At 43.1% G+C, this 125,887-nt stretch overlaps 1 protein-coding gene across 2 annotated transcripts; it reads right to left on the bottom strand.

Annotated features, from left to right (window-relative positions):
- Positions 1-10,699: 10,699 nt before the first annotated feature.
- RBBP8NL (RBBP8 N-terminal like) lies at positions 10,700-83,616 on the bottom strand. 2 transcript variants are annotated; one of them, XM_030212254.1, is made up of 17 exons: positions 83,529-83,616; positions 65,126-65,228; positions 64,987-65,041; positions 64,443-64,545; positions 61,236-61,375; positions 58,733-58,775; positions 55,608-55,730; positions 51,376-51,488; positions 47,390-47,462; positions 41,396-41,553; positions 37,742-37,833; positions 35,293-35,429; positions 33,252-34,086; positions 29,870-29,975; positions 20,481-20,542; positions 19,788-19,899; positions 10,700-11,755 (listed from the first exon to the last, which is right to left on the bottom strand). In XM_030212254.1, the coding sequence occupies exons 5-17, from the start codon at positions 61,357-61,359 to the stop codon at positions 11,640-11,642; spliced, it is 2,094 nt and encodes a 697-aa protein (XP_030068114.1). In that variant the 5' UTR covers positions 61,360-61,375; positions 64,443-64,545; positions 64,987-65,041; positions 65,126-65,228; positions 83,529-83,616; the 3' UTR covers positions 10,700-11,639. The 2 variants fall into 2 exon arrangements, with proteins under 2 accessions (XP_030068114.1, XP_030068115.1); XM_030212255.1 differs by having other exon boundaries at positions 55,635-55,730.
- Positions 83,617-125,887: the final 42,271 nt, after the last annotated feature.

Here is a 125,887-nt window from a genome sequence, read left to right as displayed (position 1 = left end):
CACTGCCCACCCAGAGCTCTCCTTTACAGTTATTTCTTAGCAAGTTTTTTTTTTTCCGCCAATGGATTCACTTCTTTTACATGGGATCCCCCTTCACCTTCTTCGGGTTACTTGACAGGTCCAGCAACAAACAGAAAACCAAAAATCCCAAAAGAAAAAAAAAACCCTACAGGGCAAACACTTGATCTCCTCCTAGTTTCCCTCCCTCCCCCCCCCCCCCCCCCCATCACTCATCAGTGTACTTTCTTTCTGCATTTTATTCCAAAACTACTTCCCTTGAGCTGGGCTTCCTCCCACCCAGGGACCTCCCAGTTACTCCCCCTAGTGTCTTTGCACAGGGACTTACTCTTTTTAGTAATCTCAAACTAACAGGGGATTACACTCTCCCCCCAGCCACCAATCCCTTATTACTTTGGGTTCTGTTCTCCCTTTCTCCTGGAGCGACAGCAACCCTAAACAACACTTTTTCAACTTTATTCAACACATAATATCATGTATTTTCTCCTCTCCCCATGGTTATTTTCCACTTTACATAACTCCTGTTATACAAACATTTTCTTCACACCAACTTGTCTTCCATTACTTCACATTTTGTAAGGAAATACTCTTTCCGTTTTTTTTTCTTTTTCCAGGAGAGACTACAATTTCCTCTCTCCTTCCCCACCTATTGGACACGTTATCAATGTGGGTTTTACTTTTATTTTTTCCCCACACTAGTCTCATAAAGGGAAACTTCTTTTAAATAGGGGTCAGGTAGACTCCAACCCTTTCATGATATAGCAATATACGACAACATTTTTTTCCATATCCCAACAGTTTCCCAAACTGTGGAGAACACTTTATTGCAAAACCAAAACAACTTTTTATGTCAACACATCATTTTCTTTTTCTCAACTGACATCCCCAACAGTTCCCATAAACAGTGAGGACCCCTTAATTGCAATAATAAACCAAACGTTTTTCTTTATTACATATATCTTTTAACACTTAGTTTGCCATAAACATATTATTTTCATATGTTCAATTTCCCTCCCAACCATTTTTTCCCAAACATTTATTTTCAAATTCATTTTTTGACACAGCCTGATCCTTCTGCTCTGTTGAATGCCATGACTCTTCACTGGCAAATTACTGAGGATTTTGCACCTGTTTCATATTCCCTCTCTCAGCTTTAGTCCATTCACCCCAGACACAATTCTGGACTAGGCCACAAACAAGCCAAAACTACAGGAAGTAAAACGTCGAAGGACCGACTGACGATCCTCCTTTGCTGCAATATGAATGTGAGTGAGAAATTGGAACCACTCGTCATTGGAAAGAGCAAACAGCCCCGTTGCTTCAAGAATGTTAAGCGACTTCCTGTGTCATTCGAGGCTAAGGCAAATTCACGGATGACTGGGGAAATTTGGAAGCAGTGGCTAAAGAAGTTAGACACTAGAATGCGGGCGCAAAAGCATCAGATTTTGTTGCTTTGTGATAATTGTGCTGCACACAGTGATGATGTCAGGCTGTCTAACGTCAAGGTGGTCTTCCTGCCACCAAACACTACCTCTCTGATCCAACCTATGGATCAGGGCATAATAGCCAATTTCAAAAAACATTATCGGGCTATTGTTCTACGTCGTCTGATGAGCGTTATGGATGACCAGACTGGCAAGGATAAATGTGTTGTTGAAGTGGCTCGTAATCTATCACTGTTGGATTCCCTACATATGCAGAAAGAAGCCTGGAATCATGTTACACAGGCAACCATTGTGAACTGCTACAAGCGGGCAAGCTTTGTTAGGGATGTGGAGCGGGATGAAACAGATGCAGCTGTTGCAAACGCGTCAGATGAACAGGCTACTGACATCCCAGCCGGTGTTACTGAAGAGGAGTTTCATCACTACGTAGCTGTTGATTACGATCTACAAACAGCTGATGACAGCACTGATGTCGAGATATGTGCCTACACGCAGGCAACGGCTGATGATGAAACATGATGAAATGAGCAGCAAGGCACATGCTGACAAAATTCAAGAACCTCCTGTCACTTTTGCAAGAGCGCTGGAGAGTCTCAACACCGTGCGGGCCTATCTGGAGGCCACTGGATGTCAGTGCTATGACAGTTTTTACTGTCTGACAGACATAGTCTATGGAACTCACAGACAAGAGTGTACAGAGGACTATGACTGATTACTTCAAGTAAGCCTAACATCAGTTAACGGAGACTGTATACTATACATATAATAAACAGTACTGTACATATGTTTATTAGATGTCAAGCTTCTTTGGGTCACAACAGTTAAGTGCACGCTCCGGTTAACTGCATGTATTTTTTTGGTCCCAGACCCTTGCACTTAAGCGGATTGCACTGTATTACATATTAAGGGCATTTGCTTTAAACTTTGCTTTAATTCGTTTATCCAGTCCTTACATGCACATGGTTTTGCTTTTTAAACCCAAAGGTGAATCCTAAGGGCGGTTGAACAATTTAATATAAACTGTGTTGTTTCTGACTTTACTTGTTTTGGACTGCTTTGGGTCCTGCTAATCTGAACCTCTGCAGTCTTAGCAGAGGTACAGAAGAAAATGATTTATGTTACTTTTACTAGAATTATTTATTGCTTGTAGAATCTGGCTTTCTTAGGGTGGGGGGGGGGGGGGCAAGGTGACTGCCGCACAGCAAAGACTAGGCGGGCCGGGAGCTGGGATGGAGGAAATTACTTGCGGTGGGGACGGGTTATATTCTCACAGGGATGGGCGTGGACGGGTTTGATTTCTGTCCCCGTGCAACTCTCTAGTAAGGTTATCTTATAATTTTTCACAATCCTCTTGCGATTTAACAACTTTGAATAGGCTTTGTGTCATCAGCAAATTTAATTACCTCACTAGTTACTCCCATCTCTAGATCATTTATAAATATGTTAAAAAGCAACGGTCCCAGTACAGACTCCTGGGGAACCCCACTATCTACTCTTCTCCATTGAGAATACTGCCCATTTAACCCTACTCTCTGTTTTCTATCTTTTAACCAGTTTTTAATCCACAATAGTACACTACCTCCTATCCCATGACTCTCCAGTTTTCTCTGGAGGCTTTCATGAGGTACTTTGTCAAATGCCTTTTGAAAATCCAGATACACAATATTGACCAGCTCACCTTTATCCAAATGTTTGTTCACCCCTTCAAAGAAATACAATAGATTGATGAGGCAAGATTTCCCTTCGCTAAATCCATGTTGGATTTGTCTCAGTAATCCATGCTTTTGAATATGCTCTGTAATTTTGTTTTTTATAATAGTCTCTACCATTTTGCCTGGCACCGACATCAGGCTCACCGGTCTATAATTTCCCGAATCTCCTCTGGAACTTTTTTTAGAACAGGTCTAGACCAAAACATCTTAGTTTTAGTCCTTGATGTTTTTGTTTTGTTCTATTATGACTGAAATGTCTTAGGAACGCCCAAGTCCAGCCCTTAACATGCCCCCAACATGCCTCCTTAAGATTTGCATGCACTTCAGACAAATGGCATAGAAAATCGTCTGGAAAATGGACTTTCCATTCGGCATCTGTTCCTCCTTCCCAGTCCATTCTCCATCCATCATCTGTCCTTCCCCATCACCCATCATCTGTCCTTCCCCATCACCCAGTCACCCTGTACCTGGGGTCCTCTTTATTCCTGCTCAATTTATATGTCCCTACTATCACCCCACCTAATCCCCATATCCCCACTCTTCCACCCTACCCTCAATCACACCCTCCCCCTTCCATCCAGTTTTACAATCTTTTTTTCAGCCCTACCCAACATCCAAACCTTCTCTCCACCCCCCCCCCCCACCAGACACCCCCACTACCACTAGTACACCAGGACCAGGCACAGACCTATTGCTCTGCAACACAGAGGTAAATCAGAACAGGTTTGCAGGTGTCACCGTTCCTAGTCTAAATGGTGTTACTCCAAGCCCAAGAACAGGTTTCAGCCTTGTAAAAGTCTATCCTTTTCAGTCTGTTTGCAAAATAAAGGCTGCAGAGCTACCAGCTTCCTGAAACCACTTTAACCTTGGCATAGGTAGAAGGATGAACTCTGAAATATGTTAATCACCTGGTTGGACTTTTAGAAATAGAAACCAACCACCAAACAGTCAGACAAAAGACTCCTTTCTTTGGCATTGCTTTTCTTCAATGGATGATTTCTTCCTGGTGCTAAAACCAAATTAGAGTCTTTGTCAGCAGCAAGGAGCCTCAGGTTTAGTGTACAATGAGGGGAAAATGAGTTAGACCTATTGTTTCTTCACTGTTTCACTCTGATAAATGTTGATATTTTGTTATTCAAAACATTTTATTTTTAATGAGTTGAGAGGGTTCTTCTGATGTGCATTTGCAACTGCGGTCTTCAGTACATTTGGTTTCATCAAATCTACCATATTTTGACAGTAGAGGATCATTGTGTAGCCCCTGAAGCAGCCCTGCTGGGCGAAACATGGCCTGTGTTGGGCTGTACTGTATATAATCTATATAAATAAAAATGTAAATGTTCGTTTGTTCAAAATCTTAAATCTCCGAAAGTTCTTCACCGATTGCTTTCAAATTTGGACACAACGTTGCATTCGAATACACGCATGTTTTTATGTATCTACTATTATATAGATGTCACAGCTGTCGTACCCGCGGAGCGAAAGCAGTGCGACGAGTAATTGCAAATCAAACTGAGGAACAACGGCCATCACCGAATGAGCGAAACAGACAAAGAATGGCTCAAATATGTGCCGAGGAAGCAGCAGAGCGATGTGCAGCCAGACCTGATGATGCACGGTTGCGAGCACGGCGATTGCGTTCTGCAGCTTCAGATCTGCTTCATTCTCAACAGAATCAACGCGACAGGCTGAGAGTGGCTTAAATCTCCGAAAGTTCTTCACCGATTGCTTTGAAATTACGCACATGTTTTTATATACTTACTATTATATAGATGTCACAGCTGTCGTACTCGCGGAGCAGAAGCAGTGCGAGTAGTAATTGCAAATCAAAATGAGGAAGAATGGCCATCAGCGAACGAGCGAAACACACAAAGAATGGCTCAAATACGTGCCGAGGAAGCAGCAGAACGATGTGCAGCCAGACTTGACGGTGCATGGTTGCGAGCATGGCGATTGCGTTCTGCAGCTTCAGATCTGCTTCATTCTCAACAGAATCAACGCGACAGGCTGAGAGTGGCTTAAATCTCCGAAAGTTCTTCACCGATTGCTTTGAAATTTCGACACAATGTTGCATTCCAATACGCACGTGTTTTTATATACATACAATTGCAAATCAAACTGAGGAAGAACGGGCATCAGCGAATGAGCGAAACAGACAAAGAATGGTTCAAATACGTGCCGAGGAAACAGCACAGCGAAAAACATCACTCGAGGCTCTTGATCTATCATTGCAAGATTTGCGTGGAAACATCAGACCATTTGGGAACACATTAATATTGCTTGCAGGAGATTTCAGGTAAACATTACCCGTAGTTCCTCGATCGACACCAGCGGACGAAATAAATGCTTGCCTAAAATACTCTACTTTGTGGCAACACGTAAAGACGTTAAACTTAACTACAAATATGCGTGTGCAGCTGCAAAACGATCAATCAGCTCAGATATTCTCACATCAATTGCTGAAAATTGAGAACGGAAAGGTGCCGGTTGATCTGACCTGAGGACGAATTTCATTGCCTCATAACTTCTGCAATTTAGTGACCTCAAAAGAACAATTGGTTGAAAAAGTATTTCCCAATATTCAAACCAATTATAAGAATCATGATTCGCTGAGTGAACGAGCTATTCTTGCGGCTAAGAACAAAGACGTCTACAAACTGAACAATATTATTCAGTCTAACATTCAAAGCGAGCCACTCACAAACAAGTCCGTCAACACTGTTCTGGAAGCAGATGAAGCGCTTAATTATCCAACAGACTTTTTCAATTCACTCGATCTGCCAGGCATGCCACCGCACGTACTGCAATTGAAAATCGATGTGCCAATTATCAGGTTGCGAAATATCAACCAGCCAAAGCTTTGCAACGGCACGCGGCTTGCAGTAAAAAAATTAATGAGCAATGTTGTACAAGCAGCAATCTTGACAGGACCTTTCAAAGGTGAACATGTCCTCATTCCTCGCATTCCTATGATTCAAACAGATATGCCATTTCAATTTAACAGATTGCAATTCCCAATTCGATTGGCGTTTGCAATCACCATCAACAAAGCTCAGGGCCAATCTTTAGAATTCACCCGTTTACATCTACACACGGATTGCTTCTCACATGGACAATTATATGTTGCATGTTCTACAGTCGGCAAACCAGACAATCTCTATCTCTGCACACACAATGGAACAACAAAAAAATATTGTATACCCACAAGCATTGTGAAATTAAACATATTAGAAATGTGCGCTTCCTCTTTTCTTTCTTTTCCATTTAACCAGACTGAGCCACAGCATCGCGTGGCCGGGTAGAGCTAGTTTTTAATATATCTATTAATAAATTAAATTTTTTCATCACGATCTGCTTTGTTAATTTTCCGTCTTGGAGTTTGCAGACCGTCTGCCCCTTTGCTTTCTTGGACCCTTACTAGAGCAGTGCAGCCAATCAGGAATCTCCATTTGAGAACAGATTTCCATACTGACATTCTATTTTGCATTTTTAGTTAAAAACAGTATATAAAACTTTCGTTTTTGGATTTTAATTACATAGCACAGGTCAGAGCAATACCCTAACGTTTATTCTATAAAACATTCCATTAAAATTGACCCCCAAATAGCCAAACTGGAACATCATAGAATCGGACTAATTTGCATAAAATCTAAACATAACTAACCCCATAGCAAGCAAGTATAGGCTCCCAGAACCTGAATTCCACCATTAAAACTCATGCAAACACTTTAAAAATGTATTTTAATTCTTTTAAAATTTCCAGGTGTCAGTGCAGGTCTCCTTTTACTGTACTGCGCCGAAATTCGTGCCATTTTGGATCACCATGGCAACCAAGGACACTTCCAAACACCCCCTGCACTTCCTAGCAGTCTCCAGGGCAAAATTAATTAAAAATGCACCACAAGCACGTGCCTCATGCATGCGCAATTGCATGTAACCCTCAATTTCAGCGATATTAATATTTTTATAATTAGACCCTTCTATGGGTCACAACAAACCCCCCTTATTTTCAATATTTAATTGGTGGCACAGTGGTCCCCAATGGTCCGTTTTAACACCGGAGCCATCGGACAGAAACGGGGCATTGCGCATGCGCTGCTGACATCACTGATGACAGTGCACACCACAACGCGATGGACCCATTTTCAGTATTCCCCAGCATCCAGCATGCCTCAGGGAGCCTGGGGCTCTTCCATTCTCCATCCCCGGCTTCCCTCTTCATCAGGGGCGGTCTGGAAATGTGCGTTTCGCGCCAGATACATGATCCCACGACAGACCCGCCCAGACATGCCCACAACCTCCTGGAGCCCCCCCCCCCCCCAAGGGCCAGGTAATAAAAAAATAATTTTTTTCTTATACTGGTTACAATAGGCAGAGGTAAATAAGGTTGATTAGGGTATGACTACAGAGGGTAAAAACGGGGAACTGGAAGGTGGCTGAAAAATGGGAATGAGAGACACTGGGAAATGGGAGAACCAGAGAAGTAAGCATATGATGTAGAGACACAGGGCTGGAAAGGAGAAAGGAGGAATAAAATCTAGCTAAAACATAAAAAGGCAGATCAGAGAAATAGAGAAAAAAGCTTAAACAGAAGGATCAGTGTCAGAGATGAAGTGAAAAAGATGGGAGGAGCGAAGAAACAGAAAATGGTTGTGAGATCCTAGAACAGGACTTAAACAAAAAGAAGAGGAAGTGCTAAAGATAGACCAGGACCAACCCAACTGGAAAAACAAAATGATCAGACAAAGGAACAAATTATTCCCCCCCCCCCCCACACTATTTATAAAGCTGCGCTAGTGGCTGCTGGTATGGTAATTATTCACTTTGAATGGACCTTGTTGGCATTGCTATGTGGCTTTGTATTTTGTTCTTCACAGGAGGAAAATGCTTTTCTGTTTTTCTTTTTTCAGTATTTCACTGGGGTTTCCATTTAATTTTATGTCTACATATTTGTTTCTAATTTGCAGTGTGTTGTTTTTACTATGTGATGGTCTGGGTTTCTTTGTGTAACTGAGGTGAGGGATTCTGTTAACATGTAGGTTGTGTGTAGGAATCTGCAGCAGCCTGGCGTATCCTTTTTCCCCAAACTTGAGGTGCACTGCTGATTTATCATAGGTGGGACTGGTGCATTTGGAGATCTTGGATTTAGTTCTGGTATAGTATGATCTTTAGTGTCCATTTGGAGGCTTTTGTGTTACTTATGCAGGTGGGGAGAGAAGAAAAGTGTGCTGGGAGAAAGGAAGGGGTGGAGAGCATTGGCAGCAGAATGGGGTGGGCCACAGAGATCATGGCCCTACCAATCTTTTTGTCCCATACAGCATCCGCACCGGGGGGGGGGGGGGGGGGAGCAAGGGGGCAGAGACAGTTTGGTTTGTTTGGCCCTTCCAAGTAAAAAGATGTTATGCTGCCCGAGAGAGAGAGAGAGAGAGAGAGAGAGAGAGAGAGAGAGAGGAGGGTGTACTGGAGAGGAGGAAGGTGAGAGAGTTTGCCAGAAGGAGGAAGAGAAAGAAGAGAGATAGGAGTGTATACTAGGGAGGGGAAAGGTGAGATACAGGAGAGATATGAGGGGAGAGCATGAGGAATGTGAAGGAAAGAGAAAAAGAAGGGATAGGAAGTGGAGGGAAGAGATGGAAAAAAGCAAGAGGAAAGGCAGGGCGAAGAAGGGGGAAGGAAGGAGATGAGGGAGGACAGAATTGTTGAGAAGGGTGGGGTGGAACAATATGGGAAGGGCCAGAAGAAGAAACAAAGAAAGGAAGAGGATAGAAACAGAGACATAGAAACATGACGGCAGATAAAGGCCATATGACCCATCCAGTCTGCCCATCCTCTGTAACCCCTAATTCTTCCTGTTCCTAAGTGATCCCACATGCTTATCTCATGCCTTTTTTAATTCTGGAACAGTCCTCGACTCCACAACCTCCACCGGGAGGCCATTCCATGCCTCCACCACCCTTTCTGTGAAATAGTACTACCTTAGATTACTCCTAAGCCTATTCCCTCTTAACTTTGTCATATGCCCCCTCATTCCAGAGCTCTCCTTCATTTGAAAAAGGCTCTCTTCCTGTACATAAATGCCCTTGAGATATTTAAACGTCTCTATCATGTCTCCTCTCTCCCTCCTCTCTTCCATCGTATACATGTTGAGGTTCATAAGCCTGTCCCTATAATTTTTACGTTCAAGACCGCTTACTAATTTTGTAGCCGCCCTCTGGACTGACTCCATTCTGTTTATATCTTTCCGTAGGTGCGGTCTCCAGAACTTCACGCAGTACTCCAAATGGGGCCTCACCAGAGACTTATACAACTGCACTATCACCTCCTTTTTCCTGCTGGTCATGCCTCTTTTTATGCACCTGAGGAGAGAAGCAAGGAGGGAGGCTGGAGGAAGAGATGAGGGGAAGAGGTGAATGGAATTATGGAGAGGAGGGGAGGAAGATTATATGTGGAAAAATGAGAAAGGGAGAGACTAATGGAAGAGTATAGGGGAATAAAGAGAAACACACGAAAAAGATGAAAATAAAAGAAATGGAAGGGAGAGAATAGGCTAATCAATGCCTATTTGAGGGGGAGGGGGAGAAAATTCTCTTCCTACCACCAATCTTAACTATCTGTCCCTTACCCCTCCCCCCCCCAAAAAATGAAATAGTCAAACTACGCCTATGCATTTAGCAAGTACAATTCAATACAAATAAATGAATAAATGGAGGGAGTGACTTGACCAGAGACTGGCTTCCTCCTATCATGATGCCTTTGGTGTTTCAACAATGCATATGTGAAAAATCTGTTACCATTAATCTAGCTATTAGATATTACCACTGGTGCTGTACTGAATAGCAGAGTAAGAATAATGAAAAATATTATTCAGCTGAATACAAATACTGAATATAAATAATGGGCAATGAGCTTTAACATAAAAAAAAGGTACACCGCCTTGAGTGAATTCCTTCAAAAAGGCGGTAAATAAATCCTAATAAATAAATAAATAATAAAAGAAGCAACATGAAATCAGAGATCCAGTGTTTATTTCAGTAGGATTTAGCACAGTAGAGCTCTGGATTATTTGTATTTTATTTTAAATCACTATTCAGTTGAATACAAATAATGTATTTGGGGCCAAATTGAACTGAATAGGAATATTTGGTACAGCCTTAATTACCGCTCACCTTTTCCCCTAATACATACCTTTCTGAATGACATTTTTTTCCCATTTCTTTTATTTTACTAAGAAACTATACATTATTCTTCTAGATTTATTTATTTTATACAAACACATATACATTTTATCATATTTAACCACTTCTTATAAGATTAAAACCATATTATGATCATCTCCTCTACAAAGACAAATATGGACACATATGAACCTCACTCATTTGGGGTTATTATCGCCAAGGCTTCCCTAACTTGTCCTGGGAATCCCAGAGCCAGTTGGGCTTTCAGGTCTTTTACAAAGAATATGCATGACATAAATGTATGCAATGCATACAGAATTATTTCACATGCATTTGTTGAGGATATCCTGATATCTCCACAGGCTTGGGGTGGGGGTGGGGGGTGCTCAAGACAGGTCTGGAAGCCTTGCATGAATTTATTTTGTACATCTGCTTTTCTCCACAAGGTGGCAGAAAGAGCCTAGAGTTGAAAACATCTAAGACAATCAATTCAAGCGTTTTATCACAATCTGGTTATGAATTTGCAAGTGTAATTTTCTTTGAAAAGGTAACTGATTTTAAGACAAAATAAAAACTGGCAGTGCTAGAGTATTGTTTTAAATATAGTCCTCAGCATTCTCAGTCTCTAGCACAGAGTACATCTTGAGTACGTTCCATGCAGCCTTCCACAGACTGAAATGCAATGACAGAAATGATTCTTTTATTATGATTATTATAAAATTAATCTCTTTCCTAAAATTAGCTACTCAGTTTTGTATGGAAATGTAACTTCAGGTGCCGGTGCTGCATTCGGATCTGACCATTTTGGTCCAGAATTTTCAGAATCTCCATTCTGCATTTTGCCAGGACTCTTAAGATTTTTAGCAATTAAGAGTCATTAAATCTTCTGAATTCAGAAGCTAAGGCCTGTAAACATAAACACAGGTAGACACTGCATGTGCTGATTTACACATATTGGAACATTTTTCTTTTGGAGACTGATGGACTCAGTTTATAGAAGTGAAGGAGTACCCTGGCATTTTATGTGGTTGTCTGAGAACTAGAGAAGCCAGGGCTCAGGTTCTCTCCTTGTGACCTTGCGAGTCACTTCACCCTCCATTGCCTCAGGTGAAAACTTAGACTGTAAGCTGTCCAGGGACAGGGAAGTACCTACTATACCAGAATATAATTCACATTAGCACAGGCTTAGAAGGTGACTCATCAAATGTATATCCATCATTTCCTTGTCACAGGTCTTCCCCTGTTTAAGATATGACTAGGCCATAGGGGTGGAGCATAGTCCTCACTTTCTCTTATGTCTCGCCAAGGGTATCTTCACTGCAGGGTTCACTGTTATTTGCTTCTTTCTCATTTCCCACAGTGCCTTCTATTGGAGTCTGTATGGCTTTCACTTTCTTATTTCCTCTTCCTATAAAAAGGAAAGAGTTTGTAACAACCAAACTCATACTGGGTGAGTCAAACAAACTTCAAGTTAAGCTCTGACTTGATGATCTTAGGAGATCTGGGTTACATTATTTATTTATGGAATGGTGGAGCCACCTGTGTGTAATAAGAAAGTGTGAAGCTGCTCTGGCTCTCAAGCAACATACGCTTCAATCTTCATTAAAAACTTGGGCACCATTAGACTCCTATTGTGCTAATATCAGCACCTGGACTCAGGCTACTATAACTTTACAATGATCACCTTTATTGATACCTTTATTATTGTCTTTTAGATCTTCTGGACTTTAAATAAGCAGAAAGTGTATTTTCACACCAGCTATAATGGATGCTTTTTCTTTTTGTTCTGTTATATGGTTAAATTAGTAACATAGTAACATAGTAAATGACAGCAGAAAAAGACCTGCATGGTCCATCCAGTCTGCCCTACAAGATAAACTCATAAGTGCTACTTTTTGTGTATACCTTACCTTGATTTGTACCTGTCCTTTTCAGGGCACAGACCGTGTAAGTCTGCCCAGCACTATCCCCGCTTCCCAACCACCAGCCCCGCCTCCCACCACCGGCTCTGGCACAGACCGTATAAGTCTGCCCAGCACTATCCCCGCCTCCCGCCACCAGCTCTGCCACCCAATCTCGGCTAAGCTCCTTAGGATCCATTATAAACTTTTATGAAAAAATATTTTCAATAAAAAGATTTTAAAAAATTTATATTCCACACTATCCTACAACTCTGGGTGTATCACAGTATCACACACATAATTAAAACAAAAACAACGGACAGATCGACTCCAAACAGATCGCAATGCAATGATAAAACAGCTAACATCGGCAGCATGTAGCTAGACACATCTCTAAGCAGTACTGACTCTTGATTCATGACCTATGGCAGTGGTAGCACTCATGGCACCCTGACAAAAGACTAAGGTGAATGCTTGCTCTTGCATTGACACCTAGTAGTTAGTTATGGAGCAGTGTTGGGAAGACCTCTGTGTGGAAGCTGCATTCTGCTATATACAGAAGGTTTGTTGTGATGCTTTTTGGGGAGGAAATGGAAGAAAAAAAAGAGAAAATTGTATGTAAACTTAATCTCTGATGAGAACTGGCTGAGACAGTGTGCTAGAGGGTAAAGCCTCTTCATACTCATTAAAAATGCATTTATGATTGGTTGATATAGGTCATAGAATTCACCCAGTACAGCAGAGTATTTCTGTCTGAATCGGATCCATAAAAGCTTTGACTGAACTGAGTCTTATATGATCAAAAACCTTCAGTATGAAACTTCCCCTTCAGCTATAACTAGGATAAAACTGGGAACAATGGATGCATTTCAGTTTTATTTTTCAGGAAAAGACTAATTTATTACATCAGGCATCAAAGTTTGGCAAACAGTTGATAATACAAGTGGGAGAAACTTCTACTTGTGAAATAATTCACTTCCTTAAAGCCTGAAATGACCGTTTCAACCAGCTATAATTAGTCACCTGAGTTCTTCAGTGAAATGTTTTTTATTATGTGCAAAATTAGGACAAAAGAGGGGGACAGAGCTCACCTCATTGCTTTGTCTATCTGGCCTTATCAACCAGGAGTCTCAACTTTTTCACCTGTAGGAAATACCTGTGCAACCCAGCCCATTGCTACTCCGTGATCAAACACAATTTACATGAGAACAGTCTTCTAATCTCAAGCAGCCTTTGAGTATTGAGCACCTCCTGCCAATCTGTACCTGTGAGCATTGCCTAAACAAACATTCAAATACTCACTTATCAGCTTAGCTGTTAAAAATCTCTGTTTAAGCCCTATGCTTTCCAAGTTCATCCAGCAAACCATTAGCCAAAACCACCAGGCAGTGGAGTGTGACTTATCACAGGCAACCAAAACTCAAGTGTATCAGCTTCAACAAATATTTATTGAACATGAAATTCCTATGCTAGTTGTAAACACCCTGATTCTGGGTACATGGCGGTTCCTATCTCTTTTCAATATTATTGTCTTTTCAACCTGAACATAACCAATGATGCCCACATTACAGCAACGAGAAAGGTAGAGAGATTTTAGATACATAAGGAAAGGCCTGTGTACCACAAGAATATTTGCATGGCTTTGATTTTTTTAAAAAATTCCATCACAAAAGCATTCTGTAATTTCTAGTTCTGTTTTTAATCAACTGAAAAATGGCCGCAAACCAGGGGCGGACTTACCATTCGGGCAACTGGGCAGTGCCCGAGGACCAGAGGCTCTTGGGGGCCAGGCAGAATACCAGTAGTGGGCAGGAAAGAGTGGGGTTCTTTCCTGTCCCTGAAGACGCCACTAGACTACCAGGGCCCTTCAAGGTAGGACTGGGAAGGGCCCACTGAGGCTCTGGGGACTGTGGTGTGTGGGAGGGGGTGATGGCAGCGTGGCGGTAGGGGGGGCTGTAGTGTGTGGGAGGGGGCGAGTGCAGTGCAGCAGTGGGGAGGCCGGTGAGCAACAGCCGGGGGGGGGGGGGCATCGACATTTACTGCCCCGGGGGCCCAAATCACTGTCAGTCCGTCCCTGCCCCAGACTGCTTTGTGCTAAGAGAGAAATAAATCTATAGATCCAGGAGGAATTGCACTTGTCTACATTTTCCTGTTAGAATTTCATATGGACATCGAGAGGGTGGATGCAGATCAGAGAAGAGTTACTAAAATGGCACAAGGCCTGCAACACCAGCCCTACGAAGAAAGGCTTTAGACATTGACAATGTCCTTGTTAGAGGAAGCAAGGGAAAGGGAATATGAAAGAAAGTAGAAACTTTCAAATATTTGACAGGCTTCTTCACTGAGAAGGCGGTAGATACCTTTGAAGAACTGCCAGCAGAGATAATTTAATTAAATTCAATTCAAATTTTTATATACCTAAGGGGCAATATCTCCAAATGAGTTAGTTGGTTTTGTACATACCTTGACTGTAAAGAACCTTACTCCTCAGTCAGTGTATGTGGATATGATCTCAGTCTTTCAAATTTACTGCTAACACTCATCGTGGAACTTGCATCATGCCAAAGAGAACTTCCCTTTGGAGTTTGTAGGCTGTAATGTGCATAATGCTTGGAAATGCCTTGCAGTCAAGCCTGTGGTACCCAAAATGATGGGAAATATTTCTATTCCCTTCTAAAGGTAGCAGTACATTCTATGCTCTTTATCTGCAGAAATCCACTTAACTGTAGTTGATCCTTTTAAACTCTTTTATTCACTTATGTGGTTTATCAGTTGGTCTATGAAGAAGTCCAAAAGAACCTTTATCTGCAGTGTCTGTACTATGCTACCACCATCTCTAGCCCTAGTGTATAAACTACAGATGGGCACCTTTTTATCCTGGGCGATGTGCGGCCAGTGTTTATTCTTCCATTTCTTCCCAAGCATACTTCAATTGTAGTGTTGCCTTGCTGAGATTCAGTATAGATATTACACAATGGGGTCACTACGGGAAGGTACTTGAAAGACTTGAGAAGAAAAGTTTATTCTCTTCTCCTCGGGGATGCCCAACAATCTACTTGCTGCAACTGCTGAATTTTATGCAGTATCTCCATTTTGACCACTGCTGCAATCCTTGTTGACCCCAGCAGTACAGCATCCAAAACCATGATCAGGTTTAAACATGCTTAAGGCAGACATGGAGTGATGGTGGAGTAACAGATTACTTTTTGAGAAGTGATTTACCTTTTTTTTTTTGGGAGGAAGGGAGTTAGCAATTTTGTCCATAGTACCTGAAGATTGGAGGGTGGCCAATGTGACGCCGATTTTTAAAAAGGGATCTAGGGGTGATCCAGGAAATTACAGACCGGTAAGCCTGACATCAGTGCCGGGCAAAATAGTGGAAACTATTATAAAGAATAAAATTCCAGAACACGTGGAGGGGCATAATTGAACACGAACGCCCATCTCCATGGGCGTCTATATCAGAAAACGGGTATATGTAGAGGCGGGACAGACCGTATTATCGGAAAAGATGGGCGTCCATCTTTCGTTTTGAAAATACGGTTTGGACGGGCCAAATGCCATGGATTTGGTCCCTTCTGAGATGGACATTTTTTTTTTTTTTTTTGCGATAATGGAAACTAAAAACGCCCAGCTCAGAAACGTCTCAATCCAAGCCATTTGGTCGTGGGAGGGACAAATGTACAACACTACCATAGCTCTTAGGGGTGAAGGGGGCAACTACATGTGGGTACAGTGGGTTTTAGAGGCCTCCCATTTACCACCACAAGTGTTACGGGTGGGGGGGGATGGGCCTGGGTCTGCCTGCCTGAAGTGCACTGCAGTACCCACTAAAAGTGCTCCAGGGACAGGACTTGTTGCTGGTGTATAACCTTGGCACAGCAGTTCACACCTGAAGACTAATCTCGCCGAAAACGTCCTTTATTGGAATAAGCACCTTTACTGACAGTTAACTGCAGATCAGAGGTTGTGCCCCACTGGCAACGAGTGTCGCTGGTACTGAGATTAGCAGTAGGTCCGAGCTGGCAGAATGGTGTACAATGCCTTCTTTCAGCAACATTCAAGGTAAGAACTAAGTGCTGTAACGTGGCTAACACATGAAAGGGATCTAAAAGTGTCTTACACAAATGGCCACTACCTCATGGACTACCGGAAACAAAACAGGGTACACTCTGACCCAGTAAGCAGAGGGAAAAGCACCATGGGAGTTGAGCCTACCAACTACCAACATCGTGAGCATTTAACACAAGCTAGTGGAATCACGGAGCCCAATACCCTACACCCACCATAATGCATTGCTGATGTGACTCTGCAGTGCCCTTAACAGAAAAGGTGTCACACTCACCCGAGAACCACATCAGAACCAGGGAAAGGCTGTCAGAGGATAGAACACATTCTGCTGTCATGGAGGTGGGTACGGCATTTGAAGCTGGCATAGAGGCTGGAAAAAAAGTTTTTAAAGTGGGGTTTTTTTGGTGGGAGGGGGTTAGTGACCACTGGGGGAGTCAGGGGAGGTCATCTCCAATTCCCTCCGGTGGTCATCTGGTCAGTTGGGGCACTTTTTCAGGACTTGGACCTGAAAAAAAAAGGGTCCAAATAAAGCGGACCAAATTCTCATCAAAAACGCCCTTCTTGTTTCGATTATCAGCTAAAGACGCCCATCTATCCTCAGCCGATAACCACGCCCCAGTCCCGCCTTCGCCACGCCTCTGACACGCCCCCATGATCTTTGTTCATCTCCGTGACGGACTGCAGTTGAGTATGCCCAAAATTGGGTTTCGATTATACCGATTTGGGCGCCCACGGGAAATGGATGCCCATCTTCCGATTTGGGTCGAAATATGGGCGTCTTTCTCTTTTGAAAATATGCTGGATAGACAAACATAGTTTAATGGGACGTGGTCAGCATGGATCCAGCCAAGGGAAGTCTTGCCTTACCAATTTGCTTCATTTCTTTGAAGGCATGAATAAACACATGGATAAAGGTGAGCCAGTTGATGTATTGTATCTAGATTTTCAGAAAGCTTTTGATAAAGTTCCTTATGAGAGACTCGTGAGAAAATTAAAAAGTCATGGGATATGAGGCAAGGTTCTGGTGTGGATTAGGAATTGGCTATTGGACAGAAAACAGAGGGTAGGGTTAAATGGCCATTTCTCTTAATGGAGGAGGGTGAACAGTGGAGTGCCACAGTCATCAGTACTGGGACTAGTGCTATTTAACATATTTATAAATGATAAGGAAATCGGATCGACGAGTGAGGTGATTAAATTTGCAGATGACACAAAACTATTCAAAGTTGTTAAAACACATGCAGACAGTGAAATATTGCAGGAAGACCTTAAGAAATTGGAAGGCTGGGCATCCAAATGGCAGATGAAATTTAATGTGGACAAATGTAAGGTGATGCACTGTGATGGGGTGTACGTCCCATCACTTGGAAATACATGGTAAACCACAATATACTACTAAGACTCCATCGGAATTGGTGGAAATATACTCAGCTGGATCAAGGGTTTTTTAACCACCAGAACATACCAAGTGAAATCAAATTCAAACATATCACCACCGTGGAAAGCAGACTGCGGAGTACCTCAAGGATCACCACTATCACCAATACTTTTCAACATAATGATGATCCCGCTGGCTAAGTCCTTATCCAATCAAGGTCTCAACCCATTCATCTACGCAGACGATGTCACAATATACATTCCCTTCAGATATGATCTGACAGAAATCACCAATGAAATCAAGCTCGGTCTGAACACTATGGATTCATGGGCAAACTCATTTCAACTGAAACTGAACACTAAGAAAACACACTGTCTCATCCTCTCATCTCAACACAATACGTACAAACCCATGACCTTAAACACCCCAGACCACACCCTCCCTATCTCAGATAGCCTGAAAATACTCGGCGTTACAATTGACTGCAACCTTACACTTGAGAGCCAAGTGAACTCCACAACAAAGAAAATGTTCCACTCAATGTGGAAACTTAAACGCATAAAACCTTTCTTCCCGAGGGAAATATTCCGTAACCTAATACAATCAATGGTACTAAGCCATGCAGACTATTGCAACGGAATCTATGCGGGATGTAAATAACAATTCACAAAGAAACTCCAGACCGCTCAAAACACAGCAGCCAGGCTGATATTTGGTAAAACACGATTCAAAAGTGCCAAACCCCTCTGAGAAAAACTGCATTGGCTCCCAATCAAAGAACGTATTACCTTCAAAATTTGCACCCTGGTCCACAAAATTATCTACGGCGAAGTCCCAGGCTACATGACAGACCTCATAGATCTACCAACCAGAAACACAACCAGATCATCACGAACATACCTAAATCTCCGCTACCCAAACTGCAAAGGACTCAAATACAAAGCAACCTACGCATCCAGCTTCTCCTATAGAAGCACACGACTATGGAACTCACTGCCAAAAGCTGTGAAAACAACCTACGACCATCTAAACTTCAGGAAATCACTAAAAACCAACCTGTTCAAAAAGGCATACCCTACCGACCCAACATAAATGCCTACACTCTGCAACACAGCAAAACTAAAGCTCGTAACGGACACTATGTAACCTCTCCTCTCTTCGATCCCCATTGTGCCTAAACCTTAATTGACCACAACATCACCATGTATTTGTTTCTCTACCGGACTTGGCGAACGCCTTTACGGTACTATGTAAGTCACATTGAGCCTGCAAATAGGTGGGAAAATGTGGGATACAAATGTAACAAATAAATAAATAAAAATACACATTGTTATTTATTTATTTATTTATTACATTTGTACCCCGCGCTTTCCCGCTCATGGCAGGTTCAATGTGGCTTACATAGTAGTTAGGATTTCAGTGTGTTACAGAGAGAAGTACAATCTGTAGCAACGTTGTATTAACGTAGCAAGATAGAAGTAGTTATTTGAAATGTTAAGTAGTAGTAGTAGTTATCACAAGAGAAGGGGTAGTGTAGGTGGGAGAGTTAGGGAAGGGGTGAGTGAGTTGTGTTAGGAGATTTGGTGTAAGAGAATAGGGGGGGAGGAGATGTAGGAGGATTTGGTGGGAGGGTGTGGGAGGGGGAGGGGTCTAGTTCATTGTCATTATCGCTTGGCTGGTTGTTGTGTGTTATAGAATTCAAGGGATCCACATTGATTTACACTTGGGTTTTGTTTGTGTGAATGGCTGCGCCTAAAAGTAGTCATGGTTCCTGGTGCTAAGCACTATTCTATAAACAGCGCCTAACTTTGAGCACCGTTTATAGAACAGCGCTTAACGCTTTTTTCAGTGCCAATTTTTTAGGCATCATTTGTAGAATTTAGTCAATTAGGACTTAAAATCCTTTAGTAAAAGGGCCACTAAGTTAGTCCAGTAAAAAGGTATCACCCACAACTTGGTCGTTGACTCTTAGTTTCACACCTCTTATGAATAGAAACATGGCTGTCTAGCAAATTTCAGTTGAATGTATAGGTTTCTGTGAGAATTTCAACTGAGTCACACTGGTGTGTTATCTCAGCCTTGGTTTATACCTTTTATCCAGTGGTTATGTCCCCCTTTCCTTTTACTATGCTGAGCTTTGGCTGTAATGCACAAATATTCCCGATCCTTCCCCTGCTGGTTCTGCTCTGTTTCAGGACCAGTCTGTGGAGAAAAAAAGAAGAGGTTAGTGGTGTGAATTTGCCCCTCACCTTTCCCTTCCCACTGCTCTGTACTCTGGCCTCAGAGAGACCCTAACATTGCATGTTGGAAGTCCCTGAATCTCTCATCTTTATATACATACATCACGCTAGAAGATGAGAGATTCAGGGACTTCCAACTGGTTAGAACATGCCCACGGCAAAACTAGGGCAGGAAGCTTTAGCATGTCCTGCGTTAGGACATTTTTGCTGCATTAGATATTCATTAGCGCCTAATGCAGCTTAGTAAAAGGGCCCCTATGTTTCTGTATATCCTGAGAATAAAAGTAATTTCAATGTTAATTTCAATGCTGTATTGTTTTATTTCTACATTGCTTGGTGTGAATAAAGATGCAGACTGAAGCAAGATAACCTTATTTTGCCAAGACAGCTCCTAACAAGCTCTCTCTGTTGCTTTAATTTGCATATTTCAGCTGCAGTAGTAGGACTGCAAAGATAGGTCAGCTATTTCCATTTTATCTGTCCTGACAAAATTCTTTTAAGGCCAAACACTATCATGAGAATAAAGAGCCAAGAAAAGCAAACCTCACTGTCGGATGTGTCTGGCTCATCTGCTTCCCCTTTCCTGGAATCCGCCCCATCATTATCTAGTGAAAAATCCAGAAATAGATTTAGTGATTCTCTTGTACTCCTGCAAAGTAACTGATGTCAGCCAAGATATCAGGTGAGTTCCCATCCAGACAGTTCCCACTCACCAATTCCCCCGAGAAAATTCCCACCTAGGACAATTCCCCCCGGGACAATTCCCACTAAGCACTTTCCCTCTCCTTGGACATTTCCCACCATCCCTAGCCTGTAGCTTCTTTCTTGTACTGGGTCCCATAAGTCCTGGCGGTGTTTTTTTTACAAAAGGAGGAGGAAAACCCTCACGTATAACAAAAGCAATGGACAAAAAAGTGAGGACAGCTCAAAGAGGATATCAGGAAGTCTTTAATATCAACAGCTTACAAACGACCCGACACGGCCGTGTTTCGGCACCAAGGCCTGCATCAGAGGTCAATTGGATCTGTTGTAAAAGTTAAGCTTTCTTAAATCGAGGACAAGAAAAGCTCTCAGGAATCAGCTTGGTTTAGTTTATTTGTTTTCTACATGTGGATTTACAAGTGCTGCCTTACAATGACCTCTATTTGCCTCTAAAAATGGACTTGGAAGGCCAGGAGTAAAGGTGTGTGGAATCAGATCTAGTGCCACTGTTGTAGATGGATGTGGCTTCTTCTGCCACACCCCAAAATCTGCTTCTTTGTAGGATGGTTGCTGCACCGGGAGGGCGGATGCACAACCTAAGAAACAGGAATTGACACTAGATAGTTGGCTAGGGCCAGTGGCAACCTTAAAAAAATTAATCTTTGTTGAGTGCTTCTGTCAATCAAAACCCAAAAGCCACTGTCATAATTGATTTGAATAGCTCTTGTATATGCATGGAGAATAGAGGCATGATATGGGAGAGGCTCTTTACTCAGGGAAAAAGGCATTATCATGCCAATCTTTGCTGGATTTAACCCTTCGGCTGCCTCTAGCTATTGGGAGAGCTGGTTGCCACCTCCAGCCAGGAAGGTGAGTGTCCCCTTAAAATTTGCAAGTTGCAGTATATTCAGGGTAATCCCTCTTGTTTTTTTTTTTTTTTGCTTCATATTTTTATTAGAAGTTTTGTGTCAAACATAAAACAGACAATAAAACAAACAATAACAACAATCCATGGCATATACAATAAAAGATCAGAGTATTATCAGCGTTCCAACTCTAGATACCAGCAGAAATATACAAGATTAGGTAGTGACAGGAGAATCTTGACATAATAAATCCAAGCGGGCCCAGGTCTTTAATACTGACTTAACTCTATGATGTTTGCGAGCCAAAATCATTTCACACTTTCTGATCACACATACATAGCTCCACCATTCATTGTAATTTAAATGTACATTATTTTTCCAATTGGAGACAATTAAATGCAAGGCAACAGCTAATAGGATGTTGAACAATTTCTTATCCGATTCCAAAATAGTGAAAGAAGGAGAAGAGGCTCTTAAAATCACTATTTCATAAGAGATTGCTGTGGTCATTGGCAGATGAAAAACAAGACACATTTTTGCCCAAATAAGTCGCCAGTATGCTCTAACATTCTTACAGAAGAAAACCATATGTGCTAGTGACCCATCAGGGCCTTGACACGACCAACATTTATAAGTAACACTTTTAGTGATCCTAGTCACTCTAGCAGGGGTCCAGTAGGCTCTGTGGAATATAAAATAAGAGGATTGGGATATCGCCGCTGATTTAGTAGGCCGCAGGGAATTAACCCAAAAGGTATACCAATCAAAGTCAGTTGTGTCAAAACTCAAATCTGCTTCCCAAGACAGCCGCAAGGGAGCAACAGCATCCACATAAGAATCTTGAAGTTTCTTATACAAAAGAGATGCCTTCCTTTTACCTGTAGCAATGCTACGTCTGAAGGAGACAAAATCAGAAGGAGTAGTCAAAAGAGAGTTAGAGACCTGAAAAGACAAAATACATTGAGCTATGTCCCTCCACCCATGTGGATCTATTAAGGAGAGATCATATAATGTTGATACAGCATCCGGAGATAACAGAGTACCAGTAAGAAATAGGTGAGATAACAACCATATACCCTTTCCCATCCACTCCTCACGTAGAGACCGCAGGAGAACCGTGGGGAAGGCAGAGTTATACCAGAGAGAGACATCCTCCAGTGAACTAACGCTATATCCAAGACCAGTTCTAAAAGTATGGATAGTAGAAGCAGAGGCTTTTAACATTTTTAGAAGACTTTTATTGAGAATTCAGGCACAATATAACCGTTAAGCAAAAAACTCAAATACAAATAACAGTGTCCAAAAGGCTCCAACAAGCTGAAATACAATGATAAGTCTTCAATCTTTTTATGAATATGTATAAATGATAAAAAGAAAGAAACCACAGTAGCAACACTGAACACAATCCCCACCCCTTCCCCCCAAATCCCCGTGGATGAGAATGAGAATTCAGTCAGCCAGTACCAACCAGATAACACATGAACTCCCACAAAATAGAAATGTAAAGACAAATAAGGGTCATCTCTCCCCAACTAAAGGAAATCACCAACAAAATCAACCAAAGCTTCCAAATCATGCATTCCTGGGCGGATGCATTCCAGCTAAAACTCAATGCAGAAAAAACACAATGTCTTATACTCACATCACAACACAATACAAATAAATTCACCACCATAACCACCCCTAACTTCTCCCTCCCTATCTCAAACAATCTGAAAATCCTGGGAGTCACCATTGACCGGAACCTCACACTCGAAAACCACGTGAAGAATACAACGAAGAAGATGTTCCACTCCATGTGGAAACTTAAAAGAGTAAAACCTTTTTTCCCAAGGGCCATCTTTCGAAACCTGATACAATCCCTAGTAATAAGCCACCTAGACTACTGCAACTCACTCTACGCTGGTTGTGAAGAACAGATCATCAAGAAACTCCAAACAGCCCAGAACACTGCAGCCAGACTCATATTCGGAAAAACAAAATATGAAAGTGCAAAACCCCTAATAAAGAACCTACACTGGCTCCCACTGAAAGAACGCATCAGGTTCAAGATATGCACGATTGTTCATAAAATCATTCATGGAGATGCCCCGACCTACATGCTAGATCTCATGGACCTTCCACCCGGAAATGCTAAACGATCCTCTCGTACCTTTCGTAACCTACACTTCCCCAGCTGTAAAGGAGTCAAATACAAACTAACATGTGTCCAGCTTCTCCTACATGAGTACGAAAATGTGGAATGCATTACCAACTCACTTGAAAACGATCAACGATTTAACGAACTTCCGCAAAGCTTTGAAAACCCATCTCTTTAATAAAGCTTACCACGAGAACCAATGACTAAAACACAACCCCTAAACGTCTTTATCCAGAATGTCTCACTGTATAGCTGCATAACCTGATCCTCTTATCTTCTTTTATCCTTTATAACACCAATTGTATTTCTTCTCTGTTACGGCGATGCTATAACAGATATCTGTAAGCCACATTGAGCCCGCAAATAGGTGGGGAAAATGTGGGATACAAGTGCAATAAATAATAATAATAATAACTTTTGATGCAGAACAAGCTCGTACAAATGGTGCCCAAATATCCTCCCACTCCGATTGTGTATGCTGCTTAATCGTGGTCAAGTGCTCCATATCACATACGTACCACAATTTCTTAATCCACTGCAATAGTGGAGGGAACCCACATGTCTCCAGTTCTTGGCCAATTTTAAGCGAGCAGCCTGACAAGCATATCTCACCAGTAAAGACTGGCTTTGAAGAAGGCCTGAGGATTTTTTTTTTGCCAAATAAGAATACTGCAACCAAGCCAACCCTGCAGTTGGGCCTGAACTGCTCTCCAATATGCCTGAGCCTTAGGACAGGACCACCAAAGGTGTGCCCCTCTCAAGACAGATCCACCAACAAGAAGGTGAAGCACCTGGAAACATGTGGTGCAGTCTGACTAGAGTAAGATACCAGCAATAAAAAAACTTTATAGCATTTTCTTTAATTGACACTACAGTGGAGGACATCAATAAGGCCTTTTCCATAACAAACCAATCATCTTCAGATATATCAACCCCCAATTCTCGCTCCCAATTAAGCCTATGGAGAGTATATGAAGAGACCTGTTTACACAGATAAGAATAAAGACATGTAATAAGACCTTTAGTACTCTTAGAATTTTCACACAAGTCCTCCAAATAGGAAATCTCTCTCACTATACAGCACCGAAGAGAAGGTGCAGTCAAAAAGTGTTTCAACTGCAAATAAGCATATTGGTCAGAGGGCGAGAGCTGATAGGTGACCAACAAATCTGCAAAGATAAGACATTTGTCATAGTCAAATAGCTGAACCCAGCGTGCCCATTGAGAAAAAACACCCCCACCCACACCCAGTGGTGGGGGGAGGAAACAGAGTGTTACCTACTATAGGTGTATGATGGGATAACAAGTCCCGTGGGGAAGCAAAAAGAGAATCCCAGTAATAAAAAGTGGTAAAAATGGAGGGACACAAGTCATCCGGCAAAAAGAGGTATTGACAAGGCTGCCAAATAAGATATTTTAATAAACACGGCCCAATCATTTGCTGTTCAAGGTAAATCCACCGTTTAGAAAGAGACGCATGAAGCCATTCAATCGCAGCTCTAACGTGCTACACGGTAGTACCAAATCAAATTAGCAACTGCCAGACCACCCAAACATTTGCCTTTATAGATAAAAACCCGAAGAAGCTGTGGACATTTATTGTACCAGACAAAGCGAATCAGACGATCTTGAAGACCAGACAAAAACGATCTCAAAAGATGCAAGGGCAAGACTTGAAAGAGATACAACAAACAATGGAGAATGTTCATCTTAATAGTCACAATCCGACCAAACCAAGAGAGCTACAATGACGACCACTGATCCACCTCGTGGATGAGTGCAGTATAGTTGGCCTGAAAGAAACCCTCACATCCCGGGATAGCTGAACACTAAGATAATGTATAGCCTTCGTTGTCCATTTAAATGGAAAGGAAGTCCACATAGTCTCTAGGAGAGTGGAAGAAAGACCAATGGCCAGTACCATTTAGTTTATAACCCAAAACTGCTGAAAAAGCTCCAATTTCTTTAACTAAATTAGGCAGCGATATCAAAGGGTGATGGAGATATAAAAGAACGTCATCAGCAAAGAGCAGAATTTTAAATTCTGAATCACCCTGCACCAATCCAACTATATCCAGATTCTCTCGAATAGCCGCCGCAAACGGTTCCATGACAAAAGCAAAGAGTAGCAGGGAGAGGGGACACTCCTGAGGAGTGCCACGAGTAAGGGAGAACAAGGCCAAATTATCCCAATTAATACGAACACAGGCCTGTGGAGACTGATAAAATGAGATCAAAATTGCAAAACCTCAACACTTTAACAAAATAAACGGTGGCAACTTCCTTAATACTAGTAAACGTTTGAATCTGATAAACAGATTACTATCCTCAAAAGAAATAACCACAACCACTGAGTCCCCACCAACAGCAGAGCAATTGGCTACTTTTTTTTTTTTTAACAAAAAGTAGTTAAAAATCAGAGAAGGAGTACTCAAAACTCAATCATCAAGATATTTTCAATAATACAGGTTTCCCCGCCTCTCCACCGGGATGTTTTGCGATGACGTCCTCAGCAAAACTTGGGCATCCTTTTCGATTATGCCCCTCCATGTAACAGACTCGAAACAGGATTCAAAACATTCATATATGCTGACGATGTTACCATATATGTAACCTTCATAGCTATCTTACATAAGGCAAAACTTGGCTTAAATTTGATGGAAACCTGCGCCTCAGAATCCAAACTAAAACTAATAAAGAAAAAAACTAAATTCATGGTCATCACCAATCTATTTGACCAAAATGACTACAAAAGTTTCACAATAGACAACACTCCATTTCCCATTGCCAATAATCGGAAAATTCTAGGAGTAATTATAGAGAAACATTTAACATTTGATTCTCAAATTTCCTCAGTAATCACAAAATCTTTCTGGTCTCTTTGGAAACTGAAAAGGATCAGACCATATTTCTCATCAGAAACATTCAGATTATTGGTACAATCATTAACATTATCCCAATTCAACTATTGTAATGCCATATATGCCGGCTGTAAGGAGTACCTATTGAAAAAACTCCAAACGGCTCAAAACACTGCAACCAGGTTCACACACAAAATCTCTTGTTTTGAAAGTGCCTTCCCTTTATTAATCAAGCTACACTGGCTTCTCATCAAAGCGAGAATTATCTTCAAATTATGTGCCTTTATCTTTCAAATCTTAAATGGCACAGCTCGAGACTATATGGTACCATTAATAAGCTTACCTGAAAGAAATGCTAACTATGAGTAGAGAGACCACCTCAGACTACATCTCCCAAATTGCAGAAAAGTGATCTACAAAACAGTCCGCTCTGCAGACTTCACATGCCTAGGAACTAAATAGTAAGAAGTATACAGGAATATGCCAAATTTCCCCAAATCCTTAAATCATTCCTCATCAAGCAAACGCTTACAAAGAACAACCATATCTCAAACAATTAATTCTTACCTGAATTGGTTATAACTTTATTTACCCATTAACCTTCTCACTGTTTCATGTACTATTTATCATTCATAATAATAGATGTTCCGAATGTTGAATATCCATAGCTATCCCAGTAAGTCTATGATATTGTATTATATATTTAGGTTCTTACAAAAAACTACTTTCTTATGCATTAGTCTCTGTTATGTATCCTATACTACTTATTGTAAGTCACATTGAACTCAAGCTTGTTTGGGATAATGTGGGATATAAATGTCAGAAATAAATAAATAAATAAATAAAAGGCCTGCATCCAATTTAGACAAGAAAAGGCCCAATGTACCCTATCAAAGGCCTTCTCAAGAAGGCACAAAAGTATCCCCTCCCTCCAAGACAAATAAAGAAGATCAGCTGTGTGCCTCATGTTGTCCATGGCTTGGAGAGTAGCCACGAAACCAACCTGGTCTGAATGCACCATTTCAGGTAGGACCACAGTCAAGTGGTTAGCCAATATCTTAGCCAGAATCTTAACATCGAAATTTAAAATGGAAATGGGGCAATAAGAGGCACAATCAGTCTTGTCCTTGTCAGGTTTCAGAATGACAGCCACTCACGTCTCCATCATGGATGGAGGTAAACAGGTCCCTTCAAGATCAAAGCCAAATAAGGAGCAAGATCTCCCACAAAAGCCATATAAAACTCATTGGTAAAACCATCCAGCCCGGGGGACTTGCCAGTGGGGAGATTCTTAATCACAGACAAAACCTCCGAGGCCGTAATAGGAGCCTCCAAGGCTTCCACCTATGCAGGGGATAAAGAAGGAAGCTGCTTTGTGTGTAAATAGTCATCTATTGCAGGAAAACTAATATGAGGATCCACGGTGTATAAGGCTCATAGAAATGCTGAAATCGCTCCCAGATCTGGGACAATTTAGTCAAAAATTGTCCATAAGCATCTTTCACATGCAATATCTGCCTATGAGCCCTCGCCCGCCTCAACTTCATAGCCAATAATCTGCCAGTTTTATTACTAAATTCATAATGAATTTGTTTCATTCTAGCATTTAAGAATTGCAATTGTTCATCATAAATAGCAGCCATCTCTAGTCTAACTGACTGGAGCTCACGGAGGTCTGCAGCAGTGAAGACTTATGACGCTACTGCAACAGCCCCAGCTGGGACAGACATTGGGCCAAACGGGCTTTCTGCTGCCTAGTGCAAGCACTAGCTCTTTGAAGGAAAAAACTCCTAGCCACAACCTTAAAGGTGTCCCAGACCATGCCCAATCAGGGCCCAGAGTCCAGATTAAGATCAAAGTAGTCCTGAAGGACCTTACGAAAACACTCACAGCAACCCCATCCTGTAATAGCAAATTGTTCAATGTCCAACGTCTATCAGAAACTTCTTCAGATAATGAAGGGATAGTCACTCACACAAGGGCATGAACAGAGATAGTAATATGCCCTATAGCTGGAGAACAATCCATGTCCAGCAACATCTTGTCTACAAAGATGTAATGAAGATGAAAATAGGTAGCATGTGGGGAGGAAAAAAAAGTATAGTCCTGGGTATTCGGATGGGCCAATCGCCAAACGTCATACAGCCCAAGAGACTCCACAAATGCACCATTGCTGGGGACAGCTTCATATCTCCCACAGAAGGGGGCCCCATATGGTCCAAGTAGATTGCATAGTTGCATTAAAGTCACCTGCAAGAAGAAAATTACCCTGGGCAAAACCCTGAAGGGCAGAAAAAAGCTGGGAAAAAAAAGAGACCCTGATGCTCATTTGGAACATAAATAGAGGCTTCAGTAACTTCTTCCTGATCTATAAGCAAATACAAGAAAAGGAAATGACCATCAAGATTCCCCCTTAACGTGAAGGAGCTGAACGGAAAGAGACACATGAAATAAAATGGCAACACCGCGATTCTTAGCCCCATGAGTATCTGAGGTGTAATAAATAACAGGATAATGAAGTTGAGACAATAAACCTTCGTGTTGTTTAGGGTAATCTCTTTTAATGTTGTTGGTCAGCCTAAAATAAGGATGGGGCTGCATGGGATCACCACTTCTACTGATTGTAGACTTCTTATAGTGGGGGCTGACCCTAGGCAGTTTCCTAATTTGCCTATTGGGAAATATGTCCCTGATGCCAAGAAAGATTCTTGAATCTCAGAAAGAGTAAGGCAGCAGGTGTGGAGAAGTGAGCTGGGGGGGGGGGGGGGGGGAGCAGGGCTTCTGATTGAAGGTGTTTTGGGGCCTGTTGCAATCAGATTTTCTGTACAACGGCAGTGTACTTTCACATCTAACAGGAACCGGTGGCATATGAAACTCCTCCTTCCCCATCTCTGCCACCATCCAAACACTCCTGAGAGTGAACTTAGGAGAGATGGAGAGTCTAGAAACACTTTGACAACATGTAAGAGGGATATGTGGGTCTTATTTACTAAGGTTTTTTCCTCATTCTATAGTTATGGGGCACAGACCCTTAGGAAGAAATGGTGGAAACCTGTAATATTTTTGGTTATAAAGAAAAAGCCTACAATCCCAAAGAGCATGAGCCAATACCAATATTGCATAAATTCTAGGATGGAAAATTGCCAGGACAGAATTCTCAGGTGCAGCAGCGCTTTGGCACAATTACCAGAAACACAATCTCCTTTCTCTGAAAGGCATTTGACAGCAAAGGCTGTTTATGTGCCCTGTTTAACCTAGTGCTAGTCTCAGGTTGCCTGAAACCTCAGCTCTTTGCAAGCACCATCACTCACCCCTTCCTTCCTGGCAGTCATTCTCTCAGTGTACAGCATTTCACTTCTTTACCTTCCAGATCTTGCCTTTCCTGCTTCTGTCTTTTGATGACCTGGATTCCTGGATCACCAGCAGGGTTATACTTAGGGCTGTCTCCTGGGGGTGACAAACTCACTTCCTAGTAGTAAAGGAGTTAAAGGGTCAACACATTTGATGTACTGAAGTGTGTTAGAGCTCATTCTCATAAAATTTAACTTGTGTCTGTGCAAGATATTGATTATTTTATTTTTATTTTTTCACTAGTTGGCCATTTTTCTTTAATTAAACTACCCTGATGTTCTTCAGTTCAAGGGGCAGTATAGTAAATTATAAATAAATAATGTAATAGAAAGGATAGCTTGCTGCTTTTCTAGTGGCAAAGGTGCCAGATTGATTGGTATATCAAATATCAATAAACATAAACATAAATGTTGCTGCCAAGGTGCTGGTTATCAGAGATGTGTTATTAGTTGACATTCACAATTCAGTTCTAGTTTCGCAACGGACCTACCTCTAGGACAGGGGTTCTCAACCCAGTCCATGAGACAGACCCAGCCAATGAATATATATGTCTTTCTTAGAGAAATTAAAATCACAAATTCACAGATGCAATGAGAAAATCCAGATCTGGCTCTGTGTACCCCTTATGATATGGAGTTTAGTGGCAGGGAGTTTGCTAACTCATCCCAAGTTGACTGAACAGGCTAATTCAATCTGGGTTTTTTGCACACACAGAATTCTACTTCTGATTGTCCCACTGATTTCCTTTAAGTCAGTGATTTTCAACCCAGTCAGAAACCACCTGGCCAGTCAGGCTTTCAGGAGATCCACAATGAATACGCATGAGAGAGATTTGCATACCAAGAAGGCAGTGCATATTTATTGTGGCTATCCTGAAAACTTCCTGGACTTTCTCATTGCATCTGTGAATTTGTGACTTTAATTTCTCTAAGAAAGACAGAATTCAAAGCCCACTGATATAAGTGCTACATAACCAGACCCCAAGCCCCTATTTTCCTAAGACAAGAAGCCTGTGCATGCAGTAGGGGTAAAACCAGGACCAAATCAACCTGTCCTGTAAATATTGAGCCAACTGAAAACCCAGGCGGTCCCAACTTTATCCTGGTGATCCCACATCCAATTGGGTTGTCAGCAGCTCCACAGTGAATGCAGAGCTGTGAAGTTACTCAGTTCCAGGAGGGAGACTTTTTGGCAAGTCTTGTTTTAAAATTATATCAGAAAGAGCTGTGCACAGAGCACTACCAACATTGAAAATATTCCCACAGCGTCAACTTAGATTGTGAGTCCGTTAGGGACAGAGACAGTACTTGCATATAAAATAAATGTAAACCGCTTTGGTTGTATCACAAAAAGGTGGTATATCAAATTCATGACCCCTTATTCTTTGTCAGAAATTTAGGACTGGCCTAATATCTCCCTCCTAGAACTGGGCAGCTTGGATGCACTGTGAATGAGCAGGAGGTAAATGTGTATATACCAGGGGCATAGCTACTATGGGGCCATGGGGGCCTGGGCCCCCGTAGATTTGGCCCTAAACCCCCCTGCCGACGGCCCTCTCAACCCCCCTCCCGCCGCCAAACCGCCGTCAACACACTGTCAACTCGCCGTCAACCCACCGTCGCTGTCTGCTACCTTTGCTGGTGGGGGACCCCAACCCTCGCCAGCCGAAGTCTTCTTCCTTTGTTTGGTTTCTGAGTCTGACGTCCTGCACGTACAACGTGCAGGATGTCAGACTCACAGAAACAGAACAAAGCCCTGCAGATCGCAAGCCCGGCGGGCGGGTGGGCGGGGGGGGGGGGGTCGAGAGGGCGTGTCGGAAGGGGAGGGTCAAAGTTGTTGTTGGTGGTGCTGGCAGCGGGGGGTGTCAGCAATGGCAGGGGGGTGTTGGCAATGGCGCTGGGGGGGGGGGGGCTAAAATGTGCCCCCTCACCTCGGGCTCTGGACCCCCCTCCCGCCGAAGTCTGGCTATGCCCCTGGTATATACTGGGACTTCAGTTCAGGCCTGTAGATCAGATGACTTTCTCTGTTCATTTGTTCCTGTAATAAATATACTGGCCGATATTCAAAGCAAGTTAACTGGCTGGAAAAGGCCGCTGACTGGTTAACTCTCTTGGTTGTGGCTATTTGGTCATTTTCAGTGGCACTTAACCACTCATCATCGCTGAAAATGACTGGTTGGCGCCCAACTTAAAACCAGCTATGTTGGGGGCATTCTGGGGGTGGAGTCTGGTTAGGTCCCGATATTCAGCCCTAACCGGCCAGGTTTAGCACATAAATAAGACCACATAAGTAGTTACCCTATCTGTATGTGCTAACCCATGGCTAGTTAAGTCTGAATATGAACTTAACTGGTCATACGCTAGCCAGCTGAAGCCCACACATGGCCCTGGCACTGAATTTCCATTTTTAGCACTGGTGGTGGACAAAAAACTGTCCACCGACAGCTGAATATCGGCTTTTATCCATGAGACTGATGTGTGATTTTCCAGTGAATGGCTTCATACCAGGTCAGATGTCAGGCTTCCAAAATTTGACCCCTAACGTAAAGGCGAAAGTGCTATACGGTGGATTGCTTTGCTTTCAACTCAAGCCTCACTGGGGTTTTTCCTTCTAATTATAGTTGTCCCCATACAAATCAATGCTCGGAAGTTCTTAAGAGGGGATGTATGAGGGCTGATCACGGGAAGTGTCATTGTTATCCAAAAGAAATGCATTATAATGACTGAATTTTAAGACAGGTGATGGGAGGATGTGTGGAGCAAGCAGAGCTATTGCCTGAGACCTCAGCACCACAAGGTCCCCTTGGTGAAGCACAGTGCTATCAGTGAGACAGAGCGTCAGAACCCTTAGCATTAACAAGGTCCAGGCTTTAATTTCAGCCCTGGGTCCCAGTGTGACTATGCTGGCTCTGCTTCTTGAGGGGAAGTGGAAAAGTGATACATCTTTGAACAGGTGAGGTTCCCTCTCTTAGAGAAAGAGATCTGGTCACCATCTTGCCATGCTGTCCTTACTAGGGGTGGGCATACCAAAACCTTTCCTTTCCCATGTTATGTGCAGCACTGTTCATTTCGTTTTGTTTTGGCTAGACAGACTTCATTTTAATTTGGGGAGCAATGTCATTAAGAGTGCACACTATTTTCTGATAATGGTGCACATGCAGTGATGGTTCGTGCATGTGCACACTAATGGGAAAGAGTGTACACTTTTTACAAATAGGGTGCACCATTTGTAAAAAGTGAAAAATTGTTATCAGTGAACAACAAACTACAAAATTTGTATTTTTTTTCTGTTCATTTTCATTTCATGACAACATGCAACGACATAGGCTATGTTATTGACACTTCCTAGCCCATCCTTAGTCCTTAATACCAATTCTGTTCTCTGCTTTACTTACAAGAACTGGAACAAAGTCTTTAGCATCCTGAGCTCTGAGCTGCTGAGTCTCATTGTCACTGTTGAAGGGACTCCCAGCATGCAGCTGGCTGGACTCCTGAAGTGATGATTCAGGATCTCCTTTCTGCAGTGCATTTGGTCCTGTGACGTTCTGTGGAGAGGCTGGGTTTTCTCTGGAAGGCGGACTGGGCAGAGAGGATTTGTGCTGTCTCATATGACAGCTAGACTCTCTGATCCGTCCATAGTCAGACAGGTCCAAGGGTTTATCCAGTAGAGAGCTGCTACTTGCCTCTTGTTTCTCATTTGACTCAGACTTTTTGGTGCTGGTGAGAACTGAGCATTTCCCTTCCCAGTCATTTTCTGACCACTCTCTCTCATGTTTATTCTGATTAGCCCATAAGGTCTGTGGCAGGCACTGGCCCTTTTCTTCTTGGCCATCATTGTTCACAATTTGACTTCGAAAGGCTTCAGCTCTGGCTCTCTGCTTCTGCTGGTCCTGTTGCCTTGCGAGGAAGTACTGAAGTCTCTCTCTCTGCTCAGCGATGGAGTGTCTTCTCCGCTCGCTCCTGTACAGCACCCCTCCCTGCAGCTCTAGCACTGATGAATGCTCTTCCAGCTCATTCAGTGACCTCCTTCTCACCACCTCAATCTCTCTAGTCTTTGGCACCTGGTTTAGCACCCTCTCTGCAGAAATACCAGCACTCTGTAGGCTGAACCTGCCTTGGGAAAAGTGCTGACTCAGGAGACTAAGCTGTTCCTCTCTGCTTCCCTGCTGACATGTAGTCTCCTGACATGAAGTTATGTCACATGAATCTGGACTATTACCTCTTAATTGTCTAGAAGAAAGGGAGAAAAATATAAGATCGCTCAAAACTGTCACAGTAACAAACTGTAGCACATCACAATTTTTTTTTAGAAAGAAAATAAAAAAGGACTTCCCAAACCTTGCCTGGAGACCCCACAGTCAGTCAGTTTTTCAGGATATTAACATGAATATGCATGAGATAATTTTGCATATACCGTGGGGCCAATATTTAGGTTGCGGTAGGCAGCGTGGTTAAAGCCTGCTGCCGGTGCTGAACCCGTAAATTCATTGCTGTGCCTTATCTGACAATTGGCATTGAATTTCCAGGTTCATTTTTGGCCCGAAACTTAACCGGTTAAGCCGATATTCAGTGCTAACTGGTTAAGTTGCTAGCAGTTACAGATGGACTGCTATTTATGCGGTCCTAATTAAATGCTAAACCCAGCGCTGAATATCAGTACTAATTGGTTATCTCCCGCTGAATATTCATGGTTAACCAGCTAAACGCTATTTAAGCGGTCAGTGGCTGTTGCTGACCAGCTAAATAGCTCCGAGTATCAGGGGGCATGTCTCCAGGGCATGCAGACTTACCTCATGCATATTCATTGTGAATATCATGAAAAACCTGACTGGCTGGGGTCCCCTGAAAAAGAGGTGTAAGAGATCAGGAGGGTAAACTGATTGCAAAAAAACGAACAAACAAACAAACAAACAAACAATAGAATGGGGGAAGACCAATCAGATTGCAGCACAAGGGCAATCATTTATCGAGATATATAATAGACTTGCCTTCCTGTTTACTAAGCCATGCTAGTGGCTGCCCATGCTCTAATGCCAATGCAGCACATTCACTTGGAATGAACTGTGTCAGCACTGGGGTGCAGCAGCAGCTGCTAGCACGGCTTAGTAAACAGGGAGGGTTGATGCAGTCCTGTATTTCAGCACTAAGGGCGCCTGCTTCAGGAGTCAAACAGTTCAGTTCAATGGACAACTCAGAGTAAATGTTCAATTGCCCACAGAATGATTGTCAATGTAACACCATCAAAGAATTCAAATATCTGAACCACACATTGAAATGTCTCAGCATAGATGCCAACAGTCAGCAAAGCAAAACAGAAAGGTGTCTGGTGCAGTAATTGCACCATTAACCCAGGTAATGACAACAGCCAAGCTACGGTCTGGACATCCAGATGTGAAGATGTTGTACAGTTACAAATCTGCAAGGATGAGAACGCACTTATCATGGTTGGAGTGATAGTATATTGCTGAAGGTGATGTTCTGGTCCATGAAGATGTTTCGGACAGGCAGGATTTGCCACCAGGTCTCACCACTGCGATGGTTCCATGGAGCTGGTTGGAGATCCTTTGTGGGTTCTGAAGACAAGATAGAAATATCTTTGCTGATTTTCTTATTATGGAACAATCTCTCATTCTGTTCCATGATCCATCAGGATGGAAGGGAAGAGGTTGGATGATCTCATGTCTTATTTTTATGTCTTATAGCAGTCCTTCTCAGGGAAAACCTTTGTTAGATGGACCCTCATTCCATCAAGTATGATTAGAGGAAGATCACTATCTTTCTCACATACTCTTTCCTCAAAGGCTCTCTCTCAGAAGGGTAGCAGAACACGTTTTTGGTTGGGGAGACCAAACAAACCAATCTCTGTTCTTGCTCCTTCCAAAGTTCCCTACTTGTAATATTTGGGCCATGCTCTGGATGCCCCTCATACTGCTGCCAGTAACCCCTACAGTTTTTTTCCCAAAATACACATGATATTCTAACCCTATCCCAGCCAGTTAAATCTTCACTCTCCATTCCCCACCAGTTAACCTCTGTCATCCTATCTCCACATCTGTCCTCTTTATGTTGGCTATTCTCCCTCCTCCTCAGTTTTTGATCCTCCATATCTTTTCTGGTGGTGCCATTCTGGAATGTTAGGTATTATTAGGAAAGGAATGGAAAACAAAAATGAGGACTTTATAATGCCTTTGTATTGCTCAATGGTGCGACCACACCTCGAATATTGTGTTCAATTCTGGTCACCGCATCTCAAAAAAGATATAGTGGAATTAGAAAAGGTACAAAGAAGGGCGACAAAAATGATAAAGGGGATGGGACGATTTCCCTATGAGGAAAGGCTAAAGCGGTTAGGACTCTTCAGCTTGGAGAAAAGACGGCTGAGGGGAGATATGATAGAGGGTTATAAAATAATGAGTGGAGTTAAACGGGTAGACGTGAAGCGTCTGTTTACGCTTTCCAAAAATACTAGGACTAGGGGACATTCAATGAAGCTACAAAGTAGTAAATTTAAAATGAATCAGAGAAACTATTTCTTTACTCAACGTGTAATTAAACTCTGGAATTCGTTACTAGAGAATGTGGTAAAGGCAGTTAGCTTAGCATGGTTTAAAAAAGGGTTGGATGGCTTCCTAAAGGAAAATTCCATAGACCATTATTAAAATGAACTTGAGGGAAATCCACTGCTTATTTCTGGGATACTCACGACATTAGTAGAGAGCTACCGGGAGTACCAGTATATTGGAGGTTTAAGGGCAAAGTCTCATTTCAACATTGCAGCTACTTTTTGCGTAACTGCTGCAGTTTTATAATCATAGACTTGAACCCACCATCCTTCCGCTGGTCTTCACTAGTAGCTAACCACTTTTCTCAATTTGTATTTTTTTTTTCTTTTTAACTTTTTCTTTTATGCTAGCTACTAGCGCATCAATAGTACAAGTAGAGGGTAGCTGCATTTGTTGGCAGTATTTCTGGGATAAGCAGCATAAAATGTTTTGTACTTTTTTGGGATCTTGCCAGGTATTTGTGACCTGGATTGGCCACTGTTGGAAACAGGATGCTGGGCTTGATGGACCTTTGGTCTGTCCCAGTGTGGCAATACTTATGTACTTATGGAAGAGCTCTATTGTTTTCTTCTAGTATCACATGGCTCTCAGTGAGTCTGAATCACAGGGTACCTGAACTCCCACACTATTCCTTCAGTCTTATGAGAATAAAGTGAGAATTTGGGCAGAGTGTGTCTCAGACTGAGACATGCGTAGTGCAGATAGGAAACATTTTTTTTTTTTATAGAGGTAACACAAGCAGAGAAAGGGGGTGGGGGAAGATGTGTTTTGAGGAAAAAGTCAGTGAGTTGCACTTAGGGGAATAATTACTAATGTGTGTTAAAGGAAGAATGCATGATTTTTGCCTCCTACATTGCAAAATTGTGCGTTACTTTAGTGTAACATATATTCATTTAAGGTAACATGATGGGCTACATAATAATGAGATGCAACACATGCATGCAGAACACCTTGCTATTATTTAAACTGAATAACACAGCTTGTGTTGAACTTCACAAGCTGCATTATTCCTAGAGAAATGTCAGCCATTTTTGTAAACATTTCCATCAGACTGGGAAGTCACACCTTGAAGAAGAGACTCGGTAGCTCATGTACTGGGAGGTACCACAAGAAGGCCAGTATTCTCCAGGGTTACTAGGATTCTACAGGGTGACTATGAGCATCATCTTTATATCCTCTTCCCCCTCCCTAGCTGTGTGCCATGGTGCTCAGCACTTGCGGAAAAATCCAGTCCTTGGAGTTAAATAAGAAATTCCATGCAGAACTAATTGAGCCTACCTGCTAGTGAGAAAGATACTGGGCAAAGAGAAACCAGCTCTTACCATACAAACAATGTCGAATAGACACATGTCCTGCACAGTTCTGGCTGGAGAGTGTGTGGCAGCTGGGGAGTTTCCTGGCCCGAAGGACTTTTCTGAAAGGCATATAAAAACAGTAATGGCTGGTGTTAGAAAGGAGCACTATCCCCTTAATTCTATAAATGGTACCTAAAATTAGTCCAAGCAATAAACAACAATGGAGAACAGATGAAGTGTCCAAACCATGAAGTGTGTGATCAAAATATTTAAAATTATGCTTTATTAAAATGACAAAGGACCCGACACAGGCCGAGTTTTGACCTAATGACCTGCATCAGGGAGCCAAAATATATCTGTGATCATCAATTTATTGTGTGATATCCTTGTACAATCAGAAGGAATAATTTCTATATAGGACCGCTAATGATACTCAAGCAGCACAGCTTTCATTGGTTAATTTGGCACGTCCTTTGTCAATTTAATGAAGCATAATTGTAAATATTTTGCTCACACGCTTCATGATTTGGACATTGCATCTCTTCTCCATTGTGTTTTATTGTTTGGACCATTTCTGTGGAGATGTGGAGGGGCATTTTCGAAAGGGACATCCAAGTTTTGATTTGGATGTCCTCGCAAAATGTCCCGATCCAGGGGCGTGGAAACCCGTATTTTCGAAACAAGATGGACGTCCATCTTTCATTTAGAAAATACCTTCAGGGACATCCAAATCCTTAAATCTGGTCGTCCCTAGACATGGATGATTCTGATTTTTGGCGATAATCGAAACCAAGGATGTCCATCTCAGAAACAACCAAATGCAAGCCATATGGTCATGGGAGGAGCCAGCATTTGTAGGGCACTGGTCCCCTTGACATGCCAGGACACCAACCGGGCACCCTAGGGGGCACTGCAGTGGACTTCATAAATTGCTCCCAGGTACATAGCTCTCTTACCTTGTGTGCTGAGCCCCCCCAAACCCACTACCCACAACTGTACACCAGTACCATAGCCTTTACGGGTGAAGGGGGGCACCCATATATGGATACAGTGGGTTTCTGGTGGGTTTTGGAGGGCTTGCTGTTTCCTCCACAAACGTAACAGGTAGGGGGGGATGGGGATGGGTCCGCCTGTCTGAAGTACACTGCACCCACTAAAACTGCTCCAGGGACCTGCATACTGCTGTCACGGACCTGAGTATCACATCTGAGACTGGTACAAAATATTTTTATAGATGTTTTTTGAGGGTGGGAGGGGGTTAGTGACCACTGGGGGAGTAACGAGAGGTCATCTCTGATTCTCTCCGGTGGCCATCTGGTCATTTCGGGCACCTTTTTGTGCCTTAGTCGTAAGAAAAACCGGTCCAGGTGAAAACGTCCAAGTGCTCGTCAGGGACGTCCTTCTTTTTTTCCATTATGGGTCAAGGACGTCCATCGCTACACCTCCAACACGCCCCTGTGAACTTTGGCTCTCCCTGCGATGGGGTGCAGTTGGAGACGTCCAAAATCGGCGTTTGATTATACCGATTTGGACGTTTCTGTGAGAAGGACGCCCATCTTCTGATTTGTTTCGAAAGATGGGCGTCCTTCTCTTTCGAAAATGAGCCCATTTGTCTTCCTTTTTTGTTTGTGCACCTAAAATTAGACGCCCAATTGTGTAACTCAGTTATAGAATAGGATCAGTTGCACACACAACCTAACTAGTTAATTGGTGCTTAATTGCCACTTAATTGGAGATAAGTACCAATAATTGCCTTTAACAAGCATTAACCAGCACTAATTATCAGTTGAGTGTGTAACTGACTTACGTCCCTTTTCTGTAAACTGAGCACTTAACTTCTCTCCTGTGCAACTGCAAAGGAGGAGTAGCCATGGACAGGGGCATGGGCAGGTTAGGGGCATTCCCAGGATTTAGGTGCAACGTTATAGAATAAAGTAATTTCTCTGCCTAGGTTGGGCGCCAGTATTACACTGGGTTATAGCAGATGTAAATCTAGTGCACAAACGGGTCCTTTTTCCAAACTGCAGTAAAAAGGGCCCTGCGGTAGTGGCAGGGGCCGTTTTTGCCATACTCCAGGGCTCTTTTTCCCACAGTGGGTAAAAAGCCCTTAAAAAAGACATGGCCACGCGGTAAGGTTATTCATACTGCGTGGCCATGTAGGGGGAAGCACTTACCACCACCCATTGAGGTGGCGGTAAGGGCTCCCATGGAAATCTGGCAATAACCGGGCAGCGGGCAGCGCTGCCTGATTACCACTGGGTTAGCGCCGCACTAGAAATTTCAGAATTATTTTCTGTAACACTGGAAATGGAGCACACTCAAAGTGGAACTACCGCCGGCGGCCATGTTGGGCCAGTGGTAGTTCCAGGTTGCCACACAGCAACCCTTTAGTAAAAGGGCCCCAAAGTTAGGCATGAGATCAACGCTTACGCTAGTATTCTGCATAGAATGCTCTACGCAGAGCGCCTTTTGCAGAATATTAGTTTAGTGCGGATCTTCCCAGTACCTAACTTTGGGTGCCATTTACTGAATTCCCCTGATTTGTGTAGCCTTGATAATGCACTGCCATGTGTTTCTTGTATTAGCCAAACATCTGGGACAGAATCTTGGAAAGTGAACTTACATCTTGAGTCTCAACTGATACCAATCAGAAACAAGCAAGAGCAGGGACAGAAAGTTTTAACTGATTCCAAAAATACAAATGAGTACAGTTTAAAAGCTTACATTTTTGGAGAAGAGTTTTGTATACTCTAGTGACCCCTCATTAAAATATATATCACAGGACACTGTCTGGCAGGCCCTCGTACCAATTGTTACTGATTGCACACAGGTCGTACATGAAGAAATAACTCCAGCAGAAAGGGAAGAAAGCAACAGACATGGCAGAGATTAAAGAATGAAACCGAGATTCAACATAAAACTTGAATAATTGTTTTGATCATGGAATTGTCAATTTGTTTGCCTGTTCTTCAGGCTTTGCAAAGCTTTTAAAGTTATAAGTAGCCCTTTGTCTTATGCACTTTTGAAAATACCATAGTTCTCTCCCTGTAGAGGTGAAGCAGTCATTAGCCAAAAGTGCATGGGAGAAGACTGAGGGAGTTAGCAGTCTTTGAACCTTTGGTCGCCTCACCTGAGCTTCTCAGGTTCAAGAGGAAAAAGGAAGGGAAGCCATCAGGGGCAAAACAGTACTTTCTTTTTCCAGTTTGCAAAATTAATGTCATGATGTTCAACTACATTCACACCTAGGATGGAAGGAGATGGTTTGCTAAAGTTTTTCCAGTGGTTAGGGTGGTGGACTTTGGTCCTGGGGAACTGAGTTCGATTCCCACTTCAGGCACAGGCAGCTCCTTGTGACTCTGGGCAAGTCACTTAACCCTCCATTGCCCCTTGTAAGCCGCATTGAGCCTGCCATGAGTGGGAAAGTGCGGGGTACAAATGTAACAACAACAACAACCAACCAACCAACCAACCAACCAACCAGAAAGATACTTTCTTATTGCCTTGGTCTCTAGGGGGCACCCTATCTTGAAGACAGTCACCCCCACAGCTGTTCAATCCACTGATATCACCCTCAAGGATATCAGAATTTCCAAATGCCCCAAGAATGATTTGGCAAGTTGCCAGGCTATAAAGTTGTAAAATGTGGTTGGTTTATAGGGTCCATGAATGAATCCAACCTACCTTCTGCCGACTGTGGGAAGGGGAGATCCTCATAGCTTTCCTTTTCTTTGCTAGGTGGTTTCTCAGTGCTATTTGTAGCATTCACTGGAGACACTAGAGGGATGGGCAGGTCAAGGCAGGAGCCCTTGTCAGGCGGTACAGCTCTTTGATTTTCAGTTCTGTCACAAAGTCGAGTGGTGTAATGAGCACCAGATGAAATTAAAGGCAAAGGACAGTACTACAACAAGCTACCAGCTTCCTAATGGCAAACTGTAGTGTCAACAAACCTACCTTGGAGTTTGAGGGTACAGCTTTGATATTATTTTCTAAATTATGATTTTACACTTATGGACAGAATAAATCTAAAGAAAGCTAGTATTCAAGGAAAAATTAATCAGCTGTCTTTAATTACACTCTGTTAGCCTGATAAAACCCCATCTTTAGCCTTCTAAAAGTTGGACTGCCTCCCCTTGACTTTCTTAGGCTCTTTTTCCTCACCCTTTTAATCTCCTTGGAGCCCTAAACATACATTTTGATATCTCCACCAATCCTATAACCCGTTACCGTATAACTCTGCTCACTGAACTGCATCTTTCCCCAACTAGTTCCTTTTCCAACTCATAATGCTGGACACACCTTTGATATCTTGACAATGCCATCCTCTCTCTCTCTTCCCTACTGAATTCTCTGTCTTCCCTTTCTCTACCTTGGTCTGACCATTTTTGTTTGACTTTTCACTGGTCTCCTCCAGCCCTGAGCCATACTATCCCTTCCCCTCAAATAGTACCTTATAGGAATCTAAAAACTATAATACTGGAACATGTCCAGGACAGCACTGAGACCTTCTCTGCTTTACCCCTTGATGAACAGACTGCTCGTGGGAACTCAGCTCTTCATAACATGCTAGAACAGAATGCCCCTTTACAGAAGACCCAAAGGCATAGTTAGGTGGGTCACTAGGGGAGCAGCCACTCCCACAAATGGACTTCCAACAATGCCTATTTTTCATGTGATCTTTCGCATTTAAAATACACGCCATCACCATCGGCAGTCTGCTCTCCTCTCCCCTCACGCCCTCAACCTGGCTATGCTACTGAGAAGACCTCATGACAATCTTCCAGGAAATGTCAACTTTGGTATCATTGTGTGAGACCCCAGGCCAGGGTTATGGGGTGGTCCTGTCAATAAAACAGCCAAACAAGATTGTAAGCATGAAATAAGGGTTTTCTTAACTTAAATCTGAGGCCTGTTCTTTCACAGGCCTAGAACAAAGGTAAAGACTCTTGTCTTCAGTGGGAGAAAAGATTTTACTTGGGCCTGTGGCCGACAGGGCCCCAAAACACAGACTATAGCCTGTGACAGCCACGCCGCAAACACAGTATGTAGTTTCTATCTTTCTCTCTTTGTATTTCCAGCTCTTGCTCCAGCCAGTCCTCAGAACAAGGCTCACAATTCTTCAAATAAAAGATTGGCTTACCTCAGCCAGATCACAGCAGCTAGGAGTGTTCAGTAACGGCCTATGCTGGGGCTTCGGTTCTTCTGTTCCTGGCTTCTTGACCTCAGTTTGGCCCTGTCATTTAAACTCTCAGGCATTGATTCCACCCCTCCTGGCTAACTTCCCCCCAGAGCGGGATCAGTGCTCTGAAGTTGGCCCAGGCTATTTAGAAAAGGACTTTTCTTAAGGGTGAGGGGCAGTGTTCTATAAACCCCATCACAGCTTGGTGTAAGGCAACTGAATCAACAGGTGTGACTTGCCGAAAAGTCACTCACATTCAAACCCATCATCAAATTCTCGAACTGCAAACAAGTAAGCCACACTTCTCAAGCATGATCTTAATGCTTCTCGTCTAAATGGAATTGTAAAAAACCTCATTGTTAAACCTACTGCCTTATCGTCTACGTCTCCATCAGCTGAAGTCTTAATTAAGCGATGAGGCAAGACCTTCCTTGGCTGAATCTGTGCTGACTCTATCCCATTAAATCATGTTTGTCCACGTGTCTATAATTTTATTCTTTATAATAGTTTCCACTATTTTCCCCAGCACTGAAGTCAAGCTTACCAGTCTGTAATTTCCCGGATTGCCTCAGAACCCTTTTTAAAAATTGGTGTCACATTGGCCACTCTCCAGTCTTCAGATACTACAGACGATTTTGACAGGTTACAAATCACTAGTAGCAAATCAGCAATTTCATGTTTGAGTTCCTTCATACCCTGGGATTGGTAGCATGAAATGGTGCTACTAATTGGGTTTCTTCCAGGTACTTGTGACCTAGATTGCTCACTGCTGGAAGCAGGATATTGGCCTAGATGGATCATTGATCTGACCCAGTATGGCTGTTCTTATGTTCTTATGACCTTTCTGCTGTGTTTGATCTGTAAACCACTCTATTCTTCTCTGACTGGCTGACCTAAATGTAACATAGTAGATGACGGCAGAAAAAGACCTGCACGATCCATCCAGTCTGCCCAAGAAATCTGCCACTTTTTTGTGTATACCTTACCTTGATTTGTACCTGTCTTTTTTAGGGCACAGACCGTACAAGTCTGCCCAGCACTATCCCCGCCTCCCACCATCGGCTGTGGCACAGACCGTATAGGTCTGCCCAGCACTATCCCCGCCTCCCAACCACCAGCCCCGCCTCTCACTACCGGCTCTGTTATCCAATCTCGGCTAAGCTCCTGAGGATCCATTTCTTCTGAACAGGATTCCTTTATATTTATCCCACGCATGTTTGAATTCCGTTACCGTTTTCATCTCCACCACCTCCCGCGGGAGGGAATTCCAAGCATCCACCACTCTCTCCGTGAAAAAATACTTCCTGACATTTTTCTTGAGTCTGCCCCCCTTCAATCTCATTTCATGTCCTCTCGTTCTACCGCCTTCGTATCTCCGGAAAAGTTTCGTTTGCGGATTAATACCTTTCAAATATTTGAACATCTGTATCATATCACCCCTGTTTCTCCTTTCCTCCAGGGTATACATGTTCAGGTCAGCAAGTCTCTCCTCGTACGTCTTGTAATGCAAATCCCATACCATTCTCGTAGCTTTTCTTTGCACCGTGTCGATTCTTTTTACATCCTTCGCAAGATACGGCCTCCAAAACTGAACACAATACTCCAGATGGGGCCTCACCAACGACTTATACAGGGGCATCAACACTCCCTTTCTTCTGCTGGTCACACCTCTCTCTATACAGCCCAACAACCTTCTAGATACAGCCACCGCCTTGTCACACTGTTTCGTCGCCTTCAAATCCTCAGATACTATCACCCCAAGATCTCTCTCCCCGTCCGTACCTATCAGACTCTCGCCGCCTAACACATACGTCTCCCGTGGATTTCTATTCCCTAAGTGCATCATTCCCTAAGTGTGTAGCACTGCCTTAAACTAGTTTAAATCTTATATCACTGACCACTCATTTGCTGCCTGTATTAATTCTATAAATACACAAGTTATCAATCCACGGTCTAATCCCTTTTAACATCTTGTTGTCTCCTCTAGCTCTACTTATTCAATCACTCAGTTTTATATTTTTGATTTGTATTAGTAACATTCAGATTTTGGCATCTACTCAAGAGGCTATACAGATCTGTATCAGATCAATGGATAAAGAACAGATTCCAGACGGAAAATCCACAAAAACGGATCTTTATTAAAGATTCTACCCAATGTGCTCCACATTTCACCTGACAAGGGCTGCTTCAGTAGCTACTGGCAATGAGTTGAGCTTTACTGAGCACTTTCACAGTGACCTTGGAGTGTAGGTCTGGTAAATCCCCAAGTGTGCTGTGTACCCCTGAGGCAGCCCTTGGATAAAATGTGGACCACATCAGGTCGGGTCTTCAACAAAGAACTGTTTTTTTTTTCTCTCCAGATTTTCCATCCAGGATCTGTTCTTTTTCCATCATTCAGATTTTGGCTCCATTGGAGTTGTCATCTCCACAATTTATGTCAGAAATCTCCTCTAAACTTGACAAAATTTGCCGACTGCTAACAACGAATATGAAATGAAATCATTCAAAATCTGAAGCCATCATCTTCTCAGTTCAGTCTCTTCCACTTAGTGTCTCTCCTCCTACTATACATGACATCACGGTTCCCTTCACAAACAAAGTGAAGATTCTCGGAGTTGTCTTTGACAATCTGCTATCTTTTCGACATCAAATCTCAACCGTAGTCAGCAAATGCTTTCATACAGTAAGAGAAGTTTGCTGCATTCGCTCCATTGTAGAACCTCCCTAATTTAGGGGATATTTTACTAAGCTGCGGCAAAAATTGGCCTGCCCTAGTGTGGGCGCACAAAATTAGCATGTGCTGGGCCATTTTTTACCGTGGCAAGTAAAAAGGCCTTATATTAAATGGGCCAGTAAATGGCTGTGCGCTAATATTAAAAGTAGTGTGTGGCTATTTACTGCCTGAGCCCTTACCGCCATTCACTTGGCGGTAAGAGTTCACACGCTACTCGTGCGGTAATCAGGCAGCATGCGGCAATGTGGCTACACTGCTGATTACCGCTGTGAATCTCCCCCATGGTCAGAAAACAGAAAAATATTTTCTACCACAGGAAACTGAAGGCGCCAACTTCGAAATTACCACCGGGTGCCCGTGCTATCCCGGCAGTATGGTTGATCTAGCATCCACTACCCATGTGGTAGCCCTACCGCTGCTTAGTAAAAGGACCCCTTAGAACGTTATTACTCACTCTTGTTATTACAAAACTTGATTACTATAACTCTGTCTATCATGGTCTCCCCCTCTCTCAGGCTAGAAAGATGCTTCACAATAAGAAACGTTTCAATCACTTCACTCTTCTTTTTTAATCTGAACACTGGTTACTGGCAGTCTTTTGTATTATCCATAAGTATTCAACTATAATCTATCAGGCACTGCACTGAGGACAACCTTTATTCCTAGTAGACTTGCTCAAATCTTACTCTCCCACATGAACTTTATGCTTTTCTAATTATAAACTTCTAACAGTTCCACCACATTGTCACATTTGGCTTGACACAATTCTAAAATCATGCTTCAATGTGGTAGCTCTTCCATCTGGAATAGTCTTCCTCGTAGCCTCCATTTGGAAACCTTATTCGAAAACTTCATGTAGGCCCCATGACCAGGAACCAGTTTAAGGTATTTTCCTTTTGTTTGTTCCCCCCTTCCACCTGTTTCCTTACACTTTGTTATTATGAAAGAATTGTATATTAGACCTACCCTGTTTTTCTTATTCCTTATGTGCGCAGTCCTGTCATCTCCAATTACTATGTATTGTCTTCCATTTTGTCCTAATTTTATTTTATTTTGACTTAATGTTATCTTTATCTGTAATTTGTAAACTGCCCAGATGTATTATTTTCACCACACACAGTATATCAAGAAGTAAATAAACTGTAACACTGTAAACTGTATAATTTTCACAAATTTTGTTGGTGCTTTTCTAAGAACTGTCAAAAGCATTTCTGGTCTGGTTCAATGAGTTCATCTCTTCAGCTAAACTGGCCCGAATCTGGAGGAGGACTATGAAGCATGAGCGGAATATGACCACTTCAGCGTCATTTTCAAAGGGTTGGAAACTCCCCGTGAAACAGCTGAGGAGAGGGGATCTCCTTTCCACGAAAGTTGCCCTGTTCAGACATACTGTACTGGGGAACCTGGTGGGATTATTTAGGAACTACAACCCACAAAAATTACACTGTAGGGCAAATCACTGTTTACATATTCAGTTGCTTAATGTGATATTCATCAATCAACAGCAAGTCGCCGTAAGTAGGTAATACAGGACACAGAGGTCTGGCAAAACCCGTATTGCAGGGTTATTAAGCACCTCTTGGGTAGTTGCACCCTTGAAAAGCTTAAAAGTTCCTGCTAAAAGAAGCATAAGCTGGAATCTATTTCTAGCACAGAGCTGCACCCTTTCTGTGCCTGCGGCAGCTCTCTATGGGTTAAGAGGCACACCCTCTGGGTACTGCCCGGTTTATTTCAGGCATTATATAGTATAACTGCAGCAACTTACTCTAGGTTTCGAGGCTTTCCCAGTTCTTCCCTAAGGGATGTATTTTCTTCCTTTAGTCCCCTCAGCTCATTAGCTGAAATTACAAAACCAAAAACACAACATCATTCAGAAAAACCTTTTCACAATGCAAACATGAGCGACTCACATTAGCCCTGTGCTTCTAGAATAAAGTCTGTGCACTAGCCCAAATGAGTAAAACCGGTGCAGGGAAACCCCGAGCAAACACTGGTTTGTTTACTCTGTAGACAATGACAAATTACTTCAAAAATATATTAATGCAACATTTCAGAGGAGGAAGAGGAAAGTAAAGACGCTTTTCATATTAAACCCAATTATGATGGTGCATCGATTATTGATATTCACCCTGTCCATCTCAGGTCCCCTAGTTATAACCACAATTTAACCTGCTGAGCTGCTACTTTTGCAGACCTCCTTAGGTTATATGGGGTCTTGGGGGTCTCTAGAGAATATGGAATTAGGGAGTGAAGCAAGAATTGTCAAGGGGATACAATTTTGCCATTTACAGTAATACCTTGAACCGCAGTAGGAGCTCCACTGAAGCTGCACTTTACTATTTCAATAGAGATTTCTTTATATCCTAATAGATTAATAGCTCCGGAACCAGGTAACTAGTCTAGATTTAGACATGAACAAAAAACTTTCCTGTCTGGAACCTAAACTGTTACAGAAATCACAGCTAGGATGGTGCAATTGGAACAGGGTTCAGTCACAATGAAATGCAATCTGGGATGACTGTCCTAATTATCATTTGCCAGCACCTAAAAGAAAAAAAAGCAGCAGAGCCAAGCTAAGCACCTCACTTCACCTTAGAAAAACTGCATCCCTGTGCCAAAACAATGCTTAGAGGTTGAGAAAAAGGAAGAATGAACTCAAAGCCTGCCAGTTCAGGAGCAACTGTTCAGGGGATTCTTGTATGAGGAGGGAGGATGGGAGGGGGGAGGAGGAGAGAGTGTCGGACATCTTTATTCCTTTCATATGAAAATTATGTTTCTTGGCACAAGAGGGCCAAGGGATCAATCAACCTAAAGCCTTTAACAGCTTCCTGGTGAGATGAATTGGATGGAGCTATCAGTCATCTCTGGGCTTTCCTCACCTTGTATTTGGTGAGAATATAGGGCACAAGTGACCAGAATCACCAACCATAGCCAGGTTATGCTGGTTGATTTTGTTCTCCCATCCCTGGAGCTCCACAAGAGCTTCTTCTATAGCAACCAATAGTCTCATATTAACCGGAGAATGTGGTGAAGGTGGTTAGCTTGGCAGAGTTTAAAAAGGGGTTAGACGGTTTCCTAAAGGACAAGTCCATAAGCCACTACTAAATGGACTTAGGATAAATCCACAATTCCAGGAATAACATGTATAGAATGTTTGTACGTTTGGGAAGCTTGCCAGGTGCCCTTGGCCTGGATTGGCCGCTGTCGTGGACAGGATGCTGGGCTTGATGGACCCTTGGTCTTTTCCCAGTGTGGCATTACTTATGTACTTCTTTACATGCCAAAAGAGCCCAGGTTCTTGGATCTGGCATCTAAAGAAGGTGACACGGGACTGTGCAAAAATTGCAGGGCACACTTTAAAGGTGGAGGGAGCAACCCTATTATACCATTCGTCATTGATGTCATTGATCTGCAACAACCACAAAGAAAGAGAGCAGCCCTTAACAGAAACGGGTCCATACAAGGGGGAATTCTATAAATGTGTTTAAAATTCAGTGGCGGAAAAATTGGCACTAAGCACGATTCTATAAAGGATTTCCTGTACTTAACTTTTGGTGTCAGACTTATGCCTGCTGAAACCTGGCAAGTTTGGCACACTGAGGCAGTATTCTGAAACAATGGACCCCTTTTATTAAGCTGTGTAGGCGCCTACGTGCACCCAAAGCACACCAAATTGGACTTACTGCCTGGCCCTTGCGGTAATTTCAATTTTGACGCGCGTCCACTATGCGTGTCTGAAAAATATTTTTTTTATTTTCTGTCGCGCATAGCGGATGCACGCCAAGTGGCATCTGATGTGCATAGGTCATTACCACCCAAATTCTTTACCACTAGGTCTATGGCTGGCGGTATGGTCTCAGATCCAAAATGGATGTGTGGCAATTTTGATTTTGCCACACATCCATTTTCGGCAAAAAAAAGAGAGAGCCATTTTTGCAGGCGCGCTGAAAAATGGGTCTGTGTGCGCCCAAACCCTGTGCCTACAGTACCACAAGCCATTTTCAGCATGCCTTTGTAAAAGGACCCCAATGTGTATAACTTTTCAGAATGCCCCTCCCATAGCAATGCCACCTTTAAAAAATTATTTTTTTTATTTATAGCCATTTAAATTTTTACAAGTGATAAAACAACTTGTTGGAAATACAGAGAAAGTAATATATAGGAATTATTTCAGTCAGGTAATTCTATTTACTTCCTTAGGCCACTAAATAGGGAGAGTGAAACAAGACAAGGAGATCAATTAGACAATAAACAGAAAAAAAACGTGGTATTAACCTGACTATCCCCAGATATTACTCGTCTAATTCATTATTCCACATTGATCATCTGGTTGGCTTCTTCAAGGCCAATACGGTGTAAAGTCAAATCATTTCATTGAAAACATACTTATTATCCAATATTAGTTAGAAATAATACATCTGATTACATTCTTTCTCTTTTAAAAACCAGAAGTTATTTAACAATACATATACTTAAGTCTCTAATTCAAATCCCACTGATTAAAGTAATCCCAGTTTTCACAGGCTTCACTCCTTTTAAAGTAATAATTGAGGAAATATTTCTGAGGAAAACTTTAGGAGTCATACCCGGAACTCTGGGAAAAACAATAATCTCGATATTAATCATCTATAATAATATTCAGCAATGCCCCCTTTTGAGTTACATGCTAGTAGAGTTAGGTGCCATGCCTTATAGAATAGCATGCAGCCAGATGTGTGCAAATTTGAATGGGTGCCAATTAATGTCAATAATTGGTTAACACCCAATTATTGATGTCAATTGACTCATTTGCCAATTAATTTGCATGCGTATTTTGGGAGCGTACACAAGTGTTGGTGCAAATCTAGACACCATATATAGAAGCTGGGGGAAACTGTCTGGCCATCTGGACCTAAGGGGCACTTTTTCTAAGCCTCATGGTCATCTACATGCCCAAAGCGTGCCAAAATGGAATTACCACCCAACTACCACATGGCTGTTGCAGTAATTTCATACCACCCGGATTCTTTACCGCTAGGTCAATGGCTGGCGGTAAGGTCTCAGACCCCAAATGGACGCAAGGCATTTTTGATTTTGCCGCACATCCATTTTTGGTAAGAAAAAAAAGGACTTTTTCACAGGCGTGCTGAAAAATGGATTGGCGTGCGCCCCAAACCCATGCCTACACTACTGTAAGCCATTTTTCAGCGTGCCTTTGTAAAAGGACCCCTAAATGAATACAGGCAGAGAGACTGGTAGATGCTAAAAAAGCAGGGCCGCCGAGAGACTGGGCCAGGCCCAGGACAAGGCCGCCCCCGGGGCCCCCCCCCCACCCGCCACCGGGCCCTCTCTCCACCCCCGGGACCTCTGCACTGACCTTAAGCGCCTCACCTTCAAAAGCGCAGCAAGCAGCGGCAGACTACTCCTTCCTTCCGTGTCCCACCCTTGCGGAAGTTACATCAGGTGAGGGTGGGGCACGGAAGGAAGGAGTGGTCTGCCACTGCTTGCTGCGCTTTCAAAGGTGAGGCTCTTGAGTTGAATACCAGGGAGCGACGGAGGGCGGGCAGGCTGGACTGCGGCAGTGGCGCCGGGCCCCCCCTGGAGGCCCGGGCCCGGAGAATTTTGTCCCCCCCCTCTCGGCGGCCCTGCACAAAAGCATGACATTTCCACTTTGTACAGTCAACCCCCTGATACAGATCACAGGGCAGGGTGGAAACATTGGGCTGTTCTAGCTGCGCTGACTCTAGTACAAGAAAAGGAGTGTGCACATACTGAGGGAGGAGATCAGCTGCAGACTCTGGATGTGAGACCCCTCGTACTCCTGCTGCTTTTTCTTGGCCAGTTCCTGGGTGACTGTACACCTGTCACAGAGACCTGCCCGCAGCCTGCACAAAATAAACCCCAAAACAGAAGTCATGAATAGAATGAAAAAGGTAAACCTGTGGCAGCAACTCAAAATCTCTGAAGTAGCGAGAATGGAGAGTGGGGAGAGAGGCACTGCACCCCTGGCATGAAGCTGTAGCCAAGTGGTTCTCTTGTCCCAAGCACTCTTAAACCAACCCAGCTCCAAAGAGAGGACGGACACTAAATAGAAAATACAAGGTCAGACAGATAGCAATGGAAACTTTCAGCATTGCTTGTGTCCCCAGCACACAGAGGTGAGGTGAAAGGACTCACTCTGATGCAGCCACTGGTCGCCTCTGCCCCAGATCTGGTAGGTATCATTCATTTGGGTGTCAGAAGCTAGATTTTTGACCCTCTGAGATTTAGCAGCATCACTTGATAGGCTAACTGTACAAGCTGCAGTCAAATTCTTCCATTCCTAGAAGTAGGCTGAGAAATGTGTAAGAGCTAGTGTTATGGTTAAGCTCTGTTGATTACAGTAGAAAACCTGCCCTCAGCAATAATTTCCTTATGTTTCTTGCAGAGCAGATTTCTGCTTTTGCTAATATTTTGATAGTTCGTTTGTATGTCAAACAATAACCAGGATTAATCAGGGCGAAACCTGCTCTGGGGAAATGTCTACTAACCCTTGTGTGCAAGTCTGCCTCACTGCTAGTTGCTATGTTTTTATGGCATGCGCTAACCTAAAGATTAATCTTGTTTACCTGGCAGGGCTTCACAAACCTGGCCAGGTGACTCCACAGCCAGTTGGATTTTCAGTATATCTGCAATGACTACCATGCAATACCTGTGCATGCATTGGAGATCAAATCAAATCAATTTTTGTATACCGCTAATATCCCCTTTCCAGTGCGGTTTACATTCAAGGTGAGACAAAAGCCGATAATGTTAGTGTGGGGTATGAGAACATTGGTGTAATGCATGACACCAAACACATTATAGGAAAGGATAATGGATGATACTAGGAGGTAGAACAATGGATTGTTATGAAGCAGTCTTTGGGAAGAGAAAGGTTTTTAGCCTCTTCCTGAAGCTAATGTAGCTGTTTCCTGTTCTGATGGTAATAAGAAGAGAGTTTCATATTTTAACTCCAAGTACAGGGAATAGAGAGCTGAAAATCTTCTGATTTCGAATTGTCTTTTGAAATGGGTAACGCTAGCATCTATTGTTCTTTCAGTCTGTTAGACTGGACAAAATGTAGCAAAGTGGTCTTACAGCCAGATGCACTAACTCCACGGAAAGAGCCCTTCCCTTACCGATCCCTTAGCGAATCGGTAAAAAACGGGCATGCATGAAGGAAATCGTATGCAAATGAGCTGCTCGCTGTTAGCTCATTTGCACACGATTTCCTTCCTAAGGAGGGGAAGCCAGTTGGCCAGCTGAGCATGCGCAGAGCAGCCAATCGTTATGCTGGCTGCTCTGCGCATGCCAAAGACGGTTTCGTACACGTCCTCACTCTCAAAAAAGGACGTCCTGATGAGCACTTGAGCATTTTTTTTCTTCAGATTCTTCAGATTTTGTGATGGGCATCCTTCTCTTGGACGTGTTTTTCTTATGTGCCCGAAATGACCACCGCCGGAGAGAATCTGGGATCCAGACGTGAGAGGACATCCAAATCAAAACTATTTGGGGATGGGACGACTTTCCTATGAAGAGAGGCTGAGAAGGCTAGGGCTTTTCAACTTGGAGAAGAGACGGCTGAGGGGAGATATGATAGAAGTGTATAAAATAATGAGTGGAATGGATCGGGTGGATGTGAAGCGACTGTTCACGCTATCCAAAAATACTAGGACTAGAGGGCATGAGTTGAAGCTACAGTGTGGTAAATTTAAAACGAATCGGAGAAAATTTTTCTTCACCCAACGTGTAATTAGACTCTGGAATTCGTTGCCGGAGAACGTGGTACGGGCGGTTAGCTTCACGGAGTTTAAAAAGGGGTTAGATAGATTCCTAAAGGACAAGTCCATAGACCGCTATTAAATGGACTTGGAAAAATTCAGCATTTTTAGGTATAACTTGTCTGGAATGTTTTTACGTTTGGGGAGCGTGCCAGGTGCCCTTGACCTGGATTGGCCACTGTCTGTGACAGGATGCTGGGCTAGATGGACCTTTGGTCTTTCCCAGTATGGCACTAATTATGTACTTATGTACTTATGTCCCTTTCTATTATGCCCTTCCAGGTCTCTCTCAGCCAATCACAGCCAATCAGGATGACGAGTGAGGTGATTAAATTTGCAGATTGTACAAAACTATTCAAAGTTGTTAAAACACATGTGATGAAATTTAATGTGGACAAATGCAAGGTGATGCACATGGGAAAGAATAATCCGAATCATAGTTACCGGATGCTAGGGTCCACCTTAGGGTCAGTGCTCAAGAAAAAGATCTAGGTGTCGTTGTAGATAATATGCTGAAATCTTCTGCTCAGTGTATGGCAACGGCCAAAACAGCAAAAAGGATGCTAGGAATTATTAGGAAAGGGATGGTGAATAAGACTGAAAATACTATAATGCCTTTGTATTGCTCTATGGTGCAACCACACCTTGAGTATTGCGTTCAGTTCTGGTTGCTGTATCTCAAAAAAGATATAGCGGAATTAGAAAAGGATCAAAGAAGATCAACCAGAATGATAAAGAGGATGGAACTCCTCTCATATGAGGAAAGGCTAAAGAGGTTAGGGCTCTTCAACTTGGAAAAGAGACAGCTGAGGGGAGATATGATTGAAGTCTACAAAATCCTGAGTGGTGTAGAACAAGTAGAAGTAAATCGATTTTTTACTCATTCCAAAAGTACAAAGACTAGGGGACACTCGAGAAAGTTACATGGAAATACTTTAAAATCAAATAGGAGTAAATATTTTTTCACTCAACAAATAATTATGGTCTGGAACTCATTGCTGGAGGATGTGGTAACAGTGCTTAGTGTATCTGGGTTTAAAAAAAGGTTTGGACAAATTCTTGGAGGAAAAGTACATAGTCTGCTATTGGGACTGACATGGGGAAGCAACTGCTTGCCCCAGGATTGGTAGCATGGAATGTTGCTGCTAATTGGGTTTCTGCCAGGTACTTGTGACCTGGCTTGGTCACTGTTTGGAAAACAGGATACTAGGTAAGTTGGACCATTGGTTTTACGTTCTTATTCGCTACAGACTGAGTTGTATCTTTGTTTGATGCTGTCACTAGTAAGAGAAGCAGAATGCCATGTGCATAGGATAATAGTAGTTCATTAAGACCCAGGTGTATTGAGGCAAGGGATGACATAAAGAGATTGAACAGGATAGGTGAGAGGTGAGTTCCCTGAAGAAACCCGTAATTAGGAGACCAGTAGTTGGAAGGTTGGTTGTTTTGCTTGACAGAATAGCTTTGATTTGAAAGGAATTCAATGAACCATATCACAATCCCTGTTATTCCTATCTGGTCCAGGTGTTCGAGTAGCAATGTGTGGTCAAGCGCATCGAACACCACCGATATATTGAATTGGAGAAGAATTACTTGGTCGCCTTTAGTTTGGAGGACTTGTGCCTGGTTAAGCTTTACATACAGATATCAATGGTGAAATCCAGTTGGAATTGGTCAGACCATGGTACTGGCTTCCATTTGAATGAACTGATTAGGATAGGAAATCATGAAGTCTAACGTATGGCCTTTTTCATGAGTTGCACTCTCGGAGAATGTAGTTAGTTCGCAGTCCTTCAGGAATGATTTGAAGTTGTGGATATTGGTGTCTGCATCATTTTTCAAGTGTAGGTTTAAATCTCCCAGGAAGATAATCCTAGAAAACTGGGTCATGACAGAGGAAGTAATCTCTACAAGTCGAGGTTCTGCCTTGGATCAAGCTCCCGGAGGATGGTAAATGAGAAGATCCAGTATATACAAATTTATCTCATGCAATTCAGTGTGGATGCCCTAAATACCCAGACATTGAGGTCAATAGGAAACGTTTGGGAAGCCCTGCTCTACCCTACACAGCTCAGTGCATTGCAAATCCATGACCCTTTATAAATAATAAATAGAACATAACATAATCATAAGAACACGATAAATTGCATGCATGAGAATTACAGGTACAATAATGTATGAGATTAAATAACAAAGTCTCACTGGTCTAGCACCAGAAAGTTGTGGTACCTGTTCTCTAGCACCTTTACATTCTCATTGAGGGCTTTCTGCTGTTCCCGCAGCAGGTGGTTCTTGGCAAACAGTTCCTCGATCCTTCGTGTGTCTCTGGGATTTGGGGGAAAGAGCATCAGAAGAAGCAGAGACCAGATTTTATTAAATGAGTAATCTTCACCAAGGTGTCACAGTTCACAGTTCAAATGTATTTAATAAATCGCAAAATCGTAACAGTTAAGCAGACTACAATCATAAAGATGAAGTAATATATAAAGAAATTACAACCCCTGTTTACAAAGTCACACTAGCGGCTGCCAGTGCGGTAATGCCAACACAGCCCATTCACTTTGAATGGGCTGTGTTGACATTGCTGCGCGGCTTTGTAAACAGAGGGGGTAATAGAGGGAGTGAAAGGGATGGTGGCCTAAGTTATAAGTTGAATCATATAAATATAAATAATAGTATGAACATCAACTAAAAAAAGAATTAATATTTATATAATAATAATAATAACAACAACAACAACAACAACAACAATAAAAATAATAATTATAGTTATAGCTAAGACACATGGGGGAGGGGAGGAAGTGTAAAAAAGACACAGACCCCCAGATTCTATACATGATGCCTTTTGAGTTGCGTGCGTAAATCTGGATGCATGCAGCTTAATTGAATAACAAGCCAATCAGCACCGATAACTGGGCAATAACAAGCAATTATTGGCACTAATTGGCAATAATTAGAATTTACATGTGCATCTTTTTAGGCATATTGTATAAAGAGGTGAACATAAATTCTAGTGCATGGACCCCAAAAGGGGCGTGGCCATGGGAGGAGCATGGGCAGGTTAGGGGTGTTCCTGCAATTTTTGCGCATTGTTATACAATTAGGGGGATCCGCGCATAATTTAAATGCATGGATTTACATTGGTGTAAATGGTCGCACCTAAATGTAGTTACACTTCCCAGCGCTAAGCGCTGTTGTATAAACTGGGCCTATCTTTAAAAGTGGGTTATAGAATAGCACTAAGTGCTATTTTTTTCAGCATTGAATTTTTAGGTGTCATTTATAGAATCTATTCCAGAATATGCAAAATTATTATGGTAGAATTGCTGAAAAGGGTATTTAAAAGAGCGATCAATTCAAAGGTAGGAGGTAGCCAAGAAGGTCTGCTTAAATAAGTGAGTCTTTAACAAGTGATTTAAATTTTAACAGTGAAGCTTCATGTCTAAGATCTGGAGTAGAGACTTGCATGGGAACGGGGTTCGCGGGAATCCCACAGAACCCGCAGGATTCCCGCAGGGACGGAAGCAGTTCTGCGGGGATCCCATGGGGACGGAAGCAGTTCCTGCGCGGTTCCTGTGGAAGTGTGTGTTGCACTTGCGCCAGCCTCTCACCTACCGAGTACCAAGTTTGTTGAGTTCTGTCTCCTCCTCCTTGCTTTAACAGCACAGGTGCGGAAAGACTCAATTAAGGAGGTGGTAGAGATACAAATGGTGATGAAATTCAAAAAGGCATGGGATAAACATAGAGGATCTCTAATTAGGAAATGGAAGTTATAAAAAAAACTAAACCTAAATGGCTGAATGTGTGTGGATGTGTCGAGTGACACTTAAATGGCGACTCTGGCTGTGATGAACTAGGGCCAATACCGGGAGACCTGTATGGTCTGCGCCTCATATATGGCAATCTGGTTTAAGATGGACTGGAAAGGGCTTAGACAGCAACATTAGTGGCTGGAACATGAGGACAGTCCTGGACAGACTTTTACGGTCTGTGTCCTGCAAATGAGAAGATAAATAGGCTGGAGTGGGCTTTGAGGGCAACTCCAGCAGTTGGAACATAAGGTTAGGGTCGGACGGACTTCTATGGTCTATGTCCCAGAAACGCCACAGAAAGACCGTAATCAAGTATATAATATCACATTCATTGTTGATTTAATCATGAATTGATAACGATTATGTCTATTGGGCAGACTGGATGGACAGTTCCGGTTTTTATCTGCTGCCATTTACTACGTTACTATTAATCTTCTCTGTTTCCGGGCTGATGCGCAGACCTCAGCTCTGACATAGGTACGAGCATCAGATGTCACCTGACCTACTGGCGTGTGCATTTGGCAATCTTTTAGCACACAGTGCCAGTGAATCAGAGAAGTCTTACATGTGAGCACCGGAGTGTTCTAACTTCCGTTCCTTCCTTGCCTGCAGTGTTGTGGCTCGAACCCAGAGAGCAGACAGGATTTTTTTTAATGTACCATTAAATTCTTGTGGGGACGGGTGGGGATGGGTTAGATTCCCCATGGGGACGGGTGGGGATGGGTTAAACTCCCCACGGGGACGGACGGGGATGGGTTAGATTCCCTAAGGGGACGGGTTAGATTTCTGTCCCCGTGCAACTCTCTAATCTGGAGTCAGTGCATTCCAGAGGGATGGAGCTACCTTTGAAAAGCACCATGATCAGGCTAGATCAGATTTACTTTGTAAGCATGAGGGAACAGTGAGTAGATTTTGTTTTGAGGAATGCAAGACATGTGCAGGAGAGTAGGGAGCTGGACTGAAATTTGTACTGCTTTTGGTTCCAGTATTCAAAATATTGTCCTGTGCTGAAAGGGAAGTGTAGCATAAAGAGCTAAAAGAAATCAGCTGTGGTGATATTGGATAACCAAGGATTAAGCCAGGGGAGGCAGGCTTCTATATCAAAGAGAACAAAAGTGAATTTTATCTATCTTACAAGGCAAAATAGTGTGAGAGATTCTTTTTCAGTGGTCACACGGGTGATAGAAGAATGTTTTTTGCTTTGTTCTCCTATCCCAGAGCTAATTAACCGCAAAGATGTTTATTTATTTTCCCTACGAAATAGTTATCAGCTCTCTGTCAAAATCAAGTCATGCTAAGGACTTGACAGGGGAAACTCTTAATTTTCACTAGAAAAATACATGTCAGGAAATGAAATGACCAAGTGATTTGTAGCACAGAAAAAGCCCATTTCATGCCACATTGTCCCTGATGTATAGTGTACAAATTTATAACACTGAGCCTGGTACATGTGTGATTATTTGGTGGGAAATCAGAATGAGCGGTGCTGGGAGAATGCTGGCTGGACAGACTCACCGACACCTTTCCATTGTTATTTCTGTCAGATTTGCTTGCAGTCCTGAAATACATGAAAGACTCAGAATTTCAGTTTGAATAGTTAGATAAAGAAGCAGCACCTTGCAGGTATTCAGAACTGTAAAGGGCCGAATACATTTTAAAGCCTAGCGCTTAGTACCCTGCGACAATTGCATATAGGACAATATTTTTCTTTTGACATTCCGCATATGTTGCTTCATACATTTTATTCTCCAACTTGGATTATGGCAAGGTATTCCATATGGATTACGCAGGTATTCCATATGGATTACGCAGGTATTCCATTTTATAAATTAAACCGCTTACAGACAGATTTCTCTGTCAAGCTTGCCATTTCGATCGGACAAGTCCTTTATTAGAACATTTACACTTGGTACCAATAATTTATCGCTTTCAATTAAAAATTTTGTTAATGGCTTTTAGGGGTCTTTTTACTAAGCTGCAGTAAAAGGGAGCCTGCGTGCTGAGGCCCCCTTTTACCGCAGTGGGTAAAAGGCTGTCTTTTTTCTTAAAAAGAAATGGCCATGTGGTAAATGAACCACTTACTGCGCGGCCATTTCAGGGGGAGCACTTACCACCACCTACTGAGGTGGCGGCAAGGGCTCCTGCACTAACCCGGCAGGAACTGGGCAGCTCGCGGCACTGCCCGATTACTGCCAGGTAAACACCAGTGCTACAAAAATAGAAAAGATTTTTGTAGCACTGGAAATGGCGCACACTGGGGGTGGGAACTGCTACTGGGCTCCTGCGGTAGCCCAGCAGTAGTTCTGGATTGCTGCACGGCAAACCTATTGCTACGCACCAACCCTTTAGTAACAGGGCCCCTTAGACATTACATCCTTGTGTTCCAAGCTATGTGTCGTCTTTGATCATCCCATACCAACCATCAGGTACACTGCTCTCTCTTCAGGAACGTCGTCCTGTGCTTCCCGCTCCAGCCCTAGCATGTCTAGACAGTACCAGACAGTCTGTCTTCTTTTTCTTAGTCCCATGGCTGTGGAATCATTTACCTAAGGATCTCCATACTGAAGAATGTATTGCAAGATTCAAGTCTTTACTAGAAGCCCACTTTTTCAGGAGGGCATTTGAGTGATCGGATTGGGGGTTCAGATGGAGTGAAAGGACTGTATATTTAATATATATACTATATACTGTATACCAGGGGGCCTCAACCCAGTCCTCAATACACACCTAGCCAGTCAGATTTTCAGGATACCGACAATGAATATGCATGAGATAGATTTGCATACAGTGGAAGAGGAGCATTCAAATTTATCTCATGCATACTGTATTCACTGTGGATTTCCTGAAAACCTGACTGGCTAGGTGTGTACCGAGGACCGGGTTGAGAACCCCTGCTATATACTATGGTGTTATTGCAAAACTATTTTCAGTCTTTTTCTCTCTGAATGATTGTTGCCTGTCTTAATGGAATATTGTAGTTCTTTTCTTGTTAACAATTATTGTTATTGTAAACCGCTTTGGTCTGTGAGCCAGTGAAAGTCAGTATATTAAAGATAACCTAACCTAACCTAATCTAATGTAAACATAGAAAGTATTGGTAATGTCTCTAAAACAGTTTCACTTTGCATATCCCATGACAAGAATGAACCTCACTCCTATGTCAGGATATGTTGAAGATAGTCTTGAGCTCCCAGGCTCGCTGCTAGTGCTTTTGTCTATGACAGCATGCCTCCTCTATGGACACACCTCTTAAACATTTACTTTATATGTAACTCCCTGAGCCCATTCGCCAGGCCCCCTCCCTGCCCATCTTCGAATCCTTGCTCAAAGCCCACCTCTTCAATGTCGCCTTCAGCACCACCATACCTCTACTCAGGAAATCTAGACTTGACATTTCGTCCTTTAGATTGTAAGCTCCTTTGAGCAGGGACTGTCCTTCTCTGTTAAACTGTACAGCGCTGCGTAACCCTAGTAGTGCTCTAGAAATGTTAAGTAGTAGTAGTAGTAGTAGTACATGTCCTGATTCATTAAGCTTTTCCCCATAGTCACAGAATAGGGAAAAAGCTTTAGTGAATCAGCCCGAAAATGGGCAGAAAGTCCCTTTTAGTACCTGAGGCCCTTGGTATAGTTGGACTCAGCTCTAATTTCCACTGTCTCTTGCCTCCTGCCTGGGAGATATAGGGAATCACACTTTGGGCTGATTTCTGATCTGTGAAAGTGCTTCTGAAATACAGCAAAGTTCCGGGACACATGCAATTGAAGAAAAGAGAGTGAGGCTAAAGGTTTTGTTAAAGTAGGAGACCTACTTATGTCTGTCAGTGTGCCCGGGGCAATGCAAGGGTCAGAAGATTCTCAACAGTAATGCTGGATGCAGTGCAGGTCACTTGTGAGATGTTTAGGAACCTCTCAGGCTGTGATGTTGCAAAATGTCTGTGGAGGGCTGCAGCCTATCTCCTGCAGCCCTCCCTTTGGCATGGGAAGAAATCCTCTGTCTGACACACAAAGAGCAATTCCTCACCCTGAACTTCTTTCTCATGGATTTCCTTGAGTTTATTTAAGACATCACTGAAAGTTTCCATGTTGTTGCTGAGAAGTAAAAGTCTGAGCCAGTTCCTCCTGATGCTTTGAATCTTGTTTTGCATTCATTGGCTTCCTACTCTAGAAGAGAAAACATAAGAAAAATGGAAAATACCCATATGATATTAAAGACTATGGATAATTTAATCAAATCCTGTTAATATTGTTGGGATTCAGTTGTTCAAGGACCCTAACAGCCTCATTTTCGAAAGAGAAGGACGCCCATCTTTCGACACAAATCGGAAGATGGGCGTCCTCACAGGGTCGTTCAAATCGGTATAATCGAAAGCCGATTTTGGACGTCCCCAACTGCTTTCCGTCGCAGGGACAGCCAAAGTTCAAGGGGGCATATCGGAGGCGTAGTGAAGGAGGGACTTGGGCATGCATAACACATGGATGTCCTCGACCCATAATGGAAAAAAAAGGGCGTCCCTGACGAGCACTTGGATGACTTTACCTGGTCCTGTTTTACTTACGACCAAGGCACACAAAGGTGGCCAAAATGACCAGATGACCACCAGAGAGAATCGGGGATAACATCCCTTTACTCTCCCAGTGGTCACTAACCCCCTCCCACCCTCAAAAAACATCTTTCAAAAATGTTTTGCCAGCCTTTATTGCAGCCTCAGATGTCATACTCAGGTCCATCACAGAAGTATGCAGGTCCCTGAAGCAGTTTTAGTGGGTGCAGTGCACTTCAGGCAGGCGGACCCAGGCCCACCCCCCCCCCCCATATCTGTTACACTTGTGGTGGTAAACGTGAGCCCTCCAAAACCCACCACAAACCCACTATACCCATATCTAGGTGCCCCCCTTCACCCGTAAGGGCTATGGTAGTGGTGTACAGTTGTGGGTAGTGGGTTTTGGGGGGAGGGGGGTTGAGGGGCTCAGCACACAAGGTAAGGGAGCTATGTACCTGGGAGCAATTTATGAAGTCCACTGCAGTGCCCCCTAGGGTGCCCGGTTGGTGTCCTGGCATGTCAGGGGGACCAGTGCACTAGAAATGCTGGCTCCTCCCATGACCAAAGGGCTTGCATTTGGTCGTTTCTGAGATGGGCATCCTTGATTTCCATTATCGCTGAAAAACAGAAATTACCAAGTCTAGGGACGACCTAAATTTCAAGATTTGGGCGTCCCCAACCGTATTATCGAAACAAAAGATGGACGTCCATCTTGTTTCAATAATATGGGTTTCCCCGCCCCTCCATCAGGATGCTTTGTGAGGACATCCTTAGCAAAACTTGGGCATCCCTTTCAATTATGCCCCTCCATGTGTGCAAAAATCCTACATGCAGTAACCTGTGTCGTAAGTCGTAGTTTTTTGGCATGCACATGGAGTTACCAAAATACACCAAAACCATGGATGTATCAGCTGGCTGGAGTAATTTCAGAGGTGATGTTTTTCAAAATCTCATCTCATGGCTTTTCCTACCATCTCTATGCTGATGACTCCCAAATCTACCTTTCTACCCCTGATATCTCACCTTGCATCCAAACCAAAGTTTCAGTGTGCTTGTCTGACATTGCTGTCTGGATGTCTCAATGCCACCTGAAATTAAACATGACCAAAACCGAGCTTCTCATTTTCCCCCCCAAACCCACCTCCCCACTCCCCCCGTTTTCTATTTCTGTTGGTGACTCTCTCATTCTCCCTGTCTCCTCAGCTTGAAACCTTGGGGTCATCTTTGACTCTTCTCTCTCCTTCTCTGCTCATATCCAGCAGATCGCCAAGACTTGTCGTTTCTTTCTTTACAACATCCGTAAAATCCGCCCCTTTCTTTCCGAGCACTCTACCAAAACCCTCATCCACACCCTTGTCACCTCTCATTTAGACTACTGCAATCTGCTTCTTGCTGGCCTCCCACTTAGTCACCTCTCCCCTCTCCAATCGGTTCAAAACTCTGCTGCCCGTCTCGTCTTCCGCCAGGGTCGCTTTACTCATACTACCCCTCTCCTCAAGTCGCTTCACTGGCTCCCTATCCGTTTTCGCATCCTGTTCAAACTTCTTCTACTAACCTATAAATGTACTCACTCTGCTGCTTCCCAGTATCTCTCCACACTCGTCCTTCCCTACACCCCTTCCTGTGCACTCCGCTCCATGGATAAATCCTTCTTCTCTGTTCCCTTCTCCACTACTGCCAACTCCAGCCTTCTGTCTCGCTGCACCCTACGCCTAGAATAAACTTCCTGAGCCCCTATGTCTTGCCTCATCCTTGGCCACCTTTAAATCTAGACTGAAAGCCCACCTCTTTAACATTGCTTTTGACTCGTAATCACTTGTAACCACTCGCCTCCACCTACCCTCCTCTCCTCCTTCCTGTACACATTAATTGATTTGATTTGCTTACTTTATTTTTTGTCTATTAGATTGTAAGTTGCTTGAGCAGGGATTGTCTTTCTTCTATGTTTGTGCAGCGCTGCGTATGCCTTGTAGCGCTGTAGAAATGCTAAATAGTAGTAAATAGTAGTAGTAGTAAAATCGAGACTAAATGATACAGCTCCTGGATTTTGGAATCTGTTTACTCCCAATAAATGGTGAGGTAAATAATTCCAGAAATATTCCTTAAAGATGTGACTATTTTATTAACTATTTATCTATCCCAATGACTGGATAAATTAAAGTGTGTTGGGGAGGAGATGCTTTCCTTCCTGGGGTACTGGTGAGTAAATTGGGATGGACAGTTTATAAATACAAAGGGAATAATGTAGTTTATGCCATGGCAAGTGATAGAGTTGCCAATGTATGCAAACCTTAGTGAATCTGGCACCTATAATCATATGTCCACAATCACACAGGAGAGATAGGGAAAGAATCAGCTCATATCACAATCTGTCAGGGATTCGACAGATCTTGCAGCAAGAAAAGTCCAATTAACATAAATGATTGTTATTTTGTTACATTTAAACCTAGAGGGATACAGCCAATTCACCATAGGGCAAGGAAACAGAAGGAACAGCACATTTAGCAAATAGGTGGGAAAATGTGGGATACAAATGCAGCAAATAAATAAATAAATAAATAAATTTATAAGTCAGTAAAGATTCAGAGAGGCAGCGAAGGAGAGGTTGGGACTTTATTCTTGTGGGAAGCCAGCAGAGGGCAGTCAGGCAGTCAGATCACCAAGAGGTGGGTGTACCTCCTCCTTACCTAGTTGGTTTGGAGACTGCAATCAAATTCAGAACTTTGGTGCACAAATACAACCACAGCCCGACGTGGCCATTTTTCGCTTGTACAGTTGTGTCAGAGGCAGCTGTTAGACATAAAAATGAACATCACAAAAACTGCAGTAAATATAATAAAAACAAATCACAATATATGATAAAATCATAATAAAGCACAGTGAATCATAAAAATGAACTTGGAAAGTCAATCATTTAAAAGAAACATGTAGAATGTTGGCAAGCATGTATTTTGACATTTCCATACATGCAGATTTTTGTGCAATGTGCATTTCATACAAGAATACAACTTAAACATCAGCCAGACAAAGAATTCTTCAGAATATACAGCCAAATATATAAATAACAAGAACGTAAAAGTGTATAGCAGTATCATGTGTCAATATGCTTATATAATAGTGAAATTCCTCACAGTGCTATGCTAAAGCAGTGTGCTTATATTCTATGCACTGTGCTATTTCAGTCAAAGAACTAATTCACAGTATTTGATCAAAATACATGATGAGACCTACCTAGAAGGGAATACGATCACCCTTGCTTCCATCAAGTAAAGCAAATTTGCAAAATCTAAAATTTAAAATCACAGTGAGTAAAACATACAGCTAAGAAGAAGGAATCAAAAACAACTGAAAAATGAAAGGATCTTGTTACCTGCAGTCAGCAGGCTGTGCTCCTTGTCTCACCAATCAGACAAAAGAGCTTAACTTGATGTATCAATGAGCTTATAGGAGTTGCTGAAATGAAAAGGTAGCATCTAAAAAACAAAACAAAACAATTATATATTATAAATCCTAAAAAAAATCATTGTTAAACATCCAACGTTATTTTAAAATGAGTTTTATCATCCAAAACATGCTAGATTCTCAAAAGTAAGTCAAAATAATGCCGATTTCAGCCCAAATTATTTTCAAAAGACCTGATTTTTAAAACTTCACCAAAATACACAAACCAGGTGTCATTTGAAAGCTCCTGATGTGCCCTTCTGAAATCACTAAAACATGCTACTGGACATGCTCTAAAAATGCTGAAAATGCTTAAAAAGTGCATGCATTCTAAGGGCCACTTTTATGCATTCCACTGATGTCATAATGATGTCAGCAGAGGCTGAAACAAAGGGGGAAGCTGGTAGTGTGAGTTAAGGAACTTCAAACTCTCCAATACACCAATTAAACCGTAAAAAAAATGTCAAAATAAAAAAAACCAATGTGAAAGCCATTCCAACTATAAATTCATACACATGGGCACCACCTTAAAAAAACATAGCCTATAGTAAAATTTTCATGTCAATAAATGCACCTATAAATAATACATCATATTCAATCACAGTCATGAAAATGGCACACAATTAAAAATTGCATATAAATAAATACACCAATAAATTACATAGATCCAAAATATAAAAACATATGACATCCAACAACATATAAAGCTGGAGAGGCCCATATGTGCTTATCATTAATATGGTAATGCCACCATCAGCAGGTTAATACAAAGATCACAGAAATACTGACATATCAAATTCTGAATTCAGTCCATTGGGTGAAATAGTGTCAAATCTAAAAATAAATTTCTGTTCCTCTTGCAGCAAAAGTTTATTCAAATCTCCTCCTCTCCATGAGAGATTAGGTTTAATTATTACCAGACATCTAAACTGCTCAAACCTATGTCCGTGAGCTAAACAATGTTCTACTATTGTTTAACTATTCTAATGTTATATGCAGGTATCACCACATTTAATCTAAATCGTATACAGACTTCAAAACACCACAGCTAGGGTTTTTTGCTAGGCAAAGCAGCATGATCATGTTACATCTCTTCTCAAGCAGCTACAATGGATTTTAGAATCAAGTTCAAAATACTCACATAAAAAATACTATAGCAAAAAACCTGCTTATTATCATCATTGATTATTCCTTATATTCTACTCTGTTGTCTTTGTTCCTTTATAGATAACAGACTTGTATTGCCCCATCCATCCAAAGCAAGATGGGAGTCAACTAGATCAAGTGCATTCTATTTTTTGGCCTCTGCTTTGTGGAATTCCTTGACATGGCATCTCAGATTTGAAAACTCATACACCTCTTTTAGAGTTGTTTTGAAGACCCTTCTTTTTCAAATGGCAATGGCTCAACCATTAAAATGACTGAGCCCTGCAGTTGGGGATCATTGGTCTGAAGAGCACTGGTTGACAAATTAGTGTGAATGATTTTATTGTTACTTGTTGAATGATCGTTTTTACTATGAATTTTATGGCATACTTTTCTAAATTATCTTATAATTGTTATTTTGTAAACCACTTCAACTTGTGTACAAAAGAGGCAGTATATCAAGTTAATAAACAATAAATGATGAACGATAAACTCAGTCACCTTACGATTGATTGCACTTTGGTGTTCTATAATTCTTGTTCTAAGTTGTCTCTTGGTTTTACCTACATACAGAAGTTGACATGGTCAAATAACTATGTAGATAACTCCATCAGATCAACAGTTGTGAAGTGTTTTAATTCATATTTTGTTCCAGTTTTAGGATACACAAAAACCTTTGTTCTAGCATTTACGTGACAAGCCGAGCAGTACCCACATGGAGAGTGTCCTACTGTGGGATTCCTTCTATCCCTAGTTGCTGGTATTGCTGAAGGATCCAAAAGGTCCTTCACAGTTTTGTGTATATTATAGGCAACCATGATATTTTTATCTGAAAAATGGTCTATGCTTTGAATAATATGCCAATGTTTGCGTAGAATACTCACAACATCCTAGGAGAAACGGTCATAGAATAAAGTGCACATTATCTTATCTTTCTTTTGACATGTTATAATTCTAAGATTCAGTAAACTATTCCTTTGAACCTGTTGTATTCTTTGTAGTACTTTCCTGATATGTTTCAGTGGATATCCTCTTTCCCTAAATTTCTCTGTCATTGTCTTTGATTGATGTCTGAAATCTTCATGGGTAGAACAAATTCATTTGGCTCTTAAATACTGGATGTATGATAATTTCTTTTTAAGTAAATGGCTGTGGCAGCTTGTGTAATAGAACAATTTGTTAACATCTGTGCCTTTACAGTATTGACGTTGTTAACTTATTATCCTCATACATAATCTATATGTCAAGAAATGAGATTTTGTTAGCAAACTCCAATTTGAATCTGAGATTTGGATCTCTGCTGTTAAGCCATTCATGAAAAGAGATTTGCAATCAATGGTGCCATTGCGGCACCCATTGATATGCCTTTTATCTGTTTGTAAAAGGCACCCTGAAAGCAGAAGTAATTCTCACAAAAAGCAATAATAGCAAGTTCTACCAAAAATTCAGTAGGAATTCTCAAATTGCTGTCTCTATTTCTCAAAGTGTCCCTAGTTATTTGAATAGCTTCTTGTGGTATACTGGTGTACAAGGAATCTATGTCCATTGTTACTAATGTGATGTTTCCCTGAACCTCAAAATTTTCCAGGATCTATATGTTATGAGTCAAATCATGAATGTATGATGGGATGAGCAAGACAAAGAGTCTAAGGAATATATCAACAAATTCTGACAAAAGTTCTAGAGGTGACCCATTAGCTGGCATGACAGGTCTATCAGGAGGTGCTGACAATTTTTTATTTTTATTACATTTGTACTCTGCACTTTCCCACTCATGGCAGGCTCAATGTGGCTTACATAGGGTAATGGAGGGTTAAGTGACTTGCCCAGAGCCACAAGGAGCTGCCTGTGCCTGAAGTGGGAATTGAACTCAGTTCCTCAATTCCCCAGGACTAAAGTCCATCACCCTAACCACTAGGCCACTCCTCCACTCAATGATTTGTGGATCTTTGGCACTACACATATACCTGGAATTTGAGGATAAGGTACAATCAAAAAGTCCAATTCTTTATCTGTCAGAAAACCACCTAATCTGACAGTTTCTAGAGTGCTTGAGAGGAAGGGGAGCCAAATTAAAAGCCTCAGACAGCAAAGAGGACAAATATTGGAAGAGATATCCACAAAATTGAGACCTATATTAGGAAGAGTAGTAAATTTATCTAACAGGCAACTAAATAAAGATGAGATAGCAGTATTGGAAAAAGGTTGTCATTTGTTCCCACCCCACACTACAATTCATTCAACACTAGAATTGACCTGTTTAAATTCACTAAGAAACTTAAAATCATGGACTACTTTTTCACCAAAAAAAATCCCCAATACAGAAATATCAATCATGAAGAAAAATAGCATGTGGAGCCCTCTGAGTGCTACCAATCCATTAATTCATACATATGAAGCTTTGATATTCAAAGATATTTGCAAATTGGAAAATTTGGACAAAAACTGTTTTTAAAATCTCTCTAGAAATGAGAAATTGGCATTGGACTCCCTTAGATAGAACTCCAGCATTACTTTAAGCAGGTGCTGTTGTCCTTATGAATATATCTGATCACGTGACTAAGATTAATAGGTTGCTGATAGTAATTTCTATGAGAAATTGAAAAAAAGACTCTACACTAGAATTAAAGAAAAAAATGCTGTACTAGAGGAAAGGGAGATCTTATTCCCTTCTAGGTAGGTGTCATCATCTATTTTGATCAAACACTGTGTTTCAATTAGTTCCTTGGTTGAAATAGTACAGTACATGGAATATAAGCACATTGTTTTAGTATAACACTATGAGGACTTTCACTATTATATAAGCATGTTGACACTTGACACTGCTATGTATTTTTATGTTCTTGTCATTTATATCTTTGGCTGTATGTTCTGAAGAATTCTTTATAAAATGCTTTTGAATATGCTCTGTAATTTTGTTCTTTATAATAGTCTCTTCCATTTTTCCCCGGAACTGATATCAGGCTCACTGGTTTGTAATTTTCCGGATCATCTCTGGAACCCTTTTTAAAAATTGGTGTTACATTGGCCACCCTCCAACCTTCCAGTACCATGCTTGATTTTGAAGATAAATTACATATTACTAACAATAGTTTTGCAAGTTCATTTTTCCATTCTATCAATACTCTGGGATATATACCATCTGGTCCTGGTGATTTGCTACTCATCAAGTTGTCAAATTGTCCAATGACATCTTCCAGATTTACAGAGATTTAATTCAGTGTCTCTGACTCGTCAGCATTCAATACCATTTCTGTCACCAGTATCTCTCCCACATCTCTCCTTGGTGAAGACCAAAGCAAGGAATTCATTTAATCTCTCCGCTATGGCCTTGTCTTCCCTGAGTGCCCTTTTACTACTCGGTCATCTAGCGATCCAACCAATTCTTTTGCCGGCTTCTTGCTTTTAATATACCTAAAAAAGTTTGTACTATGCATTTTTGCCTCCAATGCAATCTTCTTTTCAAAGTCTCTCTTTGCCTTCCTTATCAGCGCTTTCCATTTGACTTGCCATTCTTTATGCAGTTTCCTATTGTTTTCAGTCAGATCCTTCTTCCATGTTCTGAAGGATTTTCTCTTAGCTCTAATAGATTCCTTCACCTCACTTTTTAACCATGCCAGCTATCATTTGGTCTTCCTTCCTACTTTTTTAATACATGGAATATATTTGGCCTGGGCTTCCAGGATGGCATTTTTGAACAGCATCCATGCCTGATGTAAATTTTTGACCTTTTCAGCTGCTCCTCTAAGTTCACTATTCTTCTTATTTTATCATAGTCTCCTTTTTGAAAGTTAAATGCTAATGTATTGGATTTCCTGTGTGTACTTACTCCTGAGTTTATATCAAAACTGATCATGTTATGATCACTGCTATCAAGAGGCCCCAGCACCATTACCTCCTGCACCAGTTCATTCGCTCCACTAAGGACTAGGTCTAGAATTGTTCCTCCTCTTATTGGCTCCTGAACCAGCTGCTCCACAAAGCAGTCCTTAATTCCATGAAGGAATTTTACCTTTCTAGCATGCACAGATGACAGATGTTACATTTTTCCAGTCAATATTGGGGTAATCACTGCATAAGCAAACAACATACCTTTACAGAATTAAAATGTATTGTGGTGGAGCAGATTCAAACCACAGAGCGAAAAGGAGATATTAGAAGGTTGTACGGCAAAAAGAGCAGCAATGGATTTTTACACTTCAATCTGTAATTCCGAGGGGTTTAAATATCTCTATCGAATGGAAAGCCTTTCTATAAGTAAATTTACATATGGAGCTGTGACGTCACACGCCAAGTATTTAAGCTGTAACGGTTGAGGAAACAGCTGGCCGCCATTTCAGTTCAGATGCCTAAAGAAGTGCACAAGGCGAGCTAATAACTTGGAGGTGTTTAGTAAAGACATTCCCCTGACGCAGCCAGTTATCGGCAAAACAGGGCTTCCCTGTCGGGAAACGGAGATAATGCGAGAGTGGATTAAGAAAGTGCATTGATTTGTGGAAGATTTTCATATCGTTTTCACCATCCAAGATAAGTAATGCTTTGTTATTCGCTACATTACATGCAGCATTTGTGTGTTTACCCATGAGTGTTTGATTAGGTGCTATCGCATACATCGCATTGAAAGTTATTGATGTGGAGTTTTTTTCAGACTTATGATTAATGAGGTGCCCTCTCTAACTAAAAGGTGTGTCCTTTAAAAAGAGGTACATAAGTAAGTACAAAAGTAATGCCACACTGAGAAAAGACCAAGGGCCCATCGAGCCCAGCATCCTGTCCACGATAGCGGCCAATCCAGGCCAAGGGCACCTGGCAAGCTTCCCAAATGTACAAACATTCTATACATGTTATTCCTGGAATTGTGGATTTTTCCCAAGTCCATTTAGTAGCGGTTTATGGACTTGTCCTTTAGGAAACCGTCTAACCCCTTTTAAAACTCTGCCAAGCTAACCGCCTTCACCATGTTCTCCGGCAACGAATTCCAGAGTTTAATTTTGCGTTGGGTGAAGAAACATTTTCTCCGATTTGTTTTAAATTTACTACACTGTACTTTCATCGCATGCCCCCTAGTCCTAGTATTTTTGGAAAGCGTGAACAGACGTTTCACATCCACCTGTTCCACTCCACTCATTATTTTATATACCTCTATCATTTCTCCCCTCAGCCATCTCTTCCCCAAGCTGAAAAGCCCTAGCCTCCTTAGTCTTTCTTCATAGGGAAGTCGTCCCATCCCCGCTATCATTTTAGTCGCCCTTCGCTGCACCTTTTCCAATTCCAATTCCACTATATCTTTCTTGAGATGCGGCGACCAGAATTGAACACAATACTCAAGGTGTGGTCGCACCATGGAGCGATATAACGGCATTATAACATCCTCACATCTGTTTTCCATACCTTTCCTAATAATACCCAACATTCTATTTGCTTTCCGAGCCGCAGCAGCACACTGAGCAGAAGGTGTCAGTGTATTATCGATGACGACACCCAGATCCCTTTCTTGGTCCGTAACTCCTAACGTGGGACCTTGCATGATGTAGCTATAATTTGGGTTTTTTTTCCCACATGCATCACCTTGCATTTGCTCACATTAAACGTCATCTGCCATTTAGCCGCCCAGTCTCCCAGCCTCATAAGGTCCTTCTGTAATTTTCACAATCCTGTTGCAAGTTAACGACTTTGAATAACTTTGTGTCATCAGCAAATTTAATTTGAGAAGTTCTGAGAGAAGAGGACATTTCTCTGGTAAGTGAACGCTACTTTGCTTTGTGCTTTGGGAACTTAAAGATTGGGGTTTAAAGGAGGAATTGTAGGTTAGTGTTAGGCAAAAATAAAAATATAAAAAGCAAATTTTAACAACTAATCTCCGGACTTCCGGTGACGTCATGAGCTAAGGAGCAGCACTACCGAAGCTCCGAGACCTCTGAACCCACAAACAGCGATAAACGAGAAGAACCGGGCTCCCACAGACCTACCCCAGTATATGGACAAGTTCCTAAAAAGCCCACCAGCGGGAATGGCGCAGAAAAACGCGAAAAAAGAAAAAACAAATGCGTGTAGTGGAGATGCCAAGATGGCGGAGGAGCCAGCCCAGGTGGGAACTGCCTTCACCGAAGCGCAACTAGCACAACTAACATTGGTGATTGAGAAAGCCTGGATACCAAAGTGGAATGAATTGAATACTAAACTAGAAGCTTACCAAACATCGATGGACGGTCTCGGGATACGAGTGGGAGACTTGGAGACTAGAATGTCGGCAACAGAAGACAAGACCAGAGGATATGGCCCCGATATCGCCAGCCTTCAGCAGCAATTGAAAGACCAATAGAATTTGCTTGATGAATACGAAAATAGAGCCCGCAGAAACAACATTAGAATTGTGGGCTTAGACGAGGCCCTCCCGGAAAGAAACTTGGATACATGGCTTGAAACTTGGTTGTCCAAGGAGCTAGCGATAACAGACACCATGGGCCCCTTTGTGATTGAGCGGGCGCACCACGTAGGTCGGAAAACAGCAGCCCGCAATAGACCGCGAGTGATTGTTGCAAAGATCTTAAATTATAAACATAAGGTGGAGATATTGCAGGGCTTCAAAATTAAAAGAGACACACTCAAATACAATGGAAAAAGCATTCTGATATTTCAGGACTTTTCATTTCTAGTTCAAGAAAAGCGAAAACTCTACCACCATCTGTGTATACAACTAGTGAGCAAGAAAGTAAGATTTGCCTTGCAGTACCCTGCCCAGCTAAAAGTCTATTTCCAAGACAAGTGGCACACATTTGCGACGGTGCAGGATGCCCAGAAGCAACTGTCAGACAATAAGGTAATAGAGGCTGACTAACTTGCAGCCAAGTGCACAGTGGTAGTGTGGTCTGTGGGACAGGAGTTAAATTATGCTAAAAAACAAAGTTAGAATAAAGCACGAAGTTGAATGACTGTGGGGACGGGGGTTTCTGGCTGAATCCGGGGTCATTCTCTTCACACCAAGCTAGTCTAGGTGGATGGGACAGGGCAGAAACCAAGGGAAGGGGAAATGGGAATGGGAGGGAGGAGAGGGGTGGGTTCAAGGAAGGGCCTCTCTGCAGATAACAGGTTACAAAATTACATACCAGACCAGACGACAGAAAATAATTAAGAAAGTTAAAAACAGCTCACAACAGACACATTCTAGTAATGCATTCCCAGACAAGGATATAAATATAAAAGGGGGAGACAGGATAAACACATTCAAAATAAAATCATGCCAGTGCGGGTAATAACCTGGAACGTGGTTATTACCACATTGGCTAGACGTGGGGGGTATAACGTCCCCCATGAAAAGAATCTTTAAAAAGACACAAGGCAGACATAGCGTGTCTGCAAGAAACACGCTTAAATGATTTAGAGCATGAGAAACTAAAAAGGACATGGGTTGGAGAATGCTACGCGGTGGCCTCCAAAGGGCGTAGAGGTGGAATGGCAGTACTATTCCGAAAAGGCTTAGCATACAAAGTGCTCAAGGTGGAGCGGGGGGGACCAGGGCTGCTCTCTCATACTTAAGGTGTGGTTAAATGGGACTGAGTTTTCCCTGGTGGTGGTCTATGGCCCTAATGATTATGACCCAAATTTTTAGGATCCCTTGGGAGTAGATGCCTGCAATGTAAGACCCATAAAATGATGGTAGTGGGGACTTTAACTTGGTCCAGGACCCAAGGGAGGACTCAACTAATCCCATCTCTCCACATTACTCGGGGCAAAGGGCGGGGGAGCTCCAAAGGTTTATGAAGATGTTAATCCTGGCGGATGTTTGGAGAGCATTACATCCCAAAGAGAGGGATTACATGCATAGATCGCAAGCCCATGGCACATTGGCTAGACTAGATTATATATTCATGGAACAATCTATGTTCCCAGTAGTGCGAGAGGCCTCCATTGGGCCAGAGGAGATCTCCGACCATGCCCCGGTTTGGGTGGACTTGGAAACACCAGTGGATACGGTAGGGGGGGGACGGGATGGAGGTACCCAGCATATTTATACACAGACCCCCACTTCCAAAAATATTTAGAAAAAAGATGGGAGGAATATGTGCAAAATAATGGAGAGCACGCTCAGGTAGACCCCATATTGTACTGGTCCGCCTCTAAAGCGGTCCTGAGAGGAGACATTATCGCATACTGTAGTGCTAGGAAAAAGCGCCGGGCAGCCAGCATACTACAATTAGAAAAACAACTCAGGAAAGCAAAGAAGGCATATCTGGGCCACCCCTCACCAAGATCCCTAGAAACATGGAGAACAATACAAACAGCACTGAACTCCTTGATACACGAGAACGAGGCTAGATCTGCAATTTTTTATAAATATAAATTACACCGTTTTGGTAACAAATCAGGTCACCTGTTAGCAAAAGTGATAAGAAATTGGGGAGGATCACGGGCAGTGACGACACTGAGAGACACCTCTGGCAAGCTTACAACAAATCAAAAAGATATTGGGCAGATCCTTACCAATTATTTCTCTTCCCTTTACTCAGCTTCTCCACTAGCAAATAAACACGAAACGCACGACTATGTATCAAAGGTAGGGCTCAAATCTCTGACACGAGAGGACCTAGAACTAATCAATGCCCCCCTAACACTAAAAGAGTTGCAACAGACCATTAAAATACTGAAGTTAAGATCTGCCCCAGGTCCTGATGGGTACACGGGGGAGTACTATAAAAGCCTCACCGTGGAGGCACAAGCGGCCCTCCTGGATTACTATGAAAAGGTAATAAATAAAGGAAATTTCCCGCAATATGCTAATAAAGCTCTCATTACTTTGATACCAAAGCCAGGGAAAAATTTGGATAAAGCGGAGGATTACAGACCGATCTCACTGCTGAACGTAGATATTAAATTACTAGCGGGGATATTAGCTGACAGGCTGGCACAATATCTGCCCAAGTTGGTGGGTCACGACCAGGTCGGATTTGTTAGAGGGAGGCAGGCGACTCATAATGTACGTCGCCTGTTATTAGCAATGGCAACCAGTCAAGGAGAAGGAACACCATCAGTAATTGTCAGCCTAGACGCAGACAAAGCTTTTGACCGGGTTGGATGGGATTATTTATTTAGCACATTGACATCAATGGGAATAACTGGGTGGTTTTTGCAGACAGTACAAACTTTATACAGCAACCCGGGAGCGAATGTGTTGGTGAAAGGTATAAAAGAGTAAGCCTTTGACATTCAGAGAGGTACGAGACAGGGCTGCCCCCTTTCGCCTGCTCTATTTGTACTATCAATGGAACCACTGCTATGTGCACTAAGGAATAACACTGAAATCAAGGGAATACATGTAGCCAGACAGGAAGTGAAAGTACTGGCATTCGCCGATGATTTGCTGCTGACAGTGACAGCCCCCCCAAGGTCGATAAAGGTGCTGATGGAAGAACTGGAACAATTTAGGCGACTGTCGGGTTTCACACTGAATCTAACTAAATCCTCAGCCCTAGAAGCAGTTGCGGGAGATGACAATGGTTGGAAAGCTAAATTTCCGCTTAAATGGGCTGACTCCCATATTAAATATCTTCGGGTACTCATCCCTGCTAACTTAGACCGCTTATATGAAATAAATGTGCAACGAATGTTATCGGACAGTAAACTGAAGTTGCAAGCCTGGGCAGCGCTGCCAATTTCGCTACTTGGGCGGATAGCCCTGTACAACATGATAGTGGCACCAAAATGGATTTATATATTCCAAACCATCCCGATCTGTATGAGAGGGAAGGAAGAGCGAACATATAATAAAATGTTGCAAAGATTTCTCTGGAAAGGGAAAAAGGCTCGCATATCAACATTAAGCATTCCAGTGGAGTACGGAGGACTGGGCCTGTTAAACCTAAGATACTTAAATATTGCCAGCGGCATGAGAACTATTAATGACTGGTAAAGGGGTACCGAGGATTATAATAACACAAGTCTGGAACTGAGTCTCTCTCCGGGGACCCACTTTAGTAACTATCTGCATGGGACTGGGGCACCTATCCCCAAAGTTTTAACACACTCGTGGATTATGAGGACTGCACGTGCCATCTGGAAATGGGTGTGCCGTTTACATAATTTTTCAGCAAGGGTGACCCCATTTCTGCAAATATGTGATAACCACACCTTTATGCCTGGGAAACTATATTCAACGTTTCAAAGATGGCAGAGCAAAGGGATCGTGTATTTGCTCCAAGTGGTGACCAGAGAAGGTCGAATTAAATCATTTCGGGATTTACAGATAGAATATGATATACCAAATAAGGACAACTTTTACTACGTACAACTATATCATTATGTGTCAACTCTACCATGGACATCACTAACGGAAGATGTTCAGGAGGAGCTAGCGTCAGCTTTCTCCCTGGAGTCTCAACAAAGAGTTCCAATGTCATTCCATCATCGACATATACGAGACACCACACCAGAACTACAATACCATAAGTTGGCGCAAGCCTGGACCGTAGACCTACAAGTAACAGTCCAAGTGGCGCAGCTGAAAAGTCACATACTGTCAATCAGAAAAGTGACAGACTGGACTTCACATTGGGAATTACAATATAAAATGGCTTTACGTATATATATACCACCACGTTGGGCTTTTCACATGGGGCTTTCACCTTGGAGGGAATGCCCGAAATGCGGACTGAGCGGAGCTACCCTGGCCACATGTTTTGGACCTGCACAGGCATCCAGAAATTCTGGAAATGGATTACAATATATGTCTCAGCCATGTGGGGACAAATGTGGAGGTGTGACCCGGCCTTCCTATTTGGAGATTTGGGCCTAGGGCCCTCACCCCAGAAGGGATATACAGCGTTTGTGATAAGAGCCATAATTGTTGGGAAACAGGCCATACTAGCACAGTGGTTATCTAACCAATATCCCACATGGCAACAATGGCGTACATATATGATAATGCTAGTGCGCCTGGAGCGTATAGGTATACTAAAACTTGACTCCCCAATAGGTATAAAATTTCAACAATGGTGGAGCCCATTTTGGAACACCATGAGTCCAGCGGCAAGAAGTCATTTGCTAAACATTTGAGCGGGCTGGACTATAAAGCCTGGGCAAGAGTAACATTGTGATGCAGAGGGGCGGGGGGGGGGGGGGGGGGGGGGGGGGGGAAGGGGGGAAAAGGAAAAAGCAATAGAAGAAAGGTTTATGGAACTGGCTGTCTAGTTGACATGTAGAAGTTTGACGGTTATGTTAGCTGCTAAATGTTAATCCCAAGGTAACTCAAGATTACTACATAACTGATACTGTTTGAATAAATACCACAGCTATTAGCGTTGGCACATTGTACATGACAGTTAATAATAGCGATATGGTATGAATGTATTTTAATGTGCACTTTCACAACAATAAAAAATGATTTAAACATAACAACTAATCTCCATAGTCTTTTCCACTTAGTTTTAAAAGCTTTGTACCACAGCATTAACAGATAGAATCTAACAGCCACTGCAGGATCTAATTTAGTATTAAGGGCGAATGAAAGAGAGAGAGAGGGAAAAGCAAGCAGGACCTAGTTTAGTATTAAGGGGGGAATAAAAAGAGAGAGAGAGAGAAAAGCAAGCATCATTAACCAGTTGCCATATTGTACAAACCCTTTCCCCATAGTTTTAAACTGAAATTTTCTCTAGAAATAGGCATTTCCCCCATAGTTTTAAACTGAAACCTTTTCTAGAGGTAGAAACTAAACAGCCCAAAACTCCTTTGTTCTAAAAGGCAGTTATTTTCTGTTCTTTGACTGCTGGAGAGTTAGCTCATCCAGGGACCTCAATTAAGTGATAATTAAGGTGTGGGGAAGTAGAATATTTGCATAGGTTGCTGAATCAGCTTCAAAGAGCCTGTTTAAAAAGGCCCCTTAGATTCAAAACTATATAAAGAGGAAAGGTCCCACTGAACTTTCTTTCTGAGAAGATCTGAGAGAAGAGGACATTTCTCTGGTAAGTGTTGCCGGTTACACTGAGGTCTTTTTTCTCCACGACTTTTCATCTTTGAGAGTCCATATTCACCTTTGAACACTTCAACAACTGTAGCACGACAATGACCCAAAACATACAGCCAAGGCAACAAAGGAGTGGCTCAGGAAGAAGCACATTAGGGTCATGGAGTGGCCTAGCCAGTCACCAGACCTTAATCCCATTGAAAACTTATGGAGGGAGCTGAAGCTGCGAGTTGCCAAGCGACAGCCCAGAACTCTTAATGATTTAGAGATGATCTGCAAAGAGGAGTGGACCAAAATTCCTCCTGACATGTGTGCAAACCTCATCATCAACTACAGAAGACGTCTGACCGCTGTGCTTGCCAACAAGGGTTTTGCCACCAAGTATTAGGTCTTGTTTGCCAGAGGGATTAAATACTTATTTCCCTCTGCAGAATGCAAATAAATTCATATACTTTCCACAATGTGATTTTCCGGATTTAATTTGTGATGTGCTATCTCTCACTGTTACCAATAACCTACCCTTCAATTATGGGCTGCTCATGTCTTTGTCAGTGGGCAAACTTACAAAATCAGCAAGGGATCAAATACTTATTTCCACCACTGTAAGTACAGTTGGGAAGATATTGATGTGTTTTTCATTACTGTTATAATTGTTTTGGTTCTGTATATGTGTCATTGCTGTCTTTTTTCCTCCTGATACTGTGTCGCTACGAGTGGAGATTTTTTCATGACCTTTGATATGTTCAAGCTGTTGGCTAAAGAGCAGTGAAATGATAGCTGAGGTCTGTTTGGAGGTACCAGGTGGAGTGAAGTTGCTTGACCTTGAACTATAAACATTTTTTCATGAGTTTCTATAGTTATATTTCTAGCTTGTGTGCTTTTTTAGTCCTCCTTAATGAAACTCACCATGGGTATTATTAACTGTTTTTGTTTCACTCCTCTTACCGTTGGAATCCTTTAAATACTGTAGTTCAGCTGCCAGAAATGTGCTCTGCACCCTAAATGAGTTGCATATAAATGCAATAACTACTTCAATCCTCTCCAACCTTTCAACTAACTCGGGGGTTCTCAACTCAACACACCCAACCAGTCAGGATTTTTGGATATCTGCAATGAATAAGCATGAGGCACATTTGCGTGCACTACCTTCACTGTATGCTAATCAATCTCATGCATATTCATTACTTGATTTCAGATATCCTGAAAGCTTGACTGAATGGGTGTATCACAAAAACTGGGTTGAGAACCACTGAGCTAATTTGATATGTAAATTTGAAAATATAAAATGCATTTTCTTTAGGGATGTTGACAAAATGGGGCAATCTGTTAATCTTTTTATATAGAATGATGGAAAACAGAATGAAAGAGATGGTAGCAAACAGGTGTGCTTTTTGGGAATTGGACATTTCAATTCCATTTTTAAGCGCTGAAACTCTGAAGTGACAAATGGTCTGATTTGCACATGTTCTCAGTGTGCTGTGAGTGATCGGGTACATTCAGGAACAGTGAGAGTGCAAAACAGGACACCATGACCATGAAAGTTCTACAGCTGGATTTATCTTCCAGCATAGGGTTTTCAAATCCTCTCATGGAGGCCAGCCTGGCCAGTCAGGTTTTCAAGATTGTCACAATGAATATGCATGAGGCAGATTTACATATACTGACCTATTTGTACCCCACACTTTCCCCACTCATGGCAGGCTCAATGCAGCTTACATATTATATACAAGTACTTATTTGTACCTGGGGCAATGGAGGGTTAAGTGACTTGCCCAGCATCACAAGAAGCTGCCTGTGCCTGAAGTGGGAATTGAACTCAGTTCCCCAGGACCAGAGTCCACCACCCTAACCACTAGGCCACTCCTCCACTTATAGATAGCCTGAAACGCAGGCAAATTAGATGGTTCTCCAGGACAGGGTTGAGAACCTGTTCAAGATCAGGGGTGGTCTAGCCATAGATTGGTCTGAATTTTTCAGGATGTTCGCAGTGAGGTAGAGTGCATTCCAATCTATCTCATGCATATTCATTAGTCCCTATAATGAGATCCCTCTATTTCTCTCTAGTTACACTAATTGCATAATATTAGAAATTAAGTAACTATTTATGACTTTAATTGCTTTATTTATATCACAATGTAAATAAAATCCGCTACTACAGTTTTTATAGTTTTATGGTTCTCATGCATTCCATCCATACACTACTTTCACTCCTAATCCTCACTCAATTTCATTCAGCCTTTCTTTGCTGTTTCATCCACTGTACCCTTGGAGACTGTATGATACAAAAATTCCACTTTTCTATCTATTACATAGAATTTCATTGCAACTTATATTCTCTTGTTGCCCATAATTGTACTATACTTCAAGTTCAATATTCTGTGGCAGCACTTTCCATTTTGAGGTGATGTACTTCCTTCAAAGTTGTTGCAAAGACTCTCTAGGCCAAATGTTCCTGCAGTTCTTATAGATTGCCAGGGGGTTTGACGTGGTGTGATGCTGTTCATCAGTTACATCAGAGAATACTAAGATGGTGATTTGAATCGGAGTATGAAATAACTGTACTGAACTCCACTGAAATATCGAGGGAGAAGTACAATAAAGTACGATACAGTGATTGGAGGAACATACCTGGCAATCTATAAGTACAATTATGGGCAACAAGAGAATATAAGTTGCAATGAAATTCTATGTAATAGATAGAAAAGTGGAATTTTTGTATCATACAGTCTCCAAGGGTACAGTGGATGAAACAGAAAAGAAAGGCTGAATGAAATTGAGTGAGGATTAGGAGTGAAAGTAGCGTATGGATGGAATGCATGAGAACCATAAAACTATCAAAATTGAAGTAGTAGCGGATTTTATTTACATTGTGATATGCATATTCATTAGGGATATCCTGAAAGTCAGACCAGTTTATGGCTCCTGAAGACTGAAATTGGCCTTCTTGTGCTGGTGCAACTGAAACCAGTCCTCGGGCAATCTCTAGCCAGTCTGGTTTTCAGGAATAACATCAGTGATTCCCAAACCTGTCCTGGGGGCACCTCAGCCAGTCGAGTTTTCAGGATTTCTCCAATGAATATTCATGAGTTAGATTTGCATGCACTACCTCCATTGCATGCAGATCTAACGCATGAATATTCATAATGGATATCCTGAAAATCTAACTGGCTGGAGTTCCCCCAGGACAGGTTTGGAAATCACTAATCCACCTAATGAATATGCATGAAACATATTTACATGCGCTGCCTCCTTCACTGAATGCATGCATATCTATCTTATATTTATTAGGGGTCTCTTGAAAACCAGAATGGTTGATGTGGGGGTGGGGTCTTGAGGAGCAATTTAAATATTTTAGAGGAGAGGTCTGTGATGTGCAGTTTTTTTTCCAGATGTTTCATGTTCCAGCCCCTCAGGGCCACCAGTAGGTTGAGGTTTGTGACAATGAGATTTGTTTTGAAAACTGGAACCTGACACAGCCAGACACACCAATATCTGGTGGAAGTTCCTGGAAAGGGGGACAATGTCCTGAGGCCCCACCACTAAACCTTCTTTCTGCCGAACAGAGTTCTGATCAGTGACGCAGAGAGAGAGAGAGAGAGAGAGAGAGAGAGAGAGAGAGAGAGAGACTCAGTAGACTGTACTCCTCTGTCTATCAGAGATCAAGCTAGATTTATAAGCCACAGAAAATACAGCAGAAGATGCAAGTGCAACAGAATGAATTTCATAGCAATTAGGTGGCTATACCCCTTGAATTAGCAAGAGGACCTGATCGAGCTGAAACACTGAGGCCCCGATGCTCAAACTCTGGCGCTGTTCTGAACTGCACTGGAGAAATAGCTCTAGAACAGCGCATCTAAACAGCTCCCTAATGCTCAACGCTAATGAGATGCACTCAGTGTTGAGCACTAGAGCAGTGGTTCCCAAACCTGGTCCTGGAGGCACCCCAGCCAGTCAGGTTTTTTGGGATATCCACAATGAATATTTATGATAGAGATTTGCATGCAATGGAGGCAGTGCATGCAAATCTCTCTCATGAATATTCATTGTGGATATCCTGAAAACCTGACTGGCTGGGGTGCCTCCAGGACCAGGTTTGGGAACCATTGCATTAGGAAGTTGTTTAGAAGTTAGCGGGAGCATGGTGCTTAGTGCATGCGCTCAAGAGTTGTGCATTAAGCACAGCTCCTCAGTACATGCCCAGAATGCCAGAAGGAAGGAGGGAAGGAGGAGGAAGAGGTGCCAGTTAGTGAAATACCTTTATCACAGGTGCATGTTCCCTTTTGTTTTGTTAGATGATCTGCCTGCCCAGCTTGGGCTATCCTCCTGTTCCTTCAAGTTTTGTCACTCCATTGGTGTTCTAAACTGCAGTCTCTCTTATAAAAATTTAGACCACAGCACTTTCAATGCAGGCTGTAAAGGAGGAACGCACATCCTCCACAGAACTCCCCCCACAGCCCTCTAAAACAGAGCTGCAGATGTGGACCATGGAAGCACTTCCCCCAGATTCTTTGCCTCTCTGCGCTGGCATAGGGTTTGCCACAGTAAAGGTACCCTTGCCAGGGGAGCGGCCGCTCCCCCAAACAGACTTCTGTCAGCACCAGCGCCTATTTTTTATGCAATCCATCGCATTTAAAACATGCCCTGGCACTGCTGGCAGTCCACTTTCCGCTCCCCCCTCGCCTTCAACCTGGCTATGCTTCTGGGGGGAAGGGAACAGGAAATGACCTTCTTTTTACTACATTTGCATCTAATTTGCATTGATCTGGGGCAAGTGCGTTATTTCCCACGGAAGGCGCCTCTGAGCATTGTGTGCCAGCAAATATGGGCGCTAGTCCGGCACTAATGGCTTCTAGCACCCGTGTTTGCTTCTGAGCATTGGGGCTTGAGATAGGCTGAGGGACCAGAAGCAGATTATGGAACAGTCTTTTGTAAACTTAAGGAAGGCGCAGGTAATGAATCTCCTGCAGGCACAAAGCAGTGATACATTCATCCAAGCCAAACAGGCTTAAATGCAGGACCCTCTTAGCCATACATTCAGGAAATTTGAGCAGTACAACCCTCATTATACACCGAGTTCAGCATTTAACATTGTATCCTTCACGTTAAAGAATCACTAATCACCGGCCTGAGCTCAGCATGTCTTAGCCCAATATCCACTGTCTACAGTAACCCTCTTGGCACAGGCACATTTGGAAGGTAAAAGTTAGAGCAACAGAAAGCAATTACTTACAGGGTTTTCTATCTTCTCTCATGTTATGACTGCGTTTAGTACGAAATAAAGCTTTGCCGGCACACAGGAAGGATAGAAATGAACAGTGTGTGAACCTGCAGAGACAATAAGGCATCTTTTCCCCCTTTGCCAAACCAGCTTAGCAGGTTTAAATTTCTTCAACCCAGAAGCAGAAATGTGGCAAGTTGTATACAAAGCAGTCAAACCAGTTCAACTGTGTTACACCAAAGTGGTAAAACTGGTTGAGTATAGACTTTAGCAGAAATGGAATTGTTCCCTGACAGCCCTGCTCTTGGTTTGAGGTGAGTGGCGCTTTCTGCTCTGCCTCTCCTGATCCATTAGAACAGGCTCTTGTTGGCATCAAAGAGAGACTTGCACTTAAAAAATAATAATTCTGTTTCTCTATAAGTATATTAAGGCTCTGTCCATAGTAGCCTCTGTATTTCTGTTTCCTCACGTTAAACTCTAGGGGCCCAATGCTCAAAACTCCAGCGCTATAGGCACATCCCATAGTGCAAGAACAATGCAGATAACTAGTAGCCCCATAATGCCCAAAGCAAATGGGATGCAAACTTTATGCATACTAGCAAAGTGAAAGCAAGGGGCCAGAATGTGACCGATGCATGTGCACGAGAGCCAGGGCCGTCGAGGGGGGGGGGGGGGCGGCGCCTGGATCAGGCTGCCGGCGCTGCAGTTCCTCGTCTCACCTGCCTGCCTCCTCGGCTCCGGGCCCCCTGCATTCAAAGTGGCAGTCACAGATCGCCTTCCTTCGGGCCTTCCCTCCCTGTGTCCCGCCCTTGCGGAAACCGGAATTTACATCAGACGAGGGTGGGACACAGGGAGGGAAGGCCAGAAGAGAGGTGATCTGAGACTCAAGAGAGGCAATCTGCGACTGCCGCTTTGAATACAGGGGGCCCGGAGCCATGGAGGCAGGCAGGTGAGACCGGGGACTGCAGTGGCGGGGGTGTGACGGGGGCGGCAGCAGCAGGGGAGAGCAACAGGGGGCGGCAGCGGTGGGGGGGGGGGGGGGGGGGCGGAGGCGGGGCGGCCTTGCCCCGGGCCCGGCCTAGTCTCTCTGCGGCCCTGACGAGAGCTGTGTGCTTACTGTGAAACTCCTGCGTGCATGTGCCAGGCAAAACAGGAAGTGCAAGAGCACTTTGGCACCCTTTCCCTATGCCATGAAATATAAGCCCCCCCTCCATTTTTGCAGTTTAAATCCACTAAGTGGGTCACAGCAAAGCACAGGAAATATGCGCCAATTACATAGAAACATGACGGCAGATAAAGGCCATATGACCCATCCAGTCTGCCCATCCTCTGTAACCTCTAATTCTTCCTGTTCCTAAGCGATCCCACATGCTTATCCCATGCCTTTTTAACTCTGGAACAGTCCTCAACTCCACCACCTCCACCGGGAGGCCATTCCACGCCTCCACCACCCTTTCTGTGAAATAATACTTCCTTAGGTTACTCCTAAGCCTATTCCCTCTTATCTTTGTCATATGCCCCCTCATTCTAGAGCTCTCCTTCATTTGAAAAAGGCTCTCTTCCTGTACATAAATGCCCTTGAGATATTTAAATGTTTCTATCATGTCTCCTCTCACCCTCCTCTCTTCCAGCGTATACATGTTGAGGTTCATAAGCCTGTCCCTATAATTTTTGCATTCAGGACCGCTTACTAATTTTGTAGCTGCCCTCTGGACCGATTCCATCCTGTTTATATCTTTCCGTAGGTGCGGTCTCCAGAACTGCACGCAGTACTCCAAATGGGGCCTCGTCAATGTGTTAAAATGAATTGAATTATTTAGGTTTATTTATCCCTTACTAAAGTTGTATGGACCAGCCACCCTCTAATAGGTGGAATAAATAAACCAAGGCTACGTACGTATGAGAAATGCAATTGTTTATTACTTACCAAGCATAGATAACAAATAGTAATTTCTCATGAGAGTACAGAACATACAAAAGTATTGGCTGTATCTGATACTCTGAATCTAGTTTCCTGGTACAATCACTTTTATACAGGTTATTTCAGTAGCATATGATAATATTGTGGTTACAGGTAATTGGCTATATGATAATTGGTTGGTTACATATGATAGGTTATATGGTAATAAATTGATTACAGATAATTGGTTGTATCATAATGAAGTGGCTAACATTTCTTGGAAGCCCTGTCATCTTCCCGAGGAACTACATTGTTCCTTCTTTCTCCCAAACATGTTAACTGTCACATTACTAAACCTTTGTGGTCTATTACTTTGCACCTCCACCCTTCTTCACATGGCTTGTGACAGAGTGTCTCAACAGATCATGAGTTCTCACCCTGGAGTTCAACTGTAAGTCACATAGAATTGGGCCTTGTCAGTTATACTGTCATTTCAGAGCCTGAACCAAAGTGGGTTGTCAGCCCTGCATAATACCCTAGCGCCCTTGTTGGGTTTTGAGCATCTGGATCCAGGGATTAGCAACAGAAGCAGCAAAAAGCCGTGATGACAGCCCACTTGAGGTGCATTTCTAATTGTTTCGGTCAGCCGTGGACCAGCCTGAGCTGGCTTCCCTATGTACTATAACTTAGCCCAGCATTCATTTCCAGGACTGACTCAAATCCCAGCAACTCAATGGAAATTATGTGATCTTCTTGATTGTAATGCCTTTTACAGGGAAACCGGACTGGTCCCACATACTTCTTTCCTCTCACCTTCATCATGACTAGTTGTTCTCTGCCTGAGTGCTACAGTTTATAACTTATTTAAAATGCTGGTCTGTCTATCTTTCTGTTTACAAATCATCTCACATTGGTATGGATATATATGAAAGAGTTTTTCCCATTATGGGCTGGATTCTGTAAAGTTATATGCCCAAATTTCCAACTAGCGGCAAATTTGGGCATGTAAGTTTTAGAACAATGCCAGTTGCATGCTTAACTTGCCCCCCCTGTTTACTAAGCCACGCTAGCAGATGCAGTGCAGCAATGCTGATATGGCCCTGAAGTGGTGTTAATTGGTGCTGATTCACACTAATTTATAATTAAAAATATCCAAAACAGAGAAACTCAGCGACCAAATGATTTACAATACTCATAAAAAATTATTGAGCAAATTCACTATAAAGGTATTAAAGGACCTCAGCAGTGACTCGTTTCACAAGAGCCTTGGCTCGCCTTGCCTCCTCATTGGTCCATAGTGACTTTTAATGTTACTTAAACGTCATATTAGTACAAGTTAACTATTTTTCAAGAAACATTTTTCAATTTATAGATAAAATATAAAGCAACTTAGCTTTCAATGCTCAAATTGTGGGACCGCTAGCTGACATGCAGCATGTTTCACATCCAGCTGCATCAGGGTTCGGTCCTTCGGAGGCAAGGAGAGCTAAGAGTATGCTGGTGCTTGTGAAATGAGTCACTGCAAAGGTCCTTTAATACCTTTATAGTGAATCTGCTCAATAAATCTTTATGAGTATTGTAAGTCCTTGGGGCACTGAGGGGTCCTTTACAAAGGCATGCTAGCGTTTTTAGTGCACGCCAAAAATAAGCATGCACTAAATGCTAGCGATGCCCAAATATTCCTATGGGTGTCTCTAGTGTTTAGCATGCGCTAATCATTAGCATGTACTAAAACGCTAGCCTGCCTTTGTATAAGACCCCCTGAGTGTCTTTGTTTTGGATATTGTTTGCCACTCCCACCTTCAATATAAAGATTCTTTTGGCCAATTAATAAGGACTAATTTATAGTTAGGCATGTAACTGTACTTAGGAGCTACTTTGATAAACTTAGGCACAAATACTCAAAACTCCAGTGCTGTTTCAAACAACGCCATAAAAATACCACTGGAACAGTGCAGAAAAACAACTCCCTAATGTTGAATGCTAATGAGATGCAAATGTAGGCATGCTCATTGCGTTGAGCATTAGGGAGTTCGGTGGGAGGATTATGCTTCATGCATGCACAGAGGAGTTCCACGGTAACATAGTAACATAGTAGATGACGGCAGAAAAAGACCTGCATGGTCCATCCAGTCTGCCCAACAAGATAAACTCATATGTGTATACCTTACCTTGATTTGTTCCTGCCTTTTTCAGGGCACAGACCATACAAGTCTGCCCAGCAGTATTTCCCGCCTCCCAACCACCAGTCCTGCTTCCCATCACCGGCTCTGGCACAGACTGTATGTCTGCCCTGCACTATCCTCGCCTCCCAACCACCAACCTCTCTTCCCCCACCTGCTCCGCCACCCAATTTCGGCTAAGCTTCTGAGGATCCATTCCTTCTGAACAGGATTCCTTTATGCATATCCCACGCATGTTTGAATTCCGTTACCGTTTTCATCTCCACCACCTCCCGCGGGGAGGAGTTCCACGGTAAGCTTGGCTCCTGTGCGCATGCACCTGACAAAAACCCGAACATGAAGCACACATTGGAATCTGTTTTCTGCAGCCTAAATATAAGCATTTACATTTTTTTTTAGCTTGCACACTGTCACTTTTGGGTCTGCTGTGACTCACACACATTCGTTTCTCACAGCTAGCGCTTAAGGGCTTGCATGGGCTTCCTTCTGCTTTCAAAAGCAACCAAAGCCGGCAGATTTCGAACAAAGAATCATGAGAAATCCTCTCTTCCAACACCCTAACGCCTGCTCTGAACTGGTGTTATTTTTTGCAGCGGTAAGGCAGTTTTGGTTTGGGTGCTCTTTTCTGAGCATTGGGGAGGAATACGAAATGATCTCATTTTCATGAGCTTGACTACATTAGCATGCTACTTGCGCTGCTCGTCTGTGCGCTCATTTGTAGTGGCGTATAAAGGGGGGGGTGATGGGGGCGGTCCGCCCTGGGTGCACGCCGCTGGGGGAGGGGGGTGCTGCGCGTCTGTCAGCCCCAGAATGGGTTACTTCCTGTTCCGGGGCAGAGGGAGCAGGGAACGAGCGAAGCTGACAGGCATGCGGCACCCCCCCCCCCCCAGCAGATAAAGATGCACCCGGGGGGATGTCGTTTCGCAGGGGGTGGGGGGTCGCGCTGCACCCCCCACCCCGGGTGTCAGCCACCCTAGGAACGCCACTGCTCATTTGTTCCAATGTTCTAGGTCTTTGAACATTCTGCACAGGTAAATGGAGGTGCTAGTCATAGTAACATAGTAACATAGTAGATGACGGCAGAAAAAAGACCTGCACGGTCCATCCAGTCTGCCCAACAAGACAACTCATATGTGCTACTTTTTGTGTATACCCTATTTTGATTTGTACCTGTGCTCTTCAGGGCACAGACCGTATAAGTCTGCCCAGCACTATCCCCGCCTCCCAACCACCGGCTCTGGCACAGACCGTATAAGTCTGCCCAGCACTATCCCTGCCTCCCAACCACAAGTCCCGCCTCCCACCACCGGCTCTGGCACAGACCGTATAAGTCTGCCCAGCACTTACCTGCTAATTTGCTTTCCTTTAGTCCCTCCGGACCGGCCCAGGGCCGTACCGATGGGCCGTGCACGCCCTCCAGCAGGCGGAGACGAACAGTGCTGCAAAATACAGCAGAAATTCCCAATGTTCAACATTAACAGCATGCAAATTATATGCGTGTTTGCAAGGGAGAGGAACATGCCTGGTGCAAGCGCACCATTCAAAAGTGCAGGCACATATCAGCGCTGTTCTTTTGCTTCTTAAATATGTGTAAGCACAGAAAGCAGGTGCCAATTTTTGCTTCTATCGGTTTGCTCCAATGTTCAATCAGCAAAACACAGTTAGTAATCTTGATGAGAGTGATAGGCCAATCTCGTAAGAGTGGTCCTGATTTTGGCCATCTTTTCCTCAAAAAACTGCGCCAGTGCTGCAGCCGATGGAATCTCCTTATCCTGCTCTAATAACAGGTCATCAACAGTAGTTAAATTGCCCACTAAGATGCGCTGAAAAATGGCCTGCAGTAGTGTAGGCATGTGTTCTGGGCACACGCAGATCCATTTTTCACCGCTCCTGCAAAAATGTCCTTTTAAATTTTTGCCGAAATCAAAATTGGCGCTCATCCATTTTGGGTCTGAGACCTTACTGCCAGCCATTGATCTAGCGGTACAGTCTCACACAGTAATTGGGCGGTAATGACCTATGTGCGTCAAATGCCACTTGATGCATGTCCGATACGCATGTCCAAAAATAAAAATTATTTTTCAGATGTGTGTATCAGATGTGCACAAAAAATGAAATTACCGCAAGAGCTATGCGGTAGCTGGGTGGTAAGTCCATTTTGGCGCGCATTGGGCACGCGTAGACGCTTACACAGCTTAGTAAAATGGCCCCTAAATTATACAATTTGTGGACATTTGTAATGGATTCACCAACTGTCTTGGAATAAAATATATTTTTCTTAAATTTATAGTATTCTTATAAGAAGATATCATTAACTGCCAGTTCTTTCTCGATTTTTCTGAAGATTTACGTCAAATTTTTTCCAACTTCCTACACTCCTGTTTCAAGGCTAATAACTCTGAATCAAACCATTTTTATGATTTCCTAATGATTTTTTGCCTAATTTTTAATGGTGCTATATCATCTAAAATCTTTGAAATATAGGAATTCTAATTTAAAAATAAATTATCAATTGAATACTGAGCTCCCAATTCACTGACCCTCTCCCGGAATCGCAAAGGATCAACCTTTCCTCTGGTTTTGTCTGGAGCTCTCTTTTTAAAAAAAAAAGAACAACTTTTGTTAACACTGGCATCTTGCCACAAAATAGAAAAATCAAATAAACAGTGGTCTAACCAAGGCAACTGTAAACAAGTGTTAAAATTCAAACTGCAGCTCGAAGAATCTACACAAGACATTGCTAAAATATCCAATAGTTGTCCTTTTTCATGAGAACCCTGAATATTTGGCCAAACAAAACCCAATAAATCTAAAAAATCTAAACAATTATTTCCATTATCATCTGACCTATTTTCTAGATGAAGATTTATATACCCTATCAATAATGTAATTTGTTGTTGCACAGTATTTTTAGTAACTAGTTCTTGGAATGCAATTTTTGAAGTGTTCCATTTTCCTGGAGGACAATAAACCACTATCCGCCTTATAATCGAAAAAGAAAAATGCCTATATTTCGACCCAAATCGGGAAATGGGCGTTTTTCTCACAAAGGCGCCCAAATTGGTATAATCGAAAGCCGATTTTGGGCGTTTCCAACTGCACTCCGTCGCGGAAACGAATAAAGTTGATGGGGGCATGTCGGAGGCGGGACTGGGGCGTGATTATCAGCTGAGGAGAGATGGGCATCTTTAGCTGATAATCGAAAAAAGAAAGGCATTTTGACCGCGATTTTGGGTCACTTTTTTTGGACCCTTTTTTCTCACGAACAAGTCCCAAAAAAGTGCCCCAACTGCCCAGATGACCACTGGAGGGAATCGGGGATGACCTCCCCGGACTCCCCCAGTGGTCACTAACCCCCTCCCACCCAAAAAAACCCCACTTTAAAAACTTTTTTTCCAGCCTGTATGCCAGCCTGAAATGCCGTACCCACCTCCATGACAGCAGAATGTGTTCGATCCTGTCACAGCCTTTCCCTGGGTCAGATGTGGCTCTCAGGTGCAGTACAGGGTCACATCAGCATTGCATTGTGGTGGGTGTAGGGTATTGGGCTCCGTGATTTCATTAGCTTGTGTTACAGTCTCACGATATTGGTAGTTGGTAGGCTCTTCTCCCATGGTGCTTTTCCCCCTGCCTACTGGGTCAGAGTGTGCCCTGTTGTGTTTCCTGTCGTAGTCCATGCGGTAGTGGCCATTTTTGTAAGCCAGTTTTAGTTCCCTTTCCTGTGTTAGCCACGTTAGAGAACTTAGTTCTTACCTTGAATGTGGCTGAAAGAGGGCATTGTACAGCATTCTGCCAGCTCTGACCTACTGCTAATCTCAGTACCAGGGAGACTCGTTGCCAGTGGGGCACAACCTCTGATCTGTAGTTAACTGTGAGTAAACACGGTTATTCCAATAAAGGACGTTTTCGGAGAGATTAGTCTTCAGGTGTCAACTGGTGTGCCAATGTTATACAGCAGCAACAAGTCCTAGAGGCCTGCGTGTATGCAGGTCCCTGGAGCACTTTTATTGGGTACCGCAGTGCACTTCAGCCAGGTGGCCCCAGGCCTATCCCTCCCCACCTGTAACACTTGTGCTGGTAAATGGGAGGCCTCCAAAACCCACTGTACCCACATGTAGGTGCACCCTTCACCCCTAAGAGCTATGGTAGTGTTGTACATTTGTGGGTAGTGGGTTTTTGGGGAGGGGGGTTGGGAGCTCAGCACCCGTGGTAAGGGAGCTATGCATGTGGGAGCTTTTTCTGAAGTCCACCACACTGACCTAGGGTGCCCAGTTGGTGTCCTGGCATATCAGGGGGGCCAGTGTACTATCAATCCTGGCCTCTCCCACGACCAAATGGCTTGGATTAGGACGTTTTTGAGCTGGGCGTTTTTAGTTTCCATTATTCCATTACTAAAAAAAACAAACGCCCAGCTCAAAAACGTCCATTTTTTCGAAAATACGGTTGGCCCGCCCCTTTATGGACCCGTTCTCGGAGATAAACGCCCATGGAGCTAGGCGTTTCCGTTCGATTATGCCCCTCCACGCAACCTAGCATACTCAAGAAAATGGAATCCTGAATAGTACAAGATACCAACTCCAATGACGTTGAAGACATTTTATCTACTGAGTGTATTGATAAAATAAAACCTTTTATATAAAATGATCAACCCTCCACCCCTCTTGTCCTGTCTTGGAACATGTAATAACTTGAAACCAACTTGACACAGAATCCTCAATCTGGGATCATCTTGGATAGAAAACCACTTTTCTGTCAAAAAAATATCAGAGCCTGATCGTAAATCATCAATTAAATCCCTAATCATATCCACCTTATTAACTGCTGACCTAGCACTGATGTACAAACAAGGAACTGGATTCTTATAACTGGTCTTAATGGAAGAAGATTGATGTTTACAAGCTTTATCATATCTCCTCCCACGAATCAAGGTGGCAATTTGTTTGGCATAGTCAAAGAATAATCTATTAAATTATACAGATTTGAGGACCCATATGAGACCCCAAGTTGGGTTGGGTTGGTCATGGCCAGAGGAAATAATACAGCCAGACAAAAAGTAGAATGCAAAATAAGCATTTATTTACAAGAACAGAAATTCTTGAGGCATAGAATGGGAAAACCACGGCGGTTTCAGCAAACAACAGTAAGCCGCCTCTGGCGGTAGTCTCAAACACAGTCCGTGACTACGGGGTTGCCACGCCTCAAACACAGCCTTTCAGTTCTATTTTACTTGTCAGGTCTGGCTCTGGCCAGCCCTCCAGTAAACTTGCAAAGTTCAACAGTTAGCAGCAAGGGCTTACCTCAGCCAATCACAGCAGCTAAACATATGTAGAACAGGCATAGACTGGGGCTTCAGCGCTTCCTTCCCTGGGCCCCTCTTGCTTCTGCCTGGCCCTTCCCTTTAAACTCCCTGGTTTCAACTCTGCCCCTGTCACGTCTGTGGTCATGACCCCTCTCAGGCTTACCTTATTTCTGGCGGTCAGCTTCTGAGCTGGCTTCTGTCTGTCCTTCCTGAGTTGGTTCTGTCTCTGTGTGCTGGCTGCTTCCAGCGTGGCTCTGATTACTCTACTATATTGCACCTGTGTGTGTTAGCCTCTCTGTGTTTCAGTATGCTTCTGCCTGTGTTTTGGTTTGTGTTCCTCTTGCCCTCTGGTGGCCAGACCTGGTGGCTGCATTGGATTGTCTGTGTGCTGTTTCCCGTTCCAGACTTTCAGCCCAGTCCAGTCCGGATCTTCTGGCCTGCCAGACTTGCTTGTCTTGTTTGAGCCTGCACACCACCTGTAGCTGCCTGGTGATTACTGCATCTGAATCTCAGCTGCTGCTGGGCTTAGTAGCCATTTGGAAACTCTCTGCTTTGCCTTTGCATCGCATAAGGCCCTGGTTTGTTGGTGCTTGCTGCACTTCTGCCTAGTCCAGTTTATAGTCTGTATTCTTGCCTGATTCTAGTTAGTCTTTGTGTAGCTTCTTGTACTTTATTGCTTGTTTCCCAGTTTTGTTTCTTGTTTGTATGTCTTTGTCTAGTTCTAGGTTGTCTGTGTTTCTTGTTCAGTGGCTGCCTGGCAGCTTTCAGTTCTGTCCCTTGTCTGTCTGAGAGTCCTAGTCTAGTATTCTGCCTAGCCTCCCTGTGTCTTCTGGACCCTGTGTATTGTGATAAACACAGTGCCTGCCCTTACATGAGGAGGCCGCCAGAGGGCGCTCTCCCATGGAAAACCTAAAAATGCCCATTCTGGCCACTAGAGGGAGCCCAAGGGTATAGTCCATGGTAGTGACCAGAAGGAACAGCAAGGGGGTGCTCGTAGCATAGGACCTGTACTTCCCTGGGGAGGCCACCAGGGGGACTCTCTGAGTGGAAGCTGGAAAGGTGGAGAGAGTTCTGGGTGCAGACCTTTCTGGAAGCAGGGGGAGAGGCCTAAAGAGAGGTGGGATGGATTATTGGGCACCCTATAAAAGCCTCCTCTAAGTCTAGGGAGGGGAGAGAAGATGGGGGAACCTGTAACACCCAGAGCCGGAGGAGTACTAGCAGGAAGGCTGAAGAAGGAGGCCTGCTGGAGGAGAGTCAGGAGAGCCTGATGAAGGAGAGGCAGGAGAGGGTTTCCTCCAAGACCCGAGAGGTACTTACCTGATGGGGACCAGCCCCGGGGTACTAGGAAAGGATTGTTATGAACAATGGCTACTGGAGTGTTTGACAAGAAATAACAGCCGTGGGGTGGAGGATAGGACCGTAAGGTTAATGTGAATAAAAGAAGGTCCTATCCGGGGGAGGAGGCTGTTATACCCTGAGACCCAGAGGTCCCCAGTAAATGGTCTCAGGGAAGATGAGAATTGCAGTCAGAGAAGAGTTGGAAGGCCAAGTTCCCAAAAGACTGTAACCTAGCTAATAAACTGAATTTACATACAAACCAGCTAATTTGCATCTTTTGGCAAGCAGGGAAAGCTGTGCTATCTATCCAGAGAAGGGGACCTAGGGGCCCCACCAGAAGAACTGGTAAGGTGGGTCTGTTACTAGGGGATACAGCGGAGAGACCGGGCCAGGACTGCAGGTTAAGGAAGAGGTCACCCTGAGGGAAAGGGGAGGACCAAACCTAGAGGCCTGAATGAATGCAGTCACAGAGGAGTCTTGGTTTCAAGGTGGTTCCCTGAGGCAAAAGGCTGGTGAGGCCAGGCAGGAGCCACTAGAGGGCCAATGCACACCAGAGAGCGTCCCTGTGGGGGTTACAAAGGGCACTATCCCAGATGGGACCTTGTGGTTGAATAACCCCCTGAAGACAAGGACACCAGAGACTCCCTGCTACCCTTGACAGTTGAATAACAGTGACTGAAAGGTGAAACCAAGGGAAGAGCAGAGGGTGGGTGGGACCCAGGCAATAATTGTATCCCCAGGGAAGTGTGCAGAAAGGCCCACTGACTACAGGCTGGATCTGGGGGACTAGAGAACTCAAGGTGAGGCTGAGTGGAAAAGGCATCAGGCTCCAGAGGAGGTCTCTTGTGTGGGTGAAGACAGACAGCACGGAGAGGTGCCGGTCGAGAGCAGACAGCACGGAGAGGTGCTTTCTTACAGTATATGCGGCTGGTTTCCAGTTCCTGCCCTGTTCGGTAAGTCCTGCCGGCCACCTGCACTCAGGGGCTCAACTCCTGAGGAATGGTGGTCAAGTGCAGGTGAAGCCTAGCTGGCCCTGTCAGAGTTCTGCCTTATCCCTGTGTGGGGTGGTTTTGCCTGCCACTGCCGCTCCTCGGCAGTGGCCCAAGGGCTCACAATCCTAGTTCCTGCACTTTTGGAAAAGCGTGACAGCCCCACCTGGCTCACTTCATCCTGCGACGTGACCTGTGCTCTTAAGATGGCCCTGGTTAGTTATAGAGGGACAATCTGTTTTTCTGTTCTTTGCAGATAGATTTATAAAACTCTACCAAAGGATTTAGGTCAGCATTTTGAAGATTGGAGAGTGGAGAAGATAGAAATGTAGGCAAAATTATTGGTTGATTCAAGTGGAAACTAGAGACATCTTTAGGAGGAAATTTAGGATGTGTCCATAAAATGACTCGTGTCTGAGAGGATTTGTAGATATGGAGGATAAAGAACAAGTGCTTGTAGTTTGCTGATTTGTCTCACTGCTGAAATTGCAAGAAGGAACAGAGTCTTCCAGGAGAGGAATTTGATGTTTGGAGAGGGAAGGTCTTTGAAAGGAGGATTTGTTAACGATTGTAACACCAGATTTCAATCCCAAAGAGGAATGTAGGGTTTGAGTGGATGCTTTATATTGAGTAGGCCTTTTAAAAACCTTGAAACAATGGGATGTTGTCAAATAGGTCAAGAAGAGACTTCTTCATGAAAAGATGAGATTGCACTGAGATGATTATGGACTGAGGAGTAATAGAGACAGAGTGTGAAACGTGCAGGAGGTATTGCAACAAAATGTCAATCAGGCATGTGAATGGGTCCTGAGATGTAAAAGAACACTAGTCTGAAAAAGATTTCCACTTAAGGGCATGAGCTTTCCCCATGGATGGTTTTCTGGATTGAATAAGGACAGATTCAACTGCTGAAGATACGTTTAAGGATTTGAGTGTTTGCTGCTCAGTTTCCAGGCGGTGAGAGCTAACAAATGAATGTTCAGGTGAAAAATATTAGCCTATTTGAAGTAGAAGAGAAAAACAATAAGGAGCTATGAGAATTATTTGAGCTGTCTTCAGATGTTTTGAGAATAATCTTTGAAATTAGATAAATTGGTGGATATTTGTATAGAAGACCTGTTAGGTCTTCTATACAAATATCCACCAATTTATCTAACGCTGTTGCCCAAGAAATGGCAAAAGTGTTGTTGGCCAATCTGAGATTGGCTTGATGATGTGAGCAGAACTTCTTGAACTTGGCATTCAGATGTGTTGTAAAAAGATCTATGTCTGGAACACCAAACTTTTCTATTATCTGATGGAAAATAGTGTGATCCAGAGTCCACTAGTGAGGTTGGAAATGAAGGCTAAGAGAGTCTGCTAAGATGTTTTGGTTTCCAGGCAGGTAAACTGCTGTGAGAAAGATGTTGTGAGACTGTGCATATTGCCAAATTTGAGATGCTTCCCAGCAAAGAAGGAAGGAACCCATGCCTTCCTTGTTTATGTAGTACATTGAGACATGGTTGTCTGTCTGGATTTGAACTACTTTGTGAGAGAGGTGTTGTGAAAATGCTTGGAGAGCTTTTAGGACTGCTCTAATCTCTAAACAGTTTATATGAAAAGTCTATTCTATGGGATACCATACTCCTTGTGTTTGAAAATGAGAAGTGTGTGCTCCCCAACCTATTTGAGAAGCATCGGTGGTAAGCGGGGGAATAAAAGAATTTCCCTCTGAGTAGATTCTCTGAATGAGTCCCCCAGTGGAGTGATTGATTAGTAAGATTTGTGATTTGGAGAATCGTTGAGAGGGAATTATGATATTGGTTCCAGTAAGTGCGAAGATCCCACTGCAGAGGTCTCATGTTTAATTATGCAAAGGGTATGATGTGCGTTGCTGCTGCCATGTGACCTAAAATGCGGAGGAAATGTTTGCTGGAGCATGGGAGCTGCAGATGGTTGAATTGACTAGGTCTAAGATTTGCTGAGCTCTGTGTAGAGGGAGGAAGGCTGTGGCAGAGGGCGTGAAGAGATGAGTTCCTATGAATTCTAGAGACTAGGAAGGTTGTAACACTGACTTTCAAAGGTGATCAAAAGCCCCAGAGATTGCTTGAGATGCTTTGTGAAATGTAGAGAACGTTGAGCTTTAAGAGGCAATGGGGCAGATATTAGCCAATTGTCTAGGCAGGGAAATATTGATAGGCCTTGTTTCCATGGATGAGCTGCCATTACTACCATGCACTTTGTAAAAACTCTCGGGGCAGAAGAGAAGCTGAAAGGTAGTACACGATACTGGTAGTGATGAGAGAGACATTTGAAGCAGAGATATTTGTGAAAAGAGAGATGAATTGGTATGTGGGCATAGGCCTCCTTGAGATCCAGAAATACCAACCAGTCATTCTGGTGAAGGAGAGGAAGAATGGTTGAGAAGGTGCTTATTTTGAACTTCTCTTTGAAAATGTAATTGTTTAATCATCTGAGATCTAGAATTGGGCACAATCCACCTTTCTTTTTGGGAATTAGAAAGTATTTTGAATAAAATTCTCATCCTTATTCATGAAGTTGAACTTTTTCAATGTACTTTGAATGTATTAGAGATTGAATTTTGTCCTGTAGAGCTGGAAGCTGAGGTGGTGGAGGAGGATGAAAAGCTGGAGGCCAATTCAGAGATTGAGTGGTGACACAAAGTCTGTATCCATTTTGATTATCGATAGAACCCAAGTGTCCTTGGTAATTAACTCCCAAGAATGATAAAAGACAGTTAGTCTCCCTCCTACTGGAGTATTGACAGAAGGTAGCAGTGAAGGAATGTGAGAGTTGAAATCCAGGAGCTTGTTTCTGTTGAGCTTGCTGTGGTGGTTTTGGGGATTTACGCTCTCTTGGATGTTAATGGGAAGGCTGATTTGAATATTGTCTTTGATATCTGGACTTGTAAGAAGGATAATGATATTGATTGTATATCTTATAAGGTTAGTAAAATTTTTTATTTTGTCTGTATGGATATCTCTTTGAAGAGGAAGACTGAGGCTGCTCAATGTTGTCGGTAGATAAAGTTTGAAAAGTAGTATAATTTTTCTTGATTTTTGTGAATAAATCTACTTTTTCTCTGAAGAGATCGTCAGTGCAAGGAGCATTGGCTAATTTGTTGTGAATGTCTTCTCTTATGCTAGAGGCTCTGAGCCAAGCTATTCTGCAAGCCTCAAATGCTACTGCTGCCACTTTTGAGGCAATGTCATAGGAGTCAAAAGATGATCTAATTAGATATTTGGTACAGTCATGAAGATCTTGTATACTAGTTTGAAGTGAATCAGATTATTGAATATTTTCAAGAATTTCATAGAGATACTGAGAGATGAGAAATTGGTATGCTGTGATTCATACTGAAAGCATTGCATTTTGGTAAGACTTTTTCCCTGTTGCATCAAGTAGTTTATGATCCTTTCCAGAAGGAGCATTAGAATAATAATGAGAGCTCTTAGAACGTTTCAAGGCTGATTCAACCACAACTGTCTGATGGTGATAAAGAAGTTTGTTGTGGCCTAAGGATTGTTGAACTCTATATTTGGTCTTGATCACTTTAGAGGTATGAGGAGATGAAAAAGGCTTCTGACAAATAAGAGTGTTCATGAATAGGTAGAGCTACCAGTGACTTTGGAGTTTCTAAATACTTGAGAGCTTTTAAATATTTACTCCTGGGATCAGGTTTGTCTGTAGTAATAAGAGTTAATTGTTTTGCTAATTTTTGTTGAAATGTTGAGTGTGTCACATCCTCTGGAGAAGCCTAGTTTTCAGGAAATGGAGGAGATACCTGGAGATGGATTCTCATGTGGAGATGATGCATTGTTTCTGCACAAGAATGAAAAGAATGTTCCACATGGTCTTTGTAGAAGGAGGATTAGAGTTTGAGGTAGAAGGTGAATTTTTTTCTTGAGTGTTAGGAAGAAGAGATTGAGTCCTATACTATGATTCCAAAAATTGCCTCCATAATTCAGTAAAGACTGGTGTGATAAGCAGAGGGAATGCCTTGCCATAGACAGGTTATTAGAGGGAGCTCTGCCAGGAAATGGCCTGCTTAGATATGGAGGGCCACTAGAGGAAGCTCTGCTTCACATATGACAGCCTAAACCAAGAAGACTGTAGGAAGTGATCTTGCCCTTTTTAGGTTAAGGGTAAGGGGGCTCATCGAAGAGGGGAAGAAGTATTTCCCTTTTAAGGAGAAAGCTCCAGATAGGAAAGTTCTGGACCCATCTTGAATTAGGAGGAAGGGCCCAGAAAGGTTGGGGTTGGGTATTAGAAGACCCATTAGAGGAAGCAGACAGAAGGGAGGGGGGCCCAAAGGAGAAAGATGAAGTCCTACCTCTAGCTTGAAAGGCAGACCAGAGTGGGCTGAAAATCCCAGAATGTGGACCCCAAAGGAGGAGCCAGGAAAGCTGAATGAGAGTCTGGCCAGAGCAGGCTGAGAATCCCAGGGTGAAGACCCCTAAAGAGGAGTCAGGGAAGCTGGACCTGCAACAATTAGAAGGTGATTACCTTATTGTCTTTAATGAAGAGAAGTTTCTCCAAGGAGGAGTTGCAGAGGACTGCATTGTGAATTCATTTCAATTCAGGTCTTATATACTGATAATATCCCCTGTTTAGGGTTTAGTGCGCTTTACATCATCAGTGGAAAGAGTTGGTATAGTAATATAGATAGAGCACTGAATGAATGTAGTCTTGTTTTTAGGTGCGGTTGGAACAGTATTGTAGTTCAGACATTGGGTAAATATAGTCCTGTTGATTAGTTATAATGCTATTTGTTCAGTGTTGTGACACCTTAGGGTGAGAGGTTGGAAGATGTTTCATGTGGAAGTGTGATAGTTCATCAGGGGTTTGAGGAATAAAGTTTATGTTGCCGGTTTGGGGAAAAGGTAAGTTTTTAATTTCTTTCGAATGGTGAGGTAGTTAGATTCTGATCTCAGAGCTAATGGGAGTGAGTTCCATACAGATGAGGAGATGATCAAAAGCCCCACACTGACCCAAACAGCGCTCTAAAAATAGTGCTGGAACAGGACGTGGCTTTACCGCCCCTATGATCAGAGATAATAGCCTGCTGTCAAAAGCTGATTCAACCCTTATGTGGTGTGAAGCCCTGCCAGCGCATCTCAGGATGCACTGGGCAGGGCTGGGCGCTGCCATTTTCGAGGTGGTGCCGATGGAAGAGGGGGAAGGCCACCTCTGTCCTCCAACGAAGGTAGGGGGTGGGTAAGAGGGCAGCTAGACCACCAGGTCAGGGGGGGCTGACTTGTGGCCCACTTGGCCACCAAGGCTCTATATGAGGGGATGCTATGGGGGGTTAGGGGGGCTGGAGACCCACTGGATCTCCAGCCCCCCCCCCGAACATGTTGGGGGGGTCAGGGGAAAATCCTAACTATAGGGTTTGCCGCAGACAGCTCGCCAATGTTTGGTGTGCTGCTCACTGATCATTGGGGAGGAATACATTTAGCATGCATTTGCATGCTACTTGCGCTAAGAGCCCTGTTTTGCATGCACACACTCAGGGCTCTGATCATGGGGCAGTAGCAAATACAGGCGCTACTATGGCGCTAACAGCCTCTAGCACCTGGGTTTGCTTCTGATCATTGGCCCAAGAGATTCCTGATACTGGGAAGAGCAAATTAAAGATCTTTGGCGCTGTCAAAACGTGTTTTTCCAAATATAAGCCTAGCTGCTGTGTTTTGGGTGATCTGAAGTTTCTTTATAATTTGTTCTTTGCATCCCGCATAGATTCCATTACAGTAGTCTGCGTGACTTAGTACCATTGACTGTATCAGGTTGCAAAATATTTCCCTTGGGAAGAATGGTCTCACGCGTTTGAGTTTCCACATTGAGAGAAACATTTTCTTTATGGTGGATTTAGCTTGGGTCTCTAGTGAGAGGTTTCGGTCGATTGTTACTCCAAGAATTTTCAGGCTGTCTGATATAGGGAGGGTGTATTCTGGGGTGTTAATGTTTGTGGATTTGTATGTGTTGTATTGGGATGAGATGATAAGATAGTGTGTCTTTTCTGTGTTGAGTTTTAGTTGGAATGCATTTGCCCATGAGTTCATGATGTCTAGGCTGAGCTTGATTTCGTTGGTGATTTCTGTTAGATCATGTTTGTAGGGGATGTATAATGCAACATCATCAGCGTAGATAAATGGGTTAAGGCCTTGGGTGGACAAGGCCTTGGTTAGTGGGACCATCATGAGGTTGAAAAGGATCAGTGATAGTAGTGATCCTTGCGGTACTCCAGGTACTTGTAACCAGGATAGTCCAGGGCCAAGATGCTTGAGGTCCTGGACTATATGTCTCCTCCTAGGTAGGCTGTAACTGTCCCTCTCCATGATGTACTCCAGGAAGCCCTCATTGAGAATGGGAAATTCCCTCTGTCAGTCCCGGTACTGCCCAAGATCGATTCCATGTACTGAATCCATAGCACACCTGGATTTGATAAGCCTCAATTGCCTCACAATTTCATGGTGGTGGAATCCACTCTCAAAAGAGCCAGGAATTCCAGGGACTATATCTCGGCGCCCCCAGGCAGAAAAGCTACAACTCTGGATTCTTTTGGGAGAAAAATGTTCCAGGCCTCAATACTCATTTCCCGAATACAATCCTACCAGCTCTTCAGGAGTCTCTGGAAGATGGTCCATATTGGATCCCTTGTCTCAATTTCTGGACTTTCATTTCGTGGATTTGGTTTTGTGAACTTGGATTTGTTTTTGGAGTAAGTCTCATTTGGTGCAGGACTATTGCTTGGAATCAGCCCATGTGGAGATTTGTCACAAGAGGGTGGAGTTTTTTCCCTGGAACTTATTTGATGTATATTTACATGAGAGACAGCAAAAGAAAATTTAGGTCGCACAGATAGTGACAACTTTATTATCTTTAAAGATAAGTAAAATAATTATTTTCATTTAAGCATAGGTGCTGGCGCAATGATTGTCATCCAATTTCCATCTTGTTCCAGGGTTGGAATGGTGGGGATGTACCGAGCACTCATGTCATAGTATTAAGTAATATTTGGATATAATGAATATGCATGAGTTAGATCTGAATACATATGATCTCCATTGAAAGCAAGTCTATCTCATGTATATTCATTAATCCAAATATGGGTAACTCAATTCCGCTTTAGTTGTATCATCAAACCTATTAATATTATGACAACTGTAAATACTCACTAAAATACATTTTCTTTATTTAATGTAAGAGGGGGTTAAAAAATAAGGAAAAAATATATCTATTTTTTTTTTACTCACCTCGGGCTCCGGGATCCGCGGGGGCCGGTTGGGGCCGAAAGAAGTAGTGCAGCGCTTTAGGAGCGCTGCAGGGGCGGCGCCGTCAATTTTTTTAGCTCCCGGGGACGTTTGGGCACGTCCCCGGGTCAGATGGGGCCAGCGGGCTTTTCCTTCCTCGGGGACGCCGCTGTTCTTCATGGCCGGGAGCGCCGAAGGACGAGGGAGGCCTGTTCCAAGGCCGAAGATGAAAAGAAAATGGCCGGCGATTCGCGAGTCATCGGCGCAAGTGTGCATGAGGCGGCGCGCCTCATGCACAAATCGCGAACGCGCGTCTTCGCGACTAGGCCGAAGCCGGGGCCTAAATTTTGGGCCGGCTTCGGAGTTTTTTTATTTTTGGCTCCGATTTTGAACACGGACGTCGAGGACCGGAACGGAGGGAAGCGGAAACGTGAGGGGAAAATCAGGAATCAGGTAAGGAGGTTTTTGTTTTAAAATTTTAATTGGTTAATTTTTAAATTGTGAAAATACGGTTTTTTATTTTTAAAAAATCAGGATTTTTTTAAATTTAAATTCTGTTTTCAGTTTTGGGGTCGGGGGATTTTTTGGGATTTTTTGGGTGATTTAGTTTTTGAATTTTTATATTTTTGAGGGGTGTTTTGGGAAGGGGCTGATTTTATGAGGTCAGGAAAGAGTTAATTTAATTTATTCGACGGGGTATGTGAAGGAAGGGTTAATTTAATTTTTGATCGGGTTTTTATGGAATTTGGGATTTTTAAAAGGGGATTTAAGTGGAATAAGGGTAGGCGGATAGTAAAAAGGGGTATTTTTAAATTTTAAAAACATGATTCGATAGGGGACGGGGAGTTTTATTAGTGTGGAAATTTTGGGGTAAATTAATTAAGGTTAAGAGGGGATTTAGATTAATGGAAGAATTTTCCATTAATTCCTATGGGATTTCACTAAACAAAATGGAGATTTAGCACTGCTGGCCAACATTCCGTTGGTCAGCAGTGAGTCTTGGAATCTTGGAAGTGGTGACGGATTGGCTCAGGGTCTTCGGAACTGCCAGTGGAAGTTCCGTAACCTAGGATACGGAGTCGCTGGCAGTTATCAGAAGGAGTTGGGAGTGCGGTGAGTGTGGATGTGTGTAGGAGAGGCTGGTGCTATTGGAGAGAAAGGAGGATAAGTGAGAAAATAGGGGAATAAGGGAGGATTTTTTGGAAAGGAGTATAAAGTAAGGGAATGAAAGAGGGGAAGGAGTGATTGTGTTACTATTTAGGAATAAAGTTTTTTTAAATAGTTAATAGAAATAGGGATTACAATTTCATTAGTAATTAATTGGGTTCAGAAGGGGTGAGAGTAGTGTGAGTGGGTGTTTAGGGGAAGGAAGGGATTATATTATATTATTAAAAGATAAGAAATAGTAATAAGGATAGAAATAAGAGTGTAAGTGTCTTGTGTGGTTGGGTTCCGGTACCGCTGAAGACACTCCTTCAATAGCACAGGGAATGCAAAATAAAAGATTAGGCTTCAAAGAAAGGATGATTGGATTATTTTCTTTTTGAGTTAGTATTGGCCACAGTGTGATAATTAAAATCTCACCAAGAAAAAGGGAAAATTAGACGCAGACAGGCAGCTAGGGTTTTGCTCCCTTTTATGTTTATTAAGAGAGGTGAAGGGAGAAGTTGAACCTGCGAAGAATTTGGACAGCCGTGTGTGGTGAAGGAGTTTAAGGGCCCCGACGCAAGAAAGAATACGAAGAACGATTTGGAAGTGAAGCTTCAGCTAAGTGACAGTTGACATAAATAAAACAAAAGAAAGAACTTATACTTACCTGAACAGGGACAGAGACGCTTGGAAATCCTGAGAGAGATAAAAAGGAAACACAAAGAATCAATTCATTTTTTTAGTAGTAAAATTCTATAAATTGAATCTGGGGTGTACTATAATACATAGATAAAAATCTAATACTTATCTGATATCTTTAGTGAAAGTCGTTGCTGATAAGGAGGTTCTGTAAACAAAGGGAAAGGTAATTACTATATTATAGGTCGTGTTTGTCTAGAATGATAATACATTAACATGTTAACAATTAGAAAAGTTGATTAATACAAATGGTACCATTATAGGACTAAAGAATTTACAAGTTTTATTTGTTCACATTTTGTACTTAAATAAACATTGTTGGGTTTGTTTTAAAAGTCTGGTGTCCTTTCAGTTCAAGATCCAAATTTAGTTTTTATTCCTCTCCTGTTCTTTGAGAACAGGAGACGAGGTTAGTGTATTTGATACCCTTCTCCCTGTGTGGCCAAAGAGTCCTGAGCGTGGTCACGACTACAAATAACTAACACTCAGAGACACTATAGCTGCCATCGCAGGCCTTATCAGGGAGCGCTGGTAACATTAATACTTATAAAAAAAACCTCACACTTCAAATAACCCATCATCTAATTATAATGGTGATAGCACTGTAATCCCTTTACCCTATCCATATCCAAACTCACACACTCTCCTAATAGTATCAAAAGTGACACATCTTCTCCATGTGGCAATAGATGAAGGATTCTCAATGTATCAATATATGCTTATTCAAAACATTTTGATATTACTATTCAATGAATCACACTGAATGGCACTACATAAAGGTCCGGTGCCAATACCCATCAAACAATTATACCCAGTCCAACAACCAGCATGTTATATATAAGTTGGTCTAAAGTCAGTGAAATCCACTCTTCAGATTACAAATATTCCACCAGCAGAAAGGTATCACAATAGTAGACTGACGTTGAAGTCCCATTTAATCCACTCCGATCATGAAGCCAGTGTTCCCAAGAGACAGATTTCTTTCATCAGCTTACACCGCACCCTACACGGTCCGTGTTTCATTCATAAAGTGTCATCAGGGGTCAGATATCTGAATATTTATAACACAGTCACTATCACCCCATGACTTCCATATAATAATACATAATAACATACCCCAATATAAATTTCAAAACGGACCTTGTAATGTTTTACCAGCAACCCGGCAGTAGAAAACACTTCATTGGGCTCTCCAGCTGTAGATGTGCACTCGAAGATGCCCGCACATATGCAGGGAGCCCTCTGGAACTTCAGTAGAAAATACCCAACCACCGTTCACGCCCTACACGCTCAACCAATCCACTTCCTTGTTGAGCCCATGGGGCATGATGGTATCCCACTCAAAAATAAAACACTGTTCTATTCTATATTGAATAAAGAAAATGTATTTTAGTGAGTATTTATAGTTGTCATAATATTAGTATACATATTCATTAGGGATATCCTGAAAGTCTGCCCTATTTGTGGCCCTTGAGGAAATACGTTTTAGTCCTTGGACACATCCTGCTCTTACAGTCTTAACAAGCATTCAGCAAGCAGAATGACCTTTCTGCTGGGCTTCTTCTCCTTCTCCACTTTCTAATTTTGAGATGGATCCAGCAAAGCCCAGTCTGTCAGAGAGCAGCACAGGTCCTTACTGTATTTACTAAAGGATTTCTCTTGTTCTGTTGTTATGGCAAGAACCTTGGACAGAGGCCTAAGTAAGCTGGATACAGGAAATAAATGGAAATAATTGCCTCTCAGGAGTTTGTGAACCTGCTGATGTTTCTCTGGATTATGAAGGGTGGGGCTGCTGGAGGGTAACTCAGGAGCCCAAACAAGGAAGGCAGAAATGAGATGCAGAGCAAAACATATGAAACTGTCATTGAGGGGCTGTTTCACTAAAGGGTTGGCATGCGGCAGCAGGCATGCCATGCTCCAATCCGGAAACAACGTCGGGCTATCGCAGGAGCTTGGCGGTAGTTCCCACCCCCAGCGTGCACCATTTTCGGTGTTACAAAAATTTTTCTATTTTTATAGCGCTGGTGCTTACTCAATGTTAATTGGGCAGTGCCACGCGCTGCCCGGTTATCGCTGGGTTAGAGCGGGATCCCTAACCCCCACCTCAGTGGGTGGCAGTAAATGCTCCCCCAAAATGGCTGCATGGCACTTACAACAAGGCGATTCCCACACACTGCCTGCCGGCTGCCGCTCAACAATCTCCTTGCGCTACTAAGCGCTAACCCGGAAGTCTCTCCTGCAGAGGAGAGACTTCCGGGTTAGCGCTTAGTAGCGCAAGGAGATTGAGCGGCAGCCGGCACTGGTAGGCAGCGTGTGGGAATCGCTGTGAATGCTAGCGGAGCCTGCGACTGGAATCGCAGTCAGGAACTTTGCTGCTGGGCGGGCCTGACCCGAAATTGGGTGGGCCCACCCGTGGCTACGCCCCTGGGCCATTAGCACATGAGTTCCTACTGCCACCTATTTTGTTGGTGGTAGGGGCTCACTTGCGAACCACATGCTAATCCGTTAACACGTGACAATGTAGCTGTCCCGTTCCGGGCCCTTACCTGGCGGTCCGCGGGCCGGAGCGGAAGGCTGGGTCGCCCGTGGGATGCGGGGCGACGGGGGAAGAATGCCACGGGGATCGCCGCAGCCGCAAGTTGCCCCGAGGCCGGCGATCCAGAAGAACTAACGCCGGCCTCGGAGAAGGAGATCCGCCGGCCAAGATGGCGGCGCCGGCGTCGGCGTCCTCCTCGCTGCAGCGAGACCAGCGAGGAGGCTCCGCCCACTCGCACCGGATTGGCGCATCCGTGCAGGAACTCCGCCCATCGGACGGGAGGACCAATCCGGTCCTCCGCTGCCGGCCTGGGCGGAGAGGATTGGTTCCAGCTGTTCTCCAGCCAGGACGAGCGGGGGATTTAAACGGAGACACGGGGGGGATCCAGTGCTTCCGTTTTGTTGTTTGAAGCCGTCCTGCTAGCTGTTTCCAAGACTGTGTTTGTTTCTCAAGACAGCTAGCCGTCCTGCTAGCTATTTCCAAGACTGTGTTTGTTTCTCAAGACAGCTAGCCGTCCTGCTAGCTATTTCCAAGACTGTGTTTGTTTCTCAAGACAGCTAGCCGTCCTGCTAGCTATTTCCAAGACTGTGTTTGTTTCTCAAGACAGCTAGCCGTCCTGCTAGCTATTTCCAAGACTGTGTTTGTTTCTCCAGACAGCTAGCCGCCCTGCTAGCTATTTCCAAGACTGTGTTTGTTCCTCAAGACAGCTAGCCGTCCTGCTAGCTATTTCCAAGACTGTGTTTGTTCCTCAAGACAGCTAGCCGTCCTGCTAGCCATTTCCAAGACTGTGTTTGTTTCTCAAGACAGCTAGCCGTCCTGCTAGCTATTTCCAAGACTGTGTTTGTTCCTCAGGACAGCTAGCCGTCCTGCTAGCTATTTCCAAGACTGTGTTTGTTCCTGTCGGCAGCTAGCCGTCCTGCTAGCTATTTCCAGTGAGGGCGGGGGTTGTTATTCGTACCAGCCTCGCCGTCCTGCTAGCCACTTCCTCCGACTGGGCCCGTGCCCAGTGCTCAGGTAGCCGCCCGGCTCAGCTACGCGCACCAAGGACTCCGTACCCATATCCAGCCAGGCCAGCCACCACCCCGGGGTTCCAGCAGTCCTGCTGGCCGCCCGCAGCTGAGGGCTCAACCCTCGGTGAACGGCGGTCGCCGCGGGTGAAGATTGGGGTGCTCGGCTTCTTCCTGGGCCTAGGGGAGCTCGGGAAAACTCGAGAGCTCACCAACACCAGAGTGACATCAGAGCCGCGACAGTAGCTGTGCTAACCAGTTAGCACAGAACACGTCCACTCTCCACCCTCAGACCCACCCCTTTTTTAGCGTGTACTAATTCCAAAATTACCATGGTGTGCAGCATTTTTAGCTGCGGTAAGCATGCATTAGTGCTTATTGCAGTCTTTTGCTGCCATTTTCCATGTGGTTTCAAATGTATTTATTTATTTATTTGCTGCATTTGTACCCCACATTTTCCCACCTATTTGCAGGCTCAATGTGGCTTACATTATATTGCAAAAGGTATAATTATGAACAGAGTAAGAGGTTTGTTCTAAATTAACATATTACTATGTAAGAAATAAGGGAGATATGTCTGTAGAATGATTTAAATAACACATAATAAAAAGCAGTAAAAATAATGACCAATAATGACAGGGCCGTGCCTAGGGTCTCTGGTGCCCCCCTGCAGACTATCGGTTGGTGCCCCGCCCCCCCCCCCCCCCCCCAGCAGAGCAGGAACAGAAGGGAGCAGGCAAGTAAGCCGGACCTCAGGAAAAAATAGCACTGTATGTATCCCTCATTGATAAGTCTCCGACTCTAAAGTTTAGCAATTTCATTAAAGTAAAATGTATTTTCACATATCACATCCTATCCAAGGAGAATGTTTTATATATGTCACCCGTCTGTGGTAAAACTTCACACAGTATCAAAATACCTCTAATATGTAGTCGTGCCAGCCGAGGAAACTAACTGTGCTCAGCTCACAAGAGACAGAGTGAACATAAAATAAAACTTCATCCTTAAAAGATAATATCGGATTAATGCATGAAGGTGAATATGAATTCCTGTGAATGGAATCAATTTGATTTACAATAAATCCAGATACTACTCCCTCATATATATAACAAAAAATTATTTAAGTGGAATGGAATTATTTGACTGTACTGGTAAACAGAAAGAAATACTCTATTGCATTCTAATCTCCTTTGCACCAAAGGATATAATTCAGATCAAACATTTATCTCTGATCAACTATCTCAGATCAAATATTAAGGTTTCCTTGCTTACAGTCACTTAAATCTACCTAGCCTTTATATAGCTTATAGGATTTACACACTCTTAAACTGAAATTCACCCTTTTCTATTCTTCATAAACTTCAAGTAATCCTGAAATATTCAGATCCTTTTCTCACTAGAGAAACTTCAATCGCCACCAATCTCTTTTCACTTATATTTTCTCATTTACCACAATCAGGCACTCTTTTATAACTTCAGTCAACAAACACAGGAAGTCACAGCCAGATGTCTCTCTTGGCAAAGGACAGCTCTCACTCTGTTCACTTCCCGGGCAGATTTCTTAACAGAAGCTGATCATCCAATCAGAGAGCTCTATTTGAATGCAGATTAACATACAGACACTCATGGGAATGTTTAGTGAAAAACACCGGACTAATTTGCATATGATTTAAACAAATCTGAGCATATGACAACCAAGTACAGACTCCCAGCACCTGAATTCTGCAATTAGATTTAAGGCAAATACTTTTAAAACTTATTTTTAGCACTTTTAAAATTTCAGGTTCTCTTTAATTTGAATGCTGTTTCAAGCTCTGAAACTCACCCTGACTGAGGAGCTAGTCCCAAACCGAAGCATAAATAGCAATCTGGTTGTATTCTCACGTAACGTGCCTGCCTCAATTAATACTGCTCCTTTGCATGAAAAGGGGTGGGCAGTGGAGATAGGAGAATCACAAGTTCAGGTGAAAGATTTTGCAAGTGAGCACGTAATTTCCTGAAGTCTGTCAAGTCACGTGTTATTTTTTATAGTATTCGGTAGTTTATTCCATGCTTTTGTGCAGAGGTATGTGAAGGTAGATGCGTGTAATGATTTGTATTTGAGTCCTCTACAATTAGGGTAGTGGAGGTTTAGGAAGGTACGTGATGAGCTTTTGATGTTTCGTGCCGGTAAGTCAATTAGGTCAAATGAAATGCACATCCCTGTTAATAGGACCAAATTAAGAATTATCCTGAGATCTTGTATACAGGTTTCTGGGACCACACAGAATTCTTCTTTAGTTTCTCATGCTCATAGTATTTCACTAATGAATGATTTACTCAATCTACAATCAGACACATACAGACACATGATTTAAGGTAGGACACGATTGTTGCGTTGATATATCTGAAAACGTTTTTGTCAAAGAGGCTCCTGTTAAATGCATGTAAAGTGGAGGTTTTGTGTATTGATCAGAGCAGTTCATCTGTAGGATCCCGTTGTTTTGTCTTCAGAAGAGAAACAGCTTGGAATTATTACTGACTAGTAAAAAAGGCCCGTTTCTGACACATATGAAATGGGCGCTAGCAAGGTTTTCCTCATAATGTGTATGTTTTGGAGAGTGTATGTGAGAGTGACTGTGTGTGATAGAGAGAGTGAAAGTGTGAGTGTGTGTGTGTGTGTGTGTGTGTGAGAGAGAGAGTGAGTCTGGGTGTGAGCGTGTCTGTGAGAGAGTGTGTGTGTGAGAATGAGTGTGTGTGCAATTGCGTATGGGAGACACAGTGTGATAGAGAGAGAGAGAGTGTGTTTCACACAGATACAGTGTGTGCGTGAATGAGAGTGTGTGTGAGGCACAGATTGTCTGTGAGACTGAGTGTATGAGACCAAGCGAGTATGTAAGTGACTGTGTGACACATAGAGAGTGAATGTGATACAATGTGAGACATAGAGTGTATGAGAGTGAGAGACAGAAACACATTGTCTGTGAGAGAGAGAGTGTGTGTGTGTGTGACAGAGATACCTCCCTCCCTCCCTCCCTCCCTCTCTCTCTATGGTGTCAGGCCCCCCTCTTTCTCTGGTGTCTGAGATTGCTGCCACTGCACCTAAGCAATTGGTGTGCTGGAGGAGAGGAAGAGAGAGAGAGAGAGAGAGAGAGAGAGAGAGAGAGAGTGTGTGTGTGGGGTGGGGGGATGTGTTGGAGGGGTTCAGCTTGGAAGAAGAGGGGTGTGGGGGATTCTGGATGTGCTGCCAGATGAAAGTAAGTGAGTATGTGTGTGTGTGTGTGTGTGTGTGTGGGGGGGGGGGGTTCAGGAAGCAATGGCAGATGACAGAGTGAGGGAGTGTGTGTGGGGGGGGGCAGGGGGTACAGGAAGCGCTGCCAGATGAGAGAGTGAGTGTGTGTGTATGGGGTTTCATGAAGCGCTCCCATCCTTGAACCCCCTCCCCACCTCAGTCCCCTTCTCTCATTCAAGAGTCCCCTCCCCACCCGTCCCCTTCTCCAATCCGAGAACCCCCTCCCCAGTCTCTCCCATCCAAAAACCCCAGTGCCCTTCCCACCCGTCCCCTTCAAGCATCCAAGAACCCTCTCCCCCATCCTTGAACCCCCTCCCCACCTCAGTCTACTTCTCCCATTCAAGAACCCCCTCCCCAGTCTCTCCCATCCAAAAACCCCAGTCCCCTTCCCACTCGTCCTCTTCAAGTATCCAAGAACCCCCTCCCCACCTCAGTCCCCTTCTCCCATTCAAGAATCCCAGTCCTCTCCCCATCCGTCCCCTTCTCCCATCCGAGAACCCCCTCCCCAGTCTCTCCCATCCAAGAACCCCAGTCCCCTCCCCACCCGTCCCCTTCAACTATCCAAGAACCCCCTCCCCACCCCCTTCTGCTTCTCCCATCCATGAACCCCTCCCACTTCAGTCTCCTTCCCATTTGAGAACCCCCTCCCCCCACCCTTCCCCCATCTGAGTCCCTCCCCACCTACCAGCTCCATTCTCCTGCCGCCCAGGCCCACCACCCTCACTGCCTTAAAAAAAACCCCAATTTGAAGCACTGGAGTAACAGGCAGCTGCGCCTCGCGTCTGCCCTTCTACTAAAAATCTCTTCCACGACGTCATTGGGCCTTCCCACATTGAGTCCCACCCGCCCTCGCGGTAATTGGAAGTTACCTGAGAGGAGGGCGGGACTCAATGTGGGAAGGCCCAATGACGTCGTCGAAGAGATTTTTAGTAGAAGGGCAGACGCGAGGCGCTGCTGCCTGTTATTCCAGCGCTTCAAATAGGGTTTTAAAGGCAGGACAGCGCCGGGAGCGGACTCGCAGCACCCCCCACCCGCTGACATCTGGGGCGGAGCGCCCCCACCACGTCGCCGTCGCGCGTTGCTGGGAGAGGACTCGGAGCACCCCCCACCCGCTGACATCTGGGGCGGAGCGCCCCCACCACGTCGCCGTCGCGCGTTGCTGAACTTGGGAGGGAGGGAGAGTGGTGCTCGGGCGGTCGGGGCGGGGCTACCTGAGGCACGCGGCGCGGTTGGTAGCCAGCGTTTTCTTGGCAGGGGGAGGAGTAGGGAAACACGCTCCGCGTGTTTCCCTACTCCTCCCCCTTCCTTGATGCGGTCCCTGCTTTCATTTTTCTGTTGGTTTTCCGCCCTCGACGTCATGACATTTGACGCGAGGGCGGGGCAGCAAGTCGTTCAGTGGCTTCACCACCACGAACTTACGAACCGTTCTGGGAGTCTGAGTGACTTCAGAACGTTGTCCTCAGAACGTTGAGGGTGCCTTTTATTATATTAGATGACTTGTGGGACTTGGTAGTTCAGCTTGCCTATTTTTAAAGCTTAGGTTGATGAGAAGTCATAGACAGTTCGTGGATTTTGCCTCTCTTAGGACTGGTTCAAGATTTGTTTTTGTTATATCTGGGCTACTGCAATAACCCATGCCTGGCCTCCCTGTGAGGCTCACAATAGACTGCACATTGCCAGACTTGCCCTTGTTTTGGGCAAGTCAGAATAATCAGCTGTACTCCTCTGCACTGCTCCTTTTAAGCTGAGTGTCCTCCAATTGCATTGCTACCAGTAGGGGCAGTGTGTTTTCAATCGCAGTGGACAGGCTAGTTCCCTGGAGTGCTGCAGAACTTGCTTGTACCACACTATTGAAAATGTGATAGTGAAACAGCAACCCCCAGTGGTAGGACGGTAGATGGAAGATTCCTGCTCAGCTTAGAGAGAACAATGCTCCTCTGCTGTGCTTACTCCATTGGCTGCCTGTTCAGCAAAGATCTATTAATAAGATCTTGAAGCTTAACTTTAAAGCCTTATGCAGTACTGGTCCTCAGTATTTCAGAGATAAACCGTCATGGTATGCACCTTGTGGTCCCTTCTGGTCCAGTCCAGGGGCGTAGCCAGACAACACATTTTGGGTGGACCTAGGCAAGAAGTAGGTGGGCAACAAGTGTTCTCCCCCCCCACCACCAAAAAAAATATCTCAGCTGGCAGGAAAATGCTTCTTTCCACCTTGGTAGTCTGAAGCAGGCATGCACTGAAAACTGAGCATGCGCAGGTGCCAGTATCATGGAGAGTAGCGTTTTTATTATCATCAGGGGGAAGTCTTCAGCTGGCGGAGCTTGGGATTCCCACCAGCTACCACTAAACGTGTGTCAGGCCCACCTGTGGCTACGCCATTGGTCAGGGTCTGCTCTTTTGGGAATGTAAAGTTAGAATATTATTGGGTGATGACTCCATCTTTGTGGAATGAACTTCCAATGTCATCTGGACAAGACTATGGGACTCTTTTATTAAGCTGCGGTATAAAATGGGCTTAGTACATCCTGATGTGGGACTTTCCCATGAGCTAAGCCCATTGCTACCACAGCTATAAAATAGGCCTTTTTCTTCTTTTACTTTTGCCAGTCCTGTGCTAATTTATTCATCAGTGTTTGTGCGTTAACCTGCATTAACTAGTTAGCATGCACTAATATGAATGTGCAGCTAGTTAGCTCTTCCATGCCCATTCCTGCCATGCCACTCCCTCTCCCAAAAATAAGAAAAAAAATAATTAGTGCATGATTAACGCATACAACAAGGGAAATGACCGCAGGACACTTTAGTGCATCCTGCGGTAAGCTTTTTTTTTTGGTGTGCTAAACCTGTTTTAGAGCTTAGCGCAACTTAGTAAAAGAGCCTCTGAGGGGCATAATTGAACGAAAACGTCTATCTCCATGGGCGTTTATCTCCGAGAACGGGTCCGTGAAGGGGCGGACCGAACCGTATTTTCGAAAAAAATAGACGTCCATGTTTTATTCGACAATTTGTGAGCTGGGCGTTTTTGTTTTTCAGTGATAATTGAAAATGAAAGCGCCCAGCTCAAAAATGAATAAATCCAAGGCATTTGTTCGTGGGAGGGGCCAGGATTCGTAGTGCACTGGTCCCCCTCACATGCCAGGACACCAACCGGGCACCCTAGGGGGCACTTTTACAAAAACAAAAAAAAAGGTAAAAGAGCTCCCAGGTGCATAGCACCCTTCCCTTGTGTGTTGAGACCCCCATATCCCCTCAAAACCCACTGCCCACAAGTCTACACCATTATTATAGCCCTAAGGGGTGAAGGGGGCACCTACATGTGGGTACAGTGGATTTGGGGGGTTGGACGACTAATAAGCATTAAGCAGCACAATTGTAACAGGTAGGGGGGGATGGGCCTGGGTCCACCTGCCTGAAGTCCACTGCACCCCCTAACAACTGCTCCAGGGACCTGCATACTGCTGCCAGGGAGGTGGGTATGACATTTGAGGGTGAAAATAAAAAGTTGTGAAACATCATTTTTTGTGGTGGGAGGGGGTTAGTGACCACTGGGGGAGTCAGGGGAGGTCATCCCCGATTCCCTCTGGGGGTAATCTGGTCATTTAGGGCACTTTTTGGGGCCTTATTCGTGAAAAAACAGGGTCCAGGAAAAGTGCCCTAAATTCTAGCTACAAACGCATACTTTTTTTCCATTATCGGCGAAAGGCGCCCATCTCTCCTCGGCCAATAACCACGCCCCAGTTCCACCTTCGCCACACCTCCGACATGCCCCCGTCAACGTTGTACGCTTCCACGATGGAGTGCAGTCGAAAACGTCCAAAATCGCCTTTCCATTATACCGATTTATTCGTTTTTGTGAGATAAACGTCTATCTCCCGATTTGGGTCGAATTCTAGACGTTTTTCTCTTTCAATTATAAGGTGGTCTATGTTACTTAATATATTTGTAAATTAGTGACAAAGTGCAGTTCCTTTGAGAGGATTTTCTGTGTTTATTCTCAGAGTCCCTTTCTGATATTTTTGATGCTTTTCAATTGGAGACTGTCGGATTTATATATCATGTATCAACCCAGTAAAATCTGGAATTCTATTCCTGAATAGATTTGTACTTTTCCAAAGTATCTGAAAACATACTTTTTTTGATATGCATTTTAATACATGATCTGATCATTTGCCAAACGATTTTTGTATTTCTTATCTTATTGTAACCCGCTTGAATTCCTTGTCGACTTAAGCAGGATATAAATACCAAGCATAGAATAGAATAGAATAGAATACATGTGCTGCTCTGGGCAGCAGTACTGAGGGCTGGGAGGGGGAGTTATACATTTTTTAAAATATATAAATATTTTTACTCCAGGCACTAACGGGCATTTTTTCAACTCTGCTTTTCTTTTCTTGAAAGTCTTGTTTTGCATTTCTAGGGTTAAGGCAGGAAACCTGTTTGAACATCATTGGAAGATGCCTTTGAAATGTGGTCAGACGCGTCCACCTGGTCCTGGAGGCACATCCAGTACAGTGAGTGGCCTCGACACGGGCCTGAAAATCAGGTCATTCAGTTTCTTTATATTGCGCCATGCAGGGGAGTAGCCAGACCTTGAGGTGGGAGGGGGCCAGAGCCTGAGTTGGGGGGGGGGGCACAATTTGGTCTGCCACCTCGCCGCCGCCTTGCCACCCCCTGCCGCCCTGCCGCTTCCAACCCACTGCCACAGGAAATACCTTGGCTGGTGGGGGTCCCCAACCCCTGCCAGCTGAAGTGTTGTCCAGCAACAGTCTCCTGTGCCGCTGCATTATCTGCCTTGCTTTGTCTTCCCCTCACGTCCTGCACGCTCCTTTTAGTGAAATTGAGCATGCTTAGTTTCAGTGAAAGGAGCGTGCCAGACATGGATGGGTGATTAGAGGGTGACAAAGCTGTATAATTTTATGGTTTATAATGTGATAAGAAGCCCCATATCTTAAGTTCTGTCTGGTGCATGTCAAAATATTTCATTATTTTAACTTCAAGGGTCTTATGTTCTATATTTTTAACAATTCCTTTTAGTTTTCTGACCATAAAGTCATTGATGCAGTAAGCTGTCTTGCAAAATGCTCTCCCGCTGAGGTGTCACGCTGGTTTCTTTTGCGGTGCTTGTATAAGTTGATTCTTGACTTTAGCATATGGCCTGTCTCCCCAACATAGCATCCTTCTTCACATCTTCTGCAATGAATGATATATACTACATTTGAAGAAGAGGGCAAGTAATATTCCCTTATGCTGACCTCTTTTCCCATGTCAGTAACTGTGGTTTTGTGTGTTATGTGCTGGCACAGTTCGCAGTTTGGTATATTGCAAGGATGTGTGCCATTCTCTTCTTTTTCAGCTGAGTTGAGAAAAGAAATACACTTAATGAACTGCTTTGACTTGATTTCTTCCTACTTCAGGCCATTCATCCTTGGATGTTTCCATGTCCTCCTGTAATTAAAGCTTTTAGACACCTTGCCTTGTCTTTCTTTGTAATAAATCCTGGGTGGAGGTGGGGGTTGTCTTTAAAAGACCATTTCTCTGTTTTTTTATTCTTGTTTGATGGAACATGCAGTGCTGTAGACGAAACACGATGTGTCATCATGTTTACTTTGCTGTCATGGTAAGAGAGGAGATGAGCAGCACTGGAGAGCATTCAGCTCATTTGATTCAGAGGTTTCTGTGTATAATGGAAAACAAATTAGGCTGGTGGCTTTATAGGTGTTTGCCACACTATAAGTGTTTTTGAATGGAGGAACGTGGAAATGCGCCATTGTGTGACACATCTGTCAATGAGAAAGGGGAAATGTGCGAGTGTGTGACACTGTAAGTATCAATGAATGAAGGAACAGAAAATATGCTTTTGTGTGACACTGTAAGTATCTGTGAATGAATGAAGGAAGGAAGGAAGGAAGGAAGGAAGGGGAAATGCACTGTTTTGTGACACTGTAAGTGAATAAAGGAAGGGGAAATGCGCTGTTCTGTGACACTGTATGTCAGTGCGTTTTTTCTAGCGAAAAAGGTGCCGATACTCAAATGCCAGGCCACCCTTCAGGAATGGGGTGATCACTTAGAGACCCACCCCACAGTAGCCAGGCCCCCTGCAACCAGTCATAGAATCTATGACAGGGCAGAATTGGTGTATAGAGCCTGAGATCTTTCATTAAAACTTGGGGACCATGGGTCAATTTTAGCAGACAATGGAAAAGATGCTGGTACTCAGTACCCCCAAGTACCTCCTCAAAAAGAGCCCTACTATAAGTATCTGTGAATGAAGGAAGGAAGGAAGGGGAAAAGCAGCGTTGTATGACATTGTAAGAGAACGGAGGAAGTGGAAATGTGGCATTGTGTGACACTGTAAGTATATGTGAATGAAGGAAGGGGAAAGGTGCCACTGTGTGACACAATGGGACTCATTTTCAAAGAGAAAAACATACAAAAAGTGTCATAAAAAAGCATTTGGACAAATTTCTTCTCAAAATGTCCAAATCTGTATTTTTGAAACCTATTTTGCAGATGTTTATCTATGTAATTTGTCTGCAGTGTGCCCAAATCAGAATGGGGCGTGTTGGGGCGGGCTTAGGGCGTTCCTAACACTTGGACGTTTTACAGCCGTAATGGAACAAAAAGAAAACATCTAGGGCTGAAACTTCAATGGTGTGGTCTAGACCTATTTTTAAAATGAATAATGCACAAAAAGGTGTCTAAATTACCAGATGACTACTGGAGGGAATCAGGGATGACCCCCCCCCTTACTTCCCCAGTGGTCACTGACCCCCTCCCACCCCCCCAAAGATGTGATTAAACATATTACTTACCAGCCTCTATGACAGCTTCAGATGTTATAGCCAAGTCTATTAGAGCAGCAAGCAGGTCCCTGGAGTGGTGTAGTGGTCACTGGAGTGCACTATGCAGAGGAGGCCCAGGACCACATCCCACGCTACCTGTTACACTTGTGATGGAAAGTGTGAGCCCTCCCACAATCCCCCATAACCTACTGTACCCATATATAGGTGATCCCTTCACCTCTAAGGGCTATTGTAGTAGCGTACAGTTGGGTAGAGTAGGGTTTTGGTGGGTTTTGGAGGAATTGCCATAGAGTATAATGAGGTAAGGGTAAGATGTGTAGCTGAGAGCTTTTATATGAAGTCCACTGCAGTGTCCCCTAGGGTGCCCCATTGCTCTCCTGGGATGTCTGTGTGGCCAGTTCACGAAGAATGCCGGTTTGTTCTATATCCCAGTGGTTTGATTTTCTAAATTTTTCACTTGGAAGGTTTTTTTTTTTTTTCTTTCAGAAATGGCCCAAAAAGATAAATGCACAGAGCCCAAAAACATATTGCCACTGACCATTTTCGAAAAAAAAAAAAAAAAAAAAAAAGATAGACATTTTGCTGTTTCACAAATGGCCATATTTCCTGTTCAGATTTGTGATGTTTAAAGCAAAACACTCAAAGTCCAACTTAGATGTCATGTGGGAAAAGCCCCTCTATAAGTGTCTGTGCCATTGCGTGACACTGTAAGTGTCTGTGGATGAAGAAAGAGGAAATGTGCCACATGGGTAACACTGGAAGTATCTGTGAATAAAGGAAGGGAAAACATGCTGTTGCTTGACACTCTAAGTAAATAAATCGTTTATCGTTTATTTATTTACTATACCGTTACTTATTGCTTTGGTGAAACAGAACGGTTTACATGTTTAAAAAAACATTTAAAAAAACACACAAAATAACATCTAGGAAATCCAGTAGTTGATAGGAAAGCACAGCAAACCAAGCATACAAAATATAATAACAAATAATAATAACAATTACACCAAACCTAAAAATTTATAATAATTCAAGCTGTAAATTAGTATCTCGTTTATTTATTTTTTTTGGGTTCTCTATCCTGCATTATTATCAAATGTATTTTGAAAAAGATATGTTTTTAGGGTTTTAAGAAAGCGGGTATATGTATCCTCTAATCTTAATAATTTTGGGAGACCGTTCCAAAGTGAGGGCGATAGAAAAAAGAAGGCTGATTTTCTTGTAGATTCCCATCTAGCCCTTATTGGTGATGGAATTACCAACCTGTTATCTGTAAGCGATCTAAGAGTGCATATCGGTGCGTATGGTATAGTAAGATTAGCTAAATACGATGGAATTGATAAATATGTCAGGATGTAGATCTTAAATTTTATTCTGGCTTCAATCGGAAGCCAGTGAAGTTGGTATAAAAGTGGTGTAATTCTGTCATATTTCGATACTCGACAAATAACACGTGCTGCAGTATTTTGTATCAGTTGTAAACATCTTAGATTTGCCTTCGTGGTGCCTGCATAAATGACATTACAGTAATCTAGATGTGTAATAATATAAGCATACGTTAACGTATGTAGGGAATCTTTATCCAATGAGTTTCTAATAGAACGTAATCTCCGTAAATGATAAAAATATTTTTTTATTACATCTGATATTTGCTCATCAAAAGATAATGCAGCGTCAATAATAACACCTAAATATTTAAACGATGGTACCATAGGTAATTGCTTGCCACATAAAGCAGGTATTAATGTTGGCATTGATCCATGACCTGTTATCCAAGATGTTATCGTTTTATCTGGATTTAATACTAACTGCTGTTTTTTAAGCCAACTAGCTACTTCAACAAGGCAATTTTGAATAGGTGTTAAATCAATATTTTGCGGTTGCACATAATGAATAAACGAAGAGGAAACACACTGTTGTGTGACACTGTAAGTGAATGAAGGAAGGAGAAATGTGCCGTTGTGTGACACTGTATCTGCGAATGAAGAAAGGGGAAATGCGATGTGTGACATTCAGGCTTATTTTAGAAAGAGAAGGGCGCCCATCTTTCGACACAAATTGCAAGATGGACGTCCTTCTCACAGGGTCGCCCAAATCGGCATAATCGAAAGCCGATTTTGGGCGTCCTCAACTGCTTTCCATCGCGGGGATGACCATAGTTCACGTGGGCGTGTCGGAGGCATAGCGAAGGCAGGACTGGGGCGTGCCTAACACATGGGCGTCCTCGACCGATAATGGAAGAAAGAAGGGCGTCCCTGACGAACACTTGGACAACTTTACCTGGTCCTTTTTTTCTTAAGACCAAGCCACATAAATGTGCCCTAAATGACCAGATGACCACCGGAGGGAATCAGGGATGACCTCCCCTTACTCCCCCAGTGGTCACTAACCCCCTCCCACCCTCAAAAATTTTTAAAAAAAATATTTTTCCAGCCTCTATGCCAGCCTCAGATATCATACCCAGCTCCATGACAGCAGTATGCAGGTCCCTGGAGCAGTTTTAGTGGGTGCAGTGCACTTCAGGCAGGCGGACCCAGGCCCGTCCCCCCCACCTGTTACACTTGTGGTGGTAAATGTGAGCCCTTCAAAACCCACCAGAAACCCACTGTATCCACATCTTGGTGCCCCCTTCACCCATAAGGGCTATGGTAGTGGTGTACAGTTGTGGGTAGTGGGTTCATTTTTCAACTTGTTTTAGCCTGTATTTTCATTCGAGTAATAAGCATGCATATCAGCTGTTGTCCATTAGAGGGAGCCAACTAGCTGCCAAATCACATTGGTTTCAGAAGGCAGTTTGAACACAGCTTGACTTAACTTCTGATTTGCTGGAAGCATTATGATATTAGTGTACCAGAAAAGCTTGAGATCATGACCCTAAGAGAACTGAGGAAAACGAAGACGTTATAATCACCTGGGACATCCCCATCCCAACTGATAAAAAGCTGGATCCCCCCCCCCAAAAACAGATATAGTGGTAAAAGAGAAAAACACCAGAACGGCATTGATTATGGAGGTGTTGGTCCCAAGCAATTGCTTGGTGAATCGCGTGGAGAGAGGGAAGGTCCTCAAGTACCAAGAAATGCAATCTGAGACTAGCAAAATGTGGTAGAAAGATAGCAAAATATTTCCCATCATTTTGGGTGCCACAGGCTTGATCTAAAAGAACTTCCAAGCGCACCTGGCTAAGTTGCCTAGACATATTACATTTTATAAACTCCAGAAAAAAAGCTCTCTTTGGCACAATGCAAGTACTATAGCAAACGTTAGCAGTAAATTTGAGAGACTAATATCATACTCCACATGCTCTGGCTTAGGCGTGAAGTTTATTCTTCTCATGGTATGCACAAAACTAACCCACATGGAGAAATCCCCCCCCCCCCCCCAGTCCCCAAATAGTGCTCTTTGGGACTGACGGGACTGCAGAAATGACCTCTGGTAGAAATTGGATTTTTAAAAAAGTATTTTAACCCTTTTTAATTTCCACGGTACTGTAAAACCATCCTATTCTGTTTACAATGGTCCATACATAAACTTACACCTATTACACCAACAATAAAATCTTACATAAACATTTCCTTCATATTTAGTCTAGAGATACAAAACTCTAACAACCTTTCTCAGTGCATGAAGCTGTCATGTTTCTTTCAATGCAGATAAAATCAATGCTGTGCTTCCCTTTCTCTTTCTGTGTCATCATTCCAGTTCTGCTTTTCTTTTCTGAATATTTTATGATAAAGCTGAAACAGTTTCCCATCCCAGTGATGTAGCCTGAAAATATTCTAAAAGCTTAAAATAGATAATAAACAATTATGTAACATTAATGTATATTGCTGTGCAACAAATAAAACATAACATTATACATACAATGAAATATGAATAAAATACTGTACTATATTCAAAACTAGAAACATAATCTCACCCTACTCTCTTTTTAACATAACATAAGAACATAAGAATAGCCATACTGGGTCAGATCAATGGTTCTTCTAGCCCACTATCCTGCTTCCAAAAGTGGCCAAGCCAGGTCACAAGTACCTGGCAGAAACCCAAATAGTGGCAACATTCCATGCTACCAGTTCAATAACAGACTATGGACTTTTCCTCCAGGAACTTGTCCAGAACATTTTTTACACCCAGATACATTAACCACTGTTACTACAATCTCCAGCAAAGACATCCAGAGCTTAACTATACAGTGAGTGACGAAATATTTCCTCTTAGTTGTTTTGAAAGTATTTCTATGTAACTTCATTCAGTTGCCTAAAATATATCATAAACTTAACAAATAGATTCTAAAAGACTTCCATTCAAGTACAAAAGTAAAGGGTCTGGAAACATACTCTTTGCCAATAAATAATTACCCTAAACCATCCTAGCCCCTCAGATAGTTCTGATAGCTTCATTTGCCAGTTGTGCCACTCTATTTTTTGGGAATGGGGGAGGGGGCTGAAAATGGTAAAGTAGAACTAAGACTTTAGAAACTACTTGGCTACAAGACTGGTGTTTGGGGGGGGGGGGGGGGGTTGCAAACAGGGCTCCAAGCCTACCTAAAGGTGAACAAGGGATAGCCAGCTTTGGTGAGCTTTGGGACCCTCTGGTCATTGCATTTAAGAATACATATGGTACAGAAAGTCAAAGTAAAATTGTATTTTTCAGCAGATAACGACATTTAAGAACATAAGAATAGCCATACTAGGTCAGATCGATGGTCCATCTAGCCCAGTATCCTGATTCCAACAATGGGCAATCCAGGTCACAAGTACCTGGCAGAATCCAAAATAGTAGCAATTTTCCATGCTACCGATCCAGGGACAGCAGTGGCTTCACCCATGTCAGAATATGGACTTTTTCTCCAAGAACTTGACCAAACCTTTTTTAAACCCAGATATACTAACTGCTGTTACCAAATCCTCTGGTGACGAGTTGCAGAGCTTAACTATTTGACGAGTGAAAAAAACTATTTCTTCCTATTTATTTTAAAACTATTACCATGTAACTTCATTGAATGTCCCCTAGTCTTTGTACTTTTTGAAAGAGTAAAAAAGATAATCAATTCACTTTTACTCGTTCTACACCACTCAGGATTTTGTAGACCTCTATCATATCCACCCTCTTCCCTTAGCCATCTCTTTTCCAAGCTGAGACAAGTTCCATTCCCTTTATCATTTTGGTCATTCTTGTTTGAACCTTTTCTAATTCCGCTATTTCAGATATGGCAACCAGAATTGCAAACAATACTCAAAGTGAGCTCGCACCATGAAGCAATACAGAGGCACTTGATCCATCTAATCTGTCCTATGACTGACCATCTCCCCTCTTCCCTCTGTCCTTTGTATTTGTCAGGAAATGGAGCACAGGATAATGAAGAGATGCATCAGTCATTTATGGGGAGAAGGACAGAGTTCCTGTGCTGCACCCCATGCTGGATGCATTAACAGGGGCCACGGTAATATGTGTAGTGTGACCAGTCTTTTGTCCTGGGGTGAACTGCTCCAGACTTTTCTAGCCTTCCTTCTGTGACAGCCGATTAATATTATTAGAGAGTGAGTTAGAAAACCTGAAGAGGGACTTAACAAGATGACAAGGAAAGAGTGACCCAGGCCTGAGAGGAACATGAGACTGAAATCTCATAATGAGCTTCAGTTGGGTATCACCTGCAGAGCTGTGACTGTCAGTGCCTGCTCTAAGACAACTTATTTCTACCCTAAACTCTTGTCTCCTGCTGTGCTAAAGTGGAAATGATCTATGAGAATGTTCCAGCAAAGAGGCCAAGAGAAACTGGTGGTTCAACATCACTCTAGACTCTTAAATAACATGCATTGTGAGGCTGTTGTGTCTAGCAAGCAGAAGGTGACTTCTGTGTCCCACGCAGGCACCAGTATTTAAAGAAACAATGCACTGGAGGCACCGGGAGCTGGTTCTCAGGTTTTATCACACTTCTATATCAGCAGTGGTAATGAAAAGCACTCTAGGGCTAATTTCTCCCCAGAAGCAAGCTGACATCCTGTATTTGTACAAGACTTCCTGGTAGTGTGCCATAACTGTATTAATTGTAAAGTGCATGCTTGGGGCTGCATTGACTGGCACCAGGTCATGCAGGGTGCGGGCATGAGTGGTGCTCGACTTTTAACCCTTTCATTTGTGTGCTGTCTTTCCCAGGCTTTTTCCTTTGTTGGTGCAAATCTTTTAGGTAGGCTGCTACTTGATTTAATTTAATATAATAATGACATTTATATTCTGCTTTTCTTCTTACAAGGTCCAAGATGAATTGCAATATAATTTATCAAATCCTTGAAGGTTTGCAGGCTACTTTCATCTCAAATGATAATATCTTTGGACTTTTGTTCTGCCAGGCTGCAAAGCAATGGTGCTCCCTCTGGACTGACCAGCGCTGGTTCTGAGGTTCAGGTTCTGCTGTTCTAGTCCTGTGTTTTCCCCCCACTGTATGAGAGGACCTGTAGTTCTGGTTTCATTAATAAAAACAAGATTGCATGGTGTTAGAGGTTAAATCAGGACTGGATGTGCCTGTCCCAAGAAAACATAACAATTTGAGCTGGTCATCCTAAGCTAGGGCTTCCCATACCTGTCTGGGTGACCTCGTAGTCAGTTGATTTTCTGAATATCCACAATAGGAGCAAATATTTTCTCACTTAGCATATAGTTTAGCTCTGGAAGTCATTACTGGAGGAAGTGGTAAAAGCAGTTAATGCAGCTGGGTTCAAAAAGATTTTGAGCAAATTCCTGGAGGAAAAGTTCATAAACTGCTATTAAAGTAGACCTGGGATAAGTCACTGCTTATCCCTGGGGTATGTAGCAGGGAATCTTGCTACTTTTTTGGGACTGTGTCCTGAACTGGCCACTGTTGGAAGCAGGATACTGGGCTAGATAGACCCTTGGTCTGACCCAGTTGGGCAACTCTATATTCTTAGGTTCTAATGATGATGTATAAGAAAGATTTGCATACACCAGAACCCTGGCATATGCAAATTTATCTCCTTCATATTTGTTATGGATATCTTGAAAACCTGACTGGTTTTTGGGCTTTCTGTACTGGTTTGGAAGCCATAAACAGCCAGGACGGACCATTCTCAGAGATGCCAGCTGAGGTCCCTCCACAAAAGGACTTTCTGTAAAGAACCTGATAATGAATAGCCAATCAGGCTGAAATGTTTCCTGATTGAACAAGCAGCATTTCAACAGACCTGCTGTGCATCCTCAAAATCATAGGCAAGATGCCTTTGGGTTGATGGAGAATAAGGTCATAACAGTCCTAAGGGACAAATGTAAAACATTTGTCAGCCTGGCAAAAATATCTTCTCCCTCCAATGTACTGTTTCTTTTCTTTTGGCAGATGATGATCTTGGCAGGTTCACATTATACTCCTAGGAATAGCAGAGAATGGACCATAAAAGGTGCCCCCCCCCCTCCAGTCTTCCCCAGCCCCACTCCCACTCTTCAATCTTCACCTGGGCACTGAAATCTTAACTCCAGCTTGGAATATCTTTAATACTTTTTGTCTTGGTGATTCAGGGTTTTCTTTGAGTACCATATACATGTTTACTCTCTTCTTTCCTCCCTATGAAGTCCCTGTGGTTGATAGACTACAGGAGAGTGGAGTTTGTGAGTACTGTGATACATTATTTGAGAGTCTTATAGGTATGGACGGGGAGAGGGATCTTGGGGTGATAGTATCTAAGGATTTGAAGGCGACGAAACAGTGTGACAAGGCGGTGGCCGTAGCTAGAAGGTTGTTAGGCTGTATAGAGAGAGGTGTGACCAGCAGAAGAAAGGGGGTGTTGATGCCCCTGTATAAGTTGTTGGTGAGGCCCCACCTGGAGTATTGTGTTCAGTTTTGGAGGCCGTATCTTGCTAAGGATGTAAAAAGAACTAAAGCGGTGCAAAGAAAAGCTACGAGAATGGTATGGGATTTGCGTTACAAGATGT

This window comes from Microcaecilia unicolor, chromosome 8 (genome assembly GCF_901765095.1).
Source record: "Microcaecilia unicolor chromosome 8, aMicUni1.1, whole genome shotgun sequence".
Classification (NCBI taxonomy): Eukaryota; Metazoa; Chordata; class Amphibia; order Gymnophiona; family Siphonopidae; genus Microcaecilia; species Microcaecilia unicolor.
The sequence above is the reverse complement of the archived record's forward strand: the minus strand, read 5'-3'. Positions and strand labels throughout refer to the sequence as shown.

Excerpts from the sequence above, each read along its gene's own strand:
- RBBP8NL (XM_030212254.1), bottom strand. The coding sequence starts at position 61,359 with ATGCAAAACAAGATTCAAAGCATCAGGAGGAACTGGCTCAGACTTTTA. Across the intron at positions 55,731-58,732 it reads ATAACAATGGAAAGGTGTCG|AGACACACGAAGGATCGAGG; the intron begins GTGAGTCTGTCC and ends CCCAAATCCCAG. Across the intron at positions 37,834-41,395 it reads CTTCCCACAGTCGGCAGAAG|AAAAGTCCTTCGGGCCAGGA; the intron begins GTAGGTTGGATT and ends TATGCCTTTCAG.